A 144,179-nucleotide genomic window follows, 5' to 3' on the forward strand; every position below is an offset into this window, starting at 1 on the left:
TCAACCACTGGTTTGCTGAGCCACCGGAAGTCAAAGCCAACAGCTACCAAGAATCAATGCAATGCATCATTTGAACTTATTAATTTTATTGACTTGAATGTTTATAGACATGTTTTTGGACCTGTTGTATTAATCATATTATAATTGCTGTATGGTGTGGACCATTGTAAACCTCTGTTTGTTTAGCACACAGGTTCTCAAACTCGGTCCTCAGGACCCAAACAGTGCATGTTTTCCAGGTTTCCTCACATAATCACAAGTGAAATAATCAGCTTCACGTGTGGATCTTCTAAAATGTGTCAATGATACCCCTTTCACATCTGAATGCCGGGTCTCATCCAGGAGTTGTTCACAGGTCCATCCCTGGTGCGACCGCTGAGACTTTCAGACTGGCGGCCCGACCCGGCACTAATGCCGGGTCGATAATGTCACCCCATTCACACTACATGTTATTGCTTGTAGTTTAAATGGGGTATGAGTAATGAATACACCTGTGCACCTGCTAGGTTTAGCATAAAAGCAAGCTCCACCTGTTGGAGGTTAGAGCATTCTCAGTTTAAAGCATACTTGCCGACATTCAGCTCCCTCCTTCCGGGAGGGAGCTGAATGCCTGCATACAGCGGGGGGCGTGGCTGGCTGTGACAACGTTTTGGGGGCAGGGCCAAGCGTGTGACCGCATGATCACGTCATTGTGGCCCCGCCCCGTCTTCACAATGCCGAAAATAAAGGCATTGTGAAGCAGGGGGCGGAGCCACGATGACGCGATTCAGCGTCGCGTCATCGGGCAGGGGTTTCTAGTAGTTGTCCGGGGAGCAGGCGGCAGCAGGGAGGCTTGCCTGCATTTCCGGGGGGTCGGGAGTGGCACACGATACTCGGGAGGCTCCCGATAAAAAACAAGAGGGTAGGCAAGCCTGTTTTAGAGCTTATGCAGATATTAGCTGTTATTAGAGGAAGTCACTGGAAGCTCAGCCCTTCTCTCTGTCCAGTCACCTCTCCCAGCAGCTGTCCCTGCTGCACTCACCCAAGGCAGCCTGTCAGCAGAGTTGTAGCTACATATTTTACCGTCCTGGGCAAGAGAGAGCACCGGCTCTATATAAAACAATAACTATAGTATATGAGTTTTGACTTCCCGTTCTCTTCTTCATGATGGGCTGAAGAATGAATCAGTGGTCTTGTCCTGTGAGCTGAGACAGAGCGGGTGGCAAATGTATTTCTGCTTCCAAGGTGAACTTCAATCTGGGGTGAATAGAAGGATAAATACTTTCTGTGGGGGGAAATAAATCTTATAATATGAGCTATTGCTCAGGATGGCACCCACACTAGGACAATATTACACACCAGGGGATGTTATTCAACAGAACCAGTTTATAAAGGGGCATGTGGAGGGTTCAGATGGCATAAAAGTGGCATGTGAGGAGGTCTGAGAGGCATTTATCTATGGTAAAAAATTGAAGTCTAAAATAAAAAATGGACAAGTATGCCATACTGTCTAAAGGTGGGTACATACTGGACGATGTGTACCTGGACGATGTGTCAGCCCAACGCGTTGACATAACGTACTGTGGGTGCACATTAGAGCACCGTAATGAAAGGTGGAACGATCCCTCGCTCCCTCCTTCAATAACAGGCATGGAGCTGCAAGCGATATTGTCAGGTTTGATGTGCAGCGCATCAAACCAACCTGATGACATCGCATGCGCCCGTGGGAGCGCTCTTATTGTGCATACACACTCCACGATATATTGGCCAAATCGTAACAACATTGTCTCAGTGTTTACCCAGCTTAAATGACAATCATAACGTACAAAAGGAGATTGTGCTGAACAAACAGGCAGTGTAGTGACCATATGAACAAATGGATGAACTGCCTTAGAAATGAAAACAGATCAAACATAATAATAAAATGACACACATACCCCCTCCCCTACCTTTATATATGGTAAGCACTATTTTAACTTACTTTTTCCCAGGCTCAATGTGGCCCCTTCAGAGGAGAATTAAAAGTGGGACAGTAGTGATTACCTTTAATCAATTTCTTGTTTGCTTTTTTATTTCAGCATGGGACTGCAGGCCTCGATTTCCCTTACCGACCAAGCAGCGGTTGCCTGTGTCTTGTCGGAGCTGACTGGAGCGCACAGGTGAGTGTTGTTTGTTTCTTATTTTACCCCTTGACCTGTGTTTGCTGAGGTTTCAGTTTTTCAGGTTGTAAAGAAATCCACTGTCATTTGCCAACTCACAAACCCAGGTAGTGCAGTGGAGAACTCCCCTGTCGCCTGTCAAGAACGCCCCAGGGGACCCTGGGGATGGATGCGTCTAGCTTGCAGCGGGGCTATGGGCCTGAGGAAACCAAGAACCCAGGTAAGAACTGGCTGCCTGCAAACCCCATTTCCCATGTCTGTCCTTTCCCAAAGTCCAGTTCCACTGTCCTGCCACGTCTCTTTGCCACACCTGAGCACATTGCTAGTCAAGGCCTCGTCAGATGGGAAAGGAAAGTGGGACAGTAGTGCTTACCTTTAATGAATTTCTTTTTTTGCTTTCTTATTTCAGCATGGGGTTGTGGGCCTCGATTTCCCTCTCCGACCAAGCATCGGCTGCTTGTGTCTTGTCGGAGCTAAGTGGAGCACACTGGTGAGTGTTTTTTGTTTTTTATTTTACCCCTTGACCTGTGTTTGCTGAGGTTTCATTTTTTCAGGTTGTAAAGAAATCCACTGTCATTTGCCAACTCACAAACCCAGGTAGTGCAGTGGAGAACTCCCCTGTCGCCTGTCAAGACCGCCCCAGGGGACCCTGGGGATGGATGCATCTGGCTTGCAGCGGGGCTATGGGCCTGAGGAAACCAAGACCCCAGGTAAGAACTGGCTGCCTGTGAACCCCATTTCCCATGCCTGTCCTTTTCCAAAGTCCAGTTCCACTGTCCAGCCACGTCTCTTTGCCGCAGCTGAGCGCATTGTTAGTCAAGGCCCTGTCAGAGGGAAGGGAAAGTGGGTTAGTAGTGCTTACCTTTAATCAATTTCTTGTTTGCTTTTTTATTTCAGCATGGGACTGCGGGCCTGGATTTCCCTTTCCGACCAAGCAGCGGCTGCCTGTGTCTTGTGCGGAGCTGACTGGAGCGCACAGGTGAGTGTTGTTTGTTTTTTAGTTTACCCCTTTGCCTGTTTTTCCTAAGGTTTCATTTTTATAGGTTGTAAAGAAATTCACTGTTGTTTGCAAACTCACAAGCCCAGGTAGTGCAGCGGAGAATCTTACGGTCGTCTGTCAAGACAGCCCCAGGGGACCCTGGGGATGGATGCGTCTGGCTTGCAGCGGGGCTATGGGCCTGAGGAAACCAAGAACCCAGGTAAGAACTGGATGCCTGCGAACCCCAATTCCCATGCCTGTCCTTTCCCGAAGTCCAGTTCCACTGTCCAGCCACGTCTCTTTGCCACAGCTGAGTGCATTGTTAGTCAAGGCCCTATCAGAGGGGAAAGGAAAGTGGGACAGTAGTGCTTACCTTTAATCAATTTCTTGTTTGCTTTTTATTTCAGCATGGGACTGCAGGCCTGAATTTCCCTTCCAACCAAGCAGCGGCTGCCTGTGTCTCGTGCGGAGCTGACTGGAGTGCACAGGTGAATGTTGTTTGCTTTTTATTTTACCCCTTTGCCTGTGTTTGCTGAGGTTTCAGTTTTACAGGTTGTAAAGAAATCCACTGTCATTTGCCAACTCACAAACCCAGGTAGTCCAGTGGAATGATAGTCATGCCTACTTAATAAATACAGCTATGGTGAAGTGCTGAGAACATCTAAAAGCAGCAATGAATGGTAGTAATGTCCATAGAGCAAATACAGCTATGGTGAAGTGCTGAGAACACCTAAAAGCAGCAATGAATGGTAGTAATGTCTATTGAATAAATGCTGCAATGGTGAAATGCTGAGAACACCTGATAGTAGCAAAAATACAGGTAGTAATGTCTATAGAACAAATGCAGCTATGGTGAAGTGCTGAGAATATCGAAAAACAGCAAAGAAATTAAAGTAATGTCTATTTAATACATGCAGGTATGGAGAAGTGCTGAGAACATCTCAATTCAGCAATGAGTAGTAGTAATGTCTACTGAATAAAAGCAGCTATGTTGAAGTTCTGAGAACATCTAAAAGCAGCAATGAATGGTAGTAATGTTGAATAAATGCAGCTATGGCGAAGTGCTGAGAACATCTAAAAGCAACAATGAATGGTAGTAATTTCTACTGAATAAATGCTGCAATGGTGAAGTGCTGAGAACACCTGGTAGTAGTAAAATATAGGTAGCAATGTCCAAAGAACAAATGCAGCTATGGTGAAGTGCTGAGAACACCTAAAAGCAGCAATGAATGGTAGTAATGGCTACTTAATAATTACAGCTATGGTGAAGTGCTGAACACACCTAATTGCAATAATGTACAGGTTGTAATATCGAAAGAATAAATGCTGCAATGGTGAAGTGCTGAGAACATCTAAAAGCAGCAATGAATGGTAGTAATGTCTACTGAATAAATGAAGCTATGGTGAAGTGCTAAGAACATCTAAAAGCAGCAATGAATGGTAGTAATGTCCAATTATTAAACTTGGCAATGGTGAAATGCTGAGAAAACCTGGTAGTAGTAAAATACAGGTAGTAATGTCCATATGACAAATGCAGCAATGGTGAAATGCTGAGAACACCTAAAAGCAGCAATGTAAAGTAGAAATGTCCACAGAACAAGTGTAGCTATGGTGAAGTGCTGAGAACACCTAGTAGTATTAAAATATAGGTATTAATGTCCATTGAACAAATGGTGAAATGCTAAGAACACCTAAAAGCAGCAATGAATGGTAGTATTGTCTACTTAATAAATGCTGCAATGGTAAAGTGCTAAGAACACCTGATAACAGCAAAATACAGATACTAATGTCCACAGAATAAATGCAGTAATGGTTAAGTGCTGAGATAACCTAATTGCAGTAATGTACAGGTTGTAATGTCCACATAATAAATGCAGCTATGGTGAAGTGCAGAGAACACCTAAAAGCAGCAATGAATGGTAGTAATATCTATGTAATAAATGCCTGATGCTAGCAATGTACAGTAGAAATGTACACAGATTAAATGCAGCAATGGTGAAATGCTGAGAACACCTAATAGCAGGATTTTACAAATAGTAATGTCCATAGAATAAATGCAGCAATGGAGAAGTGCTAAGAACACCTAAAAGCAGCAGTGAATTGTAGTAATGTCTACTTAATAAATGCAGCAATGGTGAAGTGCTGAGAACACCCAATTGCAGTAATGTAATAATAATAATAATAATAATTTTATTTACATAGCGCTTTTCTCCTAAAGGACTCAAAGTGCTTTACATTTACAGTACAAAATACAAAACAAGCTTAAACAAGGGACATTAGTGAAATGCTTGGGTGAATAGGTGAGTCTTGAGTCTATTTTTAAAGGATACTAGAGTGGAGGCCTCTCGAACTGTGCGGGGAAGTGAGTTCCATAAGGTTGGAGCCACAAAACTGAAAGCTCGACCCCCAGACGAATTCCGTGAGATTCTAGGTACTGTTAATAGTCCTTCGTCAACGGATCGCAGTAATCGAGTGGGACAGTAGTGAATCAGAAGCTGCTTCAGGTACCCTGGGCCATGGTCATGAAGGGCTTTGTAAGTTATTAATCCAATCTTGAAAGCAATTCGCCATCTGACAGGCAGCCAGTGAAGGGAGTAGAGAATGGGTGTTATGTGGCTAGAACGGGGCTGGTTGGTTAATAGCCTGGCAGCTGCATTTTGTACCATCTGCAAGTGGTGCAATTCTTTTGCTGGTAGACCGAGGTAGAGGGCGTTGCAGTAGTCTAGGCGTGATGATATAAATGCATGTATGACTTTAGGCAGATCTTCTGAGGGAATTAAGTGCTTGATTCTGGCTATGTTCCTCAGATGAAAGAATGAGGATTTGATTGTGGCTGATACCTGATGTTTAAGTGTCAAGCCACTATCCAGGACAACACCAAGATTCCACACATGTTTAGTGTTTTGTAATTCTGAACCCCCAAGCGTAAGTCCTGTTGGTTGGCTATGCTGTAGCCCTGTCCTGTGACCTATCATAAGAACCTCTGTTTTATCAGGGTTCAGTCGCAGCCAACTGGCACTCATCCACTCCTGAAGCTTAGCTAGGCAGCCATTTAGGGTTGTTATTGGGTAATTTGTACCTGGAGCAAAGGACAGGTACAGTTGTGTATCATCTGCATAGCAGTGGTAAACCAGGCCATGACGTCTGATTATTTCACCCAGTGGCAGCATGTATACTGCAAAAAGCATGGGAGATAGTATAGAACCCTGTGGGACACCGCATGGAAGTGACACTGGTGATGAAGAGTTTACTCCAGAAGAAACTCTCTGTGACCTGACAGTGAGAAATGATTTGAACCATCTAAGGACTGTGCCATCCAGTCCACAGAAATTTTTCAGGCGCTCAATTAGAATCCCATGGTCCACAGTATCAAATGCTGCTGAGAGATCCAGAAGGATTAAGATTGAACAATCAACTCTGTCTCTTGCCATCAGAAGATCATTAAGCACACATACCAGGGCTGTTTCAGTGCTATGTCTTCTCCTGAATCCTGACTGGAATGGATCATAAATACCATGGGTAGACAGGTGGGTTTCCAGTTGCATTGCCACCACTTTCTCAATGACCTTTCCTAGAAAAGGAAGGTTTGACACTGGTCTATAGTTGGTCATGCAGTCGGGGTCTAAATTAGGTTTTTTAAGAAGTGGTCTAACAATTGCTTCCTTTAGTGGTTCTGGAAAAATGGCTGTTTGCAAAGAGCATTGAACTATTTTTGCAATTACAGGGCCAATAATGTCTATACACCCTATGAGAAGCTTGGTTGAGGCAGGGTCCAGATCACAGGTGGTGGGTCGCAACATTCTGATAATTTTAGCAATGTCTTTTGCATCCATTATGTCAAAGCTGTTCCAGGGAGACAGGTGGCTTACCTTGGCAAGCTTGGTAGTTTGGCACTCCTTTGATGGCACTGTGGGGATTCCAGCCCGGATGGAGGATACTTTATCGGCAAAGAATTTTGCAAACTCATTGCATCTTGACTGGGAGAGGGTTTCATCATGCTGCAGGCATGCTGGTTTGCAAAGCATCTCCAACTGTACGGAAAAGCTGAGCCGGCCTATTGTTTGCTGCCTTGATCTCAGTTGAAAGGAACTCTGTTTTCTTACGGGTGATTGTTGATTGATATTCTCTTATATGTTTGATTAGTGTTAACTTATCCTCTACCAGGTTCGTCTTCCTCCATCGTCTTTCAAGTCTACGCCCCCTTTTCTTGAGTTCACTAACACTATTGTCAAACCAAGGGGCTTGACGGTGTGGTACGAGGGGTCGTATACGCACAGGGGCAATTATATACATTGCAGCTGTCATATCCCTGTTATAGTAATGGACAAGGGAACAAGGATCTTCACAGGCCCCCATTACCGCAGAAAGATCCAGGTTTGCTGCAAGAGCCTGGGGAGTCATGCCCCTCCTTGGACGATACCTTGTCAACTCCATGGGTAAAGTTCTATTTTAAGGGGTTGCAACTGAGAAGTGAATTGAGTGGTGGTCTGACCACGTGACTGGGTTTATATTTAGGTCAGAGACATCTAATCCAATCTGGAAGACAAGATCAAGAGTGTGACCACTTATATGAGTAGCCGAAGGGATGACTTGTGTGAGGCCCAGAGCATTCATTGTGCACAGGAGATCTTGGCCAAGGTGTGAGAGCTCATCATCAACCCATGCATTGAAATCCCCAAGAATCAGCCATCTTTGATGCTCCAGAACTAGTCCAGCAACAATATCTGCAAATTCTTGTGGAAGTATCTTTCCATCTCCAGGGGGGCGGTAAATGAGAAGTACTCTGAATCCTAATTCTGCAGAACTCCGAGCAGCGATGCACTCAAATGAGTGAGTCATTTCCATTGGGTGGACCCTAAGTTTAAGTGCTTTTCTAAAGCAGATGGCCACTCCCCCTCCCCTGCGGTTAAGTCTTGGGTTGTGAATGACAGAATAATTTGTTGGAACTGCAGCTTCCAAGATAGGTGCTGCATTTTCATCTAGCCAAGTCTCTGTAATACAGACAAGATCTGCAGATTCAATAAGGTCAGCAATTGTGGCAGTCTTGTTTCTTATAGATCTAGCATTACAAAGGACAGACCTGATTGGGCATACCGGAGTGCCTGTAGTTTTCTTTATATTGAGTGTGGGAGCTCTGGGGATGTCAGTCACAGAGCGGGAGTTTAATGATCTGTTCTTCCAAGCACAGGGCCGTTTGATAGGTACCACTTCTATATGTCTCCTATATGAGTTGGTGAACCTGAAGGCAAGGAACTTACGTGGTTACAGCGGATAAGAGGTTGTAATGTCCACAGAATAAATACAGCTATGGTGACATGCTGAGTACACCTAAAAGCATTAAAGTAGAAATATCAATTGAACAAATGCAGCTATGGTGAAGTGCTGAGAACACCTAAAAGCAGCAATGAATGGCAGTAATGTCTACTTAAATATTGCTGCAATGGTAACGTGCTGAGAACAACCCTTGAGGTATTAATTCCTATTAACCACCCATTTCATTATTGTCGACCTGAAGGGACTTTTCTATTAGATAGAATACTCCACTAGATTAGTATATATCTATAGACCATAGACCTTCGTAACTGGTTGTATTGTCGGTGGACTTATGTTATAAGTTAAATGTTTTGTCTTTTGTCCTTTGTCATAGATATCATTTATATATTATTTTGGATTGTATTAAAAGTTATGTTTTAACGATTTCATATTAACAAAGAGTGCTCACAAAATAAGAGTTTCTTTTTCTTCTTTTTTTCTCCAATAAAGTGCTGAGAACACCTGATTGTAGCAATGTGTAGTAGAAATTTCCACAAAATAAATGCAGTAATGGTAAAGTGCTGAGAATATCTTATAGCAGCAATGTACAGTAATATTTTCCATAGAATAAATGGTGCAATAGTGACGTGCTGAGAGCACCTAACAGCAGTAATGTACATGTACTATTACATTAAGAATAAATGCAGCAATAGTGAAGAGCTAAGTACATTTGATAGCAGAAAAGTGCAAATACTAATGTTCACAGACAGACAGCAAATGTTGGTTTGGGGTCATAGGGTTGTTTTATAGAAAGTGAATACATGTAAATTTGCGTGAGTTATGTAGAGGGGTGATAGTCTTGTACAGTTACCTAGAGAGGGAAGATGGTGATTGGGAATTTGATGAGGCTTGTTGTATGAGCGAGGGAATGCCACAGAAAGAATGGCTTCTGTCCTGTAGCTGGGAATGAGAGTTGGGAATGAGTGTGAAAGACAGAACACAGAGGGGCCTATTCATCATACCTAAACTTTCTCTGGAGGTAATTAGGTTTAGAACTCGCATGGAGTTCTACCTAATTACCGAAGGAATTCATCATTCCTCCTCCCTATAACTATCTATTCTGAAAAGCTGTCATTTTTGCGATGACAGCTTTTCAGGTAATAGATAGTTATCCCTGTCTACACTACCTTACCGCAGCTGGAATCCATGATGCGCATGCGCTGTTACATCTGCAAAATCAGTGCATGCGCAGCACTGCCTACAGCTGCGGTAAGTTTGTATGCCCCCTCCAAACCCCCCTCCCCTTACCACTCACCTCCATCCTCCCCCCCGACTTACCTGCCCACGCAGCAGCCTCCTGCTCTGTCCTGCTGGTCTGACACGTGTTCTCCCACAGTAGTTTAGGAAAAAAAATATATATTTTTTCTAAACTTTATTGTGTTCTGTTGGGAGAACACTGTGTCAGAGCACCCACAGGAGCCAGAGGATGGAACAGAGCGACGGAGGAAGACGCTGGGGGACCTGCCCAGCTGGAAGCAGGTAAGTGTTGCCTACTATACGCCACCTCACAGTTGCGGTTAGTAACTCCATCAAATTCCGAAAATACATAATTTTCGGAATTTGATGAATACCATAATTTCCATATCCCCATACTAATGTATGGGGAGTGTGGAAATTAACGCAGGGGGACTTAGCAAGGCGCTATCAGTGATATCTTGTCACGAACCTGTCTAGTTTTCACCTTTTGCCTGTTGACTTACCACTGCCAGCTGTCTCCATGGATCTGTATGTGTAATTTACCTGGAGGACCTGTTCTGATCATGCTGGCTGCAGCACTTCTCTATGCATTCCTTCCACAGTGATTATTTCACCTGGGTCCTTTCCTGTCTGTGAACACTGCTAGCCCTGATTGGAATCACAGGTGTAGTTCTGACTCAGTGCTGTAGAGATGAATACTCCCTCTGCATGTTGTGCCTTCCACCACTCAGAATGCTACTGCCAGATAACCTGTCCATATCCACCAATTGCAGCCAGACCCAGGGTATATATATCCTCCCCTGATAGCATTCTGGGGCTGAACATCTCGTTACTTCCGTGGTGTATGGTTCGTGCTGTTCTGTCTTCTAGTGTATCCTTGAAACCTGGTACAGCAACCCGTGGTGCAATCCAGAAAATCTGCTACAGCAACCCCTGGTGCAATCCAGAAAATCTGCTACAGCAACCCCTGGTGCAATCCAGAAAACCTGCTACAGCAACCCCTGGTGCAATCCGGAAAACCTGCTACAGCAATCCTGACGACCTCCTAGCATCAGCTAATAGTGAGTCCTGTGCTCTGCTAGCTCTACTCCTGGTTGGTCCCTGGCACCCTGCAAACTTGCATCGTGCTTCCTGCTGTGGATCAACTCCTGCTCCTTCTACCTACCCACTCCCTCCCTGAACCTTAATCCCAAACCTACCCATTCCTTCCTGAACCTGTAATTCCCAATTATCCAATCCAGCCTGCACCTGAGTTCCAACCTTTGTCACAGCATTTTCGGATCACCCTGTTTAACCGTCGTCTCAGCATTACCAGATTTCCCTTCAGCCATTGTCACGTTATTCCAGTCCAGAGTCAAGTTCCTGTCATATCAGTTTTATCCACGTTGTTAAAGTCCAGAGTCAAGTTCCAAGCTCATCAGTTCAACTCAACAATTCTTCCTGCCGGTCCCCGTCTGGTTCCTCCACGTTCCTATCATCTATCATCAAAGGCAGTTTTCACTGCTACACAAATCTTGCAAATAGAGCTATCTACGTCATCTGTGGTTCCAGTCATGCCGGTCTCCGTTGAATCCCGATCACTACCTGAGACAGGTAACTCGCAGACACCATTTGTGACATATCTCCTGTGTTAAGATACTTCATGAATACTAAAATAACGTTAATTAAGGAAAATGTCCTTAAAAATGTTATTTTAATGTTGATGAATAGGCCCCAGAGTGAGAGGGTTACCTGGGAGATATTTTGAGACAAGGGAATAGATGTACATTGATGCAGTTTTTTGTGGCCTTGTATGTTAGTAGAAGTATTGTATATTGGATTAATCAAAATACCGGCAACCAATGTAAAGACTGATAACCTGGAGCAGCATTTGAATAACGCTTCATAAAGGCAATTAGTCTATCTGTGCTTTCATATATACTTTTGAGGTGACAGTCTGGTTAGGGTAAGGAGGGGGTTACAGTATGCAGGAGATAATGATGAGTACATGAGTTAAACAGTTTGTGAGATCCGCGTGTATTCTAGAAATGTTTCTTTGAGGTACATAACAGGATTTGGATACAGAAGGGATGTTAGGGACAATGGACATTTGAAGTCAGGGAAGACATCTAGGCAACGTGCTTGAGGGGTAGGGGTTATTGTCATGTTGTCAACAGAAATACAGATGTCAGATAGATACTTTCAGTTGGTGGGAATAGTATTAGATCAGGTACTGATAGTATTAGATCAGGTACTGAGAAAGTTTGAGATAGTGAGAAATGAAGATGAAATAGCAGAAAGACTTTCAGTACGTGGGTCAGCACAGATGGTGAGAGATCCAAAGAGGATAATAACAAACATTGTAAAGTAAAGGAGGGAGTTAGGGGAGTTCCTTAGGTTACACACATTATAGAATGAGTTTAATAAAGATGATGTTAATATAATAGTATATAAAAAAGCAAAAAAACATAAAAAATTTGCACATGCAATATAAGCACTTATTCTGCGGACATTACAACCAGTACATTACTGCAATTAGGAGTTTCCTTACTTCACAACTAGATAGTTTTTTCTCAACTCATTGTATCTCCCTGTTCTTTCTTTGTACAGTATCTTATCAAAGTTGTGAAATTGGGATGCGGTCATAACACCGACCATAGGGATTCCGGCGCTCAGAATGCCGGCGCCAGAATCCTGATACCTGTCAGATTCCCGGCATTGGCATCCCGACACCTATCAGAATCCCGGCGCCAGCATCCTGTCTGCCGGCATCCCGTATTTTGGTTAGGTTTAGGCACTAGACTGAGGGTTAGGCTGCAGGAGGATTGGTTTAGGCACTAGGGGGGAGGGTTAGGTTTAAAATTTGGGAAGGGAGGGTTAGGGGTAGGGAGAGGGGAAGGGTTACGATATTGACTGACAAGTGTCAGTATCCTAACCCTGGCAGAATCCTGGCGCCGGCATCCCATCGATAAATATTTGGGTTAGGGTTAGAGTTAGGCAGTAGGGGGAGGGTTAGGCACCAGGGGGAGGGTTAGAGTTAGGCAGTAGGGGGAGGGTTAGGCACTAGGGGGAGCAAGGAAGCCCCCTAAAAATGCCCCACCCCTTCATCTCATTTTAATAATTGCTCTGCAAAATTAAAAATTGCCTTGAAAATAGCATGCTATGTACAGCGCATGAAAATACATAATTCCACGCCATCCCTCCAATGCAAACTTTCTCCTCTGTTGTAAATGCTGTGATATTGCTCTGCACAGCGATACACTTCAATGGAAATCCAGGGACACCAGAGCAAATCTTGGCGATATCACCAAAAATTATAATGGAGTCCATGAAAAGATTGCACATGTTTGGGATGCAGAGTTGAACGTATGTCTATTTGCAAAATGTATTTTGTGTTAATTCACACTACGCATGCTCCAAGACTGGGCACAGACAAGTGCGGGCCGGCCAGAGTCATGTCCATTTCTATTGCATCCATATTTACACCTAAAGAGATGGAACTGGGTTATGAGGCGACATTCTTGCGTAGAAATGTGCAGCAAAGTACAACCAAAGAGGAGCCAAGGAGAGAAATGGACGCACTTGTTATTTTTATTTATTATATCAATAAATTTGGTGCAGGTCTGTTTGCTCCATAAGCCACTCTGTCTGGTCAGAGTTAATGTCAGTGGAGGAAGAGGAGATACAGTCGGTTCACTCAGTCCACCCTGCTGCAGAATGCCAAAGCCTTCAATATATATATATATATGCCCTTCTGCTACATAAAAGGTTTTTATCCTCCCAGAGCTCGCCTTAGGGCACCTGCGTTACAGTTTGACAGGTGTACCGCCCCAGTCAAACTCCCCACATATATATATATATATATATATACACACACACAAAAATAAATAAATCCGGAAAGCAGCGCTTCACTTTCTCCACATTTTGTTATGTTACAGCCTTATTCCAAAATGGAATAAATTCATTTTCATCCTCAAAATTCTACACACAATACCCCATAATGACTACATTTAAAAAGTTTTTTTGAGATTTTTGCAAATTTAATAAACAAAACAAAAAACTAAGAAATCATATGTACATAAGTATTCACAGCCTTTGCTCAATACTTTGTTGATGCACCTTTGGCAGCAATTACAGCCTCAAGTCTTTTTGAATATGATGCCACAAGCTTGGCACACCTATCTTTGGGCAGTTTTGCCCATTCCTCTTTGCAGCACCTCTCAAACTCCATCAGGTTGGGTGGGAAGCATCGGTGCACAGCCATTTTCAGATCTCTCCAGAGATGTTAAATCAGGTTCAAGTCTGGGCTCTGGCTGGGCCACTCAAGGACATTCACAGAGTTGTCCTGAAGCCACTCCTTTGATATCTTGGCTGTGTGCTTAGGGTCGTTGTCCTGCTGAAAGATGAACAGTTGCCCCAGTCTGAGGTCAAGAGCGCTCTGGAGCAGGTTTTCATCCAGGAAGTCTCTGTACATTGCTGCATTCATCTTTCCCTCTATCCTGATTAGTCTCCCAGTTCCTGCCGCTGAAAAACATCCCCACAGCATGATGCTGCTACCACCATGCTTCACTGTAGGGATGGTATTGGCCTGGAGATGAGCGGTGCCTGGTATCCTCCAAACATAACGCCTGGCATTCACGCCAAAGAGTTCAATCTTTGTCTCATCAGACCAGAGAATTTTGTTTCTCATGGTCCGAGAGTCCTTCAGGTGGATTTTGGCTCCGGGCGGGCTGCCATGTGCTTTTTACTAAGGAGTGGCTTCTGTCTGGTCACTCTACCATACAGGCCTGATTGGTGGATTGCTGCAGAGATGGTTGTCCTGCTGGACGGTTCTCCTCTCTCCACAGAGGAATGCTGTAGCTCTGACAGAGTGACCATCGGGTTCTTGGTCACCTCCCTGACTAGGGCTCTTCTCCCCCGATTGCTCAGTTTAGACAGCCGGCCAACTCTAAGAAGAGTCCTGGTGGTTCCGAACTTTTTCCATTTACAGATGATGGAGGCCACTGTGCTCTTTGGGACAGCTCAAGGATGATCATTGGAAACAGGATGCACCTGAGCTCAATTTTGAGCTTCATGGTAAAGGCTGTGAATACTTATGTACATGTGATTACTTAGTTTTTTATTTTATAAAATTTGCAAAAATCTCAAAAAAACTATTTACATGTTGTCATAATGGGGTATTGTTTGCAGAATCTTGAGGACAAAAATGAATTTATTCCATTTTGGAATAAGGCTGTAACATAACATAATGTGGAAAAAGTGAAGCGCTGTGAATACTTTCCGGATGCACTGTGTGTGTGTGTGTGTGTGTGTGTGTGTGTGTGTGTATGTATATATTATATATATATATATAATAAATATATATATATACACAACTCATTGGTCCACACTCATGTCTTCAGGGTCCTACTATTGCTGGGGTGACAACCTAAGTGAGCACAGCTGCTTCAGATGCATAGATGAAAATTGAGGTGCACTCACCCGACTTTAGTCCAATTAACCTCAGGTGTGTATATATATATATATATATATATATATATATATATATATAGGGTGGAGTGACTATTTATGTATCTTGATAAAGGTCCAAAAGTGGACTGAAATGTCGATGATGTTTGTACCCACGATGTGAATAAAGGAAAACTCTTTTACTCTTCCTAAAGTCTGGTGAGTGCATCTCAATTTTCATCTCTCTCTCTCTCTCTCTATATATATAAAATAAATAATAATAATAAGAAGAATAATAAAGTCCCCGGTTTAGGGCTCTGTCTGTTCATTCGGGCTAATCTCTTGAACCACTGGACAGATTATGTGGTTTTCACTATTCTATACAGCATTGGTCGAGGAAGGTTTAGGAGTATAAACCATTCGTCTGTGACAAAAGGGAGTCGAGCAGTGATGATTTTAGTGAATCAAGTCACAGAAAAAATCTTGCACCAAGCTGCTGAATACGAGCTGGTCAGGGTGCTAAAACAGCAAGAGAGCATCTGAAACCGAGGCTTGGAATGAAGTACATCACAGAAAAAACTTTTGTGCTATGTGAATACCTGCTGCTGCAAGACTGATGGTGGCACTCTGTTTGGCTATCTGAGACAGTGAGAGTAAATCAGAAATAGCAATGTGCCCTGTTGCTTAGCAGCAGCCCGGAGAGGGGAGGGAGTCAGGAACTGAGCAGGATCACGTCTGAGGCAGACAGAGTGAGAAACAGCCTGCAACAATCCCAGGAAGATGCCCTGATGCAGACACAGTAGCCAGGAAGGAGCCAGGGGAGACATTGCAAACATCGGACCGCGCACCATCAAATGGTAAAAACAGTACCATCGGAACAAAAACATAGATGGTTATTAACCATTGGATTCTGATATCCATCCCTACGTTGATCCTTCAGGTGGACTCCTGCCACCACTCCTCCACCGTGAAGTGCTCCCTTTCCAGCATGATGTACCCACTCAGCCACATGCCCTCAGCGAACAGTAGGCACCTCCCATGGAAGTCAGCGCTGTTCTTGGACAGGGGTACCACTGCGAGGTAGCTCAACAGGAAGCCCAGGAAATACAGGGTACATGTTAATGTGCTCACACAAAAAGCAAACAGCCGCAGTATCAACATTAAATACATTTTTTGTTTTGCTAACACTTATGTGCAGTACACAATATAGGTATTTTAATTATACATTAAAAAATTTGAAAATGGTTTCAAACATATTAAAAAGCGGGTGCATTCTAGAAAAGAACAACCAATAATATGTGTAGGCAACCCATGACAATTCAACTGTTGTAGATGTACTAGCGTCTGATGACCGTGGGTTACCTACCTCTGATCTTTACCAAGGAGATCCACCTGTTGGGGCAAATGCTTTTTTTAGCCACTATCTTTTTGGAGAACTCCTATAGACTCTACAACATTGGTCTATAGTACGTCCAGAGAGATGTTTTGGGTGTATGTATTTAGATATGCTGCTAATATACTTGCTTTTTTTACCTATAAAGTGTGCGCATTATTTTTGTTTCTCTTGAAAACTTGCCAGGTACTGGTGTGGTAAATGATGATCTTCATTTCCACCCTCCTGCATGCAAGGTATTCTTCCAGTGAGGAAACAATTGTGACTATATGGATTGGGCCAGATTAGCAATGGGACAGATGGGACTACAGCTCCAGGCCTTCACATAAAAATAGGCCCATTATGATAGCATGATGAAGGCCGGTCGTCCAACTGGTCACACGTTTGTACATAAATCATAGGTATTTTTCTCTCAAAATGATGTAATTTTCCTACTTTTACATATTTAGGGAGACATTTGGGCTGATAGTGTAGGGGGCATAAGCGCCCATATGGCACTAATCGCAGCCCGGCTGTTTCTCACAATAGGCCCTTGATCTTTATCAGTCCCAGGCCCTGTATACAGATATACCCTATATAGGTTCAGGCATGCTAATATGTGAAACACAAAACTGTATTGGTCAAGTCCATTTACATGTCAAACAGTGCAATGTTTAATTTGGATCCAACATAATAAAATATATTTTCTTGATAGTGATTGCTAAATAAGGTTACCGTGGTCCTCCTCACATTGAATAATCTTCCGTGTTACAGTCATTTGTTTCCTGGAATGTGTTCTTGCTGCACCACACTGTTCATTATACACCCGTCACACAGCTATTGTGACCGGTATCTGCTGGAGATGAGCCGGGGCGCAACGCCCTGAAATGCACAGAGCTGCTTTGTTCAGCTGACAGCTGTGAGAGGTAAATATGAGGTGTTCATCGCTGTAGAAGTCCTGCAGGTGTGCCAGGTGCCGCCCTTCATCAAACGCTGCCAACAGGGCAGGATAAGCAAAACAACATACAGTGCGCACGGATACCTAAAGAGAGACATTCTGCTTGTCCAAGTACTGTAGGAGAGACTAAACACTGTGACACACCCTCTGTCGGTGATCAACACCCTGAATCTATGCACAATAAATAAAAATGTGGGAGGCTCTCTAAACAACTACATAGAGTCTGAGAACTGGTGTATTTATCAAGTACCCTTCAGGGTAGCCAAGTGAATACTGCATGTATGTGTAACTCTGCACAACCACCGCTGCGTCGTGCCGTGCAACGGGCAGCGAGCAGTAACAAGGAATTTTCACACCATACTCCAGTGGCAGAGATCCTGCAAGTGTGTCCATCATCTGCTAAGGCAGCAATGGCTGCTTTGTGTGCAATTCGTGGCAATGGAGAAAATCCAACAGTCCCTATTGCTATGATCCCTTCCCACCAGGCTCACTGTCCAAGACATACTTTCTGAGTTCTGCCCGCAAAGCTTCAATTCGTCTCTGAGCTTCTTTAAGCTGGATCCGCAGATTCGTGTTCTCCTCCTTCAGGAATGATCTTTCCTATTACAAAAGGAAAAATAGTTATGTCTGTTATGTAGTCAGCAGTCCTAGAAACTGTATTATTATTGGTATGGCAGCTCCAACAAATGACTGAATAGAAATGTATTGCGCTGCTTTCTCAATGTGTCTAACATTTTCACCGTCACCTTCAGGACCATAACTAGGTATGTGCAAGCGTATGTGGTCTAGGCCTGACTGAAGGGTTATGCCATTGCTCGCTATAGGGTTATGTCATCGGTTCTGGATTTAACAAACAGCGGTAAGCTAACATTACCGCTGTTTGTCACAGCATCGCTCTCACCATCTTTAGATGGCGAGAGCGATGCGGTCCCCGTTGCCGGCAATGGGAACTTGGTGCTGCCTGTCCGGCTTCAGTGAAGCCTTCCAGGCACAGCCAGGTCCCAGTGTCATGCGCATTCCACAAGACCCCCATCGCTGGCAGCGTTAGGCTGCCAGCAGCCAGCGGAGAACTTCGCCGAGGAGGACTTCGCTTGACCTCGCCGGTGGGATAAGTATTGGTAAATACCAGTGGATTTTTCGTTTGTATCACAGTGATACTAAACAAAAAATTGCGCTGGTGTTTACCATCATTGATAAATGGGGGCCTAAAAGCGCACCAGACTCCAATAACATTTTATCCATACCACCTCCCCGTCCCCAAGTCATTAGATCACAGGAGGGTTTACCTCAGGGACCACGCTGTTACATCAATAATAACCAATTTTTTCTTAATTGTTATTAAAAGTGAAAGACTGGCATTGTTTATATAAAGTATAAAGCAACCCGACAGGTGGGATGCAGTTGAAATACCAGCGTGCGGGATGCCGGCGCTCAGAATCCCGACGCTATCCCAATGGTAAGTAGTGGGGTTAGGGGTAGGGTTAAGGGTTGGGGTTAGGCACTAGGGGGAGAGTTAGGTTTAGGCACTAGGGAAGGAGGTTCGGTGTAGAGTGCGGGGAGGGAGGGTTAGGGGGAGGGTTAAGGGTTGGGGGTTAGGCACTAGGGGGAGAGTTAGGTTTAGGCACTAGGGAAGGAGGTTAGTTGTAGAGCGCGGAGGGAGGGTTAAGGGTTGGGGTTAGGCAGTAGGTGGAGGGTTCGGTTTAGGCACTAGGGAAGGAGGTTAGGTGTAAAGTGCAGGGAGGGAGGGTTAAGGGTTGGGGTTAGGCACTAGGGAAGGAGGATAGGTGTAGAGTGCGGGGAGGGAGGGTTAGGGGGAGGGTTACGTTTAGGCATTAGGGAAAGAGGTTAGGTGTAGAGTGCGGGGAGGGAGGGTTAGGGGTAGGGTTAGGATACTTACCCGACAGGTGTCGGTATCCCAACTCTTTCGGGATGCCGGCGTTGGGATTCTGACTGTCGGGATCCCAAGTGCCGACATCACTTACCCAAACCCCAGCAGGTCTATGGCCAACACCATATCAATAAACATATCCCATTAGCTTTTGTAACACATGAAGCAAATGTTTGGCCATAAAATAAGATCAATCAGTGAGAATATGTTGAACATTTCAGAGGACTTCAGTGATCAGTCACTACACGACATAAATATTATATGTAAAGTGTTTACTTTTTCCAGCTCTTGTGCAGAGGGTTTAATGCCCCGTCTCTCCTCTCTCGCTTTGCGTATGGAGTCCTTATTTTCCCACTTGGCATATGCCCGCTTCCTGATTAGAATAGGACTGGGACAGGGCGATGGGCTGCGGCTGTGGTGCGCGGAGGGGATCTGTAAAGAAGGGCTTGGAGGGCTGTCATCTGTCTGTGTGCTGCGGTGTCTCACTGCAGGCTGTAACCGTACAGAGATCTTCTGTGCTGAGCTGCCCATCAGCATGATCCTCCTGTCTTGGCTGACCTCCGTATGTTCAATTTCTTCCCCATTCGTGTAACTAAATGGGTCCTCGTCAGCTAAGCAGTCTGAGAAACAAAAGCACCATATTATTGTTTTAATTGACTTTAGTCGACATATCTATTATAATTATAACATCCATTCATAAAATATCACCTTTTCTGCAGCAATGTACAACTGAGGGAATACATGTGTATCCCTTTATTTGCATTAACATGAATGCCAGTTGGAAATTCAGCTTTCAACTGGTTGCACAGCATTATGCAGCCACTAGAGGGCATCTAGGAAGTGAGTTAGAACATGCAATGCCGCAGTAATACAGCTCAGAGCACTGTACTTTATATTATTATGTTATATTTAGGGCACTAACATCATTATTTCTTTTTATTTTTATTATGTGCAAGAAAGTAGAAACAGAATGTATTTCTGGAGGAGATAGAGAGTTGCACACAGGCAGTGCTGGTCCTTGATGGTCTCTTATGCTCCCACCCCATAGGGATCTGGTCTAAAGATCTACAGTAAAAAGGAAGACAATGTCTAGATAGACACCAGATGTTAGACAGTTAATAGGTCGACAGGGTCAAAAGATTGACACTCTAAATGTCGACATGCAAGAAGGTCAACATGTACAAATGGTCGACAGTGTCAAAAGGTCAACACAAAAATGGTTGACTCATATTTTTTTTAACCCTCATCTTCACCCTAACCCTCCCCTTGGTGCCTAAACCTAACCCTCCCTCCTGGTGCCTAACTCTAACCGTTGGGGTACGTACGTACACTGTAGATCTTTCAATCCACACCCCACCCCATAACCTCTCTTCCCAACTTCTGTAAGCAAATGTCTGAAAATAAAGTACAGTAGTTCTATCTATGGTAGGGAAGGTGACCAGTGTATATAGAGGTTAGTGAACACAGAAGGAGAAGGCTGTACAGTATATGACAGTGTCACACATATAATGTACTTAAATTGTGTTTATGTAGTATACTGTTTTTTTTATAACTCCATAAATTATATTGGAAGGCATTAAAAAATGGAGTTAATGTACCCAGTCTATGAACTGTGATATTTGGTTAGTACGAGTCAGATACTCACCATTTGTTGTTCCTTTGCCACCAGGTAAGAAGACATTGATCTGTCCAGAGTCAGGGGACAAACTGTTGTCCCCCGTGGAGCATTTAGACCTTTTCTTACATTCAAACACCACCAGCTCTTTACACTGTTTGTGGCAGTTCATCCCGCAGTCTGTGACACAAACACAGTGGAGAAAATTGCATAATTGTTATTTAGTAACACACACAATAAAATGCCCATTTAATAAAAGCTATCACTTCAGACTCGGTTGTACATTAATACACAGGGTCAGCATGTTATAAGCATTTCAGGAGGGTGCCATATCTCTTGGGTGCTGCGACCACCTTCAGCTGCCTGATTATTATTTTATATTGTACATTACACCAATGCCCTCACTCAGTCTTAGTGTGGACCCAGATTCAGCCTCAACACTGCCATCTCCTCCTACTTCCTCCTTTCTCTATCTCTCCTCTCTCCTGACCTCCCACCCTCCACTCTGCACACTTGGCTGTCTCCCAGAACTTTAAAGGTAAGAGGGGTAATAAATGATATGTGGACTTGATACTAATGTTATGTGGGAGCCAGAGTATATGGTATTAATAGTTATAAGATGCTAAGTTATAGATTGTAGGAGTGCTTCAAGCATTGCAGTATCGCCCCTGCTAATATACTATCATTTATGGGAACATTAATGTGCATCAGTCATTTTCAAACAGCCCACCAGCATTTTGTGGTGGGCTAACCAATACTTGTGAGAATGCAGTCTTTTCATTAACTAGGAACTTCACTTTGGCCCTCATTCAGACATACTCGCGAGCGGCTGTCCGCTCGCAAGTGGGTCGATGGTCCGCACTGCGCATGCGCGAGACGCGACGAGCGAAGGACTTTCCTTCGCTCGGAGTGTCTCATCAAAGGGGGCGTGCTGTCGATGTTGACTGACAGCAGGCCCCCTTTGGTGGGCGTGCCGGGGGCGTGCCTGCCAGACGGAGGCGTTCCCAGGGGAACGCCTGCCGTCTGAAGCCGGCCCCACTGACATCACTAGTGATGTCAGTGGGAGTGATTTTGGCTCTGATAGAGCCAAAATCACTCCTGGCCTTGCGGTTGAAAAACTCAACCGCAGGCTTTTGCTCGCAGTTTGATGGTCGCGATGGTCAAGACCATCGCGACCATCATCCTGCACGCTCGTATATGCTGTGGGTGGTGACCCACAGCTATACGAGCGTCCAGGAGGACGCTCCATATTAATGGAGGTGGGCCCTGATTCAGAGCGAGCGCTCTGGTCAGAGCGTCCGGCTCTGAATCAGGGCCTTTGTGTCCTAGTGCCTCTGAATCAGGGCCTTTGTGTCCTAGTGCCTCATGCCTCAGGGATATAAGCATATCACAGTAACGTCACACTCTTCGTTCTCATAAATAAGGGTTCAGTTCTGACTCCACCGTTTGTAGGCAACTGGGGACAATATACTGGCAGAATCTTCTGTGGATATTAATGATAAAGATGAGAATTAATCACAGTGTTTACCTTTGCAGCGGTAACCTTGCTTGATCACACCCCACAGCTGAAAAATATAAAGCATGTATCACTCAGCATGATTTATTATCCTGTCCATCAGAGGGCCTGATTTACAGTTCTGCGCTATTGCAGCCACAGCTGTGACTTTTGCAGCTGATGATTTGGGAAAAGATACTAATAGAGCAGCGGCCAGGACTTGTAGTGAGACGCCCACCTGAGCCATCGCAGCTGTCCACAACTGTGTACACATACGCAGCATCAAACGCAGATTAGGCAAACAACTTTCTGAGTGAGTCTATGATTGGCCACTGTAACTAAAACACTGGAGCAGATGCAGAATGTGACGCGCCTTTGAAATGGTCGACATGCCTGCGTTTTTAGCTGACACTCCGCGTTGCCTCCCCCAAACGCTCCCTGCCTGTCACTCACACTGCAAATAAAAACTCGTAGCGTGTGAGTACGGTAATGTACCTTGACGTATGCGCAGTGCAACTCAAACACCACGTGCAGTGGCAAAGAATTGCTCCTTTTGCGAAAACATTGGCATAGCATACAACTCTGAATAAGGCCAAGTATAAACATGTTTGTGTTTAAGTTCTGCAAACTCTATAGAAGATACACAATCATTTCAACTGGGAGTAAATTAACCCACTGTATTCCCCACAGTACGGAACTCTCACATTTCTAACATTACAGATTGTTAATTCATTTATTTGAAATGTATCCAACAGAGTTATCCATAGTGATTAACCACAGGCTCTCGGGGCATGGACTCCACAAGAGTTGAAGGTGTCCTGTGGTATCTGGCACCAAGACTTTTGCAGCAGATCCTTTATGTCCTGTGGTCCTGCGAGGTGGCCCGGCCTTCTTTTTCCACCACATCCCAAAGATGTTTGATCGAAATGAGATCTGATTAATATGGAGGCCATTCCAGAACATTTTCTTTGCAATGTGGCAGGGCGTATTATCCAGCTGAAAGAGACCACTGCTATCAGGGAATACTGTTGTCATGAAGAGGTGTACTTGGTCTGCTTAGGTAGGTGGTACGTGTCAAAGTAACATCCACTTGAATGCCAGGACCCAAGGTTTCCCAGCAGAACATTGTCCAGAGCATCACACTGTCCTTGCTGTATTGCCTTCTTCTCATAGTGTATATTGGTGTCATCTCTGTTACATGTAAATGACACATATGCATCCGGCAATCCACATGATATAAAAGAAAACCAGATTCATCAGACCAGGCCACCTTCTTCCATCGCTTCATGGTCCAGTTCTAATTCTCACATGCTTATTATAGGCACTTTTGTGGTGGACACCCCTGCACTCTGACTAGCCTGTGGCTATGCAGTAAGCTGTGAAGCACTGTATGTTCTGACACCTTTCTATCATAGCCAACATTAACTTTTTCATCAATTTGTGCTACAGTAGCTCTTCTGTGGGATAGGACCAGACAGGCTAGCCGCTCCCCACTCACATAAATGGGCCTTGGGCACCGATGACTCTGTTTCCAGTTCACGGGTTGTCCTTCCATGGACCTCTTTTGGTAGGTACCAACCACTGCACACTGGAAAAACCCTGCAAGACCTGCTGTTTTGGAGATGCTCTTACTCCATTGTCTACCCATTGGCCCTGGTCTAAGTCGCTCAGATTCTTACGCTTGCCCATTTTTCCTGCTTCCAACACATATTCTTCAAGAACTGACTATTCACTTACTGACAAAATATATCCAGCCCTTGACAGGTGCCAAAGAGATAATCAGTGTTATTCACTTCACCTGTCAGTGGTTGTAATGTTTTACAGCTGATCGGTGTATATACTCCCTATGGTTGGGCATCATCTATGCTGACAAAAAGTGCCTTTGAGGCACAGAAACATGTTAAGCCTACTGCCAGACCAGGTGTATCCTGCAAGCTAAACTACTTCACTGCCAGACCAGGTGTGTCCTGCAAGCTAAACTACTTCACTGCCAGACCAGGTGTGTCCTGCAAGCTAAACTACTTCACTGCCAGACCAGATGTGTCCTGCAAGCTAAACTACTTCACTGCCAGACCAGGTGTGTCCTGCAAGCTAAACTACTTCACTGCCAGACCAGATGTGTCCTGCAAGCTAAACGACTTCACTGCCTGACCAGGTGTGTCCTGCAAGCTAAACTACTTCACTGCCAGACCAGGTGTGTCCTGCAAGCTAAACTACTTCACTGCCAGACCAGGTGTGTCCTGCAAGCTAAACTACTTCACTGCCAGACCAGATGTGTCCTGCAAGCTAAACTACTTCACTGCCAGACCAGGTGTGTCCTGCAAGCTAAACTACTTCACTGCCAGACCACGTGTGTCCTGCAAGCTAAACGACTTCACTGCCTGACCAGGTGTGTCCTGCAAGCTAAACTACTTCACTGCCAGACCAGGTGTGTCCTGCAAGCTAAACTACTTCACTGCCAGACCAGATGTGTCCTGCAAGCTAAACTACTTCACTGCCAGACCAGGTGTGTCCTGCAAGCTAAACTACTTCACTGCCAGACCAGATGTGTCCTGCAAGCTAAACGACTTCACTGCCTGACCACGTGTGTCCTGCAAGCTAAACTACTTCACTGCCAGACCAGGTGTGTCCTGCAAGCTAAACTACTTCACTGCCAGACCAGATGTGTCCTGCAAGCTAAACGACTTCACTGCCTGACCAGGTGTGTCCTGCAAGCTAAACTACTTCACTGCCAGACCAGGTGTGTCCTGCAAGCTAAAATACTTCACTGCCAGACCAGATGTGTCCTGCAAGCTAAACGACTTCACTGCCAGACCAGGTGTGTCCTGCAAGCTAAACTACTTCACTGCCAGACCAGATGTGTCCTGCAAGCTAAACGACTTCACTGCCTGACCAGGTGTGTCCTGCAAGCTAAACTACTTCACTGCCAGACCAGGTGTGTCCTACAAGCTAAACTACTTCACTGTCTGACCAGGTGTGGCCTGCAAGCTAAACTACTTCACTGCCTGACCAGGTGTGTCCTGCAGGCTAAACTACTTCACTGCCTGACCAGGTGTGATCTAGAGCAGCAAAACCCTTGCTGCTCCGGTCGCAGTTTCCTTACTCATCTGACAATCTCTTCTTTGTGGTTTCAGCTTCATAATCCTGTTTCAGCAGTTTCACCACCTCTAGCTCACCTGACGCTGCCAACACATGGACAGAACCTACTATATTTTGCACAGCCATATGTTTATATATTTTAAAGTACACTTTTCCATTTTATTTGGAATAAATACACTAACTACTTATCCGGCAGCTGCATTTAATAGTTTACCCTTACAATGCCACAGCTGAACAACTCTCTTCTGTAACTTACAGGCAGTAAATGATAAATGTAAACACCTGGATAAATAGGGGACAAGAGTATTGAAAGCAAATTTTACCACACAGGTGTGGCTCAAGCAGTAAGTAATTAACATCCACTCATGGCCATGGACATTTGTATAATTGCTGGAATACCCTGTTATAATTATAACAACATGTCTGCAAACGGAGACCATGGCCCTGATTCAGATCCAAATGTTTTCAACCAATTGATCTGTGCTTGGCTGTTTCCAACAGTGAAGTGTTCTGTGGTCCTGCAGTATTGTTGGGCACAGGTTTCTGGCATGGTTTGGGTACAATTACCCCCTGTAAAGGCACAGTCACACCCTGAGTCAGCATTTTCCACCACCATCGATCAAAGCCAGCTGAGGGACTTTCTTGCGCCGCTGCATCTCCTCTGCACAACTGCAGACACTGGTGACTGATTCAGTGACGGATACAGTGACGGTATTTACGCAGTTGAGTGATTGTTTGTTACTGCATATGTCTGAATAATCTCTCAAACGCTTACTGGCCACGTGTCCTATACCATTTGCAATTGCGGATGAAATCGCTAACACTTGAGAAGGGGTTGTGATCCTTGAGCATATCAGCTTGGAGACTGGGAAGTGATCTACAGTAATCACAAATAGGGGCCATTTCATGGGCGTGTTATGGGCATGTCTGGGAGAGCTGCTGTGTTTCCCACCAACCGCAAATCCAATGCTTGAGAGGCCATGTTTAATTGGATTAGAGGAGAGTAGCTAGGGGATGTAGTTGGCATCCCGACCAGGGGCGGATTTCCCGCTAGGCAACAAAGGCACCCGCCTAGCGCCCGGCGGGACCTAGGTGGGCCCTGTGAATGCCAGCAGAACGCGAGGTCCACTGAAAATGGTAGAGGTTGTGCCACGGCTGAGGACTCCGGCAGCTGTCTAATCGCTGTGCTGACAGCCTGCTGGGTGCCAGCTACAGGGGGTGCACAGCCGCACACTAGTCCTTATTGACTTCTGCTGTGTTGTACATGTGACAACATGACGCATGAGCGTATGTTGTCACATGCACGGAGAGAGGAGCCTGCCTCAGCCGGGACCAGAAGTGATAGGAGCCAGAGGACAAGCAGTAAGGTGCATGCAGACGGCTGCTATTAAACTATATAGGAGATGGGGGCCTGCTACTATATAGTGGGAGGAGGGAGGGTGGTCGGCTGCTATTAAATACTGTTTAGGTGATGGGGCTTGCTCCTCTATGTGGTGGTGGTGGTGGTGGGGTGGCACCCATCCCTCTGTGACTGTTGCCTGCTACAACCAGTGAAGTACCCACACTGATATTTACAGTGATAACTAAAGGCCATGGATGTAACAATAAGTATTATGGGATGGGTGCCACTGCATGCTACAATTAGCAGAGCCGGCTCGAGAGCCGTTTTGGTGGAACGGCCGAATGGGGGCACAATGCGGCAGCCGGGACATATCTGGTGGACCACTGCTATGCCCATGCCTCCATGTCCTCCAGAACTAGCAACTCTTTTGCAGGCATCATAGCAGAGCCTACCATTATGTAAATTCCTCGCCCAGGCAGCCCTGGGCTCTTCTGTGTAGATCAGATGCGGGCTGTGCATAACCTATAGGCAACGGCGGCGTGACATCATAGGTCATACTGCCGCACACTGTCCAGCCCCTGCACACAGTGCAGATGCAGCCAGTGACTAATTGCTGAGGCTGTTGCTGCATGCTGGTGCCACGGTGGATTGAAGGCAAGTGTGGGATCGGATGACTGATCACTGAGCCTATGGGTCACTATGGAGCTCCTCCTGCAACTTTTCCTGCAACTCGGTGAGTTGAGGTCACTCAGTTTTCTAGGAGGGGTGGGGGGCAAAGAAATAACGTATGTTATTAATGAATTAATGTTTTATTTTTTTTTCTGTGAGGGCAATTAATTTTTCCTTTGGCGGACAATGTGCATGTGTGTCTTTTTTTCTGTGTTTTTTTCTCCTGTGGCAGACAATGGGCCTGATTCAGAGATGTACACTACCCCGATGGTTAGCGTACATCTCCGATGGTGGGAGGACTGCACATGTGCACTGCGCAGCTTGATTTGACAGGCTACAGCATTTGGAAGGCAGAGCGGGGGGCATTCCTGGGCAGTGTTCCCGGAAACGGACAAAGCCATGGTCGTGGGTGCACGCAGACTTCCTGGCCTTGCAAGCTGCCAGGACCCATCAGGTTGCGGTAAGCTTCAGCTACCGCAGCCTGGCCGAAGGGACAACGATGGTCGCGACTGTTTCGATGGTGATCCCATGCTATGACCTTGGTTGCAGCGCTTTGACCACGCAGATGCAGCAAGGAGAAATACAAATGTGAATCCCTGGTGTGTTATCTCTACTATTTTGGAAAGATCAGACTGAATAGGATAGTTATGGGCCCGGGCTGTTTAAAGGTGGCTATTTTTATATACGTTGATTGCACTTTCTATGATATTACGCAATAAACGTTTAAAATATTTTGCATTATATTTGCACTGTGTTTTTATGTTTAAAACTTTAAAAGATTGTATATATGGAGGAAAAAATTATAAATAATGTAAATGAAATATTGGGCTATGGATTGTTTGAGGAAGGGGGGCCCAAAACCGATATCTTGCCTAGGGTCCCATGAGGTCTAAATCCGGCTCTGATCCCGACCGGTGGGATCCCATACCCAACCCGTAGCTAGTGTAGACTCTAGGCTATCACAAATGTTGATGTTGTAACCGATGTTGGTGTGTTTACAATCTCCATCACAATGGCACAGACATCACAGCCTGAGACTGGGCATCTCAGCGCTTGTACAATCTACTGCACCATCCAGCACAAAGGGAAGGCAGAGATTAGCATTTGCATAAGGCGGCAACTGATATTGAGAGAGCAGCTGCAAACGCATTACCAACCATCTCTGAATCAGGCCGTCAAAGCAACTGTACATACAGGTCCATAATGGACACAAGCGGCTCGCCAATTCCCTATTAAATGGTTTTAATTAGTGTTTCTCTAAATCTAATAAAATAGATATCTAATAATATACATGTTACATAATTAAATTGAGTAAGGGCATTCAAAGTGCTTAGTATGGTCATTTTGCATTTTAGTATGTTAAATGTGAGAGAGGGGCTTTAAAGCTTCCCAAGATAACTACAGCTCTGGAACCACTGAGGACTTTGACATTAAATCAGGATAGGCATGACGCCACATGAAAGTGATGCTAATATGGGAATGATAGTAAATCACAATCTAGAACTTTATTTTACTTCGGCATCCCAGTTTAACCATTATCATAAGAAAATTTTCCCCAGTCTCCTTGTAGTAGATGCTGACACCAACGATGTAACTGGTAAGAACCAAGGGGGTGATTCAGCTGTAGACGCAGGAGCTATCGTAGCTGCTAACATATTAGCAGCTGCGATAGTTGTAATATGGTAATGCAGCAGGAGGCGTCACACCTACTGCATGCATTACTGATCCGAGCTGCATCCGTGGATGCAGCATTGGATTATCCAGGTGTCCCTTAGCCGGCTGAATGACGATGGGACTATGCAAGCCGGCCATCGTAGATTCCCAAAAGAGGCCAGGAAATCTCTGTCTGCCCACGGAGATCCTGGTCTCTTGCCCCCCCCAATCCCAGCTGCGGTGGCACAACTCCATTTTGGGATTGATGCTGCCCGCACCGCAATCACTGACAGTCTGCTGCCACTCTACGTGTGATCTCGCAGAACAGGTCCTGGACATGCACAGATTCCCGGTAATCGGGAATCTGCTTCCAGTATTCGGAACAGTCACAGTGGCTTGCTTCAGAAATAGCTATTACACCAAAGATAGTTTTATTTATTTATTTTTTATTTATGAACAGTTTCTTATATAGCGACGCATATTCAATTGTGCTTTACAATGTATGATCATGGATCAACCTTTTTCAGTATATCTTGCTCTATAGAAAATTATTGCTTTATTTATACTCGCCCATGGTCCCCTCATTTACATCACATGGGATTCTCATCTATAATTTGTGTTGAGAATCCCATGTGCTATAAATGAGTATTACGCAAATTATGTAACGGCACAACCAATTATCACAGCATTTAAAGACACCCCAACTGACTCCCTAAAATGCTTGGCCAGTATAGGCTTTAATGTTATCCCTTTCCTGCACATACACCTTGTTTAGGTTTTTAAAGACTGATTTACCAACAAGTCCTATCAACACGAGTTGTTAATTGAGCTACTCACAAATCCAGCACAGTTGTCACAGAAGGTGGGGCGCAGGTAGGTGGTCTCCTGGAAGTTATGGAGGAAGCCTAAGCCAAGCTTGGAACATATGGAGCTGGCTCGCATAAAATATGCAGTGATCTCCTGTCTGCTGATCTGACCCTCCCTATTAGGAGATGAGATGAAAAATGAAGTGAGCTAGTGCTCTGGGCACACTGCACTATAAACACAGTTGCAGGTATATATTTATTGATTTGAAACATACCATATACAGGAGTTGAATTTCTCTATAAAGTGTTCTAACATTACCACAAAGTAAGGAAATTAATTAGCTGCTTTTCCTCAGTACACTATCAGGAGCACTTCTAAACTTCATTGAACAGTGAGAATGTTAGGGTAATTGTGGTGAAGGGCAGGGATAATAATTAAATGTAAGTTACTATATGTTAGACATGGTGCAACAGTGGCATCACTATGTGTGGCGACATCCGGTGCGGAATGTTGGAAGACTTTGCGCACAAAAGGGTTGTGCCCGTGAAGCCATGCCCCTGGTGTATGCCATTTTGGGAGCATGACCGCAAGTCATGTTCTTGCACACTGGGGGCGTGGATGAGGGGCACATGTGCATGTCATCCATCACCGCTGCTCGGTGACACCATCCGAGGGAGTGACACCAAAATAGCAGAGCAGATCTGCTATTTTGGTGTCACCCCCTTGAATGATGATAACTGGTGTGGCCCGCACCTCCCTAGTAATGTCACAGATGCTCAACATAACAGGATAGAATCCTAAGGATTCCAGATAATAGAAAACATACTTTTATTTACTAAAAAGGTTTATCCTAAAATATCAATGTAAGTAGTATAAGTAGTGATCAGCAATGTTTGTTCTGTACATTGTATTTCATATATTGTGTTAAAATAACAAGAGATATGGTAAGAACTTACCTTTGTTATCTCTGTTTCTACGAAGTCCATAGGGTCCACAGGGTTGACCTTGGGGTATAGGTTGGGAACCAAATCCGGGCACCACGCAGTTAAAGCTTTTAGCTCCCAGGATGCACTGGGTCCACTCTCCCTATAACCCCACCCCCAAGCCAGAGGCACCTCAGTTTGTAAGTAGCCAAAGGCCGGAGGAGGAGAGAAAAAGAGAGAGAAAACTGGAACACTCAATAACCATACTCACCGAAATGGGAGACGGAAAACCGGTGACCAGCCACACAGCCCATATGAAGCCAGGTGCGTCAGGGCGGGCGCCCTGTGGACCCTATGGACTTCGTAGAAACAGAGATAACAAAGGTAAGTTCTTACCATATCTCTTGTTTTCTACTTCAGGGTCCATAGGGGGTCCACAGGGTTGACCTTGGGGATGTCCCAAAGCAGTTCAACCAAGGGTGGGGACGCTCCTGTGCTGAGAGGAGAATCCGTCGCCAAAAAGGAAGCATCCTGAGAGGCAAAGGAAACCAATGCCTAGAACCTTAAAAAGGTGTGGACAGAAGACCACGTGGCCACCTAGTAAGGCAAAACAGCCGAGGCGCCACAGCGAGCCGCACACGAGGGTCACATGGCCCGAGAAAAAACAAGCATCAACAACAGGAAGGCCTACCCATGGGTAGGCCCCTGAGGAAGACCTACGAGGCCATCCAAGCCAACATTTGGTTATAGGCCGGCCATCCTTTCCTGTGAAAACCAGAAATCTCAGACCACCAATAAGGAGTCCGATTTCCGTAAGGAACCTGAACGGATCACATAAATCCAAAGAGGCCAGACCACAGTCAATGAGGCCACACCAGCCGAGAGGACTGGGGACAGAATGGCCGTACCATAAGTTCCAGAATATGGAACCTGAAAACCACTAAGAAGAAACACAGGGCGAGAGCAACTCCCACCCTGACATGATGCCCTCCAGAAGAGGGAGCCACATGAGAACGCTCCCAATTCAGACACTCTCCTGGTTGATATAAACACCCTGAGAGAAAGAGAGAGCCTAAGCAATAGACCATGTAATGGCTATCACAACCAGCGGTTCCATTGACTGTCCCCGGAGGTAACGAAGAACCACTACTTACTCCCAAGGAGTCCCTAGGGAGGACAAATGGAGGCATAATCAAGAAAACACTCCAAAGGATGAACTGGATACCAGAGTGAAGCAATTCCATATCTTAACCATACTGACAGTGTAGAGATCCGCACTGTCAGGAAGACCAGGCCAAGTGTGAAACCCAAGCCAGCCGGAAGGAATGCCAGAATATCTGGAAATCCTGGACACCGGAGGATTGTATCGACAGGTACAATACCATAAGATTTATGGCTGCCACAGTTTGTGGTAGGTCCCAGCAAAAGCTGATCCATGTGCTCTAATCATTCCAACGATGACAAAGCCAGGGAAACCGTAAGACCACTGTAAGGACACAGTCAAAGACAAACGACCCAGGTCCAAGGCAAAACCAAGGACCCTGAGACAACAGGTCCGGGCAGTGAAGCATCAGGGATGGAGTATCGATGTAGAGACTCCGAAGATCCAAGTACCCCTGACATCTGGGGCAATCAGGAGCCACCAGCAGGAAAGCATCTCCGTCTCGATTGAAAACACTTCCAAAGACCTCGAGGAAGAAGGGAGACCGGAGAACACAGGTACACAAAGTGGAAGGACCACTTCACCGACAAAGAGTCGCTGAAGTTTGCTTCAGAATCCCCAGAGCTGAACTGTAACACCATAGTGTAATAAAGTCAGAAGGCCATGAGGGTCACCTCAGGGGGGCCCCCCCTGCTCACCAGGAGATGAAACCTCTCTTGGGGAAGAGACTAGTCCCCGGGATGCACGTCGTGACGGCTGAGGACTCCCGCTTCCCAATGGAGAGCTCCTGAAATGAACGCTGCCGAGATGGTCGGGAGGAGACCCTCGGACTATGTCCGAATATGTGACATACCTGTCATTGCCACCCAACGAACAGTGTTGCTAAAAAGGAAGCCACTGTCCTGACCCTGTCGGACTGAACCTTTTCAGGTTCACCGGGAAACAAGAGTTATGCCAGAGTAAGTTAATTGACAGGGTGGAATCGACAGACGTCCAACTGCACTGAAAAGGATTCGATCCAGACACTGTCCCTAGCAAAGAAAACCCTGGACGAGATGGCCATAGCCACCCGGACAGGGACCGACTTGCCTCCGGAGAGAGCATCATCGTTTGAACAGTTACCCGACAGAAAAAACTCATTCCATCTGGAGATGAGCCAATTATGGAAAGGCCTGGAATGGAACTGAGCCCATTCCACCATGCATCCCAGAGTGTAAAGACATCTGTCGACTGCGCAGATAACCATGTACTCCTAATGGAAGAGAGGAGATTCCGTTTTACGCCAGAAGAATTCTCAGATTCTGAGAATCCAGCAGGGATCCTAGATGAAGAATACCCAGAGAGGGATGCAGGGAGGACTTTTTCCCCGTTGATTAAACGTCTGCACCCCGAAGAAGCCACAGTCATCCTGACCTGGCCGTAAAGTACCCCGGTGATCCCGCTAAGAGCAGGAGGCCGTCCAGGTACAGGAGCATTGGGATATACTGAACAGAAGAACTGTCAGAAAATCCAAAACGCTGGTAAACCCCTGTGGGGCTGAGGACAGTCACAACAGGCAGAGCCCGAACAATTGTAAGTGTTGCTGTGATACAGCAAACCTCAGCCCATGCTGAGGAAAGGTCTCTGTAAGTACCCGTAGGCACGCGTCCTGTATATCCAGTGATACCCTAAAGTCCCCAGGTTCCAAACATCGTATGATGGAGCATAGGGATTTCCTCCTGAGCCCAGGTAGCTTTAGGAACTGGTTCAGGGAATTGAGACAGAGAATAGGCCAAAGAGGACCATTCAGCCACCGCACCAGAAAGAAAACAGAACAACCAGTCCCTCACTGAGATAGTGGGGATGGCCTAATTAGCTCCGCTTACCGCAACAACTGCATAGCTTTCTGGATCTGTAAGGCCCTTGTAAAGAGGGCGTACCCTCCTACCCACGTAGCCGCGGCAACTTGACACTAATACCGGGCGAACTGAGAAAATCGGTATCTCCCAGTTGTAGGCCTGTCCCGTCAGACTGAAGAGATATCCGTAGGTTCAGAAGCAGGATCGGCTGGCAGTCCAGGCCTGCTCGGTACTGGATATGTCGGCCCTTGTAGATGCCGACAGTCTACGAAGAAACAGACCTTTAGGCTGACCCAGAGGACAAAAAAGACTTAACAGACTTAGTCTGAGGCCTTGTAGTGGGCATAGCTGAAAGCGGTAAACTTGTCGTTAGTAATACTGCCAATGTTACTACAATCTTGTCAAGGTCAGGACCAAACAATATCAACCCTAAAGATGGTATCTGCACCTCTGCATTCCCAGAGCGCAGCCATAGGGTATTACGGAGGATACAGTCGCAGCCGGAACTCTGAAAGTTAGGAGACTGGTATCCAATATAGGCATTTCCACCTATGACAACAGCATATATTACGTGAGCGACCAAATACATTTGAACCCCCGACGTGTTGGAGGGGAAAAAACGTTACAAATGCATCAACCCAATATGCAATAGTATTAACCAACCATGCTATAGCCATGGTAGGATGGGTAACAACTCCTGAAAGCAAGTATACTGATTTCAGGCAGAGTTACCACCTACGGATCCGAAGAATCCGACCACGCAGGAATGGGAGGCGTAGTAACGTCTGTAATCAGACGAGTAACACGCCCATCCCCCCCAGGAGGGGCTCGTGATGACCCTCAGGGAATTTGGGACAGGAGGCCAAACACTGTTGTAACACCTCCTATCTGGCAACAGCCAGAGTCCCGCTATGCGATCCACCCGCTAGTCAGCAACAGGTAACCCGAAGGCACGCAATACTGAGGGTGTATGATACAGGTGCAGGTCAACATTCACTCTAACCAGAATGGACCTGCTACCAGCCCTAAAGCAGGGATAATAATACCTGAAATAGGCTTCCCCCCGTGTAAGAGGGAAAGAGCCCCGAACAGTACCCAGTTCACGGCAGAGCCAACTGGGAAGTAACCACAGGGCGTCAACCACGCCAATTAGCGTTTCGTAGAAAACGACATCCACCCAGGGTGGCTGTTGTGGTAATCCCTGCAAGGGGAATGACAGACTATTGTGGCACCAGGGGGAATTCATATACTGCGAAAAACCCCTGCAGGGAGCGGTAGTCTGTGTCACAGGGGAAGAGTGCAAGAAGCTGCGAGATACCCTGAGATGAAAAGGGCAGTATGGTGAAGTAACCCCAAGTGAGGTACAACAATGGGGCCCGCCCGGCGATCCGCAATTGAGAGGATCCCGAGAAAACAAACCGCCCAAGGGGGTCGTGAAAGAGGCCGGCACCAGATGACGCCACATACAGAACCCTTTATGAGTCAAATCCTCCGCACTAACACCTGCAGCACATGACTTGCAGGATAGTAAAAATGGGTGCAGTATAACGCTCTATCTCCTGGTCAGACATATCTGACCAATCTTGGCGGAAATATTAAGCAGCACTATACTGGTCCTGACTGATGCCAAAAATTAGCTGCAGGGACCCATTTTCAGCGTATGCAACACACAGTTCCATCTAAAATATGGCAACGTGCAGCACGCAACAGTATGTGACAAACCACACAAATATTAACAAGTATATAAATGTGAGGTCTCAGAACCACCCTAAGTACAGCTGTATTAGGGCAGATAAAGAAAAGGGATAGATATACACTGACAGGTGAGAGAATAAAGTACAGTCAGCACTAGCATAAGTCACATACAATGCAGATATATACATATATACATAAACATGTCATATAATATACTGCACTATTACACTGCATTCAACTTACCCAGATTCAGTGTCTGGGAAGGCTACAGCGCTGTGTACACTGACCTGATGGTGAGGTACGCAGGGGGACTGGACTCACTGCCATCCTGAGAGATTTCTGCTGCACCACAGAGATAAAATGGCCGCTGGAGACCTCAGAGGAAGTGTGGCCCGCGGAGGAAGCAGCTCAGCGACGCCAGACTATGGATTCTGAAAGGCGCGCTGAGCTGAGGGGAGGAGCCGCTGTAACAGGGAAGGCTGCCTCCCCTGGCCGGCTATTAACCCCCGGGACGCCGGCTCCCTGCACCGATCGTTAAGTCCCTGGTGGTCTAGTGGACACACGGGGTATGGGGGGCCCGCCGCCACTGCCGGCGCCTCCGGTCTGTCCCCTGAGACCGGAGGCACAGGACTGCATTTGAAATGCGCGGATCACCGCAAGCGGTGATCCGCGACCTTACCTGCTCCCCGTGGATCCGGCAGCAGTCCTGGGCGCCCGCAGAGTCCGGCTAGTACAGACTCTGGGGTCCCGCTGAGATCCCCAGATCTGTACTGGCGTCTCAGCGCCAGCGGGGTGACGGAGCGGCAGCTTAGACGTCCTATGGACAGTCCGACGCTGCCGCTCTGAAGAGTCCAAAGTCCATGAAAAAACTTTGTCCCTAAAAAAATAAAATAAGCTTAGGGGCTGCTAATCAGCTCCCCCTGCGCTAACGGTGACCCGACTCCGGCCGGGCACCAACTTAAACTGAGGTGCCTCTGGCTTGGGGGTGGGGTTATAGGGAGAGTGGACCCAGTGCATCCTGGGAGCTAAAAGCTTTAACTGCGTGGTGCCCGGATTTGGTTCCCAACCTATACCCCAAGGTCAACCCTGTGGACCCCCTATGGACCCTGAAGTAGAAATCATATTATAGATATCTAGTTGCGTTTCACGAGGTCTGCTCACCTGTCCTTATCCATGACGCAGAAAGAAAATGGGAAGCTGGCGGCGATCTTCTCAAATTCTTCTTGTGATATGTATCCATCTTGGTCCAGATCATAATTTTTAAATACAGACTAAAAACATTAAAGGAGAGAATGCTCATTCTACCAAAACACAACCAGAAGTAATTCATCCTAGACATGTGACAATAACTCAGATGGGGTTAAACATAGATTTCGATGCACAACACCAAGTTAGACACTTATCTGGAAATCATACTTACATCTACCATCCTCTGCACGTGTTTGCTGATGGTTTTTGGGTCTGGCTTAGGAGAAACACCGGATGCCCAGTCTGCAACAACTGGAGGTTTGGAGGGTGTGACGGGCTGTTCAGAGAGAGAACTCATGTTGAATAGCCATCAGCGAGTAAAAAAAATTGTACTTTTACAACAGCATAAATTACATTATCCCACTATAGATAGTAGTAACATAACTCAACATACTGTATATATATATATATATATATATATATATATATATATATATATATACATATATATATACAATTAACGATCAACTAAATAACAACAGAATAAAAAAAATAAAAATTATAAACAAAGCACTAAACTTTGGCAACGGACTTTTTTTTTTAACATTCCAATATTTGATTAAGCTTATATATTTTTCTCCATTGAAAATCCTAATAAAAATAAGTCCCAGCAAAGGAGGAATAAGTCCCCTATTGTTATATGCAGGCAATGATTAATGTTTACACTGTACTGTGAGAGCTGTGAGTACTTTGTAGAATGCTCTGCAATTCCCAGCCAATGGCAGCTCTGCAATCCACCTTCAGGGTTCACAGATAATGTGTGTGTGATAATGTGTGCGCACACGCAGGTGTCACTGTTGACATCCTACTGCTATTTATGTCTTCCTTTACACCCAGGCTGCATTTAATTTTCAGCCATCCCAGTAACATTTCCCACCACATACGTCATCCTGTATCATGAAAATGTGTTGCAGCTCATGGATACCGTTGGGGAATAAAATAAGGATTTTAGAAGTCCGTAGCTATATCCATTTATATCTTGTACTAACAGTGAGTTAACACGTTATCTCATACAAACATGTTCCACAATATCCAATTACACCTGTTGGCACTGAATATATAGGCTACAGAATAATGTGCATCACATTTCAGCTAGGTATTTGCTTATGCAAGCACGTAATGAGTGTTATATAAGTGATACGTGTAATGTATGCAGTGACAAAAGAACTTGTATCCTAATTGCTTGTTGACCTCAATAAAAATAAATCATATAATCAAATCACAGGTCTTGTTTGTACCATGTACATCTGTTGGAAGTACATATCCAGTTAAAAGACAAGGGGTTGGGGAAATGTATCAAGCCTTGGATCGAGGAGTAATTGTCTAATGCAACCAATCAGCTTCTAAATGTCATTTCAAAGACTGTGCTAGCTAACTGACAGTTAGGAGCTGATTTGTTGGTTTGGACAATGACTCCACTTTATCTCTGTCCAAGGCTTGATACCCCAAGGTGTGTTGCCATCCATATTAAAATGTTCATCTGTACCTGTTACCCTAGAGTATCTGCTTCCCAATGTCACGTGGCCGACACGTTATCAGCTTGTGTGCTAATTTGAGAAGGCAAGGAAAACAGAATAAATACTATGTACAATGCTAGCTTCTAAGTCTCCTGAAACATCAGTCAGCTTCTGCTTACTCAGAGCCCTGGCCGTGTCTATCTCCTACATGTCTAGTTATTAGTGTCCTTTTGTGGTTGAGCCATTAGACAAAAAAATGCTAGTTTTAAGTTACATACTGGTGCCCGATAATTCCTTGGCTCCCGTGCATACGACAGCTCGTACATTTCATCCTCTGTGTAATATAAGTCAAGGGAGAGCTGCAAAATACAACAGAGAATAAGGTTTATATGAGATATCATTAAGAACTGAACGTTCCTTCACAGAAATGGCTATAGGAGGACGAGTGTGGCTAATGGCTTTAGAAGAAGCAAGAATGTGTTATGCCTGGAAATAACAATGCAGCTGCCAAGAGGTAAACACGCCGGGACTGATAACGAGCTGCACACAATTGCATGCTCAGAAATAGAGGCGGATCTTCGCCTGTACTCAGAGTGGCTACCATCTATGCGGCCTCACTGCCCACATCCAAATGCTTGTGAGAGTACCCATCATTCATTTCAGCATGCCCTTGCACCAGCTCTATCCTTAGTGCTAGAGAAGGATCACGGCACACGCTGACATCTGCATTGCCCACAATTCCGTCTACAGGCCATCACAAAGTATACGTAGATATGCCACCCAGTTATGCCCATTCAGCCACAAATGAGATGCGACTGAGATACATGTGACTAAGGGCCTCATTTATCAACAAGTTTTATCACTCAAAACGAGTGATAAAACTCGCTGTGTATGATAAGTGGTGCTCCAGCCAATCAGCTGCCATCTGTCATTTTTCAAACAGATGACAGTTGGGAGCTGATTGGCTGGAGCACCATTTATCATACACAGCGAGTTTTATAACTCGTTTTGAGTGATAAAACTCATTAATATATAAGGCCCTGAATCACTTGTAGATTATAGTTCCCAGCTCCAACACATGCGAAGCTGCTAAAAATCCTGCCACTAAGATTCAGCCACGTACTGTCTGGGGCTATGACTCACCGTCAGGAGATGTACAAGGTCCATATTGGCATCCAGAGCAGGAGCTATATTCTGTAACTGGATGAGCTCATTTATGTGGGTGTACATGGAGTGCAGCTTGGGTACATTGATTTTCTTCTCCTCCACAAAGTCTGGCATGGCCTCATGAAGAGAAATCAGATCTTTCAGGTGCACCCCCAGGATAGGTATCTTGAAGTTGCTGCACTCATTGTATACTCTACGGTAATTATCGTAGTTCCTACAGGAGGATAGGAGGTCCGTCATCTCATTTAGGACCTGCAATGAGTGAGAAAAGAACATTGCTATATAGCTATTAATAGATTATGCTAGTTCAGTGTAGAACTACAGTAGAGGACAATTTGTTTTTATGAATTTTATCTCCTTATGATGGCCAGCAGCCTGCTCTTTTCTTACAATGTGCTCTTTAATGTACCTCTAACATAACAAAAGGCCTTTGATCAACCAAATGGCAGTTCTCATGATCAGTCCAGGAAATATATGACTTATATCTATAGTGTAAGGTCAAGAAGGGACTAATTCTAAGTTCCAAACAATATATTCAATTTGGCACAATGGATCACTATTGGAAAGGTAACTGCGATACAAAGATGTTTATAAAATAATGTAGAATTTTATTTACTTTGTGGACATCATGAGACACATGGGAACTGGTATCCTTGAGTCTGGAAATGGAGCTATGACAGAGACCTCCAATAATTGCCATCAAAGTATTGAAGTTCTGCAGCTGCTGAAGTTTCTGTGGGGACAAGTCATGAACATAGTGTAAGGAATTGTATATGCCTAGATACAGAATATGACCAGGGATACATTTCATGCAGTTGAGGCTTACCTGAGCTACATGAATGAACTTGGTGAGAACCTCCGCTCGGAGCTGGGGAGTCGGGCGGCTCAGAACCATCAGCTGGACCCACTGAGAAATGCCATTGCACAGGGTGATTGAACGCTCCATAGTGGGGTTATCTTTTAAACAGCCGTTTACAATGTAGTTCTGATAGTCAGAGAACTGAAGGAAACAAATCAAAGATATACTGTAATGGAACCAAACATTTACACTGTTCCACATTTTTTATATTCATAGAAAAAATGTGTTGGAGGTTGCGAGTGAAAAGTTTTCATCATTGTGAGTAGACCAGAGATTCCCAAACCCGGTCCTCAAGGCACTCCAACAGTTTCGGTTTTAGAGATATCCATGGTTGAGCATGGGTGATTAAATCAAATTCACCTGTGGTTAAGCATGGATATCTTTAAAACCTGGACTGTAAGGGTACCTCTGGAGTAGACAATCCCTAACTTAGTAAGTTGCCCTTACATAAGTAACTATATATCCCACCTGCTTTTGTATTTTGGTTCAATAACCCCATGTTCAACATTTCATATTGGCAAAATAGTTAGTTGCAAAGACCAAGAAGCAAAAATAAGAATGAAATGGAAGATGGTAATACCATAACACAGAACCACGTCTATGCTGCCCCATTGGACTGTGGTAACCTAGGCTGGTGTGTATGGTAAATACAGAACTGACAATATAGCTTTGGTAAAATAGATATAATAATTTTTTATTTTAATGGCTAAAAATATTTTTCTGTTTTCTTTTTCCCTAGTAGAGAAATGCTTATTGTCCAAATAACCTTCATAGTGAAAGGAGCCGAGTGAGACAAATGTATAGCTCATACAGCTGACAGTAGATATTGTAACAATCCATGTGACTACACTACATACAGAATTGTAATTATGGCACAGCAGCCTGTACTAAAGCTGAGGGGACTGCTCTGCTCTTTTGGGTAAGCGTTTCGGGGGGGTCTGTTTTAACTTTCTGTTCCGCTTTCATTACTCCTGTCAAGTTGGAATTGAAAGCTCAACTGAGGCTCCAAAGCAGTTCCTGGGAGAGGGGTGGGGAGGGCTGGGTGTTAATACTGGAGTATGGGAGCTCCTGCAGCATTTTACTATCGGTCCCTGCGATATCTATTTTCATCCCTGACTACATTCATATATTAAATAGAGATTTGGGGTAGGGCTTCCGTAACTGTGAGACAGATGTAAACTGTGAATACATTAAAAATAATAATAATAATACAAAAAATACTAAAAATTTACATTGAAATTACTGGTACATGAAAAAAAAAATCAGATAAAGGATAGAAAGTCCAATGCCAACTGAAGTGTTTTAAGACCAGCAAGAGCTATAATTTAGGCTGTGGCTTAAATAGTGGTAACACCTACAACCAAGCTTATACCGTGAGCAGTGCCATAGATTTCCACAATAATGATACCAGATCAGATGGAGTCGGTCTTATTTCCCAGATCTGACAGAATATGTTGTTAAAAGGTCATTTTGAACATATTACTCCCAAGATAACACTGACAGAAGCCAGGGGGAGTAATGGTAGTGTAAGATGTAGATGCTGAACCTATGTGACTTACAGAAATTCTGCGGAATGATTTAAATTCTAGATAAGTCAGGTGTTCAGCTAGTTCCTGTGGCTCCAAGTGGTCAAATAGAAGTGATACTTTCCTCTTCTTGCTGCAGTTGGGTTTTATTCTCTGTGTCAGTTTTCGAGACCAGTCCCGAGAGTTACTAGGTTTGATTTACAAAAAAATAAAATAGTCACTTTGTGATCACTTAAGAATGCTACACTTCCCATGCCCATTTTCTGATCACTCACATCTGAGCAGTATCAAGGAGATGCCAGTGTGACTCCTCCCCTTGCGCTTGCACCATCTCCTGGAACTCCTCCATGGTCTGAGTGAGACGAGAGTCCATCTTGAACATAGTCCAGAGTTCTGTGATCCAGTACCTTAAGGACAAGGAAGAGTTTAAGCAATCTAGTAAGACCATAGAAAATTCAAGACTACAGGGATAAAGTTTAGTCTTGATACATGAGACTATGGTTTGGTGACATGAATTTAGCATAAAGGTGTAATTTTACCTTACAAAGTAGCAGATCTTGAGGCAGAACAGCAAAGAGTGCTTCTCCAGAGACTCCTCATACGTTAGGGAAGTCAGTTAAGGTAAAGCAAAAAGAGACTATGCAGAGAAGTGACATGACCAAAGAGTAACATCGGTGACATGGACTACAATGACACCGCTTACACAAGTCTTTAATTATTGATAGAATTTCTGAGAAATTTATATTACTTTGTTTGCAGTAGGTATGTCTCCTTACTGGTCTTCCCAAAAACAGACTCCCGCCACTACAATCCATTATGAATGGAGCTGCAAGGATGATCTTCCTCACCAAACGTTCTTCGTCTGCTGATCCGCTCTGTCAGTCCCTCCATTGGTTACTGATTTCCTAACGTATTCAATATAAAATACTTTTACTTACACATAAGGTTATTAACCAAACCACACTGACGTACATCTCTTCACTTATCTCAAAATATCTCCCAACTCGACATCTTCACTCTGCACAAGATCTGCGTCTCTCATACATGCATTACTTGCTCCCATTCACGGTTACAGGACATATGTGGAATGCTCTCCCACGCACAATAAGACTTTCCTCCAGTCTCCAAACCTTCAAGCATTTACTGAAAACTCACCTCTTCAGACAAGATTCAGATTCCAGAACCGCACACATAACCTTCATATCTTCCCTATATAATTACATCCCTTATTACAGTCCACACATAACCTCGCACATTTTCTCTTTCTTCACTTTCACATCCTCCTAACCCTAGGCCAACATTCCAGTGTGACTGGGTCATACAGCCCACCAAGAACCTCTGCAATTTGGCTGTAGCAATATGTAGCACCTTTCCTTGTGTATCAATGTCTATAGCGTTCCCGCTAAAACATCATGGCGGGTGCTGTCCCTGCGGATGGGAAAAATAGCGGTGCAGCGATCACCGCCGATGAACAGACGCCGTGCACATGCGCACGGCATCTATTCACAGAGAGAGGAGAGCTTGGGGGGGCAGCCCGGCAAGTCTGCTCCCATGAATGATGAAAAGATGGCGCGTCTTAAAGACATGCCCCCTTTTCTCGTGGCCCTTTTCAGACGCGCTCTAGAGTGCCCTTTCTAGGTTTCCGGCGCCGGACTTTGAGTGAGCACTAGTCTATTTCCCTATAGATTGTGAGCTTGCAAGCAGGGCTATCCTACCTCTATGTCTGTTATTAACGTTATTCCAATTGTAAAGCGCAACGGAATATGTTGCGTTACATTGAAACTGTTAATAAATAAATAATAACTAAAAATAGGTAGATTCAGTATATAGACTTCTTATTTTATATTATATTAGCTATAGTTTCAGATGCGAAGTAGTGTCAGCTATAGTGTAACACAGTACGTTGCCTGTTCTCTGGCAGATGATGAGGATTAAGTAGGTTGTAGATAAACAAGCACTTAATGTAATATCTCTGTTGCCAGGCTCTGCTTCTCCCACGGGAATCTTAGTTACATACAGCCCCAAAAGCACATGTCTGTCATTAGTCTCACACATGCTCAGCTCTTTGTGTGTAAGAGTCTATCAAGTCATATCCTTTATATTCCATTATAGGTAACTTGTTATTGGATCTTGCTTCACATGTATAAACACCTGCTAGTTACATGTGCTTTTAGTCACTACATCGAGATTAGAACACAAGCAGGTTGGATAATAAGAATTTTGTTTCATGTGGCACCATACACTGCTATGGAGCCTGCTCCAACTAACCCTCAGTCTGTGGTTTATGTCTTGCGTCCATTCTTCTCATCACATTAGGACACATACTGTAGCTTTCAGTGGTCTGTAATCACCAGGAACAGACGCATGTTTTAAAGATTTGTCCCTGGGACTGTTCAAGTTTTTCAGGACCAACTGAACTTAAAAACATTTTTATATGAAAGGTTGTTACATACAAGCACAGTGCTTTGGGTATATTTCTGTCATTACTCTTTGTGGGTAACGGGTTTATAGAACCAAGCCATAGTGCAGGGATGGGGAACCTCAGGCCCAGGTGCCGTATAAGGCCCGGGGAATCATTCGAACTGTCCCTCTGAGCTTTTTTCTGCTAGCCTCATCTGGCTGGCAGGGTGCCTAGAATGGCAGCCAGAATCTATGCAGCAGTGCCACCTGGAGTGTTCTTAGGTTGGCTTCATACGGTCACACCGCTACCCTTACAGCTCCCCGGAGCATCCTCAGGCTGCTCCAGGCATTGCTGTAATCACGGGCAATTGTGACCCTGCCCCCGTGTGACTTCATATGGAGGGGGCATGGCTGCACCAGGCCCCCAAATAATGTTATATATATCAAAATGGCCCTCGGCAGAAAAAAGGTTCCCTACCCCTGCCATAGTGCATAGAACTCTTTTCATAGAACTTTTCTCATTACAATTTCTGGATAATGAGGGACATCTGTGATATTACCCATCATCGCAGGTCTGAAATAATATGTTCTATTATGCAGCAAAGGATATAGTGTCCTGAGCTTGCTGAGCAGGTCCGCAGAGGGAATCAGGAACCCATGCATGGTCAGCATGATTTGCACTAGCTCGCTGCTCTGGCAAACATTCCCATCGGAATCTGGAAATCATAATGGTAAAGACAATGATTAGAAGACTTAGAAGCATTGCTGCAGGTGGCAGAGATAAGTGCATTAGGGTTTATAGCATAAGGTGAGAATGGTGTGCACAGCGCAATTTCAGCAATATCGGCTGCAGATTTAAAGCGAGAATATATAAGCTTTCAATAACCCTTTGTTGCCTTTTCTATTTGTGGCACTGATACAACAATGTTCTGATTGGCTACATTTGGACTGTCATGACCAATAATCATTCTGGTGCTGATGGGTACTGGATAGATCCACCAATGTTACTTACACACAGACATTGTTGGAAAAAAATAAAAGTCAGTAGATACCTATAAAAAATTGATGTGACAGCGCTAAGCAGTTCTGTAATGTATTTCTATTTGGTAATGCCAGACAGCCCTCCTGTGATCCAAACATTCCTCAGAAGAGAAGATTGGAGGATCCTCCTGGTCATTCACTCACCTGGCGCATGTATAGCCGGACACGTTCATGCTCAAATGAGGCCTCCACTCTGATCTACTGAGAGCAAAGTTTGGCCTCCAGGGGGCTGCCTGGCATTACCGGCACCCCCACAACTCTGAGCCTGTACAGCAGCGGTAGTTTCAACCACTGTTGGGATGCTGGAGTGACATCACCGTGCCCTTCCCCAAATTTTGATATGGGTAATGCAGTGTTCCACACCTGCTGTACAGATATATAAATATCATTCAGGTATTATATGTACATTAAAAATAAGGTTATCATATATCTATTATTTATTTATTTGTTGACAGTTTCTTCAATAGCGCAGCATATTCCGTTGAGCTTTACAAATGGAAACAACATTAATAGAACAAAACTGGGTAATAACAGTCAGACATCAAGGTAAGAGGGCCCTGCTCGCTAGCGTACAATCTAAACATTATGGTGAATGCTTTTGTATATCTGGGGTAGGGCCAAAAGGCACAATTGAGCAAATCACCAGCTTATGTTTAGTGATTCCAAGCTCCATCTGTGAATGATCAAAAAAAATTAAATAAAGGCTTTTTTGACGCACTTGAATCTTACATTACAAGGGGAAGTCAGTTTAGTGCAATGTCTGCAAAGTTTCTCAATTACCAAATTGCACTGGATTCCCCCCCTTGGTGTTCCTTTGTTCTCCTTGCACATATACATGACCTACAGGAAGCTACTGATCTCTTTTTTGCCTCTCACGCCCTGCTTTATACTTCCTCTCTAGCTCTCTCTTTTAAAACATTACCAGAAGTGGTTTCAGGAGACATTTTCGAGGTGAGCATAGTAAAGGAACGGCTACATACATCTCACACCCTACGTGACCACACACTTCCATCCTTTAGCCTCAGGTGTGGATGTTGTCGCTATCCCAACTGCTGGACAAAGGCTAAGTTATTGTGTGAAACTCCCAGAGTGCCACATGCTATTGCACCAGCCTGTCCCTTAGCCTAGTTACATAAGAAGTACATGCAGAGGTACTCAGGATTATTATACAGCGTGGCATGTAGTTTTCTAAGATCAGCTTGAGCATACAAAGGCACCACTTTAGCACATAATCTGTCATTTATGCTGAGAATCACGTCATGGAAAATAAAACTAAATTAGGGAGGTTGTTTCTCCATTTCATCTTGTATTCTCGCAGGTTAGCAGAAGATTTCCTGCCGCGTTTCCATTCAGGGAAAGTTGTTGTATTAATGTTAATGTGATTGCAATCTTCCTCCATTTTCCTCCAGAGTGACAAACAATAGACTTTCTGTGCTGGGAAATGTGGGAGGAACATTAACAAAGAATCAGTCCCTGGGGGTTTCCAGTTCCATCCATATCTCCAGATAACACACAGCGTGGCCCCCTGCTAAGAGGCAGCACTCAGTGGCAATGGAAAAAATGGAGCTAGAACTTTTCTACAATCATCGCCGGTAGATGCATTCATTGAAACTGTACACGGAAATCTGTAAACATTTACTGCAGTTATTATTATTGTAATTGAAAGTATAAATTTACTACCTTCCTAGAGACTTATAAATAGTGACTCCTACAGGTTATAAGAATGTACTACACAATATATTGAAGACTGGTCATTATGACATGACAATATGTTTTGTATGTCCAAAACATGTATGATGTCAATCGGACATAGACGATATTAGATTAGCCTGGAATTTTTTAATAATGTGAATTATGACTATTACTATTAGTAGTAGAAGTAGTAGTAGTAATACAGGTTGAGTCTCCCATATCCAAATATTCCGAAATACAGAATATTCCGAAATACGGAATATTTTTAGCATGACTGAGATAGTGAACCCTTTGCTTTTTGATGGTTCAATGTATACAAACTTTGTTTAAAGCACAAAAGTATTAAAAATAGGCTTTGTGTAGAAGGTGTAAATGAAACATAAATGAATTCTGTGTTTAAATTTGGGTCCTATTCCCAATATATTTCACTATAGTATGCAATTATTCCAAAATACGGAATATTCAGATATCCAAAATACCTCTGGTCCCAAGCATTTTGGATATGGGAGTCTCAACCTGTAGTAGTAGAATTATCAATGTGTACCTGTGCACTGGGAGCTTGTGAGTTCTCAAGAACAACAAGTGATTGCCAAAAAAGGCTGCCTCTTGTGTGCATACGATGGGCCTGATGTTGAATCGCATGCACAAGAGTTCATTGGCGAATTTATGTAAATGCCGCGACAAATGGCTTCGCTTGTGTACATCCATGCGGCTAAATGTGCAAGGTCTGAGACACCCACTTTTAGGGGTCATCCAATTAGGAGCGCTGTTCTCACCCCCACAAGTGAGCAGCCCTATGCGCACTTTCGGTACCTCCGGACTCGCAAATCACAGACCCGTAGGGCTGTAAACAAAAATGTGCGAGTCCAGGATGAGATTGGGCTGCAAGGCAGGCATATTGCCGTGCCGTTGCGGTATTTCTATGCCATTCCAAAGGCAATTTGCCCCCTTCGCTCCTAATTTGATTGACTCTAATACCGATTGGTGCGTCCTTATATGCCACCATCAGTCACATCATTGAAACTTGCACTTGCCCTACATCAGGTGCAGGATTTTGAACAGTAAAGCTTTAGAACTTTAAACATGATACTTTACCATCATGTTAAAGTTGTAAAGCCGGCATAGTGCAATTGCTGTACATTGCATTACTACTACAATGCCGGTTTTGACATAACACTGTTCCCCTAACGTTGATCAGACACACCAATCCCATACCAGGAGATCCAGGGAGGGGTAGGTCCATGTGTGAGAGGTAGGAGCTGGGCACCACGAACTGCATTATTTTACCCCCTCCCTGTCTACTTCATTGGAGGAGTGGGTGGAATTAGGAATGTTTGCCCACCCTCCTGTAAACAGGGGAGAACTCCCCCAAAGCCAGACTTAGGAACATTGCTAATGGGATGTACCACTGTGTTACAGACTTCCTTAGCTTCTTTCCACTCCATGCTCAAAATAATTTTATATTAAAACCAAACTAGACTATATATACATAATATGATCATCCGGAGTAACTGGGCAAGAACTGATCTGGACATTTGTTATCATATTGTTATCACATCATCACACAGAACACATACTTCTGATTGTTGGCTGACCAGAGTTTAAGCCCAAACTATTTAATTCGTAAACAATTTTGTTGACAAAAGTAGAAACCTAATTACATCATAGGACACATACATAAGGCAAGAAGAGTATATTTATCATATTTAAATCAGGATAAACTGGTATGACCAAACAAATGAAAACATCTACGTGTTTGTTGCATAATCCAGCCAATAGTACAGAGTGAATTTTCCAGTCACAGAGCTCTGGGTACTGTCATACTATTTAAAAACAATTTGATACATTATACATACAACCCTTACTACATAAAAATTATTTCAAAACAAAACTTAATATGATTTTCCAGGTATACTATAATCAGTTAGCAGACCCTTTTAAGGGTTAATTACAGAGTATAATAAAATATTATAGGCACATGTCAGATCAGTGTCCACATGTATTTCAGCATAGGGGTATGAGTTGTAAGCTTTTTACAGCCTATACACAATAACACACATTAGACTAGATAATGTCCTTATTTTCCCATCTGTGCACTTTGCCTTTTCAGACGGAGACAGGAAAAGGATGCAGCTTAGCACCAACCACTGTACTCACACGTTGGAGCCTTGTGTCTATACAGGGACCGAACAAGGTCACTGCTGACATATGTGATAGACATTACGCACCAGCCTTCTATTTATAAAGTTATTGCGTAGTATAACTTTGTAAAAGTGAAAGAAAATGGTTATATTTACTAAGCTGAGTTTTCAAAGCCGCAGTGTCTTCGTTGGTATTGAAACCTGGATTTAAAGAAGCAATAATGGTACATTCAAAACCTGGCGTGTTTTGTATTTAATATTATTGCCCCTTTAAATTCAGCGCCGGAGACAGCTGAAGATGCATATAATCAAGCACATTCACAGAACCATAGACAGTCTCACAAGAACCATAGACACTCACCGTGTTATTGTCACAGGGAGCTTTAGTGCTCTCTACAGTCATCTTTATGAAATCCTAAATTAAAAAACAAAGCAAAAAAACAATCTAACCTGATGAAGCTACACATAGGTCTGAATTAAGATTTGAATTAAGTCTCTGGACAAATAACTGTGGCAGTCCTATGCACTAAAACTTATTTGTAAAAATTATATAGTGGTGTAATTATATAATGTGTCAACCAACATAAGGGGAGAGAATGTAATAGGGGATGAGTTTGTGAAAGTGCAGATTTTTGCAAAAGGGTTTAAAGCAGCAATAAATCTAATGACAGAATCTGATTGATTTTGCCTTAAAAAAAATATTGCCACTATAAATTTCATTGCAAAATTGCAGGAAAATCGGCACTTTTACAAACTCATACCCTATTACAGAGGTTCCCAAACGCAGTCCTCAAGGCTCCCCAACAGTTCAGGTTTTAGTGATATCCATGGTTAAGCACAGGTGGTTAAATCAAATTGACTGAAGTACTAATTAAGGCACTGATTCAGAGCCGGACGCTCTGACCAGAGCGCTCGCTCTGAATCAGGGCCCACCTCCTTTAAAATGGAGCGTCCTCCTGGACGCTCGTATAGCTGTGGGTTACCACCCACAGCATATACGAGCGTGCAACAAGATGGTCGCGATGGTCTTGACCATCGCGACCATCGGACTTGCGAGTGAAACCCTGTGGTCGGGTTTCTCAACCGCAAGGCCAGGAGTGATTTTGGCTCTATCAGAGCCAAAATCACTCCCACTGACATCACTAGTGATGTCAGTGGGGCCGGCTTCAGACGGTAGGTGTTCCCATGGGAACGCCTCCGTCTGGCAGGCACGCCCACCAAAGGGGGCGTGTTGTCACTCACCATCGACAGCACGCCCCCTTTGGTGAGACACTCCGAGCGAAGGAAAGTCCTTAGCTCGCCGGGTCTCGCGCATGCGCATGACGGAGCTCCCTCCGTCGTGCGCATGCGCAGTGGGGAACATCGACCCACTTGTACTGCCACTCGTGAGTGGGTCTGAATGACCCCCTAAGTCACCTGTGCTCAACCATGGATATCACTAAACCATGAACTGTTGGGGAGCCTTGAGGACCGTGATTGGGAACCTCTGCCCTATTACATTCAACCCAAAGTCTTTGCTCCTTACAGACAGATACCTGGTTTGTAAATGAAAACAAAAGCAATCTGTTAGATAACAAAGGCACAAAACAACACCCTTCACATCATAAAATAATTTATCTTATTCAGTTTATTTTATTAAAACTAAAGCACAGCATTGTCCCAAACATTCTAACCGGCAAAGATTTCAATGACATCTTTGAAGTTTGGGTCATGCAGTAGATCATGTTCAATATTGATTAATGTGAGCCATGAATCATTGTTATTCTTAATCTGTTCTTTATTATCCTCATCTTGAAAAGGGATGCTGTAGTTAGACACAGTCATCACCATGGATATTCACATTTGGAAATGTCATGTTTACATTTTCTCAACAAGAATATTACAAAAGAACAGCGGTTTTGCCATGTTGTCTTTGTTATGTTTTACAATGGCAAAAGTGCACTAATTTATCACCAAGGCTATGTTATAAAACAAGCATGGGGCCAACGTGCCCCCATCCTGCCTACACATGCACATGTCACACTACATTTATCACATGCAATTAACGTTGTTTGGACTTGTTAGAGCGCGGAGCAGAGGGCAGACACAGCTCCCTGTAACCAGCAGATGCCATGCTTCCGCACAATGAGCACGGCAACTGGCGCAGAGTGGCAGTGGTTTGGCCTTTTTCTTTATCCACACTAATCTGAGCACATGACTGTGTGCCTATGTACCTGAACTACTTGGAAAGCGGCAGTTTGTGTAAAGAGCGAGGCGAATAAGGGCTTTAGGGGGAGATTTAATAAAGCTTGGAGAGAGATAAAACTGGAGATAAATAGCACCAACCAAGCAGCTCCTAACTGGCATTTTTCAAACACAGCCTGTAAAGTGACAGTTAGGAGCTGATTGGTTGGTTCTATTTATCTCCAATTTTATCTCTCTCCAAGCTTTATTAAATCTCCCTCTTAATATCTAATTGCCATTCTGCTTGTAAATATAAATTTCTTATTGAATGTTCACAAGAAAGCATAAGAGATTTACAAAGGGTGGAGATAAGTTAGCAAATAATTTCAAAATAGTTCCAGTTCTCCAACTGAGGACCTGATACAGACCTGCTCACTAAGCTGCGTCCGCTCGCACTGACAGATAGTCGCCCGTCTGCGCATGCGTATAATTTGCAATGCACGTGTGCAAGCCAGTCTTAGCGATGGGGAATCGTGTGCTTGTAGTACACAGACTGCCCGCTACTTTGAGTGACAGAATGTGCCGTTTGTGGGTGGTAACAGGGGAAGGTGCTTGTGATCGGTGGAGTGGATGCTTGAACGCAGGAGTGTCTGGCCGTCAGAATGGAGTCTAATGGCTGTGCATCATGAGCAAAGTAGCGTCATTGAATACGTCACTTGGTTGTTTTTTAGCCGTAACTGCTCGCAGTGCTTGCGGGAGGGTAGAGTCAACCACAAGCGATGCGATCGCTTCCGAAGGTCCTCGATGTACCAATGTTTTAACACACTTCCTGGAGATGACGTGTGCTAGTGGGCGTCTAAATACACGCTAATGGGCGTCTACATTTACAAAGTGATCGCTCGCCAAGACATAGTGGGCGTGCTTATGCCTTGCCGAGCTAGCGGCTGCCTTGACGTCACTTTGCAAAATTTAAATACACTGGGAGTGAGCGGCCGCAATTAGCGAACGGGTCTAAATGAGCTCTAGAGTCCCAATCGTCTTCCGCACTGAAGGGGTTAAAGTAAAAATATTTTAATTGTTTAATTCAAAACAGGTAAATATGGCAGGATTGCTGTAAGGTACAATTGTTTTGGTTGGCGGTGGTGGAGTTTGTTTGGAACACCAGCATTCATGTCCCCATTTCTATCCTATAATATGCATTTTTGAAGTCTTCCTTTGGCCTATTTGTGGATATAACTGCATCCTAATATATGTGTTACATGTTTGGGATTTTTTCTTCCCAAAAAAACATGGAAGGCCCTTGAGAAATTGCTTATCCGCAATTTGGTGACACTGGTAAATAACATAGTGTGGCATGAACGGCTTGCTCACGCCAACAGAAACACTATGCCGATATACTATAACACTTAGGGATTTATGTGCTAAGCCTTGGATGAAGATAAAGTTGTTGGAGATAAGGTACCAACCAAGCAGATCCTAACTGTAATTTTTCAAACACAGTCTGTGACATGACAGTTAGGAGGTGATTGGCTGGTACTTTATCTCTATTCACTTTATCTCCGTCCTAGGCTTAGTAAATAGACCCCTCAGTCCAGATGGACTATCTCACGTCATGCACTGCAGTCATTGTCTGATGACTTATGTGTCCTTTTCCAAACTTGACACGTTTTCCTTTTCCCTTTGCTTAATGTTTACCATAATTTGTTGTAGTGGCTATAAACCTGATTCTCAGTCACACGTAATGCGAACTCAACAATGGACGCCTGCTGCAAACAGGATGTGAATGATATACTAATGTGACTATAAGCCCGTATTCCGAGTCGTATGCACCTGACCACTGCGCCACTTGCAAGAGCAGCCATCATCACTACCACGTGTACTTACACCTACCCCATACTAGGTGCAGGAAATACGTTTGAAGTTGGAGCTCACTGTGCAGACGCCTAACTCAGAACAGAATTATTTACTTGCAACACAGCCATGGCACACCCCAAATCATCCTCAGAATGGTTCTTATGTCTGATCACATTGTTGTCACCCAAAATCGCCCATTTAGCTGCCACAGGGAAACAGCTGAGATGCATACCAGTCTGAAAGATGTGCAAGTAGACCGGGAGGTATATGCAACTCAGAATGTGGCCCTTTATCTCTATGGGGTCTATTTATCAAGCACTGAAAAGTGTGGAGAATTGAACCAGTGGAGAAGTTGCCCATAGCAACCAATCAGCTTTCAAGTAGCATTTATCAAGTATAGTCTATAAAATAATAGTTAGGAGCTGATTGGTTGCTATGGGCAACTTCTCTACTGGTTTACGTCTCCACACTTTTCACTGATTGATAAATAGACCCCTATGTGTCTGTGACCAATTACTTCATTTGGAATCAGGTTTTAAGAGAGGAGGGGGCCCGTGTGTAGACTCAGTGTGGGCCCCCTCCTCTCTCTGGCAGTCCCGCAGTGCAGTAGATTCTAGCTTAGTGCCAGAATTTGCTGCGCATGCACAGATCTCCGGGAAAATGGTGCCCACGCAGTTTTCCTGGGGACAGCAGTTCTGCGCATGCGCGAGTCACCGGGAAAATGGCCGCCACCATTTTCCAGTGATTTTTGCTGCTGTGCAGCACCAGCTCGGAGGAGTACCACGGACAGGTAAGAATAAGACTATGGGTGCAGGAGGTGCGGTATGGGCCCCCCTGAACCCAGGGTCCCGTGTGCACCGCACACCCTGCACCCATTATAGATATGCCCCTGTTTGGAATGTATTACTTTATTTATTGATGTGCTTTTTTGGTTTATTCTCGTTACTAACCAATAAGGTGGTTAAATCCTTCTGTGCCTCCATATTTATTCATAGGTTTTTCATATCATTAATTACACAGATACTGTGGCTGACTGACTTCAAGAGGTATATTTACTAAAGGGTGGATTTTTAGAAGTGGAGTTGTTGCCCATAGCAACCAATCAGATATAATTTATCTAGCATCTTCTAGAAGATAATAGCTAGAATCTGATTGGTTGCTATGGACAACACTTCCACTTCTAAAAACCCGCACTTTAGTAAATATACCCCCAAGTCTCCATTTCATCTGGTTTTAATCAGCCACAGAAATGTGTAATTAGCGTGTTCCGAATTAAAGGGATGATATGGCAAGCCTATGTATTCACCACTCCATTCTGATTAGTTTCAGTAGATGTAACCTAAGCTGTCATGAGATCTATATTCTACTGTACATCCTGTTACAGGTCTGTATATTGCTGATTACTTACCTGACTCTTCTTTTAGTACCTGGTAGTTAGTTGTTGTTTTTATTTGTTTTTTGTCACTTTCTTTGTTGTATTAAAAAACATTAATAAATACTACCTGATTAAAAAAAAAGTAATTATGTTCTATTTTAAAAGTCAATATTGCAACAACAAAATATAAACTCTTTTAACAACAATCTCTTATTATGAATATTTCCTCAAGGCTGCTGTTTGCCTATAAAATGACAACAATTTCTTCTTCCTCAAAGAAACGGTTAACTGCTTCAAACAAGCAGCAACAAAGTGTCCGAATGTAATTCTTTATTGATTGGACACAGCTGGAGTTCCTCACATCAAACACCCTGTGACTGGTGTTGTGGCCCTGACATTTCAGCTCTCAGCTGTCACAGAGCTCTGAGCCCACAGGGCACATGCCCTGCACTCCAGCTTTTAGGAAAGGGTGTTTCATTTTGTAAAGTGAATTTCACACCATAAGGGTCCTCTCAAGTGTCTCCATTTAACAATCTGTAAATATATCTATTTGGGGATACTGGGCCTGATTCAGAGCCGAACGCTCTGACCAGAGCGCTCGCTCTGAATCAGTGCCGTCCTCCATGAAAATGGGTGGGTGACCACCCACAGCATATGCGAGCGTCCATGATGATGGTCGTGATGGTCTTGACCATCGCGACCATCGGGCTTGCGACGGAGACCCTGCGGTAGGGTCTCGCAGCCGCAAGCCCTGGAGTGATTTTGGCTCCATCAGAGCCAAAAGCACTCCCACTGACATCACTAGTGATGTCAGTGGGGCCGGCTTCAGACGGTAGGCGTTCCCATGGGAACGCCTCCGTCTGGCAGGCGCACCCCCGGCACGCCCACCAAAGGGGGCGTGCTGTCAATCAACATCGACAGCACGCCCCCTTTGGTGCGAGACCCGAAGCAATGGAGAGCCCGTCGCTCGCCGGGTCTCGCGCATGCGCACGATGGAGCTCCCTCCGTCGTGCGCATGCACAGTAGGGGAAACATCGACCCGCTTGCGAGCGTCCTGCGCTTGCGAGCGGGTCTGAATGACCCCCACTGTGCAGCAAAAAATAATGACTAAAGAAAGGGAATGTACACAGGACATCAGAGTGCGCATTAGCTATGTGCAAGGATTTAGGGCCCGATTCAGACATGGACGCTAAGCCGCAGATGCACGCTATGGGCGATTGACGCCCATCTGCGTATGTGCATGCATCGCGGTGCGCGAACCAGTCATTGCTATCGGGAATCGTGCGCGCTTAACACAAAGACAGAGCGCTACTTTGAGTGACAGATAGTTCTGTTTGTGGGTGGCAACAGGGGAAGGTGCTTGTGAACGGCGGAATGGTGCTGTGAATGCAGGTGTGTCTGGGAGCTAAACGGCGTTTTATGGGTGTGCATAATTACCAGGGAGGCGTCATTGTACACGTCACTTGGTTGTATTTCAGCCTGCAGTGATCGCAGTGCTTGCGGTGGGGTAGGGTCTACCTCAAGTCCTGCATGTTGCTCCGATGGTTCTGATTAATCATACACTTCCTTGAGATGACAATTGTTAAGAAAGAAAAGTGGGCATCTTTATACCGGCGTGCGTTCGCTCTGCCGTCGCTATCTAAGACTTAGAGGGTGTCCTTACACCAGAGAGTGCGTTTGCAGAATTTGCATACCCGGCCCCTTTTTGCAGCGAGAGAGCGCAACTTAGCATCTGGGTCTGAATCAACCCCTTAATGCAGAAGAGGTCATCTATAAAGACTAAAACATCTGCTCCACAGTGCAGAACCAGCGTGTGAAGAGCTGCGCAACTTGCAGTGACTGAGAGGTGGCCTGAAGTGAACGCAAAAAAAAAAGTTAGTGTCATGAGCTTGTTATAGGAATGTCACAGGCGTGCAGAGCTGCAGCCACTGAGGCCATGTTTAGCCCGAGTTCAGAAGAGGACACTGCGCCAGCCCTAGGCTGGCCCAAGTGTTGATGGTGAATGTTGGAGTTTTTGGAACCACTGGCGAGTGAATGGTGCAACTAGGAGTTGCACCATCCACGGACATTAAAAGTGGGCGTCTCAGGACTTGCACTGTCCGATGCACATTAGTACACAAGGGGAGAGCTGAAACTAGCATTTGCATATTACCATGCGCTGCGACTCCTCAATTAATCTGCGTCCACCTCTAGATTAGGCCCTGTGTCAGAGCAATGTTTGTCAAACTTCTTGATTATAATAACTTACCAGTGTTAAAATAGTATGGTAAACAAAAATACCATAATTCAAAAATATGAGAACAGAGGTAACCCTTGGCCAAATATATTGCTGGAAGTTCAGTATTTTAGAATCCCCCCTCTTTCTTTTACCCCTTTCAAATCGCTAATGGTGTGTAGCACCTGGGATTTGTGCATGCGTCGACCCCTGTCAGACCGGCGGCCCGACCTGGCACGAATGCCGGGTCACTGACATCACCGCCATTGCCGATGAGCCGGTGCTTGGAGATGAGATCATTTCTAAGCGCTGGCTCTCTCTACGCACTGACCGGGACCCTGGTCGCCTCGACCTGGGTTACCCATTCGCACCGCGAACCGGGCTGAACTCGTGTTCAACCCTGCTCGCTACCCGAGTTGAAATGCCGGCTCGACCCAAGTTATTTCTACTGGCCCCTTTCACACTGCACAGCAAACCCGGGTTGCTGCGCGCTCATGTGCAGTAACCCAGGTTATTTTATGGCAGTGTGAAAGGGGTATTACTTGTTCCCTGAGCATGTCCATAACATGAATTGGGGATGACCATGATACAAAGGAACCAACTCCCTCCACATCTGTTTGCTCATAAAATGTGAGTGCACATAGCGCTATACAGCAGCATGAAGCAGGACAAACTTTCCGACTGTCCTGCAGACCACAAAATCAGGACAATTGGGAGGTACAAAACTATACTGCATTGTCCCACTTTTCCTACCACACTCCAGTGTAAATCATTCCACCCAAATTTATTTCTCCTGCACGCCCCTAAATTAATTTTTCACCACAGAGCTCTCAGTGGTCATTTATGTATCCCCCACCACCGTCCCCTTCCCCTGTAATTAATTTCCCCCTCACTTACCCTCCAGTAATTTATATTACACCCTTTCAGCATCTACAGTACTTGTCCCTGTAAAATAATTCCTCCCCTACAATTCCTTCCCCCTTTTTGCAAATGACACAGAGGTATGCAATAGCGTAGACACACCAGGAGGGGTGAAACAAATGATTGAGGATCTAGGTAGACTAGAGAAATGGTAATGAACATGGTGACTGCAGGTTAATGCCAAAAAATGTAAAATCATGCACTAGGGTTTGAAAAACCCAAAGGCTAAATATAGTATTAAGGGTACTACAATGGGAACCAAAGCCGTAACTAGACTTATTGGTGCCCTGTGCCAGAAAGAGCATTGGCGCCCCCCTATTTTTTAAATAGGGTGATAACATACCCAAAAAGGGCCATGGTCTCATGGGGAAGGGCCAGGGAAGAGCCGGTGGAGGCCGGTAGATGCTGGGGATAATGCATTGAGACTGGAGGGAGGTAGGTTAAAAGGAAATTTGAGAAAGAATTACTTCATGGTAAGGGTAGTGGATAAGTGGAATAGCCTCCCATCAGAGGTGGTAGAGGCTAAGAAAGTAGAGCAATTTACACATACTTAGGATAGGCATAAGGATATCCTTTCAAAGAACTAAGGATCAAATACGTGTGATGTTACCAAAAAGGTAACAAAAGGGGCAGACTAGATGGGCCAAGTGGTTCTTCTCTGTCGTTAAATTCTATGTTTCTAAGTTTCCCAGTAATTCATGCCCCACTTTCCCACAGGAACCATGGTAGTTTATTTCCCCAGCCTTTCCTCACCACCTACCCTGAATGCATTGCAATCTTCCCCTCTCCTGCCGCTTCTTATCTTGTATAGTAGGCGGCCAGAGTATGCAGATGTCAGTCTGTGTTGTCATGACCTGTTTGTTTCTGCTCCTGTCAGTGATAAGATGGAAGTATGCAGTCGCGCCAAGCAGACCCTCTTGGCATCTTTTACGCATCTGTTTTTGCTAAAAATGAATGTAAGGGGGGAATTCAATTAGAGGCGATTGGTCAGCCGATTTTGCGGCTGATTTCGCAAACGACGGCGAAAAAACTTTAGTTTTTTGCCTAAAAGTGGAGGAATCTTTTCTCCTGTCTAGGGCAGGTGAAAAAAAATGTGAAAACCCCCTATTTTGGGGTAAAAATGTGGGGATTTCTTTCAGAGCCCTTTGGACAGTCCCCCTAATGATACTTTAGCAAAAAAAAATATCATAAATTGCGTACTTTGGCGAAAAACAACTGCTGAAATTTCGGTCAAAGTTTTTTTTTATACATGCGATGTTTAAAACACTTGACACATCCTTATGGCCCACCGAAATACCAGACCCAATACGTTAAACGCATTTTTCATGAAAAAAAAAACAATTTTGACCAAAATTTCAGCTGTCTTTTTTTGCCAAAGTATGCAACTTACAAAAAATTTTTTCGCTAAAGTATCATTAGTGGGGCTGTCCAAAGGATTCTGAAAGAAATCCCCACACTTTTACCCAAAAATAGGGATTTTGCTAATTTTCCCCAATTCTCAAAATGGAGTTTTCTCCATTTTTCAATAAAAAATCGTCGATAATATCGCGGGTAATTGAATCCGGCCCTAAGTTGCAATACCATGCGACTAGGATGCACCAGGAGACTGCTGATCAATTGGAAATGTGATACTTGTATATCTAAGTACAATCTGCCATTGATGGCCGATGGTTTTGACACCGATGACAGAAATCAATGGTTCTCCGCCATCGATAGCTCAGAGCCCCACAATGGTTTTTATTTTCTTCCCTGGCACCGGGGCATGAAGCATAGCTCTGCCACTCCAGCGCAACCCGCAAAGCCTTGCCCCCAAATCTGATTGGCCCACTGTCCAGGGACTACTAGAGCAGGGCTGACCATCACAGTTATGTGATCTGCACTAAGGGCCTGATTTAGACCGCTCGCAAGCGGGTCGATGGCCGGGCAGTACACACGCGCGAGCCCCGGAGCGAGCAAGAAATCACTCGCTCTGGCGTTCGCATCCAAAAGGGGCGGCTGTCGATGTTGATTGACAGCTCGCCCCGTTTGGTAGGCGGGTCGGGGGGGTGGCTGGCCAAACGGAGATGTTCCCGAAGGAACGCCTAACATTTGGGGGGCGGTACCACTGACATCACGAGTGATGTCAGTGGTGAGCTTCCGGCTCTATTAGAGCCGGAAGCTCACTGGGGCTTGCGGCAGTCGAAACCCTATCACAAGAGTCTCGTCGCAAGCCCAATGGTCGCGACCATCGCGCCCATCACCTTGCCGCTCACTAAAGCTATGGGTGGTCACCCACAGCTTAGCGAGTGGCCAGGAGGCCAGACCGGAAAAAAAAAAAATGCACTTCAGACCAGCGAGTGGGTCTGAATCAGGGCCTAAGTTCTATTAGCAGATCCATAGGGTATTTGCAAGCATAGAGAGGAGCGTTTGTAATTAGGGATGTGCAGGCTTTGATTAGTTTGGATTTTCCTGCCAAGTTTGGATTTTTGCACGCCAAAAATTGGGTCTCAGAAAGAGGCAAAACCTAATTTTTCATGGACAAACATCATCATTCCTGGACAAAAGTCCATGAAATCTGAATTTGGCAGGAAAATCTGAACTAATCTGAGCCTGCACATCCCTACTTGAAATATGGGATAAATGAAATTAGTAAAAAGCAATGCTGATACTCTCTATTACCAGAGATCTGGCTGGGGACTTCCATGTTTTAAAGCAGAATTAAATAAAGGTTTTTTTTAGAATTTATCCATAAAATGGACCCTGCACAATGGAGAGTATCCTTGACAAAGTGGTTGATAGCACAAAACACATTGGATACTGGGTAAGCCGACATCCGCTCTGCCGTATGTGACATCACAAATCACTTCCGGCAGCCCTGATAACATTGCCAACAGAGAGGAAGTGACCGCTGCCAGGAGACTAAGGTAGGAATAGAGACAGTTAGATACAAGTTCTCTGCGTCTCCAACGTCGAGCACAGAAGCACTGCCCTCCAGGCACAATCCATCCGCAGCCCCTGCTGCCCAGCTCCATAACTGCACTACAAAGAGTTATAGACATTCATGTTTTAAACCACTTATGTTCTATTTAATTTTAAGTGTATCAGCATTGCTTATTACTAATTTCATTCATGCCCTTATTACAAGTGCTCCTATCTATGTTTACATCGGTGGGCAAAGCCATCGATGGTTTCCTGCTGATGGTTACACGCCATCGAGGTTAACCACTGATGGTACCATCGATGGCTAACCCACCATCCTTACTGGGAGCCGAGTAAGGGCCTGATTCAGATTTTCATGCAAATTTCGATGTTCACGCAGATTGAGTGATTGTTAGCCATTGCGCATGTGTAGGGTCGTAGCTTGGGTGGTGCGGCCGGTGCCTCCACACAGAGCGGAACAGCCCTGAGGACGGAACAGGCTGCCCACCACAATGTTTCAAGTGCCTCGGTAGCATGAACGTCAGCACAGGCTCAGTGTCTAACACTGGCCGCGCTGGCTGAGGGAAAGAATCGGAGGGCTACAAGCTGGGACCCGGTTTTTAAAACAACAGAGCGGGTCTGTTGCCTGTATGCAGTGCCGCAGCAGCCAATCACTGCCGACGGCGTCTTCTCAACCAATCGCCGCTGGCGGATTGTGCTCACTACAACTCCCAGAATCCCCACCATGGTGCTTGTGGCTCCTTCTTCCTCTGTCCGCTTCTGCAGTTGCCGGCCGCTCCTCGATTACTCAGTGATTCTCCCTGTGCTCCTGGCTCCGGTCCTTCTCCCTCACACTCTGCTCCTGCAGCCACTCTACACTCACTGTGCCTAAGCCTCCACTCTGAGGATGTCTGATCCAGTCGGGGGAGGTGTCTGCCGCGGTGCGAAACACTGCGGACCCGTTGGTGCTGGCAAAACAGATCTGAACCGGAAGCTGGTGCTGCTGCTGCTCAGGTGTACATTGTGCTGGTGGAGAAAAGTGCCCTGCAAGGTGAGGGACCCTTTTCCTGGCTGGCTCTGTGCCCATTCCCCTGGTGTTACTGGCCAGCTGTGTGCCCCTCCAACACTGACTGTTAACTGTGTGTACCTTCCACCTTACCAACAGCACTGCAGATATAACATGTATAAGGGGCACTAGTGTGTGGCATGTGTATAAGGGGCTCTACTGTGTGGCGTAACATGTATAAGGGGTACTGCTGTGAGGCGTAACATGTTTGGGGTACTTCTTTGTGATGTAATCTGAATAACAGACTCTACTGTGCAGTGTAATATGAATAACAGACACTACTGTGCAGTGTAATATGAATAACAGACACTACTGTGCCGTGTAATGTGAATAACAGACACTACTGTGCAGTGTAATGTGAATAACAGACACTAATGTGCAGTGTAATGTGAACTGGTACTTTTGTGTGGCCACATCCCATCCTGGTGAGGCCACGCCCCCCTTTATTTTTGGTGCATGCCTTCGCTGCTCACTATGCTTGTTTAAATTATAGGGGGGGGGGCACCATTGCTTTTTCTGGCACAGGGCACCAAAATGCCTAGCTACGGCTCTGCGCATGTGTGAAAGACGCACTGCACACACACAGCAATTGTTTTGCAATTACACTGACAGAGAGGATTCACTCGCAAAGTGAGTGACAGGTCATCAGTGCTTGGGGGAGGTAACAGTGGGGGGTGGATAGGCAAACATTGGCGTGTCGGGGCCGTTTAATGGGCATTGCATAAATTAGCATTGGGATCTCCTTTGCAGCCTGAGAGCTCTCAGCGAGTCATAGAGACAGTGGGCTCAATCCAATTAGGAGTGAATGGCGAGTAGTGAGTTTGTTTCTTGAAACTCGCACACTTCGCAGCGAAGCACGCTACTGAGAATTCTCAAAACCAATAAAAAATGCCTATTCGCGCTACTCGCAGCGGAGGGGTGCGAATTGACTGCCAAATGAGATTTGCGAGAAATGCATGAAAATGTGGGGAGACCATTCTGGACCCCCCAAAATGGCCAATTTCGTTAGCAGGACCATATAGACGGCTGTTTGTGGGCATTAGGAAGGTACTGTAGGTTTTGAAATGGTGTCAAATGGCTGTTTTTTTAAATGCAAGAAGATTATTAAAAAAAAAACTTATTTTGTTTAATCTCAAATGAATTAAACGAAAAATGCAAAAAAAGTAGGAATAAAGGGTGATTTTGGGGTACTTTGAGGGCACCTTGAAAAATTTTAATTTTTTTCATAAAAAGCAATTATTTTTTAACTTAAAGAATATTGTAATTAAATTTGGGGTGCCTAAACTTACGAAAAAGTAAATTTTGGGGTAATTTGATGGATTTTTTAATTTATTTTTTTACCCAAAAAAATGACATGTAATTATTGGACTAATTAAGCTCATTTTAAACTTCCAAATGCCTAATTAGTCATTAGGGGGGGTGTCCAAGGGGGTTCAGCACAGTGTCCCCACATTTTAAACTTAAAATATTTTCCTTTCCACCTCTCACCCTCAGGTAGGTGCAAGTGGAAAGTTGCGAATTCAGTCTGACTGATCAGTGCTAGTTACTAATTGGATTGGAAAATTAATTTGCTATGTGAATTCGAAGTGAAAACAGAAACTTGCACCTCGAAATTCGCACCTAGTAGGATTGTCCCCAATGTGTTTCAGACAGGTCAGACCTACTTAGAAGCTGCGTGGCTGCCAGATCTGCATCGATGATCCCGCGTGGCCAATAGATCGATTCACATAATTTCACCTGGTGACTAAAGAGACCCACCCCCAGAGTGGTCACCTTCATCCCCTCTCTGGGCTTCTCCCGGAGAGAAGAAATAAATAGTATCATAAAATCTGCCACACTGAACAACAGTGTATACAGTACAGGTAATAATTGCCAACTAGTTACAATTACCTATTTTGAAAAGCACAAATTGCAGGAAGCCCTCTGGGTACAGGGAGAAAAACTAACATGATCACAACATTTTCTCAGATACGTTCAGTTCTGATGATTTTTGTATTAGATTTTTTAAAATATTTGTGAATGTTATTAGAATCGACTGTCTATATCTATTCTAAGATAAGTGGATCTTTAAAATATAATTGACAATGCATTTACACCTATTAGGCCTGATTTGTGTGAAACTTCCATTATGCCACACACGTGTCCCATTAAACAAGTCTGCAATCACTGTTTTGGAGGATACAGACATGCCCTAATCTGCGCTTATCACCAAGTGGAATTCTTTGCCCTCAGCAGACCACAACACTACCTCACTGGTAATCATTCAAAGCAGACAGAGTACTTATCTCTTCACTCCAACACCAGATATCCGGACAGCTGCCATCTAAAACAAGCCAAGCTTTCTGCTTACCATGGTGTCACTTCCTATACTATTTGTTTTCTTTCTAAAATGTAATTTCTCTTTGTTTAATCGATATTTCTTCCCAGCCAAATAATTGAACAACTGCAGAAATGCTTCCACTTTCTGTCAGGTGCACTGCACACAAGATTTCAGCTTGGAACACGCAAGGAATATTTTCATGGAATATCCACAAAGTAGAGATACAAAATTCAATGGACTTGATTCCAATGCACTAGACTGCGGGCTGTACACAGTCACATGAGGACCATTACAACATGTAGAAATTAGTTTTGACATAAATATCACAATTATATAATTTGTGTGTGTGAGTGAAAAGTGTCACAGCTTGTAGTGGCATACACATAGGAAGTAATTATTATTAGGAGAAGAAGCAAGTCTGCGGTACAACGAGTGATGACATCTAGAGACTCACTAAAACCTCTAGTTCCTTGTAATGTTGGATACGTCATTAGTTCATATGTTTCAGACACTATAAACATAATTGCACTGGCCAGACAATCTTGTCTGAACAATTCTATGGAATCTCTACAACATTTAAAAAAAAAAAAAAACACAATTCCATATAATTTATTTTTGTCCTCCCTAGAGAAAAGAATGGCTTATTTTGTGAGTGATGCTTGGAATTGCAAGACTATTTGTTTGCTGTAAGAGCTATGAGCTCACAAGCGGGTTGATGGTGGGGTACTGCGCATGCGCAGGCGTACACTCGTGATGTCAGTAGTGAGCTTCCTGCTCTATTTGAGCAGGAAGCTCACTGGGGCTTGCGGCAGACGAGACCCTACCACAAGGGTCTCGTCGCAAGCCCGATGGTCGCAATAATCGCTACCATCACCTGGCCGCTCGCAAAAGCTGTGGGTTGTCACTCACAGCTTAGCGAGCAAACAGGAGGCCGGTTAAAAAAAAAAAAAGCAGCCGCCCTGATTCAGAACGGGCGCTCGCTTTTTGCGAGCGCCTCTGAATCAGGCCCTGTGTACTAAGCCTTGGAGGAAGTAAAGTGGAAATAAGGTACCAAAGCTGATTGGTTGGTACCTTATGTCCATCCACTTTATCTCTCTCCAAAGTTTAGTACATAGATGCCTAACAGTACTGAGTGTTAGTAAAGAGAAAACACTGCTACCAAAATATACATGAAAACCATGTGCACATAAAATTCACAGCTACCTATCCTTAATATTGTATGAAATTTAGAACGAGAACTGCAAATTGAAACAGAAAACAAGTAAATAGATATAATAGAGCAAGATAATGCTTATTATTCCAAGTAACACCCTTTATATAATTATGTAAAGATGCAAGCTACCTTTAATACTGCAACTACTGGGTTGGTTTCCTATTCCTATTTTACATTATATTCAGAGAACATGTATTTTTAGAAATAAACAGTTTCAAATGTATTAGCTGGATCCAGGAAGAGAAAACAAATGAACTCAGGATAGACACAGTGGTATCCCGGAGGACTCAACAGCTGACAATACTGTGTAATAGCAGGCAGCTTCAACAGGGAATAACAATTCTACATTGGGAAATATTTCTGTTCACACAAACAAATAAGTCAAAATAAACCAACAACTATGGCTGGCCGTCATAGACTGAAGCTATCTTTTCCACTTAAACATGCAGCAATCATTGGACAAATCAAAATCCCAAAGTACAGGACATTTTGTTTTCCTAAGGGAAATTCAATTGGTTAACTCTAAGGATAAAGAAGACAATAAAGAAACAGTTTTGATAACTCACCAAAAGTTTGAATGCACAGCTGTATGAGTTCGTCCAAGGTGGCTCCTTTGATGAGCTGTCCCAGAGGCATCATCATCCGTATGGGAGGGACCTGGGGAAGCTTAGGGTGTGAGGTGCAATGTATGATTTGTTTTAACTCCAAGGCAAGTCTGGGGAGAGTGGTACAGCCATGAGCAGGTCTGCTGAAGAAGAAAAAAAGAGAAACTTAAAACCACAGTGACAGTCACACACATATTATTGGACACAGCATGGAAATGTCAGGATCTTTAGAGCCCAGTGCTAGACATGTAACGTTACCTCCTTCTTCCTATCCCTCCTCCTCCCATGCCAAACACAACCCAGTGTTCATAGTTCTCTTCATGGGATAACAATGATCAAATAAAGGATTCCTTAGAATGCCGCAGATCTGTTTTAAATTTTTTTTTTTTGTTAAAAAAAAGTCCCTCTCTGTTATTCCGTATTTGATTGCAAACATGCCAGTCGTCTTACACGTCACTCCCCAGGAAATCTGATTCTTTTAATGAAGAAGTGCACAGATTTTTTTATACTTCCCCCTCTTGTCCCAGCTATGAATCAACAAACAAACCTATTGGCATGAACATTCAGAGGAAATAGTCACACAAAACATAGGTGTGTCATTTATCAGTGCCATCCCTAAGTATCATCAGGGGCATGCCTGTAACCTTCTGATAAGCAGTCTCTTTGTTTCTGATACAATACTGTCCTTTTGTATTGCAGCCTGAAAGTTCAGACTGAGATTTTAAGGATGTGATCTGTGCAATACTGCAGACAGATGCCAGACCATGTCATTTACTGACAAGAGGAAATGCCAGACTACCTCTTATAAAACAGTGCTAAGGTGATTGTAATAATTACAGTTCCCCAATGACAAATGCCATATTACACATTATAATTTAACTATATATGTTTTGTTTAACACTCCAGGAAAAAAAGTCAGAACATTTTGCAGGTGTGCACGCAGTGCCGATGACGGCCGATGATTTCAGTCTGCGAGATCCACAGGTTGCTCAGGATTATGGCTAAATCACACAGCCAGGGCCAAGGACGCAGCACATACTTGCCTACTTTTGAAAACTAGTTTCAGGGAGAATATGGTTGGCAGTACAATGCTTCGTTGAGGGGTCATGTCTAGCTCCACCTATGAGCGTATCTATGCTTAAATACTTCTTGCAAAATCTTTCTATATAACATTATATAACAAAAGTATTGATACTAACATTGCTACCTGCATTACTCGATTTCTTGTTTGTAACTATTCACTGTGATATTTCTTTTCTTCTCTCTCTCTTCTGACAGTATACATTATAAATGTGATGCCTATGCAACAAATTCCAAATGCAATTTGATCTTGTGTGAATTCAACCCAAACCATATATTTTTTGCCAGGTCAACTGAGAATATGTTGCTAAGAGGAATTGTGTTTTGGATGCGGATACTATTTAAACAGGCTGCTTATAGTCCACCACAAATCGTTGTATTAGCCAGCTACATAAAATATACTTGTCTTTAGATCAAGCTTATCGAGGTAGCCATTATTTTGATATTCTATTTTTGATATATACTGTATTGTTCAACTACTTTTGAACCTGTAGATCACCTAATTACTGTTTGTTTACCACATATTTATTATTATGTATTTATTAACGATTACTTATATAGCGCAGCATATTCCATTCGCTTTACAATTGGGTTAGGCACCCCCCCCGGGAGGCTTAAGGTTGTGCTAGGGGAAGGAGGGGGTTAGGGTTAGGCACCACCAGGGGGAGGTTAGGGTGGGGGGGTTAGGTTTAGGCACCTGTGGGGGGAGATAACGGTTAGGCACTAGGGGGGGAGGTTAGAGTTAGGCACCAGTAAGGGAGGGTTAGGGTTAGGGGGGGAGAGGGGTAGGGATAGCCTACTTACCTCCCCTGTCAGGATACTCATCTGCCGGCATCAGGATTTCAACATACCCAACCCAGGCAACTATGACACAGTCACTGGCTTCAGCATGCCCAGAAAATAAGGCCAACACTGGCCCATTTTAAGGGACGCTCCTGTTGACACCCCAAAATGTCAGCTGCAAGTCAATCATACTGTGGCGTTCTCAGCCCCAGATCTGAACATTCACAGTCCGGCTTCTGCACATGTGCAGATCTCAAAACATTGGAGATTTGTGTAAACATCGGGGATCAAAATTGTACACAGAGAGATGGATTTTCATTGGTCGTTCCTGGAATCTAACAGAGTGCTTGCTAGCCAGACGTGGACATGATGCGGGCAGCAATTGCATCTAAAGACACAATAGCACTGAAACAGGTGGACATGTTCAGTTGGCAAAAATTGCACCTGCCATAGGGCTGGTGCAATCTTTGATGTTGAAACCAATGGTGCCTCTAAGTACACTCCAAGAAGGAATAGCGGCGCTGCCAGTGGGCATCTCAGTAGATTGAGATACACCCTACAGCTCACTTACAATTAATTATGGAACAATCTGAACTTCAGAGGAATGGGTATATCGGTCTCAGGATGACAGGTTTTAAGCCAAAAGGTGCCAGAGCATTGATGAGCTGAATATTGAGTAAGCAGTAACAACAGATATGGGCAATGAAAGAATGCCTTTAAATTATCACAATTTTTAGATCCCGAAAAGAAGCTTGGCTTACTGGAAAGTGGGTATGGTATCACGTGTATAGTTTGGAAAACTGAGAGGGTAGACATAGTTTTGTTGTAAGAGTGCATTCATCCTGTCTCCTCAGTCCTTGGTCCATTACCAGAGCAATGGATGTGCGCCCCACTGAGCATGTGCGACCTCCGACCCAATGTGCCCTCTGCAAATGCTTGGCTTACCACACGTTCTACTTTCTCTGTTATCCATAGGTTTAGAACGTGCCCACAAGTGTCCTGTCTGTCACTGAACTTCACAGACACGGCAGTGCCACCGCTTACCACTGTGTCACCACTGTTTGGGGAACTACAAGTCTTACTGCCACCACTGCATGCATATTACCCTGTGCAAAGCCCAGACACCAAACGCTACCTCTGTTAACCCACTCCTAGTTGGATCTGTATCATACTGCATGTACTTAAGTTGTGCTGCATTCACCCTGTGTGGTCTCATGCCCTGTTGTTCTACCTGGTTAGTAGACCAAAGACCTGGTTAAGCTATTCAATGTGTGGACTGACCTACATCACACCGATGCAACCTATATCAACAGCTATAGGTTCTGCCAATAGGTTATAGGATCCACCAAACTAACAGCTTCAGAGAATTATGCTAAATGGAAGTGTGCCATGCAAATGCAGTTAAAGCAGGAAAAATGATGGAAAGTCACTAGTGATTCCGGTGATAAACCAAATACTGATAATGCGGATAAAGCCATGGGAGCCATAGTCTTAGCCATAGAGCAGCATGTTTATTCTATTATTCACGGGAAAGTGGCTGAACATGAAAATGTGGGCAACATTACAGGCATTATGAAGACAAAGGTTTAATGAGGCAAGTCAACGTGAGACGCACTCTTTACAGCACTAAGCCAAGTACATACAAAAATATGAATGAATATATAGATAGGGTGCTGTCCATCTCTCAGCAAGTAACTTCAGTACTTCAGTAGGCATCCAAGTAGAGGATGAGGAGGTAGCAATGGCGATGATGCAAGACTCTATGCCACAATATGGTTTTCTAGTAGTGGTTTTGGAGTCAACCAAGTCTACCAATCTAGCAATGGAGATTGTGCCTGATTCAGACTTGTATGCAAACCTGGTCGTTTGCATAAAAGTAGGGTGGTGGGTGGACTGCGAATGCGCAGAAGCCGCAGTGCGCATGTGCTGTGATGTCACTGTAACCCTGGTCGTAGTGCCGTGGACGCAGCGGTCTGATTGACAAGCTGCGGCCATTTGAGTGCAGGGAATGGGCGGTGACAAAGGCAGCAGCAATACTATTAGCGTACAACTATGGAACAGGCCCATTGTACAGGCCAAGCTGCTACGGTTTCAAGAGCGCATACCTGAGACCAATGCTGAGAATTCCATTCTGCTGTAAAAGAGCGTCAAATTTAAAAAGTCCAAGTACAAGTGCTTCAAGTGTCATAAGCTAGGACAAAAGGCCTCAGAATGTAAAGCAAGTGAAGCAAGTGGTATTTCGTAATGCAAAAGTGACAGAGCGAATAAGTCAGTGTTGAATGTAGCAGACAGTTACCGCAAAGATTGCTGGTACATGGGCTCAGGAGGCACTTCAGTTGTAATGAGAGTTGGTTCAAGTCACTAAAGTCATAAAAGCCTAAAAATGGCAGAGGAATAGGAGATTAAGGACCTCATTCAGAGTCTCTCGCTAGATGCGATTGCTCTCCCCCAGCGTATGCAAATTTGTCTAAGTGACGCCACGGGAAGCGATCGCTCGCCAAGGCATAAGCACGCTCACCATGTCTTAGCGAGCGGCCAGCATATGCCCAATCGCACAGGCAGAGCCGCCCACCAGCACACGTCATCTCCAGGAAGTGTATTAAAACATTGGTACATCGAGGACAATCGGAAGCGATCGCAGCGCTTGTGGTTGCCTTACCCTAACGCAAGCACTGCGAGGACTTCAGTGTAAAAAACAGGCATGTGACGTGTACTAAGACGCTGCGTGTTAATTATGCACACCTCTAAAACAGCGTTGAAACACTCAGGCACGCCTGCGTTTGCACCTTCACTCCCCCGTTATTAGTGTCCTGCCCCTGTTACCACCCACAAAAGGCCTCTCCTGTCACTCATTTCACTGGGCTGTCTTTGCTGGGCGAGCGAGCGGCCTGCGATCGCACAGAGTAGTTCGCGCATGCGCAGAACGAACCGTGCGCATACGCAAACCATCGGGCCACTTGCGAGCGCACAGCGCTAGCGAGAAACTCTGAATGAGGTCCTAAGTTCTAAATGCCACAAAAGTAGGGATAATTTATGGTAGCAAGTATCAAGAGTGGAACTACAAGGGGTGTGTCGGACTCTGGGTCTGGAGGGATGCCTGGCACTGCTGAGTCAATCCCCACCTTCCTCTAAAACCCCCAAAACGCACAGCATCTTTTCTGAGCCGGTGCATGCACAATAGGTGCATGCACTGGCCAAGCATGTTAAAAGACATCTGTGATCTGCTTCTCTGAGAGCACAGTATGTGGGCCTAGAAGCACTGGGTTATCTGAAGTGCACAGTGGTCTCTGGGTCAAAGGTATTAGCAAAGTATCGGGATAAGAGAAGGCTGGGTATGACCTGATAGCAGAATAGTCTGTCACTATAATGCGCAAGCGTATTGTGCTGGGAGCAGTAGTCCTTCAGACATCAGTTAAACAGGGTATAATATGCTTGGCCAAGATACATGTGGTGTTAAATATGTATGCAGTTGTTGGTGCTGGTGGCGGTTAGATCACACGTGGTACAGCTTAGCCAGTTCTTAGATTTATTGGACCAGCTAGAACAAGAAGTGGCAAATGACACAGGGATATCACAGGTGTAACAGCAGATTGCAGATTATATATACAGGCAGCCTAGAGCTCAGGGTGTTGCTGGGTCTAGTAGTGCGCCGGGCGTGGAAGTGACTAATACACCAGCAGATGGTAATGGTGATGCCATGTACTATTACAGTGGTGGTATAGTATACTTGCCGTCCAGGTATGTGGTTCTGGGTGGCTCTATACTGTGTGAGTCTCCTGGGTCCATCCATCCTCATGGAAAGTAAGGGAGTAAAGAGGAGCAGAGACGCTGCACATGAGCAGTAACAGATGTCAGAGGTCAGGCCTGTGTGACTGAGCTCCGGCAGGTCCTAGTATAGACCGTGACACTCCCATAACACACCCATCAGATGGAATATCTTGCTGCATCTCTTTAGTCATCTCCCAGGAATGCCCAATACATTCCACAGTCAGTATGGCTCAATCAGTCCTGTGACTCTGTACGCAGACACCGTGTGGTACCCTGGCGCCGTGCAACTTTTTAGTGATTTAGGCTCATGAGCAGTCGCAAAAAAATATGAGATATGGTAAGAACTTACCCTTGTTATCTCTATTTCTACGAAGTCCATAGGGTTCCACAGGATACCTTGGGGTATAGGTGTGACGTCAGTCGCAGGGCACCAAAGAGTTAAGCTTTCAGCCTCCCAGGATGCACTAGGTCCCCCTCCTATACCCCGCCCCCGGGCCAAGGCACCTCAGTTAGTTACCAAGCCATAGGCCGGAGGAGGAGAAGGAAGAGAGAGAACAAAGATCTGGACACATACAAGAATCACATTCTCACCAGAGGGAGACGGAAAACCGGTGACCAGAGCAAAGCCCATCTGCAGCACAGGTGCGACAGGGCGGGAGTCCTGTGGAACCCTATGGACTTCGTAGAAATAGAGATAACAAGGGTAAGTTCTTACCATATCTCATATTTTCTACTTCAGGGTCCATAGGGTATCCACAGGATACCTTGGGGATGTCCCAAAGCAGTATCCTTTAAGGGTGGGGACGCTCCTGTGCAGAAAGGAGAATCCGCCGCCCGAAGGAAGCATCCTGAGAGGCGAAGGTGTCAAACCTGTAATACCTCACGAAGGTATGGACAGAAGACCACGTAGCAGCCTTGCAGATCTGAACTGCCGAGGCACCACGTTGAGCTGCCCACGAAGGACCCACAGACCTAGTGGAATGAGCCTTCAGAGAAGGAGGGACCGGTAGGCCTTCATGAAGATAAGCTTCAGAAATAGCCATACGGATCCAGGCTGCCAAAGTTTGCTTTGAAGCAGGCCAACCCTTTTTACGGAAGCCATAGAGGACAAACAAAGCGTCCGACTTCCTAAACGAAGAAGTGCGGTCAACATAAGTCCTTAAGGCCCGCACAACATTCAAAGAGGCCTCACCCACGGAAAGACCCGGTGAGTTAAAGGCCGGAACAACTATTTCCTCGTTAACATGAAACTGGGAAACAACTTTGGGAAGAAACTCGGGCCGAGTGCGGAGCACTGCCCTGTTCCCATAAAAAACCAAGAAAGGGGGTCTACAAGAAAGAGCCCCTAACTCAGAAACACGTCTGGCCGAAGCAATGGCCAGAAGGAAAACAGTCTTAGCTGTTAGCCATTTAAGATCCACTGAGCCCAGTGGTTCAAACGGCGGTCCTTGGAGAGCCCTCAGGACCACAGCCAAATCCCAAGGCGCCACAGGTGGAACAAAGGGCGGCTGAATGCGGAGAACACCCTGCATAAAGGTGCGCACATCCGGGATTGTAGCAATCCTACGGTGAAACCAGACAGATAGGGCCGAAACCTGTACCTTCAAAGAAGCAAGGCGAAGCCCATGATCTAGTCCCGCTTGCAGGAAGGCGAGAATCCGAGACAGACGAAACTCCCGCGGTGCATAACCTCTCGGTCGACACCACTGGAAGAACGTATGCCACACGCGATGGTATATCCTCGCGGAAGACGGTTTCCGAGCTCGTAACATGGTACGCACCACAGAGCTGGAAAACCCCCGGGACCTCAGCATGGCCGTCTCAACAGCCACGCCGTCAAAGACAGCCGAGTCAGGTCCGGGTGAAGGCAAGGTCCCTGAGACAGAAGGTCCGGTCATAGCGGCAACCGCATAGGAATGTCACGGACAGACCCTGAAGGTCTGAGAACCAGTGCCGTCTGGGCCACGCGGGAGCTATCAACAGGAGCGTCCCTCCTTCCTGTTTGAATTTCCGGATTACCCGTGGAAGAAGGGAGACCGGAGGGAACAGGTATGCGAACCGGAACGTCCACCGGACGGACAGAGCATCCACCAGAGACGCCCCTTCGTCTCTTGTGCGAGACCCGTACACCGGCAACTTGTTGTTGTGCCGGGACGCCATGAGGTCGATTTCTGGAAGACCCCACCTGTCCACCAGTAGTTGAAAAACGTCCGGGTGCAGGGACCATTCCCCCGGATGAACATCCTGGCGACTTAGAAAGTCCGCCTCCCAATTTAGCACTCCCGGGATGAAGACCGCTGATATGGCCGGAAGATTGCGCTCCGCCCAAACCAGGATCCGAGAGACCTCTACGAGAGCCGCCCGACTGCGAGTTCCTCCTTGCCTGTTTATGTAGGCCACGGTGGTAGCGTTGTCCGACTGGACCTGCACCGGGCGACCCTGGAGAAACCGCTGTGCCTGCTGGAGAGCATTGAAGACCGCACGGAGTTCCAAGATATTTATTGGAAGCTCCGCTTCTGTCGGCGTCCACCTGCCCTGGAACAAGTGTGGACCCGAAACTGCTCCCCAGCCCCGAAGACTGGCGTCCGTTGTCAACAGGACCCAATTTGGAACCCAGAACGGACGTCCCTTGTTGAGGTGGGTCGTCTGTAACCACCACGCAAGGGACAGGCGAACCTCCTGGGTGAGCACAATCGTCTGGGACTTCAAAGACTGAGTCAGCCCGTTCCACTTGGACAGGATCAGGTGCTGCAGAGGTCTGGAGTGAAACTGGGCGTATTCCACCATGTCGAACACCGACACCATGGAGCCCAGTAACCTCATCGCCGAGTGTAAGGACACCCGGCGGTTGTGCAGGCAACTGCGCACCCTTGACTGTAAAGCAGAGATCTTGTCCTCCGTCACGAAGATCCTTTGCTGTCCCGAGTCCAATAAGGCTCCAAGATGCAGAATCCTCCGAGACGGGATTAGAGTGGACTTCTGCCAGTTGATTAGCCAGCCGTGCCGTTGCAGCAGTGCAATGGTCAGGTCCAAGTGGCGTAACAGGAGCTCTGGAGATCCTGCCACCAATAACAGGTCGTCCAAATACGGCAACATGCGGACTCCCTGCAGCCGCAGAGAAGCCGCCATGACCGCCATCACCTTGGTGAAAACACGTGGTGCTGTTGCCAGGCCAAAAGGTAACGCCCGAAACTGGAAGTGGTCGCTGCGGATTGCAAACCTGAGGAACTGTTGATGGCGCCAAAGAATAGGGACATGCAGGTAAGCGTCCTGTATGTCCAATGACACCAAGTAGTCCCCAGGTTCCAGCGCCAGAATGATGGACCGTAGGGTCTCCATCCGAAACTTCGGGACCCGCAAAGACTTGTTGAGTGCTTTGAGGTTGAGAATCGGACGATATGACCCATTGGGTTTCTGTACCAAAAATAGATTTGAATAGAAACCCTGGCCCCTCTGGGAGAATGGAACCGCCACTATAACTCCAGCCTGGAGCATAGTGTGCAATACCTTCCGCAGCTCCGTAGCCTTGTTCCGGTCTGATGGGAGACCCGTGGTGAAGAAGCGAGCCGGGGGTCTGTGCCGGAAGGAGAGGGCGTATCCGTGGGAAACCACCTCCAGAACCCAAGTGTCTGTCGTAGTGGTCGACCAACACTGGGCGAACTGTAGCAGGCGGCCTCCCACCCTGGGATCCCCCAAAGGGAGGCCCGGACCGTCAGGCCGCAGGCTTGTCATCTGGCTTGGGGGCCGGACGTCTGGTACTCCATGCCTGCTTCCGGGGCTTGACCGATTTCTTAGGGCCAGCCTGTCGAGGAAACGACTGTGGTTTGGGCCTGCCCTGGGCCCTAGATGACCGAAAGGACGATGGTCCCGAACCAGAAGGAGCAGCGGCCGACGGGAGACAAGCAGATTTGGCTGCCGCCAGCGTGGCCACAATCTTATCCAGATCCGGACCGAAGAGAACTTCTCCGGTAAACGGCAACGCTTCCAGACCTTTCTTGGAATCTGCGTCCGCCTTCCAGGATCGCAGCCACAAGGTGCGACGAGCAGCTACCGCTGCTGAAGAAATTCTAGACACCAGAGTACTAATGTCTAGAGCCGCCTCGTTGATGTAGGTGGCCGAATCACGGAGATTGCCAATCAACTCCGCCTGATCGGCCGGACAGTCGGATTCAAAAGAAGCCTCTAATGAATCCGCCCAGCGCTCCATCGCTCTGGCAACCCAGCAAATGGCCATAGCCGGCCGTGCTGCCCCCCTGCAAGGGAATAAGCGGACTTCAGGCAGATTTCTACCTTGCGGTCCGTAGCATCCTTAAGGGAGGACATGGATGGCATCGGCAATGTGGCACTACGGACAAGACGGGTCACGTGAGAATCCACCTGTGGAGGGGATTCCCACTTAGCAAAATAATTATCCGCGAACGGATAAGCCACCGCCAGGCGTCTCTGCGGCTGGTATCTTTTGCCAGGTTGTTTCCACGCCTCCTCTAAATGGTCCACCAACTGACCCGAAAGAGGAAAGACTGTGGCATCGCCCTTCACATCTTTGAAAAAGGCATACTTAGATTTAGCCGCTGGGGGAACTTCGTCCTCAATCACCAAGGCTGTGCGGACCGCCCGAATAAGTCCAGGAATATATACTTTGGACTTAGCATCAGCGTCCTTAGTATGGAGAGGTTCCTGATCGTAAGGATCCAGAATCTCCCCATCATCAGACGTCCCTTCGTCATCCTCATAAGGAGCGGACAGAGACGCCACCGGCCTTTTATGAGGCCGCATCACAGACTCCCCTTGCAACACATCCGACAAGTGCTGTACAGAACTCGTCAGGGAGTTAACCCACGCTGGCTCCTGAGAACCCGGGAGCGGGGAAATAGGGAGACTGTGGGGTACCACCAATTGTCGTGGGAACCCCTGCATGGGTGACGACACCACAGACTGCTGGGACAAACCCATCGGAGTAAACGCGGGCTGCGGAGCTAACTGGCCCACTAAAGCTGTTAACGCCTGAGCGAAACAAGCCCAGGGCGGCTCCTGTACCGGTGCTGTAACCGTAATAGGCCGCGCCATGGACAAACACTGCCGGCAAAGGCCCTCCGCGCTACCCTCCCCCTCCGCTAACGGTACTTTGCACGTGGTACACTGTAGCCGGAGGGGAAAATCACTTTCAGACATGATGGCACCACGTATGTGACCTCTCTCACCAATTAAGTATTAAATAGGCGAGAGACCACCCTGCAGCACCGCACCGCAAGGGCTTTAGCAGAAGAACAGGGACAGTAATAAAGCTGACAGTTTAGAGAAGAAAAGTTACAGGCAGCAGCGCTAGCACAGTCACATACAATGCAGAGAAATAACAATTCCTGCACTAACAGCGCTGATCACTCAACTACACAGACACAGGGCCTGGTAGGACACAGCGCTGCATACACAGACCTGACCACAGCGGAGGAGAGGTATGCGGGGGGACCCAGACCACGATGCTTCCGTCCAGCGCTTCCAGCAGCGTTCACCATGCGTTCTGGAGAAGATGGCCGCCGAGGAGCAGAGAGGAGGCTGGCCTGGGGGAGGAGCGCTGCCACAGGACCAGTCGGCAGCATGCAGAGAGGGCTGTGTGCAGCGGGGGAGGCGCCGGCTGTGAGACAGGGAAGGCGCGCTCCCCTGGCATGCATTTAACCCCTGGGACGCCGCAGCGCTACCGCTCTGCTGCGGTCCGCTGTCCCAGGGGGTAGTGGAAGCGCAGGTTGGTCGCCTGGCTCCACGCTGCAGCCAGTCCCCAGGGAGCCCCCTGCCTGGGGACTTAGGACCATGTGATCAGCGGGGACCCACCGCGGGACCCCGCTGCTTACCTCTGTCCCCCTTGAATCCGGCCATGGTCCAGAGCATCTGGGGTCACCGCTAGCTGTGACCCCAGACGCCCACCAGCATCCCCGGATCAGTACCGGCGTTCTGGTACCGGCGGGGTGTAGGGAAGACAGCATGGACGTCAGGACTGACTGTCCATGCTGTTCATCCAGATGTGCAGCCACAGCTGCATGAAGAATAAGCTTCAGGGGCTCTTCTAGCCCCCACTCCAACAGGTGCACCCGACTCCGGCCGGGCACCAAACTAAACTGAGGTGCCTTGGCCCGGGGGCGGGGTATAGGAGGGGGACCTAGTGCATCCTGGGAGGCTGAAAGCTTAACTCTTTGGTGCCCTGCGACTGACGTCACACCTATACCCCAAGGTATCCTGTGGATACCCTATGGACCCTGAAGTAGAAAAATCATTATTTACGTGAACATCGGCATTGCTGGTAACTCATAATCAGACCTCATAATCATACTGTATCTGCATTTTATGCCAGTGGCGCTATCTTTTGTGTGACATATATTCGGAAAGATGGCACTACCACAGAAGACAGCAAACACTCTGACACACTATGGGGCCCATTTATCATTCTATATTTAAGGCTATATTGGATGTTTTCGGGGGTTAACCACAAATATTAAGTTTCCCCCAAAATATTTCCGATACCTGCTTCAATCCCTCCATAGCCGCTGGCAGCCGCATCCCCCATAGTTTTCTATGGGGTATGCGATGCTGCCAAATTTACCAAAATCCGGAATACCATGCATTCCGGATATTGGCCCCCGCAGCTAACACCATCTGAAGATGGCGTTAACCACTGTAGCCTATGGGCTACAGCACGCATAATGAGCCGGTGCAATGCGATCATGGGCGGTAATGTGATGCCCAGATCGTATTGCAATAGCGATCATTAATAAATGGGCCCCTCTAAATATGTCATCTTCTGAACATATCACACAAAAGATGGAGTTGTTATAAAAAGTAAAGGGCACTGCTATGTGTTGCTGTTTCAAGCAGCTGCTATGAGGAGGTAGTCAGCCTCCAGAAAAGTTGTAAATACAGAATATTAAGCAGCGCTAATAGATATTAGTAAAACTTTATATGATTTAATGTTAAATTATAAACATAAAATTTAATAAAAACAATACTAAATATAGGCTTATAAAAAATAAAGTTCATATAATACTAACAGTATATTAATACATTTGTTTGTGAATAAAACAGGCACTAGTAATATATATAATCACCCTGTAGGCACTTAAGGTAGTTCGTATGCACCGGGTAATAGTCTCTTGGTGGCAAACAAAGTCCAGCTAGATATAATTTACCGGCTTGTAGTAAAGTCCTGGAGGAATCCTTATTTAGTGATGGCCTCACGGTCTGGAGAACTCTAACGCAGACAAGTGGTTCTGCTTTACAGCCAATTGCTGGATAGTATTGCACAATATCCCAAGTTCAGACAGCGTCCCAATAAATGGTAAGGTCCTTGTATATAAAAGTGACAAGTATTAGGGTTAGATGGAGTTGGTGAGTGTGTGGGGGGGGTGACTGCATGGAGGTGGAGGTGGGGTGCTGCACATGGGCCACTGCCCGGAAGGTTAGAGTGGCATGCCAGGCCCCAGCACTGCACTGTTTTATCAATGGAAACTATATAAAGCACCCTTCCATTCTCGTGATAAACAGACCTCCTCCATTCTGGTGACTAGTCTATAATACAAGCCCCGTGCTGGTGGCGAGTATGTAAAGCAGACCTCAAGTGGAAATACGATGCAGTTACATGCTAGCGGACAATGGCCCTGATTCAGAGCCAGGGCGTTTTTTTTTTTTTTTATGGTGCCAGCCTCCTCGCCGCTCGCTAAGCTGTGGGTGTCCACCCACAGCTTTTGAGAGCGGCCAGGTGATGGTCGCGACAATCGGGGCTTGCGACGATAACTGCACTGCTGCTGCTCCCACTCTCTCCGGACCAGCTGAAGTCAGTCCATAGGTAAGTCCTCCTAATGTTTCCCCCAAAATATTTCACTGTATGTCCGCCCCCCCAAATCCAGACAGCCTCCCCTGTCCTCTGCCTCTACCGTTTGCTCACAAGTGCGCAAGTGTTCCAGATCCTTGCACAGTATAAGACCAACTTAACCCTTTGTCACCACTTTGCTCATGTTCCATGCCGTCCCTCCCCTGTGCCTACCCCCTGCTCCATCCTTTCCTAACCTGCCCCCCCCTCCCAATAAGGTTCAGCCTTCCCTGCCCTATGCTCTCCCCCAGGGGGGCCCTGCCTATTTTATTAGTACCGGGCCCCACAATTTATGGTGGCAGCCCTGCTTGCGAGCGGGTCTGAATCAGCCCCAATATACAATGCGGACCTCAATTCTTGTAGCTAGAATATATGGAAGCCGCCTAATGTATGTGTGTTTTAAGTGGAGGTAGCCAGTAATAAATATAGCATTATATTATTGCTAAAAACTTGTATTCCATAACTATTTAAAAAAAAAATGTGAGGAAATATTCCTAAATAGCAATTTTACCTTCCACATGCCCAACTGTCCAACTGACATAACAAGTGGCTGCTAAAAAACAGGAAAAGAAAGTGAATAAGTAAACTCCATTGCTTACATTTTAAATGAACACTAAGCTGAAATATTCAGACAATAATGGAAGTAAGTACTGTGGGCCTGATTCAGACCCACTCGCGAGCGCTGAGCGCTCGCAAGCGGGTCGATGGTGCCCTAGTGCGGAGGGGCTTGCTGGCAACTTTTAGCCTGGGGGGCAAATGCATGCAGGCGGCCCTGGCAGAGGAGTAGCGTGTAGCCAGGGTGCCCGAAGAATGTGCGTGCTACGGCGCTCCCCCCCTCAAGTGTTCCAAGGAGGAGAGGGTCCATATGGGATTAATGTAAGGTGAAAATAAAGATATGGGGCAGCCCCCTGTCATAGTGCCCATATGCAGTGCCCCCGTGTGCCACAGGAGAGAACACCCTTATGCAGGCCTCCAGTAGTGCCCCCAGTAATGATCCCCCCTATGCAGTGCAGCTTGTGCCCCCAGTAGTAAGCCCCTTATATAGTGCCCCCAGTAGTGATCCACCCTATGCAGTGCCCCTTGTGCCCCCAGTACTAAGCCCCTTATATAGTGCCCCCAGTAGTGGTCCCCCCTGTGCAGTGCCCCTTGTGCCCCAAGTAGTAAGCCCCTTATACAGTCCCCCTAATAGTGGTACCCCCTATGCAGTGCCCCTTATATAGTGCCCCCAGTAACAGTCCACCCCCCATGCAGTGCCCCCAATAGTGGTAACCTTTATGCAATACCCCTTAAATAGTGGCCCCAGTTGTAGTCTCCCCCCTATGCAGTACCCCCAGTATTGACCTTTATATAGAGCCCCCAGCAGTGGTCCCTCGATGCAGTGCCCCCAGTAGTAGTCCCCTCCCCCTATGTAGTGCCCCTAGTAGTAGTCCCCTCCCCCCTATGCAGTGCCCCTAGTAGTAGTCCCCCCCTTTGTAGTGCCCCCAGTAGTAGTAGCTCCCCCTTGCAGTGCCCCCAGTAGTAGTAGTCCCCCCTTGTAGTACCCCCAGTAGTAGTCCCCCCCTTGTAGTGACCCCAGTAGAAGTCCCCGCCTTTGTAGTGCCCCCAGTAGTAGTAGTAGTCCCCCCCTTTGTAGTGCCCCCAGTAGTAGCCCCCCCTTTGTAGTGCCCCTAGTAGTAGTAGTCCCCCCCTTTGTAGTGCCCCCTGTAGTAGTCTCCCCCCTTTGTAGTGCCCCCAGTAGTAGTAGTCCCCCCCTTGTAGTGCCCCCAGTAGTAGTCCCCCCTTGTAGTGTCCCCAATAGTAGTAGTCCCCAGTAGTAGTAGTCCTCCACCCCCCTTGTAGTGCCCCCAGTAGTAGCAGTCCCCTTGTAGTGCCCCCAGTATTAGTAGTCCCCAGTAGTAGTAGTCCCCTCCCCCTTGTAGTGCCCCCAGTAGTAGTAGTCCCCACTTGTAGTGCCCCCAGTAGTAGTAGTCCTCTACTTGTAATGCCCCCAGTAGTAGTAGTCCCCCATCCCCCTTGTAGTGCCCCCAGTAGTAGTAGTCCCCTTTGTAGTGCCCCCAGTAGTGCCAGACGACCCCCCCCAGTAGACACACGTAATATAAAAAACGAAAACAAAAAAAACACTTACCTGATTCCCCGCTCCCGCCGTCGCCATCCGCTCCTCCGTCTGTCCTTCCCAGGCCGGGCCGCTCTGCATTATAGGAGAGACGGCATATGACGTCATGACGCCTCTCTCATTGCCCACTGCGGGAGCCAGAAGATGGAGCGGCTCCTGCAGTGGGCACAGCAGCAGCTAATGAGAGTCTGACAGACTCTCATTGGCTGCTGATCAAACACACAGCTGCCGGAGCCGGCGGCTGTGTGTTTGTCACTTGTATAGCGCTTACCGAACTCTGTCCAGTCAGCGCTACACACGCGGTGCAGTCTGTGTCAGTGACACAAACTGCACCGGCCCGCGGCCCACATGACGCTGCGGCCCGGGGGGCACATGGCACCCTGCCCCCCGGCCCAGCCCTCCACTGCTAGTGCGCATGCGCGAGACCCGCATAGCGATGGCCAAGCTGTCGTTATGGGTCTTGCACCAAAGGGGGCGTGCTGTCGATGGTGAGTGACAGCACGCCCCCTTTGGTGGGCATGCCGGGGGCGTTGCTGCCCAGACGGAGGCGTTCCCATGGGCACGCCTACTGTCTGGGGCGGGCCCCACTGACATCACTAGTGATGTCAGTGGGAGTGCTTTTGGCTCTGATAGAGCCAAAAGCACTCCTGGGCTTGCGGCAGCGAGACCCTACTGCAGGGTTTCGTCGCAAGCCCGATGGTCGCGATGGTCTTGACCATCGCGACCATCTTTTTGGCCGCTCGCATAAGCTGTGGGTGGTCACCCACAGCTATGCGAGTGGCCAGGAGGCCGCTCCAATTTTAGGTAGGAGGGCCCTGATTCAGAGCGAGCGTCCGGCTCTGAATCAGGCCCTGTGTTCAGTGTTACATACCTCTTAACTATCCCAATTTAAGCAGGAAAGTCCCAATCCATGGCCCCATAAGGGTTGGGATTTATGGGACAGTTGGCAGAATAGGGCACAATTTGGGTAAAATTACGTCTTGTTTTATACAAACTGAAGGTGGGTTATTATTTTGTACCAGTTTTGTTGAGTAAATGTAGAAAAGTATGGCATTAACCTCACATTAGACACTAGAGGGTGGGTTATGGTTAGGCACCAGGGAAGGGTTAGGGTTAGGCACTACTAGGGGGAGAATCAGGGATAGGATTAGGGTTAAATCACATTTAAAAAAAAAATGATTGACCATTTTTGTGTCAAAAATTTGAGCCTGTCGACATTTTGTCAGCCGACCTATTGCATGTCGACCATTAGGTGTGGACCTATTCATATCAAACTTCTTATGGTGCGTACACACGGTACGATCAGTCAGCGATAACGATATCACTGACTGATTGTCCTGCACCTTCCCGATGTGCTGGATGATCATTATCGTTCATCCATCACACCACCAACCCGCCAACGACGGGCCAGCGACCCACAGTCAACGATCGCGGGTCCCTATGTAACCTGGTCGATATATATCGCTGGTCGTTTGAGGGTTGGTAGGCACCAAAAAATTAACGATCTGAACGATAACATTATGGTCGATATCGTTATCATTCATATTGTGCATTTTTATCGTACTGTGTGTACGCACCATTACTGTAGATCTTTTATACCAAACCCATTTATCAAGTACATTCTATAAAATGATAGAAACATCTCCACCTGCAGGTTTGATACATCCCCTATTGTCTCAAAAGATTCCGGTACAGGTCAAAAAGCTGAGAAGTGTATGTAATATCACTGGCCCTGTCTCTGTGTATGGATCCACCATTCCACATTGTGCATTTCTACCAAACACATCTGCAAAGCCCTTAATCACTCCCTGCCAGTTTAGATAGGCAACACCCTCCCTCCTACATGGCAACTTGCTGCAGAGTAATGAAAAAGCATGGTAGACACATTAGTCATATGTAAATACCTCCTTTATTTCATGTATATTACTCAGCTTAGTAATTATTACGGGTGAGCGGGTTCGGATTTCTGAAATCCGAACCCCCCCCGAGCCCCCCCGATCCGAGTCCGATCCGAGTCAGGCTCGACTTTTCCCGCCTGACTCGGATCTGAAATCGAGGCAAAACGTCATCATCCCGCCTTCCGAGTCTCGCGGGTTTTGGATCCTATATAAGGTACCCGCGTCGGCGCCATTTTCTCACTCGGCTGTGGACAGTGAAGAGGGAGGGTGGGAGTTAGGGCTGGCTGGGCTGTGTAGTGTAGTGTAGTGCTGCTGTTGTCCACTACTTCAAAGTCCATAGGGGCTGGCTGTGTTGTGCTGTGCTGCTGTTGTTAATAGGGGCTGTGTCCACTACTTCAAAGTCCATAGGGGCTGGCTGGACTGTGTTGTGCAGTCAGTTCTCCATAGGGGCTGTGTCCACTCCAAAGTCCTGTGCAGTGTCCCAGTCCTAAAGGGGTGCTGTAGTGTTGTCCAGGGGGTGCTCTGTCCATCAGGGGTGCTCCCCCCAAGTGCAAAAAAAATAATATATTTTCTGTATTTGTGAATTGTGTGCGCAGTAGCCGCACGTGCATCAACAAAGTAGTGCCAAGCGTGCGCCTGTGTCATAAGTAAAGGGCCGGCTGGCTTGACCGTTAAAGGGTGCTGTAACCCCCAAAGTACACTCCAGTCCAAACCAAAAAAATATATATTTTCTGTGTTTGTGAATTGTGTGCGCAGTAGCCGCACGTGCATCAACAAAGTAGTGCCAAGCGTGCGCCTGTGTCATAAGTAAAGGGCCGGCTGGCTTGACCGTTAAAGGGTGCTGTAACCCCCAAAGTACACTCCAGTCCAAACCAAAAAAAAAATTATTTTCTGTGTTTGTGAATTGTGTGCGCAGTAGCCGCACGTGCATCAACAAAGTAGTGCCAAGCGTGCGCCTGTGTCATAAGTAAAGGGCCGGCTGGCTTGACCGTTAAAGGGTGCTGTAATCCCCAAAGTACACTCCAGTCCAAACCCAAAAAATATATATTTTCTGTGTTTGTGAATTGTGTGCGCAGTAGCCGCACGTGCATCAACAAAGTAGTGCCAAGCGTGCGCCTGTGTCATAAGTAAAGGGCCGGCTGGCTTGACCGTTAAAGGGTGCTGTAACCCCCAAAGTACACTCCAGTCCAAACCAAAAAAAAAATTATTTTCTGTGTTTGTGAATTGTGTGCGCAGTAGCCGCACGTGCATCAACAAAGTAGTGCCAAGCGTGCGCCTGTGTCATAAGTAAAGGGCCGGCTGGCTTGACCGTTAAAGGGTGCTGTAACCCCCAAAGTACACTCCAGTCCAAACCAAAAAAATATATATTTTCTGTGTTTGTGAATTGTGTGCGCAGTAGCCGCACGTGCATCAACAAACTAGTGCCAAGTGTGCGCCTGTGTCATAAGTAAAGGGCCGGCTGGCTTGACCGTTAAAGGGTGCTGTAACCCCCAAAGTACACTCCAGTCCAAACCAAAAAAATATATATTTTCTGTGTTTGTGCATTGTGTGCGCAGTAGCCGCACGTGCATCAACAAAGTAGTGCCAAGCGTGCGCCTGTGTCATAAGTAAAGGGCCGGCTGGCTTGACCGTTAAAGGGTGCTGTAACCCCCAAAGTACACTCCAGTCCAAACCAAAAAAATATATATTTTCTGTGTTTGTGAATTGTGTGCGCAGTAGCCGCACGTGCATCAACAAAGTAGTGCCAAGCGTGCGCCTGTGTCCCATAAGTAAAGAGCCGGCTGGCTCATTTCTTAAAGGCTGGTGTAACCCACAAAGTGCACTACTCTCCAGCAAAAATGAAAAAATATTTTCTGTGTTTAGCCGCACGTATATATCAAATCGATATAACATAAATGGAGGACCAAACTTTCTCCGATAAAAATAAAATAGAGAAAGATCAAGAACCACTTCCTCCTAGTGCTGAAGCTGCTGCCACTAGTCATGACATAGACGATAACATGCCATCAACGTCGTCTGCCAAGGCCGATGCCCAATGTCATAATAGAGGGCACATACAATCCCAAATGACAAAGTTCAGGAAAATGACCTTGAAAAAAACATTTAAATCAGCTGAAGAGAAACGTAAACTTGCCAATATGTCATTTACGACACGGAGTGGCAAGGAACGGCTAAGGTCGATCCCTAGTATGTTCATGACTAGTGGTTCAGCTTCACATGACGATGGAAGCCCTCCTCCCACTAAAAAAATCAAAAGAGTTAAGCTGGCAAAAGCACAGCGAAGAACTGTGCTATCTAAGAAGATATCACAAATCCCCAAGGAGAGTCCAAGTGTGGTGGTGGTTGCGATGCCTGACCTTCCCAGCACTGGACGGGAAGAGGTGGCTCTTTCCACCATTTGCACGCCCCCTGCAAGTGCTGAAAGGAGCACCCACAGTCCACTTGCTGATATGCAAATTGAAGATGTCACTGTTGAAGTACAACAGGATGAGGATACTGGTGTAGCTGGCGCTGAGGAGGAAGTTGGCGAGGAGGATTCTGATGGTGATGTGGTTTGTTTAAATCAGGCTCCGGGGGAGACAGTTGTTGTCCGTGGGATGAAAAAGCCCATCACCGTCATGCCTGGGCAGAAGACCAAACATTCCACCTCTTTGGTCTGGCAATATTTCTATCCAAATCCAGACAACAACTGTCTTGCCATATGTACCTTATGTAAGGGTGGAATAAGTAGGGGTAGGGACGTTAACCACCTAGGAACATCCTCCCTTATACGGCACCTGCAGCGCGTTCATAATAAGTTACTTTCAAGTTCAGAAACTTTGGCTAAGACCGTAAGCAGTCCAGGGACACCTAAATCCCGTTGTCCTGTTGTATCCAAGCGCCTGCAAACCACACCGTCAACTCCCTCCTCGTCAATTTCCTCCTTAGTCAGGATCGGAAGTAGTCCTGCAGGCCATGTCACTGGCATGACTGACTCTCCTATCCGGGATTCCTCCGGAGGATCCTGCATTGCTACGCCTCCTGCTGCCGCTGCTCCTGTTGCTGCTGCTGGGAGTCGTTCATCATCCCAGAAAGGAAGTAGGAACACCACTACTTTTACTAAACAATTGACCCTCCAACAGTCCTTAGCGAGGAGGATGAAGTACAACAGCAGTCATCCTGAAGCAAAACGTATAACTGAGGCCTTGACTGCTATGTTGGTGTTAGACGTGCGTCCGGTATCCGCCATTAGTGCAGTGGGATTTAGACAATTGCTAGAGGTAGTGTGTCCCCGGTTCCAAATCCCGTCTAGATTCCACTTCACTAGGCAGGCGATACCGAGACTGTACAGAAACTTCAGAAAAAGTGTCCTCAGTGTCCTGAAAAATGCCGTTGTACCCAATGTCCACTTAACCACGGACATGTGGACAAGTGGAACAGGGCAGACTAAGGACTATATGACTGTGACAGCCCACTGGGTAGATGTATCATCTTACACAGCAACAGCAGCAGCGTCACCAGTCGCAGCATCTCAGAAACGCCAGCTCGTTCCAAGGCAGGCTACGCTGTGTATCACCGGTTTCAGTAAGAGGCACACCGCCGACAACCTCTTAGAGAAACTGAGGGAAATCATCGCCCAGTGGCTTACCCCACTTAGACTCTCCTGGGGATTTGTGATATCTGACAACGCCACCAATATTGTGCGGGCATTACATCTGGGCAAATTCCAGCACGTCCCATGTTTTGCTCACACAATAAACTTGGTGGTGCAGAATTTTCTGAAAAGCGACAGGGGCGTGCAGGAGATGCTTTGGGTGGCCCGAAAAATTTCAGGCCACTTTCGCCATTCAGCGGCTGCGTGCTGAAGACTGGAGCGCCAGCAAACACTCTTGAACCTGCCCCGCCATCACCTGAAGCAAGAGGTTGTGACGCGGTGGAACTCAACCCTCTATATGCTTCAGAGGATGGAGGAGCAGCAAAAGGCCATTCAAGCCTATACATCCACCTATGACATGGCAAAGGAGGGGGTATGCACCTGACTCAAGCGCAGTGGAGAATGATTTCCGTGTTGTGCAAGGTTCTCCAGCCCTTCAAACTTGCCACACGTGAAGTCAGTTCACACACTGCCAGCTTGAGTCAGGTCATTCCCCTCATCAGGCTTTTGCAGAAGCAGCTGGAGAAAGTGAAGGAGGAGCTAAGACGGAGCGATTCCGCTCGGCATGTGGGACTTGTGGATGAAGCCCTTCATTCGCTTTGCCAGGATTCCAGGGTAGTCAATCTGTTGAAATCAGACCACTACATTTTGGCCACCGTGCTCGATCCTAGGTTTAAAGCCTATGTGGTGTCTCTCTTTCCGGCCGACACAAGCCTGCAGAGGTGCAAAGACCTGCTGGTGAACACACTGTCAGCTGAAGCGGAACGTGACACGTCAACAGCTCCTTCTTCATTTTCTCCCGCAACTGGGGCTGCCAGGAAAAAACTTAGGTATCCTAAGCAACCCGCTGGCGGTGATGGAGGGCAGGCAGGACCAAGTTTGGACATCTGGTCCGGACTGAAGGACCTGGCAACAATTTCTGACATGTCTACTGTCACTGCATATGATACTGTCACCATTGACAGAATGGTGGAGGATTACATCGGTGACAGCATCCAAGTAGGCATGTCAGACAGTCCATACCTGTACTGGCAGGAAAAAGAGGCAATTTGGAGGCCCCTGTACAAACTGGCTCTATTTTACCTGAGTTGCCCCCCCTCCAGTGTGTACTCCGAAAGAGTGTTTAGTGCAGCCGGGAACCTTGTCAGCGAAAGGCGTAGGAGGTTGCTTCCACAGAATGTGGAGAAGATGATGTTCATCAAAATGAATTATCAGCTCTTCCAGGGAGACCAGCCTCCAGAACGTACAGAGGGACCTGTGGTGGTGGATTCAAGTGGGGACGAGTTAATACTTTGTGAGGATGAGGATGTACACACTGAAGAGGGTGAGGAATCGGTGGATGAGGAGGATGAGGATGACATCTTGCCTCCGTAGAGCCAGTTTGTGCAGGGACACATTAATTGCCAGCTTGTTTTGTGGGGGCCCAAACGAACCAATCATTTCAGCAGCAGTTGTGTGGCAGACCCTGGCGCTGAAATGATTGATTTGTTAAAGTGTGCATGTCCTGTTTATACAACATAAGGGTGGGTGGGAGGGCCCAAGGACAATTCCATCTTGCACCTCTTTTTTTTCTTTGCATTATGTACAGTTTGGGGCCTAGTTTTTCAAACTGCCATCCTGTCTGCCACTGCAGTATCACGCCTAGATGGGTCACGTGTTTGTGCCGCCCACTCGTGTCGCTTAGCATAGTCATCCAGCTACCTCGGTGCAACCTTTTGGACATAAAAACACTATTGTGAGGTGTGAGGTGTTCAGAATAGACTGGAAATGAGTGGAAATTAAGGTTATTGAGGTTAATAATAGCATAGGAGCAGAAAAACCTACAAATTCTGTGATTTTAGCTGTTTTTATGCTTTTTTTCAAAAAAATACAGATCCAAAACACAAACCCAGAACCCAAAACACGGAAGGGTGGTTTTGGCAAAACCAATCCAGATCCAAAACACGAAGAAAGATCCAGATCCAAAACCAAAACACAAAACACGAAAAGTGGCCGGTGCACACCCTTAGTAATTATTATTATTATTATTACTACCAGTTATTTATATAGCGCACACATATTCCGCAGCGCTTTACAGAGAATAGTTGGTCAATCAGATCAGTCCCTGTCCCAGTGGAGCTAACAATCTATGGCCCTGATTCAGACCCACTCGCGAGCGGCTGTCCGCTCACAAGTGGGTCGATGTTCTGCACTGAGCATGCGCACGACGGAGGGAGCTCCGTCGTGCGCATGCGCCAGATGCGACGAGCGAAGGACTTTCCTTCGCTCATTGTGTCTGATCAAAGGGGGCGTGCTGTCGATGTTGATTGACAGCACGCCCCCTTTGGTGGGCGTGCCGGGGGCGTGGCTCCCTGACGGGGGCGTTCCTAAGGGAACGCCTCCCGTCAGAAGCCGGCCCACTGACATCACTAGTGATGTCAGTGGGAGTGATTTTGGCTCTGATAGAGCCAAAAGCACTCCGGAGCTTGCGGTTGTAAAAACCTCAACCGCAGGCTCCGGCTCGCAGTTTCGATGGTCGCGATGGTCACGACCATCGCGACCATCAAACTGCACGCTCGTATAGGCTGTGGGTGGTGACCCACAGCTATACGAGCGTCCAGGAGGACGCTCCATTTTTATGGAGGGCGGCCCTCATTCAGAGCGTGCGCTCTGCTCAGAGCGTACGGCTCTGAATGAGGGCCTATGTTCCCTAACACACGCTCACACACATACACACTAGGGTTAATTTTTTTTTTTTTTGCTGGGAGCCAATTAACCTACCAGTATATTTTTGGAGTGTGGGAGGAAACCGGAGTACCCGGAGGAAACCCACGCAAGCACTGGGAGAATATACAAACTCCGCACAGTTAGGGCCGTGGTGGGAATTGAACCCACGACCTCAGTGCTGTGAGACAGTAACGCAGTAATCAGACATTTGAGATACTGTAAAACAATATCCATGTGGTAGTATTAGATGTCCACACCACATTTTCAGAAGAAGGGGAGGTGACTCCTTTTACACATTTGAAATCTTCGGATAGCAATCAGTGGCATTCCTTGGCTCTTTAGCAAATGTCAAAAAGAACAGTGTTTTGTTATCGTGTGACAGCTTCCGTCTATATATAATGAAATGAAAATATGATGCCAAATGAGGCCCTCTCTGCAAGAGTGACCTTTGCCCAAATGTATTCGGATGTTTTAATTAAATTTTTTTACTTAAGTATACTCACCCTTTAGGTGAAATAGGGCCTATTACAGATGTGGACAGATTTAGAGAGTTTCATGTCTGTGCATATCCAAGACGCACTGCGCATATCGGAATTGCATTAGAATCCATGCACTTTCGAGAGGTATCCCTGGGCAATGACTGGGAGGTGGTTTTCATTAGTGGGCATGCAAGCAAGTGTGTTGAGGGCACCTGTGGCCAACCGGTGGTTGGTCGCCGATGTCGCCAACATGAGCAACCATAGGGTTGCTCTAATGTCCGATAGTGCGGTTTGATGTCTGTTCTATGGTACAGCTGGTGGGCATCACAGTAGGAAGCCCATACACTGCGGCTACTTCAGGCCCATATTTATCACTTAAGGAGTAATCTGCTACCTATGTGTAGATCTCATGTAAGAGGAAGATACAATTCCACTGAAATACATACAATAATAAAGGGAAAGGTCTTTACCAGACAAACTCCTTTTATATAACTTTAGAATACAATTTCCAGAGAAACACTTCTGCTGTGTTGTTGGGTTTATTCTTAATGGTTATGTATGGCGCATGCTGGGTTGTCATAAAAAATGCACTTTGTCAATTATGTTTCACCATATAGTTATATGCATAATCTATGAAAATAGAGCAAAGAGGATTTTTTTTTATAATGTAGATTAATATGTATACAAGCCTATTTACCAACACTTGGCAATAAGAAAGATTTTCTACCACTATTTTCACAACGTTAGAAGATATTTTTCTTAAGCAATCCCCTATTAAAATATTGATGAGACAGCTGAGAAATACCTGCAGTGGCAGCGATAGAATGATTCATTCCGCTTTGCCGCTGCTGCCTCCTGTCTACATGTACAGCCAACTGGGGTCATCGTTAACGACCCACGGGTATCGTCTAGTGTGTATGCGGCCTAAGAACTTAGATGCAACACACACTTTTTCACTAATTGGTGTGAACACTAATCAACATTGTTACCCACCCACACTGCGTTTGGGAAAAACATCTAGTTTATATTAAATGTGTCTTTAAACATAAAAACCGCACATAGTACTATAATTTACAACTGTACAGAAGTGCATTTGTGTGCTTGCTTCAGCACTGCAAGTCTTATGGCTAACATGGCACAGCGATACAGGAACTTCCTCTGTTTAAAACAAAAGGACTCGTGCTTTCATATGACACTAGGGGTAGATTTACTAAAGCTTCTAAAATAGACAAGTTGTCCATAGCAACCAATCAGATTTTTATTATTATCCTTTTTTTTTATGGAGCCACGAGGGTTCCGCCGCACCTTACAAATGAGCAATACAAGAAAACAGTGACGTACAGTGCAAAACATTGCAGGACAAGGACATGGTTTATAAACATCGCTGCATCCGTGATCGTAAATAAGCAAAAGGGCGGCAGCAGCCAATGGTTAGGTGCCGTTGTAGGGAGTATAAGATAGTGCAAGAAGATGGGACAATGCCGTGAACGACCCACAGGTACACGTGTTCGGGCATACATATGCAATCCGCGCAATATATCGTACCGATCCGCGTCGGAACGATATATTGTAAGATGGAACTCTTAGTGTGTACCCAACTTAACTTGCGATCTTCGATTACAATCTGTCTAAAATATCTGCTGAAAAGACTCAAAGGCAGCACTGCTGCTGGAGGAGTATGGGCAGAAGCATCGGATAGCATGATTGATAATGTGTACACATTTCACTTTTTGTCCGATATTGTACCATCACATTGGATGAAAGCTAAACTGCACATAAAACCTGATCTTCAGATGCATTCAGTTATCTTCAGATAAAACAGGATGGAAGGTGCATACACACTCTTGAGATATTGCATGAACGGGTCGAGAATCAAAAGAGCGGTTTGACAATTGTAAAGGTATGTACCCAGCTTAAGCAAATAAAAGCCTCTGTCCAATAGGGGTAATCAGGTTCCAGCAGTGTGATACTTGTGAATGGCTTAAATAAAGTTTATTAAATAAAGTTTATTGCTACCAATGCCCACTCTCCTTCATAGCTTTCACTGCCATAGACTGGAGACCAATGGCATCATTCAGAGTTAAGAGTAAATCTAATTCAAAGTTGTAATAGTGCAACTTGGCAAAACCATTGTGTGCTTCAGGGAGAACAAATGTATAAGGTGCACAGATTTAGTCTGGTGGGGGACATGTCTTAGCTACTCTGTAGAGTGAAGTGTAAACTGTGTACTATTTGCAAAAGTAGCCATTTTTCTTGCGTGCAAAAAGAATTATAATTTGCAGCACTTAATTAGCAACATAATTATGCCTGTGTAAATCTGCAACCATCAGCAATACCGTCCAACTGACCTGATTTAGGCAGGACAGTCCAAATTTGAGGGGATATTTCCCACCACTCAGCACGTTTTCTCATTCGGTAGCATGGCATCGTTAACGATATTCCCAGATTGAGCTGCATGTTCGACTGGGGATATCGTGAACGACCCGCGGGAGTGTGCATTGCTGGTCGTTCAGTGCATACACACTGGACGATATGAATGATATCGTTATCGTTCATAAAAATCGTCTAGTGTGTATGCCCCATTAGTACCAGGGACTGAAGGATCTCTTGGCGTCCCTGCTCACCATGGCCATTCAATGCTATTGTAAAGAAAGGGGAGATTGTGCAGCCTAGCGCTGCGTATCACCCAGGGACGGCACATTCCCTTCATGGTGCAACATTGCCCTTTTTTGCAAGTAGGCTGCTACTAATGTGTCCCTATTCCCACCAGCACAATATGCCGGGAAGCATGCTATATGGATTTCCACCTAACTTCGTTTGGGGCCTCAAATCCTTACTATACAGCTCAATATGAACTTAACACAACCAACACATGCCAAAGAACACTACCAAAATGACATGCCCGACTAATATTATAAACCGATAAATGGTTGAATTACAATAGTATTTCTTCAAAGATTTTTCTGTGTTTTAAAGTCTTTGAGCACTTATACGATTGTGTCACTATTTTAAATGATAGATTTTTAATCAATTGTTTCATTGATGCTTAAAAAAAATATATATATGGATTTTCTTGCATCTATTTGCGGTTTCAAATATATGATGACGTTTGCTATGTTTATGCTTGTTTTGTATTTTTTACCTCAAAATCACTTTTCATCTCCATTGGTAACAATGAGATCTTTTTGTATTAGAAATGACTGTAAATGCAGCATAGAAATCTGCAAGTAAAGCCACCATTAAATATTCAGTGTTTTGACAAATTAAGGTGACTAAAGATGAAAAGTACATTTTGAATTTGATTTGAACAAAAAAACCTACTTTCAACATTCCAGAGAAAAATGTAAAATAAATGAGTCATGTAACCTAAACTTGTTCACATTTAACTATACATAAATGTTTTTATTATTCTACAAAATACCTGCAGTCACTTTCATTTTGGTCCATAATTGGTCTGTTTCCTTTATATACAGTATTTATTTTTAGTGGGGGGAATTCAATTGAACGCGATGTTGAATAGCAGTGGGAAGGAGTTCACGGAGCTATTCAATTGGCCACGCTGTTAGCCCCGACTAGATGATTTCTGCTCGCACCTCAGGAGGGTGTACCAAAATGAAAGTCATATAAGCTAGTGCCGCGATGCTGGGGGTTAGCGTGTGCCGTGCCCTAACAGCAGTGCAGTTGGCACTTAAGTCGGAAAATGCAGGTTACCGTGACTAAATACCTGGCTTTAGGCGCCTTAAACTGCATCTCCTAACTTAAATGCAAGGTACAATGGGGACAAATAAATAGCTCTGGGAACTCCTTCCAGGCACTATTCTACATCACATTCAATTGAATCGCCCCCAATGTGTTTTATGAGTGCATTTTTATGCTGCATTTTATGGTCATTAGAGACATCAACCTTGCCAAAGAAGAAGTAAAATAGGCTAATCATATGTATTTTAAGATGATTTTTTACAATTTTTCATACTTTCTAAAAATGAAGAGCATAAAGAGGCAATATTATTTTTCAAATGTTCAAACTTTTAAAAAGGCAACACAATATATATATATAAAGGTTCAGTTACACAAATATATTTAATTTTTTTTACACATTGATAACGTGCTGAAATGCTTAAGAAATGTGTCATGGGGCTATATTTATGAGGCGACTGCTTTCATAAGCCACCTCTTCTTGGTGGGTATTAGGTGCAAATTTGAAGCGGCACTTACAATAAGAGGTCAATTTAATAAACCGCAAGTCACCTCGCGGTGCGGGTAAGTGCACTCGTGGATTTTTGTACGCTGCCCCAAAAATCCACGGGTCCAGGGAGAGATCGGGCCACAAGGGGGCAAGTTGCGGTGTGGTTCCATGTTGTTACAAGGGCAACTGGCCCCCCTAATTGAATTGCCTAGCGTGCTTTACACTTAATGTGAGTGCCACTTTACATTATCTCCTGAAACTCACCGGGATATATAGCCCATGAATTTATATCTTTGATTTCTACTGAGTTGTTTGCATGGGTGATTAAAAACAAAAGTTATTGCTGTGTCACGATTTTATGATTTTGGCATTTCAAATTTTGGCTGTTTATGCTTTGTTTTGTTTTTTAAATGTAGACAAAAGAGCAGAAAAATAAGCACATAACACACATATAAAACACATGAAAATAAATAAACTAAAACCTAAGTTTGACAGATGCAGGTTACAAAATTGACCAAAAGGAAAACTAAAATGTACACTTTGCAAGCGATATTGGCAGATAAAGAAAAAACTACTGTCAACATGCCAAAACAAAAAAGCTTATGTATAGTATAGGAACCTGTAAAACAAAGTTGCAAACATATTTTATACTGCCCATGTAAACTAGTCAATATAAATCAAGTATGAAAAACCATGAAACCTTTAACAGCATTTATTGCAGACACAAATGAATCACAGTCGCTTTTGGAAACAAGCCCTAGATGGCACTAATCAACACTCAGTATATTGTATAATACTATCAGATTTCAACTGGTTTCGAATACACCCTGATCTTCATAACACAAAACTCCATACACTGCTGTGTAGATAAATGCGCATACATGAAGAGGCTGACACTCATTATTACAGCTCTAGTGCTCATAGGCAAATCAGAAACTGAGACCTTAATATAATTAAAAATCATGCCTGGCCTTGGTTTTATTTCCCAGTGTATTTTGGCATCTCATCAATGATTAGTTATGTAACCTATTACTGGTCAGACTCTGTATGACATTACTACTACAAAGTATGTTTGGAAATATATACGTCCACCATCGCCCCCTTATAGATTGTAAGCTCTCTCACCCGCGGGATGCTATTACCTCATGTACTCATCCTTTCCTCACTTCCGCCCCCATGAGTACAGTGGCCCTGAAGTTGTCTGCTACACCCAGACATAAAGTAGGGTGCAGATCTCAGCCAAGCACTGAGTTTGTTGTTACTATGACTGTATGTGCATAATTGCTAAATATACAGCTTGTTTGTATTGTAATGTTATGCACTTTGTTTCCTTTTATGTTTGCACTAGGGGCCTGATTCAGATCCACTCGCAAGCGGCTGTCCGCTCGCAAGTGGGTCGATGTTGTGCACTGTGCATGCGCACGACGGCGGGAGCTCCGTCGTGCGCATTCACCAAACGCGACGAGCGAAAGAAAGTCCTTCGCTCGTTGTGTCTGATCAAAGGGGGCGTGCTGTCGATGTTGATTGACAGCACGCCCCCTTTGATGGGCGTGCCGGGGGCGTGCCTCCCTGACGGGGGCGTTCCCAAGGGAACGCCTACCGTCAGAAGCCGGCCCACTGACATCACTAGTGATGTCAGTGGGAGTGATTTTGGCTGTGATAGAGCCAAAATCACTCCGGGCCTTGCGGTTGAAAACCTCAACCGCAGGCTCCGGCTCGCAGTTTCGATGGTCGCGATGGTCACGACCATCGCGGCCATCAAACTGCACGCTCGTATAGGCTGTGGGTGGTGACCCACAGCTATACGAGCGTCCAGGAGGACGCTCCATAATTAGGGAGGGCAGCCCTCATTCAGAGCGTGCGCTCTGCTCAGAGCGTACGGCTCTGAATGAGGGCCTAGGTCTGTTTATGCAGTGTATGAGGCTCTGCGGATACTTTGTGGTAACCTGTAAATAAAGGTTAATAATAAAATTATAAACAATTCAAATATAAATATCTGGTGATACACAGCCCCTGAATATCCTAATTAAGTTATATTATAGTCTTGTTCTTAAGCATTGCAAATTATATCTGTAAAGCGCTGCAGATTATGTGTGCGCTATATAAATAACTGGTAATAAATAAATAATCAAGGTCTCCATTCAGTTCACCTGTCCCCAGCGTCAAATTAATTATATACACATTATGGGTCTCATTCAGACCCGGTCGTAAGCGCTGATGCGCTCGCAACCAGGTCGATGCAAGCCCCGGAGCGAGAGAGAAACTCTCTCGCTCCGGAGCTCTCTACAAAAGGGGCGGCTGTCAATGTTGATCGACAGCTCGCCCTGTTTTGTAGGCGGGCCGGGGGGGTGGTTTCAAAGACGGAGGCGTTCCTTTCAGGAACGCCTACTGTTTTGTGGGCGGCTGCACTGACATAATCAGTGATGTCAGTGGGGAGCTTCCTGCTCGATCAGAGCAGGAAAGCTCCCTGGGGTTTGCGGTTGCCGAGACCCAACCTTAGGGTCTCGTCGCAAGCCCCGATGGTCGCGATGGTGTTCACCATCGCGACCATCAACCTGGTTGGTCGCTAAGCTGTGGGTGGTAACCCACAGCTTAGCTAGCAACCAGGAGGCGCACTAAAAAAAAGGAAGTGGCTGCCCTCATTCAGAGAGAGCGATCATTTCTTGCGACCGCTTCTGAATGAGGGTCAATGTCCCTTACCATTGTATCTACAGTAGTCCTCTGATTACTCTCACAAGTCACACTGATTTTATTAACATTATAGTATATCAAATTTCATTTTATGCATTGACATGGGACATCATATCTTAATTCAGTCACCACTACCAGCACAACCACCCCTAACCATGTGACGCATTTTTTGAACTCCCTAAATATGTCCAGCTCAGATCTTATCCCAAGCTCCCAAGAGAAATACTGATTTCTGCACCCCATGTGGTATAGAAAATAAATATGTAGTTTTATGTTTAGACAAAACAATCAGTTATTTATTTGAATGTACAGTATGTTAATAGACTAATGTGAGTTTACAGAGCACACCACTAGTGCCCACCTAGTCACAACTATACTGTCAACAAAGCTTCACTTGGTCACCTATACATATTGATATATATTAATATTATTACTTTCATTGTATTAACAAAATTCTACAACCAGTTATAGCAACAGTGCAATCCATTAACAACTTGTGGTCTAGAGATTTAATTATTTGCTATTTTCTAAATGTATTCTCACCAATAAATATGTTACAGAATAATCAGAACAAAAACATTTCTTCCCCTGTAACTACCTGCATAGTCATACACGCGCTAAGTAGTGCAACTCTACCTGGTGCCATAGACCTATTTTAGCTGGTGCGGTATGTGCACCTATGATGGATAATGCTTTGTGGGAACCTATTTTAGTTGGTGTGGTGTTGGCAGTTAATTTGGCTGGTGCGGTGTGGACAGCTATGTTGGCTGGTGCGATGTGGGCACCTATATTGGCTGGTGCGATGTGGGCACCTATATTGGCTGGTGTGATGTGGGCACCTATATTGGCTGGTGCGATGTGGGCACCTATATTGGCTTGTGTGGTGTGAGCACCTATGATGAATAGTGCTGTGTGAGCACCTATGTTGGCTGGTGCGGTGTGGGCACCTATGTTAGCTGGTGCGGTGTGGGCACCTAGGTTGGCTGGTGTGGGCACCTATGTTGGCTGGTGCAGTGTGGGCACCTATGTTCTATGTTACACATAGAAATGTATGCACCTATGTTGGCTGGTGCAGTGTGGTCACCTATGTTGGTTGGTGCAGTGTGCACACCTATGTTGGCTGGTGCAGTGTGGGCACCTATGTTACACTGTGAAATGTACTGTATGCACCTATGTTGGCTGGTGCGGTGTGGGCACCTATGTTGGCTGGTGTGGTGTGGGCACCTATATAGGCTGGTGTTGTGTGGGCACCTATGTTACACTGTGAAATGTATGCACCTTTGTTGGCTGGGGCGGTGTGGGCACCCATGTTGGCTGGTGCAGTGTGTGCACTTATGTTGGCTGGTGCGGTGTGGGCACCTATGTTGGCTGGTGCAGTGTGGGCACCTATGTTACACTGTGAAATGTACTGTATGCACCTATGTTGGCTGGTGCGGTGTGGGCACCTATGTTGGCTGGTGCGGTGTGGGCACCTATATAGGCTGGTGTTGTGTGGGCACCTATGTTACACTGTGAAATGTATGCACCTTTGTTGGCTGGTGCGGTGAGGGCACCTATGTTGGCTGGTGCAGTGTGTGCACTTATGTTGGCTGGTGCGGTGTGTGCACCTATGTTGGCTGGTGCGGTGTGTGCACCTATGTTGGCTGGTGCAGTGTGTGCACTTATGTTGGCTGGTGCGGTGTGGGCACCTATGTTGGCTGGTGCGGTGTGGGCCCCTATGTTGGCTGGTGTGGTGTGTAGTCCTAAGTTGCCTGGTACAGAGTGTGTGGTCCTATGTTTTCTGGTGCAGTGTATGGATCTGTGTTGCCTGGTGCGGTGTGTGTACAGCAGGTGCTAAGGACAAGGAAACACTATACACTTACTGGATGCCTTTCTTCTTGCCAACTGTTCCCATGATGAAGATGCTGCCGTTGTCAGAGTGATCTGCTGTCCCAGTACTCTGCCTGTATCCCATCCTGGAATGGAGAACAGCTTGGAGCCGATCACAGGTCTCCACCCAAACACACCTCTCAGTGGCCGGCTCTCCCTGTACCTGTTTCTCCTGTCACACACATGGTGGAACTGTCGGTGCAGCAGGTGACACACAGCAGGCACTGCCCTCACTCCACTGCTTTATTATATTCCTAGAGGAGAATACATCATTCCTAATGCGGAGAACATTGCACTTCATTTCTTCCTGCTACTTCTTCTGAGACCTGACAAGTTCCTAGCAGCGTCCTCCCCCCTTCTCTGTCTTTCACACACTCCTCCCCCACACACACACAATGCATCTATATTATATCATACACACACGCCGTGTCAGGCTTCTGACTTTCTGCAGCTCAGCCTCATACACGGTTTATCTTCTATTTCTCTGACCACACACATGTCACATTCATCAGCTGTCCTGTACAGTTACAGGAGATCCTTTGGACCTAAGTCCCATTGTTCTGCTTTCCTTCCAATTTGTGCTTTTTGAGGTTTGGAAACGATATTCATAAAACACTCATTTACTGTTTGTATGACTTTTATTGCTGTGTAGTATTTGTTGTTACATAACTATGTTACTTTTAGGGGCATATTCAATTAGCCGCGATAAGCCGTTTTCAGTGGAAAAGTTCCGCCGATTACGTCATTTCGCCAGGCAGAAACTTATTCCCGTATTCAACTCCAAATGCTTTTCGCATACGCGTTAAGTTCAATGCATTAGTATAGGCGAAAAAGATTTGCCTATGAAAGCAGGCGGAAAAAAGTGCAGAATTGCGGTTTTGGGGTGCAAAGGTGGGGAAACCAGTCAGCACCCTTGGGACAGGTCCCCAAAGGTTAACTGCGTCAAAAAAAAGTAAAAAAATTGAAGAACACCACAAAAGGGGGCAAAAAAGTACAAAGTGGCGGTACAAACTTAAAAACTTGCGAAATAAGCTTTTGGGGGTTCTGCAAGTATGGGGGAGGTGTTTTTTTGATTGCAGGCGCTTGCTGAAGGTGTGTTTTTAAGGTTTTTTTAAAACTTTACTTTTGCAATTTGTAACCATGCTTGCACCCATTTTCATGTACCCCAAATTTGCTGGGACTGGTTATTTTTACACACAAAAACTGCTAAATGCTATTCTTCACCTTGTGCAAATATGCGAATTAGCAGCTATTGAGAGCATTTAAGTACCCCAAATAACTTCAGTAGGGCTATGCGGGGGCATCTACATTGATCCCCAATGTTAGCGCATCTTTTGGGGGGTGTCAGGCTGACTTCCCCAAATCTGACAGCACTTTTCGCCTGTTTGAGTTTCGCTGGGTCCCGTTTTCACGTCCTTTGGAATTGAATAGGGCGAATAGCAGGTCCGCGCATGAAAAGTTTTCGCCTCCAAAACACACAAAGTCGTCGAAAAGTATGGCAGGTGAAACCTTTCCGACTTTTCGTGGCTACTTGAATATGCCCCTTAATCTGAAAGTCTACCATGTGGTGCTGGGTGCTATGTGGAGATGGATCTACCATCCGACCAATGCTACGATTTTGTCAAGGAAACAAAACCATATTGTGCATACAAACTTACCAGTGGCATATCTATAATGGGTGCAGGTTGTGCAGTGCACACGGCCCTTGTGTCCAGGAGGGCCCACACTCTGCACCAGGGACGTCTTTAAGAGGAGGGGTCCGTGTGTATTCCCAGTCCGGGGCCCGCTCCTTTCTTCTCGGCGGCCGGCAGCCAACTAACCTGGCTGGCCAGCCACCGGAGCATTAGTAGACTCTGGGCACTAGAGTGTGCCCGGAGTCTGCTGCACATGCGCAAAATAGAGCTGACACCTGGCGCAGAACCTCGGAGAGGTAAGTTTTAAGTAATATGGGTGCAGGGTGTGCGGTGTGGCCCCCCCTGGACCCGGGAGCCCATGTACACCCTGCACCCATTATAGATACGCCCCTGCCCTGCACCCATATATAATTATACTTACCTCTCCGGAGTCCTGCGTCTGACGTTATCTCGGTGCTGCAGATCATCAAAAATCACAGGGCGCGGTGGCATTTTCCTGGTGAATTTTACATGTGCAATAGAGACGAATGCTGGGGAGACAGGGAGAGTTGGCTCCCTGAAAACCCGGCACGAAGAGGGAGCTGTGTGTGTGCATGCCGGGGTCAGGGAGAGCTCCCTGGACCCCCGAGTGCGGAGAGTTAACAGTGGCTGGACACGGCAGTCGGGACAGAGTCCAGCGGCTGCAGTGATCTGGGCTGCTAACCCCTGATGTGCTGCGCTGCATCAGGAGAGAGCACCAGCAGACCTACACAGGATTGTTGATTGCTGGGGACAGGAAGCTTAGCTTCCAGCACCCCAGCCCTGGAACAGTTAGAGCCCAGCGCTGAGTGCTGGGCACGATGCACAAACATTTAAAGTGTATTTATAATATGTATTTAAAATGGTATGTGCAGCACTAAACCAGGAAAGCAGGTCCTGGGCTGCAGTGCTGTAATATGTAACAGCCTGGTTGCAGGGCACAGGCTCAATGTATATATTTAAAAGTGTTGTTTTGGAAATATTTGAAATGTATTTCAAGGGTGCTTGTATGCATTTTAAATGTATAATTTAAAGAGAATGCACTTACCTTTGGTCTGTGGAGGTCCAGGAGGATCCGGAGCTCTCTGTGGGCTGCTGGGTCCCCCAGCCTCTCTCCTAGGGGAATTAAATGCCCTCCTCTAAGGAATCATGCATAGAAGTGGCATGAGAAGGTAAAGGTAAGGCTGGCTAAGGCAGCCAGCTAACTGTTTCAGGGAGCTCCAAAAGAGCTTCCCCTTCGTGGCCAGGGAACCTTGCCCAGGGACCCTGCTTGCGAACCTCTGGAGCTCAGATTCAGGCAGAGATGGCAGGCTTGGTCCCTTAGCAGATTCCTGCAAGTCTGTTTGGAGGAAAAACTTTTACCCTTGCAGACGGGACGGAGCTGAGGGTGTGCCGAGCTCTGTGGGTGGGCTCGGGCACAGAGGAGTGGCCACTCCCCACTGTCCATAGGGGCAGGGGTGTCTTAAGAGAGGAGGGGGCCCGTGTGCTCTCACCGTGCAGGGCCCCCTCCTCTCTCCTTGGTGGCTGGCAGCCGGCTGACGTGGCTGGCCAGCCACCGGAGCCTTAGTAGACTCCGGGCACTACTGTGCCCGGAGTCTACTGCGCATTCGCAGAACGCCACAAAATGGCCACGGCTGCCATTTTCCGGTGTTCTGCGCATGGGCAGTAGACTCCAGGCACAATCTTGTGCCCGGAGTCTACTGCGCATGCGCAGAACACGGGAAAATGGCTGCGGCGGCCTTTTTCCCGGTGTTCTGAGCAGCACTGAGACCCGATGCGGGACCACGGGCAGGTAAGTTAAAAAAAAAATGGGTGCAGTGTGTGCGGTGCGGGGCCCCCCTGGACCCAGGGGCCAGTGTGCCCCGCACACATTGCACCCATTATAGATACGCCTCTGCATAAGGGACAATGTTAAACGTGCATGTGGCCAGCACATGCATTAGCAAATGCACTTAAGGTGATTGGTTGGAAGCCACAGGGCGGGATTACCCCCTGTTGTAATGTGCATTGGAGTGGCATAAAAGAAGGCTGCGTGCCTGGTAAAAATGTATATCCTTGTCTATCCTTTGTAGAGAACTGCTGTTTGATTTCTGTATGCTGAACCCCTTCAAACTGAAGGAAGGGTCTTTTTCAAGACTGTGAGCAATAAACATCTTGCCTTTACTACGGCTGCATCTCAATCCTGTGACCAACAGAATTGCGCCAAACACTATTCCGTTCTCCGGCTGTTCTGAGTGGAGCTCAGCATCTCCAAGTTCAAGCCCTCTGCCAGCTACCGGGCAGAGCCTGGTCCATTGCGACAGATCAGGGGGATATCAGCCGACACCAATCAGGAGGCATGGCTGCAGCTTGTCAGCTCATATGCAGCAGAAGCTGTTCCAGGTGCCGGCGGTAGGAGACTGGGTGTTTGTAAGCGGTTCAGAGCATCGATTGAAGGAGCTCGGTGGTGGCAGCAATATACACACCCATTGCATAGTGACCTAGTGGGTGGAGTCAGTGACAGGCGGTCACTGATGGTAAGCGGGAATCCCTGATACCCCAAGTTCCAGTGGGGATCAAAAACCCCAATCTGTGATCGGGAGTCGGGCTGAGGCCATCCGGTCACATGGGCATTGTGTAAAAGGGGCACTACTGTGTGTCTTAACATGAAAATGGGACTACTGTGTGGCGGAAATTGCACTGGTAGTTTACATTTTGTTAGTACATACTGTTACACATTGTGCCTAAGCAAGTTTTATGCCCAGATACCTTGTTATTTATTTATTTATTTTATTTACATGAAAACACTTGAAGTATACAATAAAGTGAATGTTGCAGGCTTATTCTGGTTAGACTTTTTTGTCATTGGTTCTGTAACCAATTATTTGGAAACCCCCCTTTCAAAATCCTGTGTTTGCCAGTGGTCTGCCAGAGAGGAGGGAGCCAGCACGGAGTCTGCCCATGGGCCCTCCTCTCTCAAGCCACCCTTGACATTTACCAAATGGCCACACAATAAGTCTCAGCAGTACTCATTTAAATATTCCCGCACAGTTGTGATGTCATTCTCAATGTTTCCTGCGATAAACATTGTGTAGTCGTTTGGTACCTGCCTCCATGTGCTACCCTAAACCTGTGACGTCATAATATCACGCCTAGAGGGCAGGGATGATCCCGGCAGCTCCACAGATTGCAGGGACACTTCGGGTGGCTGTGCAGCAGTGCTACTGGCTGCAGGGTAACCTGCAAACCACATGGATGCAAGTGCCGTGGGGCAGCGATGGTGCCGCCCCCCCTGAGCCCTGTACTATGGCACCATAATGTCATTTCTGGGAGAACACTATAACGCTGCTTCCGTTCAGGACAAATACCATAGCAACGTGGGAAGGACTTTTGTTTGCATTATCCAATAGATATTTGATTTTAATGTGTTGCTTAACTTGCTTTAGTAAGATAAAAGGAGGAGGAGTCCTAGTGTTTTCAGCAAGTGGCTGTTTTTTCTAAGGGGCCTTAACTCCCCTAGGACTGGGTGACTTTACGGTAATCCAAGTTTCCCTGTTACACTGTACCCCAAACTATCACATAGTAGCCCAGTGCTTTTATTATTATTATTATTATTATTATTATTATTATTATTATTATTATTATTATTATCATCATCATTTGAAGGAAAGGGGCTTCTTATCTTTTTAATTTATTTCTGTAAAGTATTTTTATTTTACACTAGCAAGGTTCGAGTGGCTGTCTCAAATAGACAGTGAGTACATGAACGATCCTTTATTGAACCGGTGTAGAATGAAGCACCCCTTGCCTCAATCGTTCCACCCTATTCACAAGTAATGAGGTAAAAGTCAGGGATGCACAAACCGCTTAAAATAGATGTAGGGATATGCATTTTTATTGCATATTCACAGTAAGTAAAAAACAGATTGTACAATTAAAAATTGCAAATGGATCCAACTCTAAGGGGCATTTATCAAAGCTTGGAGAGCTTTGGGGAGAGTCAGTTTCCATTCCTTGAGTTTAAATGCTTGCTGACATAATCGCCTTGTATCCCAAGTAATTGCCGGGAATCTACACCTCTGTACAGATGCTGGTAACATTTGCTTCCATAAGCATAAAAGCCATGAGAAATTTGAATGTAAGGATGTTCCAACAAACTTTAGTCATAACTGCTTGGATGGCTGACACTTGCCTAGTCATATGCTGCAATTTAAAAAAAGATCTTGGCAAATGCATTAATGTAATAGGACAATACAGTATACAAAAGTGTAAAAGGAGACACTACAGTGTTCTCCCCACGCTATACTTCTCAGACGGTCCACCCGGCAAAATTTCCCTGCCGTCCGGCACTGTGATGCATGCGAAGGTCCAGCTGCTCTGGCATTTCATGTTGAAAAGTCAGCGCAACGCGACTTATAGGCTGCGTCACAGTGCAACTGACTGCGCAAAGCCACCCCCGCCGGAAGGAGGATGCCAGCCAAACCCTCATCTCCACCCTGGCCCACCCTGCGCTGGAGACATATGTTGTAGCTTCACAGCCCCCCCCTCCCATACCCAGTGCCCGCCAAACAGTAAGATGCCGGATGGGAGCTGAGGAGGTGCACGATGGGCGGCATATCACTAGTTACTGAATGACCCCTGTACAATCTAATGACCTGTTCCAAAAAAAAAAAAAGAAGTTTTTCATTTAACTTTGAGCCACTGTTATAATGAAAGGGTTACAGGTAAAACGTCATCGCCATACACAAATCTGCAGTGTTTTCAGCACAATGTCACATACATTTCACAGCAACTGTACAGGTGAGAAGTGATTGGAGATTTAGATCAGCAGGAAGAGTGTACTTCCGTCACATGTACATTTACAGAACTGTGTTGACAAAAATAACATTCACAACTTGAAATGATAAAATCTGAATTGTAAACAGAAAAGCCTTCTATGATCCCATAAATGTAACACTTATATTCACTTATCCCTTTGAAAAAAATGTAAGTGAGTGTAGAATTGGTAACAACAAAGATTCTTACACTTTTGTTCATTTTTTAGTTATTGTAACATGTTGCAATAAATCCAAGGCTACAACACTATGGGCCTGATTCAGAGATGGATGCTGTAGCCAGGGTTATAACTAGGGGTGCACGACTGGTGCCAACGCACAGATTGCAGGACTCTGTGGGTTGTACCATCACTGCCCCATTCATCTGGCTAGCAGGGTGCCTGGAACGGCAACCTGCATCTAGTAATGCTGCGGCAGTGCTGCCCATAGTGCCCTATTAACACTACAGGAAGGCACTCTGCTGTCGTTCTTCTAGGTGCTGGCTAGTCCTGCCCCCTATGTGCAACATCATGCACAAAGGGGACGAGGTCGTAAATGGTGCATTAAAGCCCTGCTACAGCACTGCCTGTAGCATAGCCACTGTGTCTTTGTACTGGCTGTAGCACAGCCGCTGTGTCTTTGTACTGGCTGTAGCACAGCCGCTGTGTCTTTGTACTGGCTGTAGCACAGCTGTTGTGTCTTTGTACTGGCTGTAGCACAGCCGCTGTGTGTTTGGGCCTGATTCAGAGCCGGACGCAAGTGGCCGATCGCTCGTCCGCCGTACGAGCGGAAATATTTAAATCCAAGCGCTCGCTCGTATGTTCGCTCGTAGCTAACCTTCCGCCCCATATTCTCCCAACCCCTCCTCTAGCTAGCGATCGTTCAAAATAGCAAGCGTCCGTCTCCTCTTTGGTTGCAGGGAGCGCTCGCACAAGTCAATTCCGGAAGTGGCCCTGTCAGTTTTCGATTGCCTGCTATTTCATTCTGCAAACATACTTGAATCGATTACTGGCAATCACTTTATTAATTACCTTAATTGTTATTCACATGTTTGCAATCCTGTTTTTTTTTTCAATGTCAATAAACTTTATTCTTTTTAGTGTGTGTAATTTCTTCCGCAGAATACGTACGGTTTGACCAAGGGGATAGTTGTTCGAATGTAAAAGTTTGTTTGAATGCTAGTAATTTTTTTTTTTTGGTTTCAATTTAAATTAGCTTACGCATGTCACTGCATCAAGCCTATCATAACTCACATTATATTTGTGAGGGTGTAGGTCACATGACTCATACACTAACCAATAGAATTGTTTCTGTTAATTTAAAAAGTAAATTAGCCAATCAAATTTTTTTTAGGTCCTTTATTAAAACTGTTTTGTGTAAAAAAAATAATTGCCATCATGAGAGCCAACGCTTTCTGTAGGCGGGAGCTAATGGTGCTTACAGAAGTGATGGACGAGCGCATTACCAACCAGCCGCACCCCATCACCAATATACAAAAATGTAGGGCCTACGCGGAGGTGCGCCACCGCTGCGTTCCCTCGGCTATCGCCAAAATATAGGGCAGTTGGAACGCAGGTGGTCGGATCTGCGGCGCAGATCACCACGCCTGCTGGACCTTTTGCGGCGCCAGATTGGCCAAAGTAAGTGTTTCTGTGTATGTTTATATATTTTTTTTTTAATATTTTGGTCATACCTGCGTGTGCTTGTTTACAGTATATCCCTGTTTTTTTTTATTTTAATGCAAATTTAAAAAAAACAAAAAAAATATGTTATTAAAATAGTTTTTCTCCATCATTTAGGGGCAGAGCGGATAGATGGAGCCGACGTGTGGCTCGTCCCCTATCCCCCACTCCCACCCAAACATCAGCTGCCCACTCTTCCCCAAATTCCCCCCCCCCCACCCCAGACCTTGCCAACCTTCAATCCCCTCCCTCTCCTCACCTGACCATCCCTCCAACTTCCCCCTCCCCTCAAACCCCACCTCACTTTTCCACACCCTCAACTCCCTCAGCCATAACTCCTCCTTCAATTAACCACTGGCCCACCTCAGATGAGGAGGATTTCGTGGCTCCAGGCCCAGTCTGCAGTGTGGCTGGTATGTTTACATTGTAAACTATTTTTTTTATTTTTTTTTTAGTTTTTGTTTTTTAACTTGTAAATTAATTTGGTTGATGTTATCCTTTTGCCTGTGCAGTTCAAAATAGTAAAGTAGTTCAAATGTTTTTTAGATATATCTTTGTGAAACAATGTCGAGGATGTTTTCCCCTTACACATATGACACATGTCCAAACACTCCCACTTGTGTCTTTCTTGTTTACGGTACCAACAAATGTCGTAGTTTTGCTTAGATTTAAGACATATGTATTTTTTGGTTATTTCTACCTTTTGGCCCCTCATTTGTTGTAAATCTTTTCGTTTTGCATTCCTTTTTTTTAGGACAGGTTTTTGTAACTGATGTTTATTTTTGTTATATCTAGAATTTTATTTGGGTTTGAACATTCTAAATGAAGGTGTCATTTTAGTAACCCTCACATTTTTGATCCCCGCAGAGGCCCAGAGGCGTAACGAGGCCATTGTAGGAGGCTTGGCGGAACTCTGGGGCCATGTAAGTGGCATGCTGGTGGCCTTGGACCACCTTTTGGCGATCCTGCGCCTATAAGTTTTTTGCGTTATACCCCAAAAAAACAAAAAAAAATAAAGTTTATTTTGATTTATTTAAGTCTCATTCCTTGTCTGTAAATCTTAGATTGTTGAACCTTACATAAGTCTACAATTTGTCCTTGTGTTTTTAAGTAATGACAATTTGTTTGTAGAAAGGTCAAGTAAGTATGTAAGCTTGCACATTAAACACATAACAATACCAATAGGTTTTTAGAATTAACATCAAAAATAGTATAATTATTTTTGGGGGTAATGTAAAAATGAAAGCAACCTGCTTAGGCCTAGAATTGTAAACATACTGATTCACCATAATACCTTTGGTGTTTGTTTTTAGCAACAACGCAGGGTACAAAAGTTTAGAAATTAATAAATTACAGTGTTATGCATTAAGCATGGTTTGCATTTTTTTGGAACAGGTTTCACTTGTTTGTAATTTACGAAGGAAATGGTTATTTAATTAAAAAAATTTTTTATTGCACACAAATAATAAACACCAAGTGAATTGTCAAAACAAAATCACACAGTTAAAACACACACAAAAGTCCAAAAAATTCCAAAAACCCAAAATATATAAAAAAAATCAGGAACTGTTTGTTGAAGTAGCATGCCAACATGAATCCACAAATGAGGAGAGGAAATAATTGTTCCCGAAGTTATATCCAATGTGTCCACATAAAGTCATTTGTGTTGATCAGGTAGTATGCAAGGATTTTTATGATCATTTTAGGGAATAAAAAATAAAAAAAAAAGTTAAAAGTGTACATTAAAAAAATACATGTCTACATTGTATCAATTAAATTAATTTGTTGAAATAATTACCTAAAAAACTGGGCAACAATAGGATCGTGTATGGCCCCCCCACATACTGACCTCCGACCAACCTCAGGGGGGCCGTCCTCAGGCAAGGCATCCTCTGGCTGCACTGGGACACCACTCCTTATGGCGATGTTGTGAAAAATCCCACACAGGACCACAATTTTGGAAACCATAGCCGGCAAATACATGAGGTCGCCACCAGAGCAGTGGAGGCATCTGAATCGGCCTTTTAAAAGGCCGATACAGCGCTCCACCACTTGCCTGGTGGCTGTAAGTGCAGAATTATACTGACTTTGTGGCCCTGGTGTGGGAACCAAATAAGGAGTGAGCAGCCAGGGCGTGCAAGGGTAACCACTGTCTCCTGTGAAAATATAAAAAACAACATCATGACCATTGTGTACCAAGCTTTGCATTGGTTTCAACAGAAGGTGTCAACTTACCCAGAAGCCACGCATCACCAGCTTGAAGGTTGTTTAATTTGTGCCAAATTCCTGATTGCCGGATGATGAAGGAATCATGTGCACTGCCTGGGAATTTGGCATTCAGGGACAGGATCTGGAGGGAGGCATCACATACCACCATTACATTCATCGAATGAAAGTGCTTTCGGTTCCTAAATATTGCCTCCAGCCTTGCTGGAGACTGAAGTGGCATGTGAGTGCCATCCACAACCCCTATGATGTGTGGGAAGCCAGAAATTTGGTAAAATGTATCCTTCACCACATTAAGGGAACCCATATCCAATGGCATTTTAATAAAATGATGGAGGTGTTTAAATAGTGCATTCATCACTGCCCTCAGGATCCTAGAAAAGGAGGATTGGGAGATTCCTGCGACTATTCCCACGGTGGTTTGAAAGGATCCTGAGGCACAAAAATGTAACACCGACATGAATTGCGTAAGTGGTGGTATTGCTGTAGGACTGTCAATTTGCCGTTCAAGATCACTCTCTATTAATGAGAGAGTGTCTATGATGATTTTTGGAGGCAGACGGTAGCGCCTTAACAACTCATCATCTGGCATTCCAAAAAGGGTGACACATGTTCTATATATCTGGGGCCTTGCACGCCTACGAGGCCTATGCCTGGGACAAAGTTGAGGTTGGTCGGGTTCTGGAACCATGGCCAAGAGAATACGACCAACATCAACCTGAAATGTTAAGCCAGGCAGTTATTGTTTTAGACAAATGTGTTAAGAAAAATATACTTATCTTTTCAAAGAAAACCAAAGAATCTTACAGGCCTGGGTAGTGTCATGTGAAAAACCACCTACATTTCAAAAGGATAAAAAAAAATTTAGATTAATTTTATAAACTAGGAATTAAACCAAATATAGTTTACTAACATTTAGAGAAGGGAGCACACATTAGTTTGCAAAATAGTACGCTACATTTAGACTTAAGACATGATTTTACACAGAACAAGCACACATCAGTTCGCAAAATAGTACGCTACATTTAGACTTAAGACATGATTTTACACAGAACAAGCACACATCAGTTCGCAAAATAGTACGCTACATTTAGACTTAAGACATGATTTTACACAGAACAAGCACACATTACTTAGCGAAACATATGCTAAGACCAACACATCTAATTTGTTAATTAATAAGACCAAAAACACTTACCAAAAACAGACAAATATCCAAAAGTTATAAAAGGTCACTTGGGTTCCAACCAAAATAACTGTAAAAAAAATAAAAAAACAAACAATATAAAAATGTTGAAACAATTTATTAATAAATGTTTATGGGAATTATTGAAATACTTACGCAAAAATATAAATAAAAATAGCAAATAAAAATTCGCAAAAATGCTAACTTAAACAAAGAAAGTAATAAAAAAAACGCTCCTTCAAAAAAATCGAATCCGAAATATCTCCAACAATCCAAAAATGCCACCTCGAATGGAGTCACACCAAGCCATAAATAGTCTTTATTTTCCCGCTCAAATTAAGGACGGACAATAGGAGAGCACAATGAATGATGCGGCCGAATAATGCTGACGCATGTATAAAAAAGACACTGAAGGCCCAAATCGGTCTACTGCATTAAGAAAAGACAATGAGTACAGAGCAGCAAAGTACTAGCCAAGAGGCGCCATGTAAGTATTGTTTTTTTTATGGGAAAATGCTTATGTTTAACATTACATTTTGAAACATTTTACCTAAAATTTTTTTAAACCATTTAAAAAAAAGGTGTGGAGGATGCCATGGAAGAGGCTGCTGGGCCTAGTAGGCAAACTAGGGCCCAAAAAAAAAGGCTGCCACAATTCACAAGGAAGGAGATGGAGGTTTTGGTGCAAATGTGCAACTACAACCTGGCACAGGCACCAAGGAATATGGGTGCAACCCAGAGATGGAAACTGTGGGACGACATAGCCAGTGCTGTCAATGGGGTGGGTGAGTTTGAACGTTCAACCCGGGAGGTCAAACGCCGGTACGTAAAAACTACATTTGACTAAAAAGTGTTTACAGGTCCAAATACTGCAGTAATAATGCCAACTTTTTAACCAACAGATGGAGCGACTTCAAATATTGGCTTAAACAAAAACTGGCTGATAGGGCTAGGCATGCAGGGGGGACAGGTGGTGGTCCCACCCCTGTGTCACTTGAGCTCATGGATTTGGAGGAGCAGGCACAGGGGTGTGTGCAGGATGAGGAGGTGTTTGGCGTGTCGAACATGGATACCGACATGCCAGACTTTGCGGCTCCTCATGATGCCCCAGGTAAATGTTGTAATGTTAACAACTCAGAAATGTGTTTTGTAAAATATCTAGATTATAATTTTACTCTTTTCTCTTTTTTCTCACAGAGACACAGGCAGATGAGTCTGCTCCAGAGGTGAGCTTTGGCCGCAGAATTTCTTCTGGCTCTGCAGGGGAGGAAGCAGTAGATCCGGCTGGGGACCCTGTGGCAGACAGTCCAGGGCATTCCCCCTCGCAGGCAGTGGCCCTCCTCACTGATCTCAATGTTAAATCGGATCAGCACACCGAGATTCTGCTGAGGATGGACGCCAATCTGCTACGGGTGGCGGACACCCTGGAGCAAACTGCTGCGGCCAACGTGAGAATTGCAAATGCCCTGGAGCAGCTCGTTCACCAGCACATGTTGGAGCCGGCCTCCCTTCCTGCCGGAACATCAGGACCCTCCACCTCTGGCACAGCAACAGCCATCCCTCCAAATGTGCCTAGCAGGGGCTGGCTGGCAACTTTTAGCCTGGGGGGCAAATGCATGCAGGCGGCCCTGGCAGAGGAGTAGCGTGTAGCCAGGGTGCCCGAAGAACGTGCGTGCTACGGCACCGCCCCCCCTCAAGTGTTTCAGGGAGGAGGCGGGTCCATATGGGATTAATGTAAGGTAAAAATAAAGATTAGGGGCAGCCCCCTGTCGTAGTGCCCATATGCAGTGCCCCCGTGTGCCACAGGAGATACCCTTATGCAGGCCTCCAGTAGTGCCCCCAGTAGTGATCCCCCCCTATGCAGTGCCCCTTGTGCCCCCAGTAGTGGTCCCCCCTGTTCAGTGCCCCTTGTGCCCCCAGTAGTAGGCCCCTTATATAGTGCCCCCAATAGTGGTACCCCCTATGCAGTGCCCCCAGTAGCAGTCCACCCCCCCATGCAGTGCCCCCAATAGTAGTAACCCTTATGCAATGTCCCTTAAATAGTGGCCCCAGGTGTAGTCTCCCCCCTATGCAGTACCCCCAGTATTGCCCTTTATATAGAGCCCCCAGCAGTGGTCCCTCACAGTGCCCCCAGTGGTAGTCCCCTCCCCCTATGTAGTGCCCCTAGTAGTAGTCCCCGCCCCCCTATGCAGTGCCCCTAGTAGTAGTCCCCTCCCCTTGTAGTGCCCCCAGTAGTAGTAGTAGTCCCCCCTTGTAGTTCCCCCAGTAGTAGTAGTCCCCCCCTTGTAGTGCCCCCAGTAGTAGTAGTCCCCCCCCTTGTAGTGCCCCCATAGTAATCCACTCCCCTGGTAGTGCCCCCAGTAGTAATCCCCCCCTGGTAGTGCCACCATAGAAATCCCCCCTGGTAGTGCCCCCATAGTAATCCCCCCCTGGTAGTGCCCCCATAGTAATCCCCCCCTGGTAGTGCACCCATAGTAATCCCCCCCTTGGTAGTGCCCCCATAGTAATCCCCCCCCTTGGTAGTGCCCCCATAGTAAACCCCCCCTTGGTAGTGCCCCCATAGTAAACCCCCCCCTTGGTAGTTCCCCCATAGTAATCCCCCCCCTTGGTAATGCCCCCATAGTAACCCCCCCTTGGTAGTGCCCCATAGTAATCCCCCCCTTGGTAGTGCCCCCATAGTAATCCCCCCCTTGGTAGTGCCCCCACAGTAACCCCCCCTTGGTAGTGCCCCCATAGTAATCCCCCCCTTGGTAGTGCCCCCATAGTAATCCCCCCCCTTGGTAGTGCCCCCATAGTAATCCCCCCCCTAGTAGAGAGAGACTTAATAAAAAAAAAACACTTACCTGAAACTCCCGCTCCTGGTCCCGACGCTTCCACCGGCTCCTCTGGCCGCTTTGCATTATGGGAGAGACGTTGTCATGACGACGGAACATGGCTCCCGCAGTGGGAGCAGCGGCAGCCGCTGAGAGTCTGATCTCCGTCCGGTCAGCGCTACACACGCGGTGCAGTCTGTGTCACAGTGACACAGACTGCACCGGCCCGCATGACGCTGCGGCCCGGGGGGCACATGGCACCCTGCCCCCCGGCCCAGCCCGCCACTGGTGCCTAGCCTTATGCCTAGTCCAGAGGCCGCAACATCTGCCTCTGGGCAGGCCAGCCAAAGGAGATCCCGGACCCGTTCAGGCTCCCTCCAACCCCCGGCCAAATGGCCTAAAAGGCGATGACAGCACTGGCTAATTTGCCCACAATACATCTCTGTGTTTGCCCCATATTCCTTCATGCCAAAAACCTCCCTCTCCTTTCTTGTGAATTGTTTTTATTTTTTTATTTTTTTTAGTTCAAATGCCACTTATTTTGTTTGTGTGTGGCCAAAATCATTTCTAAATTTTGTTACCTTAAAGTAAATATGTTTATGTAAAAAAAAAAAAAAAAATTCAAAAATTGACACAATCATTTAATAAAATTATGATCAAAATCTGCAAAATTCTATTGTTGATTTATTCAAAAACTGGTTAAAAGGTAATCCCTCAAACAAACTTACATACAATACAACGGAAATAGAAACATTTAATATTTTTAAAAAAAAAGGGTTAAAAACAATTTATGAGTTTTAATTAACACTTATCAAAAAACAAAAGGACGTTTGGTTTCTTGGCCCAAAAAAAAATATGAAAAAAAACAAACATGCGTAAATATTGTTTCCCTAAAGAAGAAACACTTACAAATATTTTAAAAGCCCACAAAAAAAAAAACATTTGTTAGCGAATTGATTGTATGACCCAGAAATTAGCAGCTGAGTAGTTCACCTGCGTTCGGTTTTTAGCTACTAAAAAAGGTCTATTTGCTAAACACCTTACAAGCAGTTTAGCAATTAAAAGATGATTGTTTTTGTGGCCTCAATTGATAAATCGCTACACCATCGATGAGCCCAGGGAAGTACGAAGAGACCATCGTCATTGTGGTAGACTATACCAGACCACAAGCTGAGCGAGCAGTCTTAATGGAAATTGGATCAGACAGTGACGTATCACTTGTTCCGTTCACATTTGGCACTCGCATAAAATAATTTATGTACGCCCAAAAAACGCCTCGACACGCCTGCGTTTTTCCATCTCCACCCCCGTCACCACCCCAAAACGGACAGTTCTGTCAATCACATTTGACATGTCACTTCCTGTTCACTGTGTCTACGATCGACTGAAAAATGACCGCAATCAGACGTACACACATGCGCACTGTTACACCGACGCATGCGTGGTTGTACAACATCGTCTGACTACGAACGAACGGCCACTTACGATCGGCTCTGAATCAGGCCCTTTGTACGCAGCAGTTGAGCTACAATATGCAAAAGGTGCAAGAAACAACTTAAGTAAAAAGATTCCCACTGCCGGCTTATCTGATCCACTGCTGTGTCCGGAGATGCTGCCATTGGGTCAAATACGTGAGCATGGGTGATAAGATTAACCTTCAGGTTACTCAGGATGGTCGTGCATCTTACGCTGCCGGGGCCAGTTAAGCTGTGTCCAAGGACGTAGCCACTGGCTTCGGAATAGCTAGGAAATGGGGCCGACGCACCACAATTTATAAGACACTGACCGTCACTGCCCTCAGACGCCTGCAAAATGTCATCTATGCTGCCACTTAGGGGGCACTGCGGCCATCTTCGCAGACACAGATCTGCACAAGTGCAGTACAGATCCTGCGCATGTGCAGATCGCAAAGCATCATAGTTCGTAAACCATTGGGTTAGAGTACAACTCTGAATCAGGCCTTTTGTATTCTATATATTACATATAAATGTTATATATTCATTTTATATTTGGATATATATATATATATTTGCCCAATTTCATCTCTATATTAAATTTGTTACTCTTTGTAACTTATGTAATTTTTTTCTAACATAGGGGGTGATTCAGCATTGCACATTGCGTACGCAGGACCCATTCCGCACATGTGCTGAACGGGTCCTGCATGATCGCACACAGCCCCTGCTAGGCATTTATGGGGCAGGGATGGCCGGCGTTCCCAGAAATTGGGGTGTGTTGCCCCCCATTTTGTGAGTGGCAAGGCCAGGATCTGCATCCACTGACGCAGTTTCCTGGCCTCACAAGCCGGCCAGCCTGCGTAAGCTGAGGCTTGCTCAGCTGGTTGGCGCTGTCCACCATCGCGACTGATGGTTGCGATGGTTTTCCCATGCTGCTATGTTGATGTCAGACACCTCCTGCTGCATTTGCATATTTGCAAGGACAGAATTGCAAAGCTGCTTGTGTGCGGCTTTGCAATTCCGTCCTCTGCTGAATCACCCCCATAGTCCACAGGATTTTTTTTTCTGTAGGTTACAAAATGAAAGCAAGCATCATATTGGCTATGGGAAAATCAAAGTTTTCCTTTACTATTATTTTCGTATAAGTTTTCGTGCTAACTATACTCAGTTTGATAAAGGTCCACTTGTTCACTCTCTACTCCAACAAATGTTTATAAATGGCTCTACCCACACACTATTGTGCTCTATAGTTCCTGTCTAGAGAACATGTGCAATGTAACCACAGCCTATGTTGTTAATGTGGACAGACATGGAACTATCCTGCCTCTGAGTGCAATCATATTTATAGTGGTGAATGACTTCTCTCAGAGCCAACCCTAGCCACATGAGTGCCCTAGGCAAGATTTTGGCCGATGACCCCCCTCCACGTGGGATCCTGAAAAGGGGTGTGGCATCATGGAAGGGGGCTGGAATCGCTGTACTGTGCTCCGCACCCCTTCCCCCATTGTGCTGTGCTCACATCCAATGCAGCCTTATTCCCCCATTATGTCTCCAGCCCCAGCCCAGCATCTTCAGCATCTTCTTTCTTTTGTAAAAACATTTATAATAACACACTTACCTTATTTCTTGAACTCTATGCTTCTTCCGTCTTCTCCAGGGCACTCCTTTTCAGGTTCTTGATGTTCCTCTCTCTGTGTCAGGCTCCTCTTCAGCCGTCCACCATTACATGTTATCTTCTATCTTCTGACCAGAGCCGGCCCTAGGCAAATGCCTAGGGTCATTCCAAGCCTAGGGCCGACGGAGGTTTGGCTGTGGTCCAGCGGAGCTAGCGGCGGTACATCGGTGCATAGCACCAGGGACCGCCGCTATGAAGGGGGCCCGCAGCCGGCCGCACCAGACAGGTGCTAATAATGAGTCAGACTGACTCATTAATAGTACACTGGCAGCCGTGCTAGCTCTAAGGGATAGAGAGAAGGAGGCGGTCTGGCCGGAGGAGGAGGCTCCTCCCCTCACCTCTAATGGTCATCTCTCCCCCAGCGCCGCCTGAGTGTGTCCTCTCCTGCAGTTGCCGCTTTTTTTTTTTAACCGTCCCCGGCGCAAAAAAAGCAAACAGGGAAAAGGAGAGAAACCCTAACAGCCCAGCACAGCGGCCAAACCAGCCCTGTCACTGTGACCAGTCTGCGTGTCCTGCCTTGTCTGCTCCTGGTAAGTTAAATATTTATATTGTATTTGTGTGTCTCTCTCTTACTGCAATGTCTTGTGGGTGCGGGGATTAGGGGGGGCACTCTGACAGCGGATAATGTGTTTAAAATGTATTTTCTTTCCTGTGTCGGTCAATGTATTTTTTTCCCTGTGTGGGGCAATATATTTTTTTCCTGTGTGGGGCAATGTATTTTTTTCCTGTGTGGGGCAATGTATTTTTTTCCTGTGTGGGCAGTGTATTTACAGTTTTCCTATGTGGGGCAATGTATTTTTTTCATGTGGCGACAATGTGTTTGAATTTTTCCATTTGGGGCATTGTGTTTTTTCCTGTGGGGGCAATGTACAGTATTTGCCCACCACCAAGCACAGTAAGGCCTAGGAGCCTGGGAAACAACTGTAGAGACAGACGCACGGCAGCTGCATTCTCATATTGTGCTTCAGCAATCAGCGTCACAGGTAGCCTGGCAACTCATAAGAGTGAATTTTTTATCTACACTAGACGATATGTTGTTAGGGTACACACTAGACGATATGTTGTCAGATCCGGCGGATCGGATCACATATCGTTCACATCGGCCAGTGTGTTTCCACTGTCGCTGACGATGCGCTCTCCTGTGTGTCATCAGCGAAATCGCTCATCGGACCTGCATGCAAGTCCAACAGGCGATATCGTAAGTGGGGCCATGCTGCCGAATGCAGAATGGCCGCTGCTGTAGCTGCCAGCATCAGCAAGTGCGTATGCACTTGCCGATGCTGGTACCCTGCCAGGTCCCGCCGCCTGCGACATCAGTGCTGGGTACACATCTCTAAGGGGTCTATTTACTAAGCAGTTAGGAAACAGAGTGAAAAGTGATAAGGTGCCAGCCAATCAGCTCCCAACTGTCATCTCGCAGGCTGTGTTTGAAAAATGACAGTTGGGAGCTGATTGGCTGGCACCTTATCACTTTTCACTCTGGGGGCCATTCAGACCCATTCGCGTTCAAAGGACGCTCGCAAACGGGTCGATGTTGCCCCACTGCGCACGACGGAGGGAGCTCTGTCGTGCACATGCGCGAGACCCGAATAGCCACGGGCTCACTGTCGCTCCGGGTCTCGCACCAAAGGGGGCATGCTGTCGATGTTGATTGACAGCACGCCCCCTTTGGTGGGCGTGCCGGGGGCGTGACTGCCAGACGGAGGCGCTCCCATGGGAACGCCTACCGTCTGAGTCCGGCCCCACTGACATCAGTAATGATGTCAGTGGGAGTGATTTTGGCTCTGATAAAGCCCAAATCACTCCTGGGCTTGCGGAAGCGAGACCCTACCGCAGGGTCTCGTCGCAAGCCCGATGGTCGCGATGGTCTTTGACCATCTCGACCATCTTTTTGGCCGCTCGCATAAGCTGTGGGTGGTCACCCACAGCTATGCGAGCGGCCAGGAGGCCGCTCCAAATTTAGCTGGGACGGCCCTGATTCAGAGCGAGCGCTCTGGTCAGAGCATTCAGCTCTGAATCAGGCCCTCTGTCTCCTAACACTGCTTAGTAACTAGACCTCTGAGTGTGTACCCAGCATGAGTGAGGGGTGCATTGTCCTGGCCGGGAGAGGGGTGATGGGTGCTGCTGCTGGGTGAGGGGCACTGTGCTGGTTGAGGGGTACCGGATGAGGATTGCTGTGGGTGAATGTGTTGCTGGCTGCTGCTGTGATCTGTGCTGCTGGGAGAGGAGTGCTGGGTCAGAGTCGGAACTAGTGCTAGGGGGCACCAGACAAAATGTTGCCTAGGGCATCAAATTGGTTAGGGCCGGCTCTGCTTCTGACATACTATAGGGCACATTTCCCCCCCACAGCAAAGCATCCCAGGCTCTCCCCCACTGCACAGCAGCTCTCATCCAGCACAGCACCTCTCATCCAGCACCCATCTCCCAGCACAGCACCTCCTCATCCATCACAGCACCTCTCATCCAACACCCATCTCCCAGCACAGCACCTCTCATCCAGCACCCCTCTCCCAGCACAGCATGTCAGCACCCCTCTCCCAGCACAGCATGTCAGCACCCAGCCCCTCTCTCCCACAACACCCCTCACCCAGCACCCCTCTCCAAGCATAGTATGTCAACACTGCACCCCTCTCCCAGCACAGCATGTCAGCACCCAGCCCTTCTGTCCAAGCACAACACCCCTCACCCAGCACCCCTCTCCAAGCACAGTATGTCAGTGCTGCACCCATCTCAAAGCACAGCACCCCTCACCCAGGCCCCTCTCCAAGCACAGCATGTAAGCACCCCATACCCAGCACCTCTCGCAGCACAGCTCCCCTCACCCAGCACCCCTCTTCCCACCCAGCATGTCAGCGCCCCATACCCAGCACCCCTCACCCAGCACAGCATGTCAGCACCCCTCACCCAGCACAGCATGTCAGTACGCATCACCCAGCATGGCATGTCAGCACCCCTCACCATGCAACCCTCTCTTAGCACAGCGTGTCTGCACCCCATACACAGCACCCATCTCAGCATATAAGCACCCCTCTCCTAGCACAGCATGTCAGCACCCCTCACCTAGCACACTTCTCCTTACACAGCATGTCTGCACCCCTCCCCAAACACCCTTCTCCCAGCACAGCATGTCAGCAACCCTTTCCCAGCGGGAGGCAATCGGGAAGCCGACTGCCTAAATACCGGCAGCCGGCTTCCCGACTGTCTTATCCCGGCAAGGGTGAAATGCCGGGCATCTAGATGTAGATGATCGCATTTCCCCGACGCCGGGAGACCGGCATCACGATCGTAGTGATGCCGGGCGCCGCGAGCGGACAGCCGTAGGGGGGGAGGGTTAGGTTTAGGGCTCCCGGGGGGGACTTAGGGTTAGGCACCCTCCCGGGTGGGTTAGGGTTAGGCTAGGGGGAGGGAGGGTTAGGGTTAGGCACCCCCGGGGGGACTTAGGGTTAAGCACCCCCCCGGGGGACTTAGGTTTAGGCAGCGGGGAAGGGGGTGGTTAGGGTTAGGCACCCCTAAGGAGGGTTAGGGGGGTTAGGTTAGGTTAGTGGATACTTACCTATCCACGATCGGGATTTCCAGCGCTGTCGGGCTTCCGCTGCGTCGCACTCTGCTTCTGTCGGGCTGCCGCTGACGGGAATCGAACCGCCGGCCATGCGGCCGACGGTATTTCATACCAATTCCTTTCCCAGCGCAGCATGTTAGCATTCATCTCCCAGCATGGCATGTCAGCACTCCTCACCCAAAACCCTTCTTCCAGCACAGTATGTCAGCACCCGCCTCCCAGCACAACAGCACCCCTCACCCAGCACAGCATGTAAGCACCGCTCACCCAGCACCCTTCTCCCAACACAACATGTCAGCACCCCTCACCCAACACTCTTCTCCCAGCACAGAATGTCATCACCCCTTTCCTAGCACAGCATGTCAGCACTCTTCTCCCAACACAGCATGTCAGCACCTCTTTCCCGGTGCAGCATGTCAGCACCCATCTCCCAGCATGGCAAGTCAGCACCCTTCACCATGCACCCCTCTCCCATCACAGCATATCAGCACCCCTCACCCAGCAAGCATGTAAGCACCCGACTCCCAGCACAGTAGGTGGGCACCCATCTACCAGCACAGCATGTCAGCACCCCTCACCCAGCACCTGTCTCCCAAAATAGCATATCAGCACCCCTCACCCAAGCTGATGTTCCTTTGGCCAGGCTGCGGGAGCAAAAGCTTGCAAGGCCAGGAAAGCTGTGTGCAGTCTGCGTGGAACGCTGCCAGGGTTCGCCCCCGCTCCACCTCCCAAACACCGCAGCCTGTCAATCAGGCTGCGGCTGGACACACCGCGAGCAGGCTCGCAGTCGGAGGGTTGGACATGTGCAGTACTCAAAACATCGGAGATGTGCGCTAACCATCAGATTAGCGTACATCTCTGAATCAGGCCCTTAGTCAAAAAAACTACATTTTTACAAAACTCACTCTGCCAGGCTGACTGTGAAGCGGAAGATGAGAATGTAGCTGCGTCCATGTTCCGCCCCTGCAGTTGTCAGTCAGTGCAGCCTGGTCCTGGACTCCGCAAAGACCCATGGGGGAATAGGAGTCCTCCAGTGGCAATTTTACTTGCTGCCCGCTGCCCACTCTTTTCTCCCCACTACTGCTGCCCGCCTGCTGCATGCTGAGCTGCCCGATCGGAGCTGAGCTAAGGTCGCGGCAGCCAGAGCCACGTTGCCGTCTGCCAAGTACCCCAAACACCACCGCCAAACCTAGGCTTGGTAAGCCCCTAGGCATTTGCCTGCTTTGCCTATGCCTAGGGCTGGCTTTGACTCTACTCAAACCACAGCTTAAAGCAGTCACACACATTAAGCGTCCAAGGGCACCATTTCAGGTGGTTTGAATATCTCAAAAACTACTGATCTCCTAGGACCTTTATTTATAGAGAATGGTGCACAGAACAAAAACAACCAGTGAGTGGCAGTTCGGTGGGGGGAAAACACATTTGTTAATGTGATAGATCAGAAGATGGCCAGACTGGTGCAAGCTAATAGTGTGATGCCCCAAAGTTTGGGGTCTCCCATTTAATTATTAGGAACGGATTTGCCCCTTAGCACCAGTTGTTTTTTGTTTTTTTAAAGCAGTGTTAGCCTTATGGATAGGACTGGCAGGCTACAGTGAACCTTGATTGACTCTTTCCCTGTCAGTCCCTACTGAGCATGTGCAGAAAGGGGGGAAGAATTCATAACTTGGACAGCAACCTCTTTTTGTGGGAAAAACACCCCCCTTCATTGGTGGCCTGGGTGTCCGGGTAGAGGAGCCCAGGTACGGTGTGTTACCGGGGCCCCCTGTCCACTCAGAGGAGTCGGGCCAGACCCAGGTAGGCGGGCAGAGTAGTGTAGGGAGATGATAAAAACAGCTTCCCTGGAGGGGAGAGAGAGCCCTGATGGGAAGGAGCTGGACAGCAGGAGCTGCCATGTAGTTGATAAGGAATTTAGAAATCCTGCAGTATGGGAAAGACTGCCTGGCCACAGAGAAATACCTGTCACTATAGGAGAGCCCACATATGGGAAGGAGCTGTGCAGCAACACAGTTATGTAATTATAGAGGAGCTATATATTACCTACAGGGGGGCGAGGAGCAGGGTGTCCCAGCCAGTAGTTATCTGGGTGTCATAAGAAGGTCCTACTGGAGGTCGGCGGCTGTGGTGGAGGCCAGCCTGCTCCCAAGGTGAAAGTATCCCGGCAGCGAAGAGCTGGCGCTAGGACACCCCAATGAGCACCCATGCTGGAAGACACCGGGACAAGGCTGGCGGTCAGCAGCTGTGGTGCAGACTGAGAAGCTGCCACAGTGTGGAGGATCCCGACTGTAATAGCCGGCGCTAAGACCCTAGCAGACCCTTGTGAGGACAAGGGGCTGTGGGCCTGATTCAGAACCGCTCGCTATTTGTGAGCGCTTGCTCTGAATCAGGGCGGGGATTTTTATTTATTTTTTTCTCCTGCCTGCTCGCTTAGCTGTGGGTGCCCACCATTATCGCGACCATCGGCATTGCGAGGAGACCCTAAGGTAGTGTCTCAGCACTCGCAATGCCGAGTGGACTTCCTGCTCTAATAGAGCAGGAAGTCCACTACTGACATCACTAGTGATGTCAGTAGGGCCACCCACAAATGGCAGGCGTTCCTTCGGGAATGCCTCCGTTTGTGCAGCTAACCCCCCTACCCGCATACAAAACGGGACGAGCTGTCGATCAACATCGACAGCTGCCCCATTTTGTTGCGAGCCCTGAAGCGAGTGAAGTTCTCACTCGCTACTGGGGTAGTGCAAGCGCATGGCGTGCGCTGCGCGTGTGCACTGGACCACCATTGACCTGCTTGCGAGCGCTATGCACTCGCGAGCGGGTCTGAATCAGCCCCTGTGTCTGTTAGATTACAGTATACTGCCAGAGTGTTAGTGAGCCCTCTGCTACCCCTGGATTATAATTACCGGACCCCAGGACATGTGCATGTCGCTGCCACTGCCCGAATTGTTGGTAGCAGAGCCCTGTCACTTGACCCTGCTCATACTGCCTGCTTTGCTGCCGGGAACTACTGGTAGGGCTGTAGGACCCCTTCAGCTCAGGGCTGTCTGAAGACATGCCAGCAAATTGGAAGACCCCCTGCCAAGGAGCTCAGCGGTGGGACCAGAGTGAGGGGCCCTCAGCCGCTCAGAGCTCAGTGCCACTGCTGCTTAGAAGGACCCCGGCTGCCAGGAAGATTCCGCGGGTGGAGCGGAGAGGACCGCTGGCCTGCGTGGGCATCAAGGACGAGAGCCCCTGCTGATCTGAGACCTGGAGGACCCCACTGCAAGTCCCGGAGAGTGTCATGAGGACACTGCTGCTGGGAGGAAGATGACCTGCCCTCTGCTCACAAAAGTCAAGCATCGGGATGTGACCTCAGCTATCCTCACACCTTACTCGGAACCCAGCCCAATGGAGCACAGCCCGGTGTGGTGCACTGCATCCCGTGAAGCGCTGGAGAGCTGGAGGTCGAAGGTGGCAGAAGAGCCGTAGCTCTGGGATGAGATACACTGGCTTAATTTCGCTGCAGACTCTGCCTGGGCTAGCTTAAAATAGAAGAAGGGGGAGGGGGTTATACTTCCTTTCCACAATCGCTTATATAGTTGTATACCTATGTGTGCTTATGGAGGGGCTAATGGATATCTAGGGGGTATAGTTTTACTTGGACGCTGTTTGGTCCTGGAGTGAGAAATTTGGTTGGGAGGTTTTTAGAGTGTCCTCACTTATGACTCCCATCTTAGCATTGTGATTGAATGTTGTTCTGATGCATACTTGCCTACCCTCCCGATTTGGCCGGGAGCCTCCCGAAAATTGGGTGCCGCTGTTTGCAATTCAGAGACTGCATTAATTTTCCTGCTCACGCTAATGTACTACAAGTGTCATAATAGCCTGCTTAAACCTGTTTTCAATTCAGAGACTGCTTTAATTTCTCCTCTCACGCTAATGTACTACAAGTGTCACAGTAACCTGCTTAAGTGTTTGCAATGCAGAGACTGCTTTAATTTTCCTGCTCACGCTAATGTACTACACGTGTCATAGTAAAATGCTTAAAGTTAAACCTGTTTGCAATTCGGAGACTGCTCATGTTTTCTTTTTGTTACATGCGGTTGCACTGCAAACAACTTAGTGATCTGCATTTGTTAGCCTACTATATGAAAGTATATGGGCAGCACAGACGGTGTAATGGTAGCATTGCTGCCTCACAGCACTGAGGTCGTTGGTTCGATACCCACTACGGCCCTGTGTGGAGTTTGTATATTCTCCCTGTGCTTGCGTGGGTTTCCCCCGGGTACTCCGGTTTCCTCCCACACTCCAAAAAATATACTGGTAGGTTAATTGGCTCCTAACAAAATTACCCATAGTGTGTATGTGTGTGCACATGTGGTAGGGAATATAGAGTGTAAGCTCCACTGGGGCAGGGACTGATGTGAATGGCCAAAATATTCTCTGTAAAGCGCTGCGGAATATGTGTGCGCTATATAAATAACTGGTAATAAAAAATAAATAAATTTCATTGCAACTACTGTTGTGAACTGTCAGTTGTTTTTCTCTCTCTTCAAATAAAATAGCGTTGGACCCTCCTCTTTGTGTCTGTCATTGTGTCTGTTGTTAAAAAGAGAAACACATTGCTTGCCCCTCTGATTAAATTCGAACCTGGTCCCTAGTCTAACAAATGGGACATTACAATAGAAAGACAACCCAACTGAAATAGCCAAAGACGGCTCATACCTTTTTTTTCTTCAGGGGGGTTGCCCGTGCAGCAGTCCGGTCAGTAGCCCGGCTGGCTACTTCTGTCTTCAGCGCCTGCAAGGTGTATTACGCATGTGCAATTCATATGGCCAGACGTGTAGCATGTGGCTAGGGTACCAGGAGCATGTGCGTGCTACAGCCCCCCAAGTGTGCCAGGGAGGAGGTGTGTCTAGCATGAGGGGTTAAGTTAAAGGGAAATAAACATATGGGACAGCATCAAACTGGAGCATAGATGGCTAGATATATTCCAAAGCACTAAGTAATTCCACTAATAAAATCCAGTTTTGTGTGTACACAATAAAAATACATCTTATATGGTGGTTTCTCTGCAATAGCAGTCCACTAAAGAAACTGATTCACCCTGGGCAGACAGTCTTCTGTCGGTACTCACTCTTTATGTAGGAAATCACATGGTCCGGAAGATGCCTGTTTGTGTAGGAATGTAACCAATGTCATCATCATCATACAACAGAGGTTCAACCAGACTCGTGCCCCCGTGTCACCTCCTGTCCCGCTGTGTCCACTACAACCTCCTGTCACCCCAGCCTCCTGCCCCATCACTCCATCCTCCTGCCCCATGTCACACCAGTCCCTGTCACTCCAGCCCCGTCATACCAACCCCCTTTCTCTTCAGCCTCCTGTCACACCAGTATTGTGTGTAGATCCCCTTCAGTTAATGTACCTGGAAGTGACGTGGAGTGAGGGTAGAAGTGCGGTGCCCTTAAAGCAATGATACTTTAGAAACTTGCACCCTCACGGGCTTGCTTCGTCACCACACTTTGGGCATAGTGGCTCGCTCCGCTTTCCTCACGACAGATTACTATTCCAGATCAATGTCCAAGTTTATAGCATATATACTATACACACAGCAGATATATATATATATATATGCACCTCTTTTCTTTCATTTTTTTCCCACCCATCAGGTGCATCCCAGCAGCTCCTCTCTCCCTGCATGTGGCATGACGTCACTCTCACAAACAGCACAGCACCTGGCAGGCTGAACACGGACACGGCAGGCTGTCAGCTATTTGACAACTGCTTCCAGAGTCCAACTTCAGCCAGCGGGCGGCCCCCATACATCAGCAATCAATTGTGGCAATTCTACTTTTTGCAGATGATTGTATAAAAAAAATCTGCAATGCATGGGCTTCACAGATTGCAACCAAAAAGTGATTGAAATTGTTAAATCAGATTGTCCAACATGTTAGCAGAAATTGATACATTGACATCTGCAGGATTAAATAATATCCTGCACATTTTTAAAAAATGACAAATTGCAATCATATATGAGCCAAAAAAAATGTAAACTAAAGGCCCCCATACATCAGTAATGAATTGAGTCAATGCTGCATTTTGCAGGTGATTGTATAAAAAATTTGGGAATGTAATGGGGTTCACAGATTGCAGATTTCAACCAAAAAGTGATTAGAATTGGTATATCAGGTTCTCCAACATGTTGGATTTCACAGATCAATATGGGCTGTAGATTGCGTAATGGGATTGTATTACCGGTGGTAAGTGCTCTAATTCCACCTCTCTCCCCCCCCAACCCTAACCTGCCTTTAGGGGTGCCTAACCCTAACCCCCCCCTCCCTCCTCCCTAAACCTAACCCTCCCAGGGGGGGTGCCTAACCCTAACTTCCCCCCGGGGGTGCCTAACCCTAAACCCCCATACTTACCTCGATTTTCTGTATTCCATCTAATGACAGGCGTCTGTATCTTGACGCCTGTGATAACTCCTTAGCCGGCGTTCCGGCGTTGGGATTTTGACCAGCAGCCTTGCGGCCGCCAGTCATGTAGCTACATCCTGTAGGTTGCTAGTGTATGGTAACAATCAGCAGATTTGCAGACTGTTACTAGTAAAAGGATGTGCTTCTCAAGATTAGTAGATCACTGAAAAAGATTTGTAATGTATGGGTGCAGATTGCTAGATTGTGAATCTTAAAATAGAGCAACAAATCCTCAAATTGTGGTTTTCTGATTGCCGATGACCTTAACTCCAGACCACCTCGAACCTGTACGAGGATTTCACAGTTACGTATAATTATAAGTTACAAATGGTCTACTGTGTACTTTGATTAAGTATTTAATATAGTGTTAGTGGCAAGGAAGAGAACAGTATATTTCCTCCAGCTGAGTGTTATCACCAAGTGATATCGTTAGATAAAGAGAAGTGAAGAATTTGGTAAAAAGAACAGCAGGAAGTTGCCTAATTTTAAAGTCAACACTCTAGTGCTAAATATAACACTTTCCAAGTGATCTAGTTTGGAACCCAGATGGAAGTCAGCAACAGCAGTTCATGTATGTTTTGAACATACCATCAATGACATATACTGTAAATGAAAACCACATACTAAAACGTTCATGCAATGGAATCCAGAGTGGAAAATCAGCATAAACTTGTCATTTTACTAATTCGCTGCACCTACTGTGAGCAACAAAAGTGATAGCTGCAATGATGCATGCTCCTGCAAAGTAAACACACTGATAAGAGGCAAATTATCATTTACAACAAAGTGCTTAATAGGCACTACCAGGAATAACTTAAGGGCACGGCCTTTTCAATGCAATATTTTCTCAGCTACAAATAGGCAATCGCAAGGTCAGAACCTCCAACTTGACAGCTTACAGCAGGTAAAAACCCCTCTGCTCCTGGACTTCTGAAAGCCCCAATACATCAGAGATGGATTGCAGCAATTCTGCAATCGATTGAAAAAGGGAACAATTTTTATACACAATCGATTGCAAATTGCACGATTGCTGCAATCAATCTCTGATGTATGGGGGCCTTTACTTAATATATTTAAGATTGCAGTCACCTGTGTTAATTAGTTCAACACAGGTGACTGCAATCTTAAATTAAGTGGGAAGTCCAGGAACAGAGAATTTTGTACCTGGTGGAAATGGTAATGTTGGAGGGTCTGAAGTTCTAATACAAACATAAGGCCTTATCATAAACATATCTCAATATATAAACTATCCTGTCCTCAGAGACCTCTATTCTTGTCTGTATACAGGTTATGCTGGCCATACACTGTCAGATAAAAATATCTGTCTGACCGACAGACCAATTTAAAACAAAGCAACAGATATCTTGCCCATACACTGACAGATAAAAATATCTGTCTGACCAACAGACCAATTTAAAAGCAACAGATATCTTGCCCATACACTGACAGATAAAAATATCTGTCTGACCAACAGACCAATTTAAAAGCAACAGATATCTTGCCCATACACTGACAGATATTTTAACACAACCAACAGATTTTTTCAAACAAAAATCTGCCAGGCTCACAGGGGAGGGACAAAAGAATTTGCACTTTAGCAACTATAAAATATGCTGACCCCCATTTTCAAGTACCCCAAATTTGCTGGGCATAGTTATTTTCGCCCCCAAAAAATTCTAAATGCTCTTCTGCATCACTTTCTTCAAAGTCGCATTTATGCACTTGCCGCGGCAATTATAAACCACGACTTCGTTCAGTAGTTATAAATGGGGGACCCATAGTGATCCCCCATGTCTACACATCTTTAGGGGGGTCCCTAGAATATTTCCCGAAAATTCCCGTTTTTGTTGAACATGTAAAAAAAAGTAGCAAAAATGTACAAAAAAAATGACATAAGGTCCCCCCCAAAAGGCAAACCAGCCCCAGGCTTGCCAGCCAGTGGTGGTTTCTAAAAATACGGGGAACAAAATGTGTAGGTTTCCACCGTATTTTAGAAACCAACACCAGGCTGCAGGGACTAGTGCTGGTTTTAAATATAGGGTGCAAAAAAGACGTGGGGTACCCCCTATATTTAAGACCAGCACCAGACCCAACTGACCGGGGTGTAATGCCACAGCCCGGAGACCCAATCACCGGGGCTCCAGGTCCAAAGCATTACACCCCAAGTCGGTCAGCGCAAGCCGGTGATCTCGGGGGAGTCGGGTACCCCCCAAAAAAGGTCCCCCCTCTCCCGAGCACCACAGGCTTACGCTGAAGCCTGGGGCTCATCCCCATACCCCTGGAGCGGTTGGGGGGTAATAGGGGGGCCAAATAATGTAGCACTATTGTACTTTACAGTGGAACTACAAGTGCCAGCATGCCTGCCATTTTGCACTTGTGGAACTACAAGTGCCAGCAGACATGCGGCACGTGTAATTTCACTGTAAAATAAATAGGTAAAAAAATCCAAAACACACACCGTGACAGTATAAGTTTATTACACACACCTACCCATTCACACATACTTACCTATACCAGATGTTCTGTCCCCTTCTCCACGTAGAATATCCCAAAAAAATGGGCCTGCAAAGAAAGATTTCATACTCACCTACATCCAGCGCTGGTCTCCGCAGTAATCCATGAGTGTTTAAAAACAAAAAAACGTCCTTACCCGATCCACGGAACACAGCTATCTGTATGTGTGTTGTCACACATACAGATAGCTCCCGAATGGCAGCTCTCGGCTCTTCACGGGGCATTGCAGTCCCGTGAGCCAATCAGTGGCCGCACTCACTGTAGAGCGCCCGCTGATTTGCTCCGGCAACTGACAGTTCCCACGTGGGCTGAGTCACACCACGTGGGAACTGTCAGTAGCCGGAGCCAATCAGCAGGCGCTCTACAGTCAGCGCGACCGCTGACTGGCTCACGGGACTGCAATGTCAGAACAGCGCTGTCTTACCAAACTACTCACTGCCTAGACTTCGACTAATCTATGACGCCGGAAGTGAACAGCGGCTACCTGGAAGTTCGTCGGCTCAGCGCATAGCTCTGCAGTCGCTGGGGATAGGAAGGTGAGTCAATGCAAGTGCAGAGAACTGGGGGAAAAGTTGGTCACTCGGGCAGTGACCGCATACACTGCCCGATGCGGCCGACTACAAACTTGCAAATATCGCATCAGTCCGACATGCTGGTCGATTCGGCATGCCAGACCGATCGATATTTTGATCTTGGTCGCCCCCACACACAGTACAATTATCGGGGCGATCCGCGGATATCGGCAAGATCGCCCCGATAATTGTATAGTGTATGGCCAGCATTAGAAATCCTTACAGCATAATATTTACAATTGCTTTTTCTTGATACAGTTTTACGCTACTCATCACGTTTGGTGCCTACCAGTGTAAACCTTGCATTGGGCCCACTAATATATTTTCTCACAGAATCCTCTGCTTCTAAACTCCTTACCCTCACTGTTTGGTCTCTCCCAATGGACCTCCTCACCCTCCCATGCGAGTGGACACTCACTGGACCTGGTTTTCACTCACCATTGTGATATCTCTGATTATACATATTCCCCATTCCCCCTCTATGACCATCACCTTCTCTCTTTTAACTTATCCCACTCACCTTCTCCACTTCTGCCTAAATGTAACATTGGGCATTGGGGTTTCCTCCCTGCTCGACTCACTTCTCTCCCCAGTTTTCTCTCTCCTCTTGCCCTGAACAAGCCACTTCCCTATACAATGCCTCCCTTACTGCTGCTCTGGACTCCATTGCTCCGGCGATCACTCCTCACCTTCGCAGATCCATACCTCAACTCTGACATTTAAAATGCACCCGACACCTGCAAAAGTGTTCACGAACCGCCAATCGACAGTGGGGGAAATCACTCTCTAAGGCAGACTTCCTCCACTTCAAATTTATGCTCTCATCCTACAATGCTGCTCTTTCCCTCTCTAAATAGTCTTATTTCAAAAATCTAATCTCTCAGTCCTCAAACACCCGGCGTCACTTTGCCATCTTCAACTCCTTCCTCTTTGCACCCCCTTCTCGCTTCTTCTCCTCATTCTCTGTCCCTCGCATTGCAACCTACTTTACATCTAAATTGACTCCATATGTCAGGACATCATAACTCACCAGACCTTTGACATCACACCCCTCCTTTACCAGCCTATCCCTCTCCATCCATTTTAACATCTCTGACTTTTTTTTCACCTGTATCTGGAGATGAAGTTATGGCCCTTATCCGATTTTCACCCCCCTCCATCATTCCCCATTGATCCTATTCCCTCCTGCCTTCTCCACTACCTCTTTCCTTCTTTCTGTTTCCATCTTGCCCACCTCCTCAATCTCTCCCTCACATCAGGCACTGTCCCCTCTGCATTCAAGCATGTCCTTGTTTCCCACATTCTTAAAAGACCTACCCTTGATCCTAACACACTCTCCAACTAGCGATCAATCTTTCTCCTCTTTTGCCTCCAAACTCCTTGAGTATATTGTTTACAACCTCCTTACCTCCTTTCTTTCCTCCCACTCCCTCCTTGACCCTGTCATGATCTGAGGCTAGACATTCCTCTGAGGAGGACAGGGAGCTGAGGTGTTAGGATGGCTAGGAAGCAGAGAGGGAAGTGACAGTGCTAGTGTCCTCAATAAAGGTCAGTCCCAGGTATTGGCTAGACCTAACCAGAGGCGCGGAGTCTAACTCACTCGGTGGTCTTCATCAGTGATCCCTCCCAGTAGCGGCTCCAGGCACGGGCAAGTCGGTCCGTCTCCCAGAGCGCCACTGTATCCGGAGGGTGCAGGAAACACCCACCCAGCCTCCCGGCGGTAGAGGGATAATGTAAGCTCAGGGGGAGGGAGCGGAGGAGGGAAGGGGCGGCAGCTCAATTCCCTTTTGGGACATGACACTTGAAATCCCCTCCTGAGCAATGGCACTTAGAACTCCCTCCTGGGGAATGAAACTCGAAACTGAGACTTCCTCTTGGGGTGTGAAACTTGAAACCCCCTCCTGGGGTATGGGACTTGAAACTCCCTCCTGGGGCAAGAGACTAGAAAAAAACTTTATCTGGATTGTGACCGGTATAGGAAGAATGACATGTCAACCAGACTTGAGGTGGTTGAAATATTCTCCCTAAGTTTCCAAGATGAGAATGAAAGCATCTTGTAACAGGACCCCAATCATAAACTCAAACCTTGTCCCGCAGGGAAAATGTTACCTGCTTGCTCAAAACAGAAGGAAGAGAAGCTGCAGAAGGTTGCAGGCTGGAACTGAGAGTGTGGACATTGGAAGTCTTACAGTAATTATCCTTACTGGGTTGACGAAGGAGACAGTCTTTAATAAAGTGATCCGCCTTTCCACAATATAAGCAGAGAAAAAGTTCCCAGCGTCGCTGTTGTTCTGCCTCAGTAGGCTTTAAGTGAGGGAAGCTACGATGTCTCACTTTATCTGGCATGAAAAGAGGCTCAGTAGAAACAGAGCGGCACTAGAAAATTGTTTAAAAATTTAGGGAGAAGATCTTGAAGTTGCACTAGAAGTTGATAGAAACTAATAAACTGCACCGGGGTACAGATATTAGAGGACTCATAAGCCAAAGGACTACTGGAAGGTCGAGTTGTACAATCCAGAAGAGATTCTGCCATTGGAGTCAAAATTACTCGAGAATATGGCTCAGGAGGAAGAGGCTCAGGAGGAAGGAGGGCACAGGAGGGTTTACATATGGAACTTGAAATTAAGCTGAAAACAATGTGGCAACAACAGAATGAATGGATCCTAACTGAGAAAAAAATTCTTGTAACTATAGACCCATGAGTTGCTGAGCTGCTTCTTGTGCAGTCACATGAAGGAGTAGATCTTGAAAACCTGTTTCACCCTGGAACCCAGCGGCTTGCAAGTTCAGGCTGTTCAAACTGTCAAGATCTGAGCCTAGAAATTCCTCTGAGGAGGACAGGGAGCCAAGGGGTTAGGATGGCTAGGAAGCATCAAGGGGAGTGACAGTGCTAGTGTCCTCAATAAATGTCAGTCCCAGATGTTGGCTAGACCTAACAAGAGGCGTGGAGTCTAACTCACTCGATGGCCTTCACCAGTGACCCCTCCTGTTTGGATATGGGTATCGCAGCACCGAGTGAGCAGGTCGCGGCCGCCTGGTTAGGTACATGGGAGTTATGAGGAGACTAGGAGATGTCACTCCAATAATGAGTGGAATGAAACACTGGTATGTTTTTGGTAACTCGGTAGGTCTGGACATGAGGTAGTGTAAAGACACTCTGTAGATCCAGTCACGGAATACAGTAACTATACAGGTACTTACTGTAGCACAGTCACAGAGGAATGGTTTCACAAAATGGTACTAGATGAAGGTACAGAGTACACAGTCTGTGGCTTTATATGCAGCACAGTCACAAAGGAATGGTATAAGATGATACTAGATGAGGGTACAAAGTACACACACTGTGGTTATAATCGCAGCACTTGTCACTGGAAGATGATATCATAAGATGGTACTTGATGAGGGTACAAAGTACACACACTTTGGTTTTAATCGCAGCACTTGTCACTGGAAGATGATATCGTAAGATGGTACTTGGTACTTGGAATGAGAATCGATGGTAATCAGCACTTGGAGTGAGACACTGAGAATCAATGGTAATCAGCACTTGAAATGAAACACTGAGAATCGATGGTGTTCAGCACCTAGAATGATACTCTGGGATTCGATGGTAATCAGCACTTGAAATAAGACACTGAAAATCGATGATAATCAATACTTGGTATGAGATGTTAAATGGTAGTCACGAGAGGGGTCCACTGGGAAGGAGCACTGTGGAGCCTGAGACGCAGTCACAGTAGAATCCACTATAGGAGTGAAGTAAACAGCTAGACAGCTAAATTAGTAATTAGCTTGAAGGATGACACATGTAACACAGGGAGGCAGCTTGGGAGCTGAGCACCACACTGAAAGACAACACAGGAACTGTTATAGGAAACACTGGAGTTCTGTGAGAGAGCTGAAGAAACACGCTGAGAGTTAGAATAGGAGCTAATACAAGTAACACTGGATGTCAGCGTGAGGGCTGAAACAACATACTGGAGATACTTCATGGAAAACACCGGAGAGTATAACAATCACTGGAACAGTGAAGTTGAACAGCAATTTCCTGTTCCTGGAGTAAGACATAAATACCCTTAGGTAGCTGGTCACTGGATCAGGGATCAGCTGAGTGACCACAGGACTACCATTGGGAGAGACTAGTCAGGTGATACGAACCAACATGGCTGCACCCATGCCCAGCACCCCGGGAACCAGGATGCATGCACGGTAGCCCTAGGAGACCGCGAGGAGAATACTCAGTCAACACCCATCTCCACTCCCAGCAACTGAACACCTAAGCCCAAGGACGCTTGTGCAGAGGTGAGTAGCGGCTGATCCCAGGCCACATCCTGACAGACTCTTTTCAGTCTGGCTCCTGTTCTCTCCACTCCACTGAAACTGCCCTGACGATAGTCAGCAATGACCTCCTTCATGCAAAGTCCAAGGGACATTACTCTGCTCATTGTTCTTGACCTCTCTGTTGCTTTTGAAACTGTGGACCACCCTATCCATCTGCAAATTCTTTACTGTCCTGACGAAAGTCAGCAATGGGGGTTAAGTGGTGATGCCCTCAGGAGGCCCAGCCAGAGCAGCCTTGGGGGCCCTACGCCCAAACGCTCACCCCAAATGTAATGTATGCCAATTAAAGCCTCATAAGAAAGGCACATATATATTTTTGGCAAATGTAAGGCCTCATGATAAAGGCACATACATAAATGCATCCGAATTGAGAGCCAGCTTACCTGGGAGTCACCCCTGGGAACTCCAACTAGCACTACTAGAATCAGCATGCCCTGCTAATGCTGGATTATTCATGCATCTCATAACCACAAACAAAAAAAATGTCAGCTGCTCAATCAATCTGGTAGTACTTTTTTCAGGTGCATGAAAGGGAGGGGTCATACCAAGCAGAAAAGAGAGAGGGGTTTAACCCCCTATTGTTCCTCAGCACACTGAATTATACTAGCAACAATATATGAACACTATATGGTAATAGAATTTCAGAGATATTAGTTGCATGCATTTGCAAATACATGGGATGCAACTAATATCTCTGAAATTTTATTACCATATAGGGCGGAATTCAATTGTTTTCGCGGCCCACATCTCCCGTCTAAAGCGACAGGAGTTCGCGGGCCGCTATGCAATTTTTCCAGATTTTCGTGCTGATCGCGCCCAAAGTGGTCGGGTTTAGCCGCGTAAAGCAGCTAAACCCGACCAAAGTGCTGGGCGCGATCGTGAAAAGTGATGTTTGGGCGCCCAAACATGTCACTTTTCGCACATTTCAGCTCTCACCCCCCTGGGTGAGATGTAGCGCTGGCAGGAGCAAGAATTGAATAGCTCCGTCGGGTGCGATGGGGGCAGGAATCAATTGAATTCCGCCCATAGTGTTCATATACTGTTGCTAGTATAATTCAGTGTGCTAAGGAACAATAGGGGGTTAAACCCCCCTCTCTTTTCTACTTGGTATGACCCCTCCCTTTCATGCACCTGAAAAAAGTACTACCAGATTGATTGAGCAGCTGCCATTTTTTTGTTTGTGTTTATGAGATGCATGAATGAGCCAGCATTAGCAGGGCATGCTGGTTCTAGTAGTGCTAGTTGGAGTTCCCAGGGGTGACTCCCAGGTAAGCTGGCTCTCAATTCGGATGCATTTATGTATGTGCCTTTATCATGAGGCCTTACATTTGCCAAAAATATATATGTGCCTTTATTATGAGGCTTTAATTGGCATACATTACATTTGGGGTGAGCGCTTGGGCGTAGGGCCCCCGAGGCTGCTCTGGCTGGGCCTCCTGAGGGCATCACCACTTAATACACATAGATACTTTTCACATCACCTTTTTATGTTTGTTTATTATTAATGTAATTTTTCAGATATATTTTAACCCCTTAACACTTAGTAATTACTTGCACACTTCTATACTGCACTGTCACTCTTTTTCCATTTTTCGTGTGATGCGCTGGGAGGGGTCCTGGGCTGGATGTTATTTTGGGGTGCTCTGCGCCCCGGACATGAACCGTTTAGTGTAGGGACTGCTAGTGACAGAGAAGCCTTGACGAGGCCTAGCAGCATCCCTCCCTTTCATGCACCTGAAAAAAGTACTACCAGATTGATTGAGCAGCTGCCATTTTTTTGTTTTTTGTGTTTGAAAGTCAGCAATGACCTACTTTATGCAAAGTCCAAGGGTCATTACTCTGCTCATTGTTCTTGACCTCTCTGTTGCTTTTGACACTGTGGACCACCCTCTCCTCTTGCAAATTCTTTACTCCCTTGGTCTATGTGATACTGCCCTCTCTTGGCTGTCTTCCTACCTCTCTGACCGCTTCTTCACTGTCTCTGTCACTTCCACTAACAGTAGGTGTCCCCAAAGGTTCTGTTCTTGGAACTCTCCTATTCTCCCTCTATATGTCCTCTTTACGTGAGCTCATCAGGTCTTCTAGCCTCCAATACCATCTCTATGCTGATGATACTCAGATGTACCTTTCCACCCCTGATCTCTTCTCCTCTGTCCTCATTCGTATCTCTAACTGTCTCTCTGCTATCACTTCCTGGATGTTCCAGCGCTTTCTTAAACTTAATATATTAAGACCAAACTGATCATCTTCCCACCCACCCGCATAACCTCACTTTCCATAATTGAATTAATCTATTGATGGCACAACCATCTCCTCTAGTCCCCAAGTGCGCTATCTTGGAGTTATCCTTGACCACTCCCTCACCTTCAATCCACACATTCAGGCCTTCATTCAGAGGTGGCCGTACGGTCTACGACCGCACGGCCGCCTCGATGTTTGTCCAGTGCGCATGCGCACGAGGGAGCCGGCTCCTTCGTGCGCATGTGTGAGACCCGCTACGACTGACAGCACCGTTCGTAGCGGGTCTCTTTCCAAAGGGGGCGAGCTGTCGATGTTGATTGACAGCTCGCCCTGTTTGGAAGGCGGGCCGGGGGGTGGCAGCCCAAACGGAGGTGTTCCCATGGGAATGCCTGCCGTTTGGAGGAGGCCCCACTGACATCACTAGTGATGTCAGTGGAGAGCTTTCGGCTCTGACAGAGCGAGAAGCTCTCCGGGGCTTACGATAAGTGAGACCCTACCCTAGGGTCTCGTCGTAAGCCCCGATGGTAGCGATGGTCTCTGACCATCGCGACCATCACCCTAGCGGTCGTTACAGTTGTGGGTGTAAACCCGCAGCCTAACGACCGAAATAGAGGCGGCCGGTCACGATGCAAGCGGCCGCCCAGTTTCTGAGCGACCGCTTGCATCCTCCGACCGCCTCTGAATGAGGCCCTCAGTTTCTTTCCCTTTCACAGTCCTGCCATTTGCATTTAAAAAATATTTCCAGGGATCAGACCCTTTCCCACCCTGGATGCTACTAAGACCCTCATCCATTCACTGGTCATCTCCAGATTGGACTACTGTAACCTCCTATTTGGCCTCCCTGACTCCCGCCTCTCTCCACTCCAATTTTTCCTCAATGCTGCTGCCCGTCTCATCTTCCATCTGTCTTCTTAATCAAAGCCATTCATCTTTCATCCTAACATTCTGTTCCCTGCTCACTATTTACCGCATCTGTGTCACCCCTACCTGTCTGCCTCTACCCTTTAGAATGTAACCTCTCACTAGCAAGGCCCTCTTCCCCATGTGCTTTTCCTTCCCTTACTAATACTTACGGGACCTAACCATTGATTTCTGCCACCATACTACTTATTTGAGTGTTACAACTACTGTTGCAGCAATGTTTATATACCATGCTCTTGTCCTGCATTGTCTTGTACTGTAAGTCACTGTTCTCTTGTTCTGCTAAATTGTTTATGTATTTTGTTAGGCGCTGTGGAACCCTTGTGGTGCCATGTAAATATAGGATAATAACAATAGTGACGCCACTGGTTCTGCTCCATCCAAATAACATGTGTGTAACTGAGTATGGCTGTACCAATAACTACTAATAAACTTTAATAAACCTGTCACCTGGTTAAGAACCTGGACTGTTTAGGGTATCTAGAATTCTGCTGGTGTTGCTTTTTAACTCTGCATTCCACCGCCAAATAGCACACAGATATAAACAATATTAAAACTATGAATGACTGATATTATGTCACTCATTTACAGCTTTATTCAGAGGTGGGCAGACGCTGTCACGTCTGCTTCTTTTGGTGGTCACCAGAGGCATTTTAAGAGAGAAGGGGGCCCGTGTGCAGGCTCCGAGCGGGCCCCCTCCTCTCCGGCGGCACAGTAGACTCCGGCATTGTGCCAGAGTCTACTGCATATGTAGAGGTCTCCGGGAACATGGCGCCCATGCTGCGTTTCTGGGACATCTCTACTGCGCATGCGCTAATCACTAGGGAAAATGGCCACAGTGGCCATTTTCCTGGTGATTTCTGCAGCCAGCGCCTGGCCGACGGAGAGGTGAGTATGTCTAATTGGATGCAGGGTGTGCAGTGTGTGGGCCCCAGGGGCCCGTGTAGACTGCACACCTTGCATCCATTAAATATAGGCCCCTGGTGGTCACCCATCTGCAGCTTTATGCAAATGGCACTTTAAAGCCCTTCCTGGTGTACATCCATGTTACAGAAAATGTGGCAGAAGCTGCTGTCACCAACAGAGGAAAAGAGATGGCAACAGAAATTGAACACACTGAGGAGCTGATTCAGATGCGGCCACTAGATGCGTTCAGCTAAGTGACGGCATGGCAGGCGAACTAACTGCAAGGCATAAGCACGCCCACTATATCTTGTCGTGCGATCTCTTTGTGTATGCAGATGCCCACCAGCTTGTCTTAAAAGGTGCACTTGTGCACGTCATTTCCAGGAAGTGTATGCAACCATTGGTACATTGAGGACCATCGGATGTAATCGCAGCGCTTGAGGTTGACTATACACTACCTCAAGCACTGCGAGCACTTCAGTGTAAAATTCAACCAGGTGATGTGTACTATGACGCTGCCTGTTAATTATACACGCATCTGAAACGGCGTTAAGACACTCAGGCACGCCTGCGTCCGCACCTCCACTCCTCCGTTTCTAGTGCCCTGCTCCTGTAACCACCCACAAACGGCTTCTCCTGTCACTCACTCTGCTGGGCTGCCTATGCTCGGCGAGCGAATGCTTCTTGATCTTTCACACTGGTTCACGCACGTGCACTGCGATGTATACGCATGCACACAATGCGAACCATCGGCAGCTACGAACAAACGCTTCTTAGCGTACGTGTCTGAATCAGCTACTCCAGCAGCTGAACTGTTACAGAATTCCAGTACAACCCAGTGTCATGGATGTCTGATTTTGCCGATCCCTTGAGTCTAGTTGAAGCTGGACTGAAATGGATTTTGGAGAATTGATGAAATCCCTGCTCATCTAGTGAATCAAGACCGGAGTAGAACTGGAGATAGGGAAGGTCCATAAACCAGGTATTGGACTGCATTGCTAGCCTGGAATCCAAGTCCAATTCAATCGTGGAGGGCTCGGCCCCAGGACCTGAAGCTAGGACCTAGAACCCACTAATTGGAAATTAGGAATGATCGGCAAATGATAAATCAGAAGCGGCATAAGCTAGAACTGGAGACAAGAACTCAAAACTCAGGACTCCAAATCAGAAATGAAAAACTCAGGACTCTACATATGCAGGAGCACTGCCCTGGAACCTGCACACTGGTATATTGAACTGGAATTGGAACCCACAGCTTAGCAATAGCCCCAGCAACCAGATATCCAGAACCAAAAGCCTAACACTTGCAACCAATGGAATGCTAGCAGGAGGTCCAAATGTCCATGAGACTAGGGACCTCAATCAGACCCGCTCACAAGTGGGTCGATGGTGAGGGCCTGCGCACGCACTCCGCATGCGCAATCCCCAGAGCGAGTGACAAATGTACTTGCTCCGGGGCTCACTACAAAAGGGGCGACTGTCGATGTTGATCCACAGCTCGCCCCGTTTTGTAGGCGGGGTGGGGGGGTGGCCGGACAAACGGAGGCATTCCTGAAGGAACGTCTGCCATTTGTAGGTGGCCCTACTGACATCACCAGTGATGTCAGTAGGGAGCTTCCTGCTCTGTTAGAGCAGGAAGCTACCTGGGGTTTGTGGTAGACGAGACCCTACTGCAAGGGTCTCGTCGCAAGCCCTGATGTCGCGATGGTCTCGACCATCGCGACCATCACCTAGTCACTCGCTAAAGCTGTGGGTGTGCAGGCCCTCACCATCAACCCGCTGGCGAGCGGCTCTGAATGAGGTCCTAGGTTGTGAGGCAGGTACTTTGTGGAGACTTGAACACAGACTGAGAACAGGAGCAGGTGGTACAGCAGAATTATTGCTGCAGGAACAGATGCTGAATGCAGCAGAGTGAATGCAGGTAGAGATGGCCATCGGTAAGTTAACCATCAACGGTACCATCAGTGGTTGACATTGATGATATAAAACACTCAGCTGTAAATCATCAATGGTTTCGTCCACCGATGGTCATCCCTGTTTTAATACTGGCCGGGCAGTGAGCCAATCAGGGAATGGGTTTTCACATGGCATATCGGGGGCGCAGTTAAACTCCATGTCCCGGCACATGGAGTGAAAAAAAAGTCACTTAACTCTGTGCCATGGATGGCGGTCGACCATTGAGTCTCCACCATTGATGGAAAAACCATCTGTGGTTAACCATCAATGTTTGTCAACCATCGATGGTTGATGACCATTCCTAAATGCAGGTGCTTTGGAGACTTGAACACAGGTTGTGAACAGGAGCAGATAGTATAACAGAGTTCTTGCTGCAGGGATGGATGCTGATTGCAAAGTAAAGTGTTTTGTATACAGTATGTGCAGAATTCCCATTGGAAACACAACACTAAGTGTAACAGAGTACTGCAGTGTAATAGGCACTGAGGCCTGGTACACACTAGAACGATATCTTCCCAATTTGTCATATTAGAACAACAAATCATGAAGATAGTTTTGTGAAGGGATGGGGAACCTCAGGCCCGGGGGCCAAATAAGACCTCCGGAATCATTTGGTCTGGCCCTCTGAGCTTTTTTCTGCTAGCCTCATCTGGCTAGCAGGGTGTCTAGAATGGCACCCTGCAGCCAGAATCTATGCAGCAGTGCCGCCTGGACACTTCAGATGGTCACACCGCTGCCCTTACAGCTCCCCGGAGCATCCTCAGGATGCTCCCTGCAATGCTGTAATCACTGGCGATTGTGGCCTGCTCCGGGCCCGCAAATAATGTTATATATATCAAAGTGTCCCTCAGCAGAAAAAAGGTTCCCCACCCCTGGTTTAGTGTGTACCCACAATTGCACAGTCCCTCGGGTCGCATTCAAAATCTTCTGGTTGGCTGTACGGCCAATCAGACGATATCTTATGTGGGTCTGTGCAGTTTAATGAAGGACAGAACGAAGTAATGCCCCTTTAAGTTGCATATGGAATGGAAAGGAATGCTGTCAGAGTGACGATAAACAGTGGTGTGCCATGTTGACATGGCCCCATTTTCAATGGCCACGTCCCTTGTGGCATGTGGTCGCGCCCACTTTTTTGGAACGCAGAGCTTCGAGGGTAGCACACAGTTTGGGGGGCAACATTTTTCACCTTGCTCTGGGCGCCAAAGACCCTAGTTACGCCACTGCTTCTGATTATGCTGACTGTTGTCTTCTGCAAGATAAATGTGTTCATGTATTACGTCTTTCCTTACATATGTATCACTGCAGTAACAATTTGGCATGCATAGTCATGCCTTACAGTTTATTATTCTGTGTATTATATGCCATGTAATGCTTGTTGTCATACAGTGGCATAACTATAAAGGGTGCAGGGGGTGTGCTTGCTTTGGGGCCCGGCGGCTTAGGGGGCCCGCCAGCCCAGCAAGCGTCCCCCTGCTGGTGCAACTGGGAATGCTAAAGACACCTCTGATCGCTTCAGAGGCCAGCGTTCCCAGCAATGCAGTGCGTGGGTGTGCAGGTGTCGTGATGACGTCACCCGCATCACCCGACGTGAGGAGCCTGCGCGCCTGCTGGATCTAGTTAGATCCAATCAGCAGCTGGCACAGGCAGACGCCGGAGTTAAGCTGGAGCGCTGACAAGGGTGAAGACAGGTAAGTACTGCACAGCGGAGAGGGCACAGCAGAGGGGAATTTCCAAATGCTTGATTTTAGAATGAGTGTGGCCAGTCCATGAAGATGGCACAATTAGCACTTAACCAGCTTTAATATGCATCATACAAAGTGTATTGTGTGTCATACTTCCAGCATATACAGCAGGGGTGGGGAACCTTTTTTCTGCCGAGGGCCATTTTGATGTATATAACATTGTTTGCGGGCTCGGTGCAGGCCACGCCCCGCTGTGTGACGTCACACAGGGGCAGAGCCACAATTGCCGGTGATTACAGCAATGCCGGAGCAAACTGAGGATGCTCTGGGGAGCTGTAAGGGCAGCGGTGTGACCATCTGAAGCATCCATGCAGCACTGCTGCATAGATTCTGGCTGCAGGGTGCCATTCTAGGCACCCTGCTAGCCAGATGAGTCTAGCAGAAAAAAGCTCCGAGGGCCAGACCAAATGATTCTGGGGGCCTTATACGGCTCCCGGGCCTGAGGTTCCCCATCCCTGATATACAGGACCAGTGATCACAGAAAGCCATTAAATACGGCAGTAGGGCCATCCTGCCTGACCTGAATGTTTTTATTTCAGATGTGGGCTCCGTTCCAGCACACTGGAGCAAGTCTGTGGGAGCAGCAGAAGAACCTAGCACTGCCCTGGACATTTATATACATATTGATCTCTGCATGCACTGGATAGTGTATTATTATATTTTATTAATATTAATAAGTAACCCTATTGATGGTCTATAGTAGCGCACCCCTAACAGTGCATGTTTTCCTGATCTCTTAGTTGGTGCACAGGTGTATTTATTACTGGCTGACACAGGTGCTGCTAATAATTTAATTAGTGATATTGAGAAAGGGGGTTTCCAGGCAACCAGAAACCCCCACTGCATTTGCCTAAGCACAGCATAAGGGGCATTACCTGGGGCACAGCATATGGGGCATTACCCGTGGTTCAGCATAAGGGGCATTACAGGGGGCCCTGCATAATGGGCGCTCTATAAGGGCACTACTGGGAGCACTATATAAGGGGCACTGCATAATGGTCTTTAATAAAGGGGGCATTGCATAAGGGGCACAACTACAGGTGATATTGCATAATGGGCAAAACTACAGGGGTTTTGTATAGGTAGACATATGGGGGCCCCGAGGAAATTTTGCTATGGGGCCCCATACTCTGGTTACACCCCTGTTGTCATACCAGGTTCATATAAATGTATCATGCAATGTGTGTGTGTGGGGGTGTTTATATATATATTTGTGGGCGTTTTGTATATATTTATGTGCTGTACACAATTTCCATTGTGACCATGTTACTCCCGGTGATCGCGCACTTCCGTATTCACCGGAAGTAGACGCCATAGCTGGGTGCAGTCTGCCGGGTACACACTGAGGGCCTGATTCAGAGCCGCTCGTAAGCGGCCACTCGTTCGCTCCGAGCGATGTTCGCACATCTGTGCATGCATATGGGTCGTAATGCGCATGCGCCAACCAGTTATTGCGGTCGGAAATCGAGCGCTCGCAAAATAGCGAGTGCCTGATAATTTGAGTGACAGGATGAGGCGTTTGTGGGTTTGTAACAGGGGAAGGTGCTTGAAAACGGGGAGTGGTGATCCAAATGCAGGCGTGCCAAACGGTCAAAACGGGCGTTTTAAGGGTGTGCATAATTAACAAAGCAGCGTCATCGACCACATCACTTGGTTGTTTCTTAGCCTGAACTGTTCGCATGATTGCGGTAGGAAAATCCTACCACAAGCACTGCGAGCAGTTCAGATGCCTTTCGATGTACTCGATTAATCTAATAAATAACGGAGATGACATGTGATGCAAAATAGCGAGCGCATGTTTCGTTCGCTCGCTCGCTCAGACATAGAGGCGTCAACAGACCGCAAAGAGCGAGCGCTCAATTTAAATAGCCGGCCCCTTTTTCTGAACGAGCGCAAATAGCGTCCGGCTCTGAGATTCATTATGATGTAGAAAAGGTGAGTGTTATATAGAGTCTGATTCAGAGATTGACATAAGTCTGATTTTTCTGCAAATCTCTGATGTTTAATGATCTACGTATGCGGGGGGAGCTACACTGCGTATGTGCAGATCTGATCCTGCAACGTCGGTCTCCTTGCCCCGAAAGCAACAGCATGATTGACATGCTGCTGGCATTTGGGGGCAGCGTCGGTGAGCGCTCCAGAAAACTGGGGCGTATCGACCTCTTTTTCTGAAATTGCAGAAGCCAATGGCTGCGTCCTTGGAGGCAGCTGCTTTCACTGGCAGTGTGATTTTGACGGCCATCCATAGTAACCTGAGGTTTAATTAGCTGTCCGATGTTCACAGAGTCGATCCGATGCTGTGTCTTTGGACGCAGCCATCGGATCACAGAAGCCTGCAGTGGGTGTCTTTTGCATATTTTAGCACAGCCACTACGAACAAAGAAGCATCACTGGTGCTACTAATATTAATCTATGAATCGGGCCCATATCATACTGTTCCTCAATGAATGATTAAAGATATATATATATGTAGTATATACCGTCACTTGCCAAGCCGCTAGCTATTGTGTCTGGAGTTGCAGATTTTCTTTCCCTGTCTCTTCCTCTACTTTTTCATATTTCTGCTCATTTTCTCTCTCTCTGCCCCTTTTGTCCTATCTCTCACTATCACGCTCCTATTTCTGTCTCCATCCCTCTTTCTGTTTCTCCCCTTAACCTGTCTCTCTGCCTCACCTCTCTTTTTGCACACCCTTTC

At 46.4% G+C, this 144,179-nt stretch overlaps 1 protein-coding gene across 4 annotated transcripts; it reads right to left on the reverse strand.

Annotated features, from left to right (window-relative positions):
- Positions 1-17,042: 17,042 nt before the first annotated feature.
- RASGRP1 (RAS guanyl releasing protein 1) lies at positions 17,043-116,477 on the reverse strand. 4 transcript variants are annotated; one of them, XM_088456625.1, is made up of 17 exons: positions 116,221-116,477; positions 65,693-65,871; positions 44,838-44,943; positions 42,367-42,429; positions 42,103-42,234; positions 41,861-42,014; positions 40,269-40,442; positions 40,059-40,175; positions 39,419-39,694; positions 38,554-38,634; positions 36,991-37,095; positions 36,732-36,841; positions 29,983-30,127; positions 22,416-22,452; positions 20,918-21,067; positions 19,549-19,892; positions 17,043-17,984 (listed from the first exon to the last, which is right to left on the reverse strand). In XM_088456625.1, the coding sequence occupies exons 2-17, from the start codon at positions 65,766-65,768 to the stop codon at positions 17,850-17,852; spliced, it is 2,205 nt and encodes a 734-aa protein (XP_088312751.1). In that variant the 5' UTR covers positions 65,769-65,871; positions 116,221-116,477; the 3' UTR covers positions 17,043-17,849. The 4 variants fall into 4 exon arrangements, with proteins under 4 accessions (XP_088312751.1, XP_088312750.1, XP_088312749.1 ...); XM_088456624.1 differs by having other exon boundaries at positions 65,693-65,874; XM_088456623.1 differs by lacking the exon at positions 116,221-116,477 and adding an exon at positions 98,787-99,148.
- Positions 116,478-144,179: the final 27,702 nt, after the last annotated feature.

This window comes from Taudactylus pleione, unplaced genomic scaffold (genome assembly GCF_031769625.1).
Source record: "Taudactylus pleione unplaced genomic scaffold, aTauple2 ptg000707l, whole genome shotgun sequence".
NCBI lineage: Eukaryota > Metazoa > Chordata > Amphibia > Anura > Myobatrachidae > Taudactylus > Taudactylus pleione.

What these genes read in the sequence shown, in the direction of transcription:
- RASGRP1 (XM_088456622.1), bottom strand. Translation starts at nt 98,878, where the DNA reads ATGGGATACAGGCAGAGTACTGGGACAGCAGATCACTCTGACAACGGC. An exon ending in GGCAAGAAGAAAGGCATCCA is followed by an intron (nt 65,875 to 98,786) that starts GTAAGTGTATAG and finishes TTTCTTCTTCAG; the next exon opens with CAGACCTGCTCATGGCTGTA. An exon ending in TGCGTCATGGATAAGGACAG is followed by an intron (nt 30,128 to 36,731) that starts GTGAGCAGACCT and finishes ATCTCCTAATAG; the next exon opens with GGAGGGTCAGATCAGCAGAC.